Source organism: Pelecanus crispus, chromosome 8 (genome assembly GCF_030463565.1).
Source record: "Pelecanus crispus isolate bPelCri1 chromosome 8, bPelCri1.pri, whole genome shotgun sequence".
Classification (NCBI taxonomy): domain Eukaryota; kingdom Metazoa; phylum Chordata; class Aves; order Pelecaniformes; family Pelecanidae; genus Pelecanus; species Pelecanus crispus.
In genome coordinates, this window is record NC_134650.1 from 12,398,763 (window position 1) to 12,542,941 (window position 144,179).

Below are 144,179 nucleotides of genomic sequence, written 5' to 3' on the forward strand. Positions count from 1 at the left end.
AGCACAGTCAGGGCACAGTGTGCCATGGCGTGGCACGGCACGGCTCGGCGTGGCACGGCTCGGCTCGGCATGGCCAGGGCACGGTGTGACACAGTGCAGGTACAGCATGGCACGGCTCGGTGTGGCACGGCGTGGCACGGCTCAGCACGGCCAGGGCACGGTGTGACACAGCGCAGGCACGGCATGGCTCGGTGTGCCACGGTGTGGCATGGCACGACTCAGTGTGGCACAGCGTGGCACGGCTCGGCACGGCCAGGGCACGGTGTGACACAGCGCAGGCACGGCATGGCACGGCATGGCACGGCACGGCTCGGTGTGGCACAGCATGGCACGGCTCGGTTCAGCACGGCCAGGGCACAGTGTGACACAGCGCAGGCATGGCCAGGGCACGGCTCGGTATGGCACGGCTCGGCACAGCCAGGGCACGGTGTGACACAGCGCAGGCACGGCCAGGGCACGGTGTGGCACGGCGTGGCACGGCTCAGGCACTGCCAGGGCACGGCTCAGCCAGGGCACGGCACCGCACGGCGTGGCACAGCACGGCTCAAACGGGTAGACATGGCACTTTGGGACATGGTTTAGTAGGCACGGTGGTGTTGGGTTGATGGTTGGACTGGTGATCTTAGAGGCCCTTTCCAACCTTAATGATTCCTAGTTTGTACTTTCATTCAGAAATAATGCAGCCACCAAGCCAGGAAATGTGAAATTATTACTCTACCCTTAATTGGTTTAGCAGTGGACTTAGCAGTGTTAGGTTAATGGTTGGACTGGATGATCTTACAGGTCTTTTCCAACCTAAATGATTCTGTGATTCTATGTGGCACGCCACAGCCCGGCTCAGCTCGGCCCCGCCGGCAAGCCGTGTCCCCGAGCGAGGCAGGGAGTCGCCTGCGTCCCCGCCACCCCCGGTCCCAGCACAGCAGGAGGAGGCCGGAGCATCAGAGGACGATGCTAAATACAGACAACTTTGAAGACCTGGAAGGAAAGGTCTGAAGCTCCTCAGCGGCTGCTGGGGTGTTCCTGCCTGCTCAGCCCGGCGCAGGGAGCGTGGCGAGCCAACAGCATGGGCTGCACTGCTGCAGGCCGAGCGAAGAGACACATCTCCGAGCGTAAAAACATAATCTTAAACTGCCTTGGCAACAGAGGGATGTTTCCTTCTTCCCCCAGTTCATCTCGTGTGAAAACAGCCGAACACAAATATTTAAAAAACTCCCAGTAGCAGCAATTCGAGTGTATCAGCACTGCAGGCACCCGCCATGAATTTGTTTTAGAGAAGATGTGACCCAACTGGTGTCAAGTGTGAAGGTTTGCATCCTCTCCCTGGCAAAACTTCAAATCCTCTGAAAAGCTGACTTGAAATCGAGTATTAAATGGGGACATCTAGGGGAAATACCCGACGGTGCAGCCATGCTTGACAACATCTCTGTTTTTAACAGAGGGCTTAGCGGTAAATGGCTGGCTGGGCAAACCTCAGCGGTACCAACCCCGCTCCCAGGAGCGTGCGTATTTTGCCCCGGATGCGTGTCCCATTAACGAGCCGAGGGTGGAGGGACGGGAGGGGTGCGTTTGCACGCTCCATCCCGATGCGTAATGCAGGCGAAACTCAGCACAGGCTCTCGCTTTGAGAACATCTGGGCTTGCTGATTTCTCATTAGTTCCCTGATACATTATACCCCAGAGCACGGGGGCTGATCGTCGCCTCTTCTTGTCTTTGCTGTTAAGAAAAAAAATGGGTTTATCCTGGTATGATCAGCCCTCACATTTCTATTGGGAATATCCCGATACTGATGCTTGAAATACCATTTAAAGCTCTGGTTCCTGGAAATTTGTGGCTGTATGAGAATTTCAGCTGCCTTTTTTGAAGAAGGTTTCGGGTTCCCCTCCTTCTTCCCTTCTCCCGAGTGAGCTGTAGGAAAAACAAGCTGAAAATGCAACCCAAGTATATCCCTGAAACCGAAAGAAGCTGAAAATACTTGAGCGCTTTTTTTCACCTAACTTCATGGGTTTTGGAGCTGATCTGATACAATGTGTGGATTTGGCAATACTGGAGTAAGAACAGAACAGAACAGAATCAGAGCAACTACTTTCAAAATTTCATATTTTTAATCTCAGTTTTCCCAGTGTTTTAGCTATCAATTTTTTTAAAAGTTATCATTCTTATTAACAGTAGCATTTTCACTTTATTGTACTAGAGGACCTGGACATTGTATACACCCAGTGAAACGCTGCTTGAATGGAACCCCCAGAGATCATCTATGCCAGCTTCCTGCTTGGAGCAGCACTGGACCAGGTCAGACAGCAACCTGTCCGGCTGAGTGTTGAAAAACCTCCCAGGATGGAGCAGACGTGACCTCCCGGGGTTACCTGCTCCAGGGCGCACCACCATCCTGGGGGAGGGTTTTTCCTAACATCCCACTGGACCTCCCAAGCTGCTACCTGTGGTCATTGCCCCTTGTTCTGTCATTTGCCTCCCTGATAAGTGTTTGACTCCGTCATCTTTGTAATTGCCCCTACAAGAGCTGTGGGCACGTATTGGGGATATCTGTCCCTATCAGGCACTGTAAAGATATGGAATCCAAGATAAATCCTACGCCAAAGGGCTTGCAGTGTAGGTAGATGCCCTGTAGACTGAGGGTAGGCTGATCAGATCAGGGCTCAGAGAGGTGATTTCTCTGCTGGCATATATTTTGCAAATTCAAGTTACCCCCTCGAAAGTTTCTGAGCAACTGATTCAGCACAGCATTTTGAGGGCTGTGGCATTTTTTATCCAGCACTTGATACCTTATAAGCAGATTTGCTATCTCTTGGCCCCATAGGGAATCAGCCATTTAAATTCTTTCTGCCCATTTCTTGCAGAAAGCTCACTGGTGTCAAACCAAGCCAGCAAGCAGGTTAATTATTGATTAATTACTTCTTACTATTTCTCAAGTGATAAATAAGAGAAAGAGAATATAAACTCCACAAATGCAAAAAAACTTTGCAAATCCACCCCAAGCTACTGGGAGCACCCCGATCCTATGGGCAGACGGTCACGAGCATCAGCATTGCGTTAACTACAACCGCTCAGAGTCAGCACAGACCTCAGCAGCATGCGATAGCAGAGCTGAGCTCTTGCTTAGCATTACGACCCAAGGAGGAGAAACTGCTGACCTGACTGCAAGACTACATATAGCTCTGCATTTGAAGTGTTGGGTTACAGAGGGTCTCTCAACCAAAGTAAGCCAGTGGAGTTTGATTTTATTAGTATTATTCCTGGTATACATTAGGGGTAAGGAATAAAGAGCACTTTCAATGATTATTGCTGTGCTGGATTGGACTTGTGCTGGGTTGGAAGAGGAGTGAGTGATAAACACTTTATGTAAATATAAGAGCGGTTCAGCTTTCTAAGAGCTAACTTGAACAAGAAATTGGGCATTCAAAAGCAACCATCTCTGAGCTATAGCTCCCAGACACTTTGCACAGGACACCGTCAGGTACTGGAAACTAGAAACATCAAAGCCCTGGCTAAGAGGAAAAGCAAAGCCCTGCAGTGGCAGCTACACAGGACCTCCTCAGCATGGACCAACAGATTTTGGGGTACCACTCGTCTGAGGTTGAGATTTGCATTACAGTCTAAAATAAATCTTGAAGTCTGTGCTATCTTGCACATTTTAATCAGATTTAATGCTCTTGAGCATTGTAAGGATAATTTCTGTTACTTGATTTTAGTACGTATTATCCCTTAATGCTGAATGGGAGGGGAGCCTTTGCCTCCACATCAGAGGGGAATTCTTGAAAATGTGGGAAAAGCATTGAAGTCGTGGGATGAAGGTTGCATCTGGTTCTAGGGCAGAATTTTCCTTCTGTGAGGTGTCATTGTGATGGCGCTAATTCTGTTTCATTGAGCTTCCACGGCCAACTGAGATGAAGCTGAAATCTGGGTGTTTTCTGCAGCATCTGTGTTTGGATGAAGTATACTGCTTGTTGTCAGTGAGAAGTACTGCAGCACCGGCAGAGTATTTCCAGCTCCTGAATGTTCATCGAAAGAATTACCTGAGCAGTAAGTACTTATAAAAATGAGATTGGCATTAATACTCTAAAATTACAGGCCCTGTGTAATGTTTGGAAAAGAGATACACGGAATGCTACATCGCTTAGGATTTAAAATCACAGATCACAGACATTACAAATATTGCACTTCAGATGTTACAACAAATGCGGCACTCTGTAATACTAATTAACTAGCAGCTTGGTTAATACAAGTGCTTGGCAATACCCCAAAAAGCTTTCAGATACAGCATATATCACCATGTTCTCCCTGCTCTGTCATGCCCTGGCTGTTCTGGGAGGTTACATGGCCTGGCTACTCCTGCATCAGCTTGTGAAATATGTACAGCTCAGGGGACTGTGCAGAGCCACTGAGACGCATTTTCACGTATGCATCGAAGGTATTCCTTTCTCCTTCTCCCTTCCATTGCCTCCTTCCCTGTTTGTGAGACAGAAAAATGTCCAAGAGCCTACGAAACCTGTTTGATTTTATGGTATTATCATCCTCTGCATCCCAGCAGCACGCAAAGCCACAGGCTTGCTAGTACTGTACAAACATGATAACCAGGTCCTGGCCCAACAAGCAGATAATTCACATAGGAAAAACCCAGGCCAGCCATAAAGGAGATCTCTACAGCTCTGCAAGCGAGATGCCAGGAACACGGGCAAGAGGGGATTTCTGGCTCACTGAAGCTAATTCCTTAGTACTGCAGCAACCTCATCATGTAATCCTTTCCATAAACTGATCGTGCTCCAGGTTAGGAAGCAGGTGGGTTTCTTGCCAATAGTGTCCTCCACATGAGGCTGTTTGTCAACCCCCTGTCTACTGGTTCACAGCTTCCCCACCTCTCACTTGCAGTTCTTTGGCCTATTCCCGTGTTTCTGGTTTGTTGGAATGTCCTTTTTTCCTTGGGGGCGGGGCAGGGGGGAGAGCGGGTAGAAGAGAAGACAGACAGAAAATTATGAGTACTTTAACATTGCCTTCTGTGCAGAAATCACATATGCCCCTTTCATAAATCAGGCCATCTTATTAATACTGTTCTATTAATTCTGAACGGTATCTCTTGTCTGCCCCTGTGTTTTAATTGCCTGTGCAACCTGTCTGGGGGCAGTGGGCATTTAAAACAAAATAAATCCTCCTAATTATTGCTCTCGGCTTTGTGCAGACAATGCTGAGAGCTCCCTGTTTTCCAGATCTGCAGTTTTATTGCTTTCTCCATTATGTGACCAACCTGAATAAGGACCAGCTCACGCTGCTGTTCAACTTGCTGGACCAAAACGCGAGGGGGAGGATTTGCTTTAATGAGTTCTACATGGTGGCATACATCCTCCTGTCCCATGAGGGGCGTACCCTGCAGGTCCTGGAGTCGGTATGGGACATCTGCACCATCCAACACCCCCGTAAAGGGAATCGGCTCACTAGAGCTGATCTTTACTCATGGCATACAAGGAATGGAGATGGTCCCTGCATCTATGCTGCTGCATAGAAAAGGAAAGCAGGGAAATGAGCGGTCCCCCTGTTAATATCAACCTTGCTCCTCTGGGATAAATCCATCCCTGAACCTTCTGTGAGATAGGAACCATCTAAACGCTCCACCCAGCTCAGGCTGTCCATCTTAGTCCTCAAAAAACAAGCCCTCAGCTGCGTCTACGTGTGGGGAAGAGAGCAGAGCATCTGTTTTCACCCATCGGTTCTTGCCAGCTTGTAGGTGCAGCATGTGCTGACACCTTTCTTCGGTGGCATCACCTACAGCCCAGGCTGGGGAGAGACCGGTGCCTTTTCCGGGAAAAGCCGCGAGGACAGCAGGCTGCGGTGAGGGAGAGGGGTGGTAAAGCCAGGGTTACCCCCAGAGCTCAGCCTTGCTGCTGGACACGTCCTGCAGCTTCGCTCTGGGCCAGACGCTCGGCTGGGGGCCAGCACTCGGGGCTGCTGCCTGCAGGACTCGGGGAGGAAGGAGAGGAGCCAACCGCGGGACGTAGCCCTGCAAGTCATTCAGCACATGGGAGGGATGGGAAAGGACCTCGCAAAGCAGCCTTGGAGCTTGGCTGGCTGTTGGTAGCTCTCCCCGGCACAGCCCACAGCCCGAACCCAGCCGGCAGCAGCTGTGTGCTCCCACATGGCTCCGCAGCAGGAAGCACCAGGATTTTGGTATTTCCTGCGGGTGCAACTAGCGGGAGGTCACCTTTATTCTCTGGACGCAAGCACTGGTTGGTATTCCACGTATTCTTTCCAAGCAGGAAATCGGTGCTTATCATCTGTCTCTAGACTTTTCTGCCCCAAAACAGAACCATCTTGAAAAGCAGTTCGTCCACCAGCACGCAGGACCTGCCTTTTAAGTGCTGGATGTAGGTGGGGATAATATGATTGATTTTAATGATTTTGAAGCCACAGGGTTTCTCTTCGACATCCAGAAAGAAGAACTTAAGATATTCAAGGACTTTGATATTTCTGGAGAGGAAGTAAAATTAGAGAAATTACAGTCAAAAGATAGGCCATGAAAATGCCCCTAAATTCAAAATTAATCCTTGGGATTATTTTTGCACTGCAGGCCACAGCTGCTTCTTACTCAAGCCTGAATTTTCTTCCTGTTGACTTCAGGAGCAGGTCTTTGGTGAGTTACCACACAGTCTGAACTGAAAATGTTTTAACAGTAAGATAGCAACAGGAAGAAATAGTTTGGGGGGTGGGTAAACCAGGCATATTCCTCTGTCTGAGAAGACTCTAATGGGATGAGGTGTGCAGGACTGGCAGAAGTGCCTTTATTTAAGCCATTTTGTTCTGAGTTCACTTGTGGCTTCTCATAATTTTCCAAGATCTCTGCAGTCCATTCGCAGAGCTGCTGGCCAGGGGGGTACCTTGGTGGGGTACACTGGGACTTGAAACTCCTAGAAACATTACGAGTGCCGTACCTTGACTTCTGCCCGTGCCACAGAGATGCCAATGCCAGATAAGAGCCACAGGGGAACCTCTTTTCTCCAATGGATCCCTCTTTTTGACCTTAAACCAGCTCCAGGTTCCAAGGAGAGGCTGTAGGGATCTCACCCATGCCTGCCCCATGGCAGGGAGCAGCTCCCTGCAACCAGAAAGGGAGCAAAGATGCTGTCATGGCTTAGCGCCTGTTGGCAACCAAGCACCACACAGCCGCTCACTCAGCCTCCCCCCGGTGGGGTGGGGGAGAGAATCGGAAAGGCAAAATTAAGAAAACTTGTGGGTTCACATAAGAACAGTTTAATAATTGTAATAAAATAAAAATAATACATATATATATATAAAATTGTAATGAGAAGGAGAACAACGGGAGACAGAAACAAAACCCAGGGCGGGGGGAACAACCAAGTGATGCAGCCACTCACCACCTGCCAAACGATGCCCAGCCAGTCCCTGAGCAGCGATTGCTGCCCCCCAGCCAACTCCCCCCCCAGTTTATATATGGAGCATGATGTCATATGGTATGGAATAGCCCTTGGGCCAGTTTGGATCAACTGTCTTGGCTGTGCCCCCTCCCAGCTTCTTGTGCACCTGGCAGAGCATGGGAAGCTGAAAAAGTCCTTGACCAGTGTCAGTACTACTTAGCAACAACTAAAACATCAGTGTGTTATCAGCATTATTCTCATGCTAAATCCAAAACACAGCACTATGCCAGCTACTAGGAAGAAAATTAACTCTATCCCAGCCGAAACCAGGACAGCTGGCAACAGCACCTCCCCTCCAGCTCTGCATTTACACAGGCCTCCTTACGGAGGTGCATGCACACATCCCTTCCCGGTTTGCTTTTGCCACCAGCTCACCTTTGTCTCTGTCTGGTCACCGGACCTCTTTCAAATCCCTCCCTGCTCTGAAGTACTCTCTGATTAATGACCACCTGCAGCTACACTGGTAGGGAATTGGTCATTAATAGACTGTAGACATCTCTTATCTCTGTCACAGCTGCACACCATCCTCCTGACTTCAGCATGCACCAGGAGCACGTTTAGTAAGACAGCCATTAGTGACTGAGGGAGATCCCTTCTCTTTCTCCTCCTTTCTGCTGCTAGGTTCCTGGCTTATTGTTTTTATTGATAATTCTCCTCCTCTATGTTCCACCACCAGTATCCTCTTCAATTATTTGTTACAGGCAGTTGTTGCATCTCTCCTGCAAGCCCTGCAGGGCTTGCAGCCTGTTTCCTGTGTGGTTTAGCAGCGCAGCAAGGTATCAAAGCCTCAGTCCTGCTTGGGGCCTGTGGATACTTCTCTAATGACCTCGGACTTGTCTCCCAGAAAAAGCTGTTTCAGCCCCAAGTTGCATCGATCCTGTCCTTTCATCCTGAGGCTGCCTGATGAAGAGGCCACTTTAAGCAGGAGCAGCATGGCTGTGATACAGCCATGAAGGCTCCCCACTTCCACCCAGCCACACTGTAACCCCAGCTGTTATGAATCATTCCAACATCTGCAAGTCATTACAAATGGTAGGGAAACAGCCATGTGCCAGGGAGGTGCCCTATTAGCCTGTAACATGTTTGGGATGAGCTGGAGGCAATCAGTTGAAACCAATTTCTCCTGAGTCAGTCAGAAAACTAGAGCAAGTTGGAGAAGGGGATGAGAGCCTGGACTTGGGGTGTTCCCCTGAAATAACTCTTTACATTGGGCAAGGCTGCCTTGCTAAGCTAGGGATCTATCTCCTCTCCAAAACTAGCAACTGAACTACAGGGAATTCAAGATATGTGCAGTCTTCTGTATTGACAAACAACAACAAAAAGAGAAAGGGGATCATGAATAGCCTCCCAGCTAGATCAGTGAGCTCCTAACAGCCTGAACAAGAACGCTTTACCCAGCTGGGAATAACGCAGCCTCACTTCTCCATCGCCCTGGGCTCAGCTTACAACCGCCAGATAGACGTACCAAACTTGTAGAAAGTGAATAAATCAAAGTGCTGCAGTAAAGCAATTGCCTGTTCTATTTTCTCCGTTGCACATCACCACTGCTCTGCCAAGGTGAGCACCAGAGACTGGTATCCGAGGAGCAGGAAGGACTGATGCAGTTTGGACTTCAGCCTTGTGCCTCCCAACTCTCCCCAGGACTAAGCTTTAGCGTTATGTTCCCCCATGTACTGCAATAGGTGCGTTTTGGGATTTTAGAGACAACGTCTTCCTGTCCCCTACGTTAGTCGCTGGTTTAGCAAGCGCCCTCCTCCCCAGCGCTGCCATTTTGCCACGTTCAGATGCACTCGAGGCAAGGCTGGTTTGAAATGGGGCAGACAGGTCTCTCAACACGGAGCCACTCACGCTGGCAGCTTCCCGCTCCCGCGCCTTCTGCTCTGCATCCCTGCCTGCGTGCTCCAGGCTCGAGCAGCTCCCCACATCCATGCTGCTGCGCTTGTGAGGAACAGCCCACCAACAGGAAACGCTGTTTGCTTTGTTAACGAAACCACCTAATTAAGTCCATGTGGCGAGAAAGCAAGAGAGGCAGTTTAGTTTCTCTTGCTAAATATTGACTGTTTACCCCTTGGGCACAGCAATCCGGTGACTTTATTTTCCCCCTCTCACCTTACACACAGGGCATCAGACCATTGAGCCTCCTCCAAACTTACTGCCGTTAGAGAGCGTCCCTAACAAAGCAGCATGGCTACAGCATAAGGGACTAATTAGAATAGAAAATTCCAGTCTCCAAGCGCCGCCACTGACCTCCCATGAAGTGAGGTTTCGGCACGCCTGTAAGGCAGCATCCCACCTCTCAGACCTCTGCAACTGCTCTGAGTCCAGAGAAAATAAACTACGCAGCTGAAATCCCAACTTTCTGGTATTATTCGGAGAAGGAGAGAACACAACGAACCACTCTTTGCAGAGCTCAGCGCCTTTTCCGTAAGTTACCTTGATATTTTTAGCCCAGATTCGGAGAGATCGGCCACTCCCAGCTTTCAGCCAGATGCTTCCAACAATGTCCAGAGTCACTCTGGAGTTTCTGCACTGGCCAGGGCTGTTATCCCAGCGTAAGAGGCAGCAAAATTGGGCACGCAGTTGAAGATCATTTCCCTTAGTGCTGCCTTCGGAGCCGAGCACCAGGTATTAACACAGCACTGGTCCGCAGGAGCACAGACTGAGCAGGAGGGGCACATCAGCCAAACTGGGATGCAGCTTTAGCCAGCAGAAAGCAAGTAGCGTTTGTTACGTGGCCAGGAGCAAGGGAGCAATATCCACTATAGGGCAGAAACCCCACGCTAGCGGTAGCACATTATGCAAGTTCATATAGTGAGATACAGCTCAATGAAATATGAATATAGGCACAGTACAAACATTAATTATGTTCTATGTTAATTAGGAATGGAAACAAGGCAGTCTATATAGCATAGCGCTATAAGCCATACATATTCTCCCCTAACCTTGTATGTTGTGGGGTGTGAAGCAGCACCTGATCTCCCTGCTTGCAGGAGTGATTGAGAAAATTTCAGCTCTTGTGCACTTTTAACACAGAATCTACATCCACTTGGGGTTTTACTTAGGTCAACAGTCAGCCCGGAGTTCCCCAGCCCATTTCATACACCAAAATGTGCTACAGCTGCGCGCTAAGGACAGCTCGGCGTGGCGTGGGTATGCACACATGGAACACCACGAGGCGGACATCCCTCTGACTATCTGACAAACGACCTAGAAGATGGGTAAAGAAAGATCACACGGTTTTATAATCCCGGTGTTTGAGGACATCAGCTCTGAGAACTTCTCTGTCTGTGCTGGGGGAGGTGGAAGCAGGGTTGTCTCAGGGGTCAGAACAAATGGCTACAAACAAGGCTTTGCACCTGTTATTTTACATATATATACACACACACACGCACACACAAAAGGGAATATGTATATATAAAAGAGATTATATATACTCACACATATAAAAGGAAAAAAAAAAATATATATAGGAAAAAGTTTAAAAGGTCCAGGAAAATCACACTTGTTTATAACTCACATCATAAATTCTACTATGAAATTATCGTAAGATTAAAAAAAATAATTGAACTGTTTGGTCTAATGTTATCACAGCTAAAGTGGCCTACAAAAAAATTACTCCTACTCCTCTGATACATTAGGTAGTTAATCAAGACTATAAAAGTGGTGACCTGAATTAAGACAACATGTCAGTTAATGTAATTATAGGACAATTACACAGACCCATTATTTTGCGCTGTTCACCAAGGAGCCAGAAGCACATCTGCAGACAGCGGGAGCTGGGAACAGAGGAGGTTCACGCCGCATGTCTGAGCGCATCTTCAGGCCCTGCATTCGCCACGGACTGCACACCTTATTTGCGAGATAACGCATCGTCACACACCAAAATTATTACCAAAACGTGTCTCTAGGGTGTCAGACAAATAATGAAAAAGTTGTATTGCTCCAGCTCAGAATTAAAAGCCCTACTGAAGAAATTTAAAAAGAAAAACCACACTGAATTTATTTCTTGAGGCATGGCATTTCCAGGATTACTTTTATTTTTTAAATGCAGGGGGGGGAAAAGTTTCTTTGTACAGCATTTCCGATAGAAGTTCATGATGGTTTGCTCTCCATGGTAAAAGATCTTCCCTAGGTTTAAAAAAAAAAAAAAAACAAAAAAAACCCCCACATAATTTAACAGTCTAAAGACAACCTGCTTGTGCTTTGCAGTTGATTAAAAATATGTGCACACACTACTGCGATATGTTAACCAAGAAACAGAGGTACAACATAAAAATACATAATGCATTTTAAAAGTTACCTGGTGTTCACAGCATCTTTATATTGGCTTAGAATTCTTCATTGACTGAAGGAGCCAGGGATGGGAAAAAAGTTTAAAAGCATGTTTTACACAACTGGCATATTTGATTCTAAAAGTTACTTTCTAAAAAGTTACAGGGGGAAAAAAGATCATGTCACTGGAATCCCTTTGTCCTTGTTTCACTGCATGTTGGAGCTGTGTATTTTCTGTGTCAGTACCAAATCTAGCACCATATCCTGTGTAATACGAATGTTTGTTACATGGCACGCGCAAACAAACCGCATACAAAAAGTTTTACCATAAAAATGAAGATATTTATTCAAGAAGTACAAATTTGATGGTACCAGCCATCTTTGAAAGCCATTACCATGAGGCAGAGAGGACACAAACCGAAGTCTCTTGCTCAGAGCATATGAAAGCAAGTGTCTTACAAATTGCCAGCTAATGCAGTCATTTCAATCATTGCTCAAAAGCCACCTCCACTTTTTAAACATTCCCTGGACTTAAGAGAGGCACAAATAGGGTTTTTAATACAAGACCAGTTAGTTATTTTAATAAAGCCATCAGCTAAAATTTATTTTATTTTAAATTTCCTTAAATTGTCTCCAGCCTTTGACTGGATTCAAATTTCCTAAAGGAAAAAGGGACTTGGGAATGGGCAGGTGCAGAATTTTTGGAGCTCAAGATGAACTGAAAGTTTTAAGGCAGGAGTCAGGATTTTAAGTTCTCTATTTGCCCCATGGCTCTGATCAAATGGTCTTCATCTGTAAGATACACAAATACAGCATTCTACTGGATAAATACCCAAGTGGTCCTGCTTGGAGGGCAGGAACATAATTCTTCACGGAGAGTCCAGTGGACACATTTATTAAAAGTCTTAAAGTCCACGGTAAGATGCCCACTCGTTAGAACATCTCATCTTCCAACTATTTGACTTTTGTAGGCTCAGTGACATGTATCTCCCTTGGAAGGAGAGTTATAGCTCCATCTCCTATGAACAAGAGCAACACACATGCGGCTACGGAGTATCTAAGCGGATGAAATATGGAAGAGGAGAGCCATTTGCAGAACAGAGCAATCAAAAACACTTTATGAAAGGGAAAAGTCTTAAAGCAGGCAGACTTGTATATACAGTCATTAACCAACAGAAGTGTTTGTAGTTGCAGATATAATAGCAGGACATTCATCTTCTTTGGGAGAAGACAGAAGCACAGTTGCTGGAAAGTTTAACTCAAAGGTTTCCTAGATCAGTTAACTTGCAAGGCAGACCACCAACATCTAGTGGGATCGAAGCAGATTTTTTTCCTTTTTCCAAGAATGTTGCAGAACATATGAAGCTCATCCCCCCCACCCAAAGCAAGTTTTGGAAAACGCCTTTCTCAAATACCTCTACATCCTACTCCAGGAGAGCGCAAGCTGTCCAAGAGCTGCCAGCCATCACCCAGGAGGGAGTCAGAATTACAGGGGAAGTGGTGAAGGGCAAAGGAAAAAAAAAAAGCCCCTTTTTCTAACAGAGACTACTTTCATTTCAACATAACAGGATCTGAGCAGCGCAGTGAAAAAGCCAACAAAAATCTTTTTTTTTTCCTTTAAAAATGTAAACATTCTCTGCATAAGGTGCAGGGTCTTGGATGTATTTACAGTGACATAGAAAAGAGTTTGTAAAATACAGATCAAGAGTCAGAAATGTAGCTACCACTTACGCTTCTGAAGAAGACAGAAATGGAGAAACGTACAGCACTCAATTCGTCAACGCTTACACGGCTAAAATGCTTTCAAAACTCCATGGCTAAAAGCATCCCACCATTGTAACAAACTAAGGGTTTTTTTAATAGTTTTTCAAAAGTTTTTACATTATTTACTAACAATGGATATATATGCAGAAGCATGTCATACTACAGCAATATTTTATCAATCAGCCATCTGCTTTACCAAAGGTTATGCACATTGCCATGTGTTGCCTTGTTGCTTCAATGAACCCCTCCTTCCTCTCTTCCCCAAAGCAACTTAGGAACTTTCTGTGAAAGGCAAAGAGGAGCTGGGGTTTTGTCTGGTTGCTCCTGGGGTGAGGTTTGTTTTGTTGTTGCTACTCCCGTTTTTAGTGTTGGGGGGGTCTATTAAAAAAACCAGCTTATTACGCTGCTGACTCGCATCATCTAGTTTTCCAAAATATTTCCCAGATTCAGAGAAGTAAAGGCTTTCAGAAAACTAAAAAAAGTTCTTGCAGTGCAGCTATTCCACGCTGTGTTTTCTGCGGAGAACACCAATAAACTGCGATGCACAAAGAGCCAAGGTAGTCAATGAAACTTTTGGGAGCTGGGTGCTCACATGGAGCAGCTGTCACTTGGTTGTGGAAGATGACCCTGAGCATCCTTCTGTAGCGCACCGAGCAACATACCTACAGCACCCACAGCTTTTCTGGAGGTCCCTCGCCCCAGCAGACCACGTGTGTTCATGCCTCTCTGCCTTTCAAGCTGTTCAGGAGTGTGGACTTTCACTAGGTTATTACTTCTGGGTCAGGCAGAAGCAACAATAAAGAGTATAAAAATTTGAACGTCAAACAGATCTGTCACTAACATGGTAAAAAATGTCATCTACTGGCATCAGTTCATAGCCAGAGCTAATGAGAAACGACACAAAGGGCTGATGGGTCTAACAAATAAAAAATATCCTATTACTCCCCACTCGTCTGCACTTGGCATTGCAGTTCACGGCTGCATGCATTACAAAACCGACTGCACTACTTTGATTCTAACGAAGACACTGCACAGCGCTGGGCAGCACACCAACCAGCATGCCAAAACCCAGCCCAGGCCGTGTTGCCGGTGGTGTGCAGCTCAACGTACATCCACGCTGCAAAATGAAGAGCACCAGCGTGCTCCTTCTATCCATCTTCCCCGTGAGCAGCCACTGGTGTTGGCCACGCAGACCTGCACCGGTCCTGTCTTCCCACCGGGGCTGCCAGCTACGCAGCTGTTTAGCACTTTATTATTCTCACTTCAGCCATGCCTACTCTGCTCTGCAGTGAAGCCAGCCTTCCCTCCCTCTCTCCCTCGTCCAGGCACACGCAGAGCCCTGCTCTGCCCCGGGAACCCCCATGAGTCCCATGGGAGCCCCAGCCTGGCTTCCTGCACTAGTATTTGCACCAAAGACCATCACGTAGGACAAAACCAAGGCATTTCAGAGACAGAAACGACTGTTCTCTCAATGTATATTGCAACCTCCAGTTATATACATGGGATATGGTAGTCAACATGCTGTATGCCTGCATGCCTTCATTACTGGTATTTTTCAATATATATATTTTGAAACTTGGAATTCTTTCCTAATACAAATCTTGTAAAATTCGTTTCCAGCAGGGTATGTGCTTAGCACATCTGTCATTTTATACAGAAGAGGTTGAAAAGTCTTCACTTTCACTAAAAAAGCCTTTTACCATTGAATTTTTTCAGTTTTAGGTATATACTTAAGGGACAGGAGAGGGGGAGAGGCTGTTAGAGAAAAGAGTATTTTCATGAACCAGTTCTCTGTTGTACTCAAAGTCCACTCACAGCATGGCCTTCAGATCATCACCTTGCTCCCCAACATAAAAGCAATTAATATAAAACATGGACATCTATTACGACATAATAAAACTGAACCTTTTCCAACTAAGAGGTTGGAAAGGGGAAGAAGGAGGTCTCCCAGCCCCCTACATGCTGTCATCTCAAAAACAGTACATGGTGACAACTGCCTGAATGAAAATAGAAGAAAAAAAAATTCAACAAAATGTAGCCTACAAAAAAAAGTAGTGCTTTAGTGTTCACAGTTACAGAACTGTCACCCCGGTTTGTTCCTCTAATCTATCACGATTTCCCCCCTTCCAGAAAGGACTTGCAGGGAAATGACATCGTAAAGACTATTTATACAGAAATGTAAGTTATGCCTTACGAGGCAAGTAGTGTTTTCCTGGCATGAAACCATCCTTTGCCAGTGAAAATCCATGAGATTTTTTTAGTTGTTTATATATCAAATATTTTTTCCCCTCCGGAATGCAAAAGATCTGGCTGCAAAAACACAGTATAGTAAATCATATTTGTCTTAAAAAAAATCCACAATAGAAAACTTTTGCTATAGATTAGTAGTTATCAGCTTTGATTTCATCTTTAAAAAGAAAAAAAGAAACAAGAAAACCAAGTCACTTTGGTGTTTATGAGAACAGGAAACTAATTTTCCTTTACACAGCTCTGCCACTGCACTTCAGTCATCCTGTACCAAATCGGGGCTAGCAGAGCTGTCAGAAAACCATAGACTTAATGCAACATGAGGACCAAAAAGAAAGCTGTATTTATTTGGGGTAGGGTGGGAAATGCATATAAGCTGTGGATCTGTTTTCCAACTATCAATGTAAATTCTGCGCCTGCTTCCACCTGCTGGGAAAGACTCATGATGTTGTATAAGTGACCTCTGCTTGTTCTGGCTCTATGCTGATGCTCATGGAGGAAGAACTCCCTTTGAGTCCAAGAAACTGAGTTCTGTGGAATTAATGAAGGAGCAAACAAGTTTAAAATTGCCAATGTATCCCACCAGTTTCACTAGCAGACAAGAAAGAGCTGGGACAACTGTGGCTTTAGACCATTGATTCAGAGAGGGAAGACAGAAACCAATAAAAATATGCTATTCATACCTGAATAGCACATTCAACTTTGGAAGAAGTGGAGTCATTTCAATGATGGCTGAAAAAACAAGCAAACTAGAAATCACATTTAAAAGGAGCAGGGCATTTGATCTCAACCAAAGGCATTACCAGACAGGGATGCAGAGCAGCCAAAGGAACAGAGAGCATCGCTAACTGAGGGAACAAGCAATTAGATTATCCTCCCCTCCCCCCAAATATGCTCCGATTCTTTTTGAGGCTACAAAAGGATTTGTCTTTTGCCAAAAGGGCTCCTCTTACATTCTGAAGGGAAAGCACTGGCTGTGAAACACCACCGTCACGCTCTGGGCTGTGGGTGCATGTTGGTGAGGATATCTCCAGTTGTCCTCGCTGGAGAGTCAGTCACCAGAGCTAGAAGACTGGCTGCTGCTTCAAATGACACTCACACGAGCAGCTGAAGACCGTGTGCTGTTGTGTCCTCCTTACCATTTTCCATGCTTTGTGCCCTCTAGGAATTGAGCAGGTGAAGCTGCAATCCATTGCATCTGGGTGTAACTGCAGTTTAACCTGGACCTGTAACACCGGTGCCATTTGACAAAGGTGATGCACCTAATGCTTAAGCGCCGACCAGCACATCACTCACCTTAGCTAGCCTGGTAAAAACTTGTTTTAATGATCTGAGTGATATACAGTAATTCAGCAGGCACGTACTCACATGCTGGTGAGCCAGTAAACTTCAGGCTAAGTCACTCTTGTAGCAAGTAAGTTTACAGTACAGTATGTGAGACTATACATTGACTAAGTTATTGCCTAATGCTCCGGCGGGCTGCATTCCCAGCTCGGGAGCCAGCAATGGCACAGGACTGCATTGCCATCTTGGAATGTACAATTGCTTGGTCGGAGCATTGCCAGGAGCTGCCTGCGCGGGACGGAGACCGAGTCCCCAGCCCAGCTCTGCTGCGCGTGGTCAGCTGTGCCTCGGCAGTGCCTGGGCAGCATGTGAGTTAGGTCAAACCAGAAAGGATCCCCGCAAACACGCAGTGCGGGACCTACCCAGAGCAGCTGCGATTCTTGCACAAACTGTATGTGGTGCTGATATGAAATTTTATAAACGGATTATTTATTTTAAATAAAAGTGCTCTCTGTTGCTCTGGCTCCATGGATCATGACACCACCTACAGTTTTAAGAATCATTAAGCTTTTGTTTTAAGTGAACTACAATCTCTTCCCTCCTTCCTTGTACCTCCTCCCTTTTCCCTTCCCCTTCCCGCTCCTTCCCTTGCCCTTGCCCTGTGCTGCTTGCTGTTGTGTTAAATGTGAGATCAGGCAAACCCCAAAGGCCAGTTTACATTTTTATCATTTGTTTTTGCAGCTCTCCATCACAGATGGAATTTTTGCTGGTCATTTCTTGGAACCAATCCATTAGCAGGACAAACCGAAAGAAGAGAGGGCAGCGGAAACAAACCCCATGACAGAGACGGAGGAAAGAAGAATCAATAAACAAGCAGAAATCAGTTTTCCACCGGGGTGGGATTTGCTAAGGGCTGGCTCACGATGACTTGCACCACATAGTCCTTTGGGATTTTCAGCTCCTCCAGTTTCATTTTGTCTGCCAGAGGCCTGCCCGAGAAGAACCAGCGCTGGCTGCCCGGCTCCACTCCCTCCACCGCGTGCAGCCGCCTCTTCATGTGGTACACCGTGTCCATGCTGCGGACCATGAGTTTGAGGTCTTTGCCTGTGGACAGGCGCAAACGAAGCTGGCATTCGTGCCCTGAATTGGGTGGGGGATCAGGAATATCCAGAGTCTCCAGGTCGCCCTTCTCCTCTATCATGTTGATAGGTGGGGCAAGGCAGTAGACGGGAAGCTGGTACCGGTTGCCCAGTTCATCGTAACACTCTGTAAGAGCACCTTCAGGAGGTAAGAAGGGAAAAAAAAAAGAATATGAATACATTTCACATTTAACATTGAAGGAGTCACGCTCAGAAGTGCTGACCCCACTGTTAAACCATCTGAACAATGAGGTCTGAATTCAGGCTTTAAAGGATGGATACAAAACAATCTGAGTTGTCATTAAAAATTGGTTCACCTTGTTTTCATATGGAAACTTTGGGTTGACTTAAAAGCACCCCTTAAAAGTCAAATGCAGCCCTCCCTCCAGATAAACCAGGATAAACTTCAAAAGCAGCAGGAAGGAAGAGATGAGGGAGGATGATGTTCTCCCCCTGTGTTGTTTAAAAAAGGAGTATTTCACCAGCAGCACAGCCTGAGGTTCAGGGTACCCATGCATCCAGAAAATGCTACTTGGATGAATTACACGATTCATCCCTGCTCTGAACCCGAGCTCTGAAAAGGCAAAATGGCAAAGACCAAAGGCAAAAGACCACTGTGAAAGAAAGATTTTCTAACTTCTCAAACATTCAAAAATTGCTGAAATGGTTTCATATAGGATTCATGTTTTAGCGAGCACTGCCAGAACAAACACGACCACCCAAGTCAGACAGCTCTGTGGCTCTGTATGGAGCGCGGTGTCACCGCCAGAGCAATGACACCCGGCACGTACTTTACATTTGCACAGCGTCTGTAACTCCCATACGCAAAGCCCTGAAGTTTCAGGAGGGATTTTTATTTCCCCAGACTCCTGAGAGATTCCTGGGGTGTTAATGACAACCGGGCAGTGGTGCGCTGCCTTGCATACGGTATTCCTTCTTACCGAAATGGCACATGTGCACAAAACAGCTCAAGAATTACAACATTGAACTAACAAATACAAGCTGACTTTTCACAGTATGAGCCACACTTTATAAAGATATTTCAAGAACTACCCTGGAAAAACGGCAGCACATTTTTCATAATGTGTTAAGAGTAAAGTAAGAGAAGGCTGAAAGGAGAGCCCTGCTGCATACAGTGCATGTCACCTCTTGCAGCGAGCCGGGAAACGGAGATGCAGAGCAAGCTGCATCCTAAATCACAGCAGAAATCCCTTCTCACTGTGGTTAAAAACCCCCCAGACATTCACACTCCAAGCAAATGCTTCTCCCCTGTTCTGAATTTACCTGCTATAACAAATTTCCACATTTTTGCCCCTAGAGGGGGCACATTCACTTGCAAGTTTACCCATCCTTTTGTAGCTGGAAATGTTTGAAGAAGAGCCAAGTCCTTGAGCTACAGAATATTTTAAAAACTCTTTGACTCGGCAGTTCTGCACACAACACCCGACTGCTCCTTGTTAGAAACTAAAGGTGTTTTTTTAGTTGGAGGCTTTTTCATGCTGACAGTGAGTTGTCTTAAACTTTGCTGTTTATCAGCAAAATTACTGCAATATAAATTTAACTTGGGGACGTACTGTGTCACTCGGCCCACTGTGACAGCAACATCTTGTGCTGGCAATCTTCTTTCTTTTAGACAAAGCCCCTCTTTTTTAAGGATAATCTGTGTTGATGAAAACACACAGAGGAAATCTTTGGCTAAAAGATCAATGTTTCAGGTGCAGCTGTGTTTGGCGGCTTTTCTGTTTATACAGGTAGCGCCGAGGCTGCTTTGCCCTGAGATTTATTGAGAAAACAGAACAAAAAAAAGGAAATCCAGAAAATAGAGTTATACCACTCATTACAGGCTTGTATCATTTATGAATCTCAGAGCAAACCAGCTTTCATCAAAACTGTATGGATCCATACCTTTCATGGTACTTTGTCTGTGATTTACAGACCAAGGCCTGAAGTTCCCATACTTCAGTTTTGTTTTACAGTGTTCACCTCCTTCTGTATGCCTGACCTATTTAGTAAATGTCACAGTACTAAATTCTGGATCACAGTTCATAGAAACCAGTCAATGTAGTTTGCTGCTAAAAAAAAAAGAAAAATCCAGACTTCAACAGCCTTTAAATTTAGCAAGAGCAGCTAAACTTTTATCTTTCCTGCTGAAGGCCAAGCAGGAGCTCCAGGGCGGAGATGAGGAGGTGTTGGTCCTCGCCTCCAAAGAGACACGGAGCTCTGCACACACAGCCCAGTCCTCTTCAGCCAGCTAATTCCCGCTGGGCTTTACGAGGCTTTCGGTTAAGTGATCTTTGGAGAGGGTCAGTCTCTGCTACAACCTTCAAGATGTCGTAAATAGCAACAAACTCAAAGGCAGAGTGTGAAGGGTGTCACGTTGGCTGGAGTTCAAAAGCGAAACAATGGCTGAATGCATTAACCAAAGGCACGTAAGTTGGGAGCTATTTTAAGCGATGCAGAAAAATGCAAGTTATCAGAGGGGAAGAGAGAAAGTGGTTGAATTACCCGCAGCCACCACAGCAAGGCCTATCTCACCAGCCAGATGGCAGCTCTTCACCGAGGCACTCACTGCAGCGTCCCTTACACAGTGCAAAGCACGCAGGAAATTAAACATCCGAACTACAAAACCCTTCATAATTTTGCTGTTGTAATTGAAAACCATGTTTCTGATCCTGCAAGATACATCAGCTTGGACTACGAAAGTTATTCAGCAGGAAGGGGCACTAAAAGAATGTCAAGCTTTTATGAGAAAACACGGAGAAAAAAGAAAAATAAATTATCTTTTTTTTTTTTTGGTTTCCCTGTTACCTAGGCAACAAGGGTCCTCACCAGCCAGTTACGGCACAGGAAGGATGCAGCCTCCTGTAAACCGGAGAAGAAAAAAGCAACACAAACAGGTTTCACAGTTCAGGCAGGCAGCCCTGCGTCCTTCCCTGCCAGCGCCACATTCCACCAGCGGGCAGGGTGCTCGGAGCTGCACGAGGACAGCCGTGCTGCAGCCCCACTTTGACAGGTTTCCCCTTCCCTGCTTCCCCTTCCTTCCTCCAGATGCTGCAGCTGGATGCTCCATCAGGCAGCCAGACCAGGTTCAGATGCCAAAGCCTAGAGGGCGAGTCAGTACTTCGAATTTTCACTGCTGGATCATAAAAAGAAACCACGTAAAAGGGGCAGATTTCAGGAAGAAAGCAGCAGAGAGGATGGGTGGCAGGCATGCAGGTCTAGGTGGAAGATTTTGTACTGGACATGAAAGATCAAGATGTTACAAAAAGATCTTACAACAATATCGAGGATAGGACAAATTAAGCTCGTCAATACTTCATATGCTTGAGTATTCTTTGTGTATTTAAATACTCCTCTAGATGTTGACATGACTTTAATAAACTCGGACACAAAACATCCTGGTAGCAACATGAAGAACTGCCTTTGAGAAAAGCCAATGACACAACCAACAAACCAACCAACCAACCAGCCCACCCAAACCTTATTCTTCTCCAACTTTCTATCATTCAGAATTAAGGTGCATGGCATGTGATCTAAGGAGTGCTTTGAGGATCTCATTGACTGACTCATTACTCTGAGAATTTTCCAGTTAAAGACTTACACCATCAGGCAAGCTCTAGAGTCATTCAGTATTGATGCTGCAACACAGTTAATGGAGTTAACTTTATAGGCTTGATTCAAGTCAGACAGAACACAAGATACAAAGCTAGAACCACAGCAGATGGGATTATTTTAATATTTCAAAAGTAGTATCGACTCAGAGACTGGGGAATTCTGGAAGGAGCCGCAAAGCAGAGCTTCTTCTTGGTTGTTAGGTAGGAGACAGCTTGAGAGCTCTGAGCAGAAAAATAAGCAGATGTGATCATCAAGCATACAGAATTGGAACATTTTGAAATTAATTGCCCTGCAGGTGATAAAACTTCGGTTTACTGAGATTATTAGGATGGAGATTATTTCTCTGGATTGGTAAGGGAAAACACTAAAAAAGGACTGGTTGAGATACTGCTTCCACCCCTAAGCAGTTCAGAGTTTGGACTTAACTTGTCCTTCTGCACATGAAAGCACTAGCAATTTAAGAGACCTAAATGACAAAGGTAAACTTTTGCAGAAGTTAATTGAAATCAGGCATATACGAGCACACTCGTCCAAAAACATAAAAAAATTTTAATGCATTTTAATGGCATTTTGGCATTTCTTTAAAGCTGCATACCCTTCTCTTCAGAAAAAGCAGTAAATTTCTTGTTTTCTGTTCATGATGTGCCTTCTATTTCTTTAAGATTGTGAGCAGTTTTGAGAAGGATCGGTCAGAAACGCCCAGAACTTAAAAACTGAGCAGATTTCCATCTCTTCTTCCCTTCCCCCAGACAGACTTGCTGCAGGAAGAAAAATTAAGACGACACAAAAAGAAAAATCTAGCATTGCAATGAGACTAGCTAATTTAAGGAGCTTAAGTGTCTGTGTATAACACATTTGCCTAAGGAACAGCTGGTTCGTTTGTTTTTCTTACTGAAAAGCTCAATTCCAAACCCAAGCTAAGCCTGGATTGCTGAATAAATTGGCAATAGTAGAGCTTTCACCTGTAGACTATTGGTTTGAATCCAATATAGGTCACTAATGCCTGAAACTCATTATGAGCATCAGAGAACAAGTGGGTCTTCTTCTGGGTCCTACAGTACAACAATTCCTAGAGAGCAATGGCTGAGGCAGAAAAGCTGAACTATCTCTTCATCTTTATTAGTCACTGATTCCAGGTCACAGCTGGGAAACACAGGATCTTACAAGAAAAAAAATGTGCACTGACGTCAACAGCATGCGAGAGTGGTGAAGGGTGACTTTGCTCAGTATGTGAACAGGATTGAGACAAACAAGTGAAAACATGCAGTGCTTTGTTCCAGCTCACCTACAACCATCACAAACTGCGAGGAGTTAAAAGAAAAAAAAAGCTCTCTCACATTAAACCCCATATAAGTTAATAATGACTGAAATGGCTTAATGCTGCAGTTAACTGTAGCTCTCCCATTTTCTGGAGGGCAATGTGTGGGAGTACTCGTGCAAGCCTGTGCCTTGCACCACATATGGAGAACAATAAACCAGCTATAATCATTAATGGTGTGGATGAAGCACTTGATAACAAACCACATATATAAGCCCCCTCCCATGCTTCTTCCACACTAAACTTCCATGGGCTATGCAAATTTAAACTACCATAAAGCTACTGTACAAAGCCTTTATAAAGGTACAAGCTTTGTCTCCTAAGCCACAGCACAACTGCTTACACAACACAGCTTTGCTCTCATCTTCAGCCTCCCTTTATAATACAGAACTTACTCCAGCTCCTTAAAGAATGGGTTTTGTAGATAATAAGTGTTAAGCATTTAATAATTCTCATTTCAAATTCACTGAAAAACAGCTCTTCCAGTACATGAACATTATCAGCCTGGCTCCATTTCACAAAGGAGAGCAACTCCCAGAGCCAGCAGGAGATCCCAGTGCTTCAGGAGCTGCTTGGTAAGCAGGGACCAGCTCACTCCCCGCTTTTGGCAACTGGCACAAGACAGACTGGACTTGTGCTTAGTGCATTACAACAAAGCAAAGGAGGAGAAAATTAAGACACTCTGCTACTGCCTTTGTAATCCTCCCACCCTGTTCTTTGGCAGAACTAGCTTGTAGCTGGTTCACTGAATCAGCTATTGCACTGCTCATGCTCGTCTCCACGCTTGGATGTTCTTCAGAAAACCCCGCTCACCCGGGCTCCAAGATCGCTGATAAAATAATGTACATTCAGCTGTCTGAAAAGACTCTGCAAGGCAATAACCTGAGACACACTTACTTGCAGCAGAGGGTTGGACTAGACAGCCTCCTGAGGTCCCTTCCAACCTGAATGATCCTAACTAGTTGCTTTTGCTGTAATAATACTTTGAAGAGCAGATCCGTCAGAGTATAGAGCCAAAGATCCTCCATGTGTATCTAAGTCACCCTGCTTCAAACTGAGCACACCTTACCCTAGTGCGGGGCAGGTTTGTGAACCAAGCTGGCAATCTCATGAGTAAACCATTCTTAAAACCAGTTTTGCAACTCACGCCTGCATGCTGACACAAGGGAGGAAAACCCAAACCGCTATCACTGAATCAGCGGCACCCAGCAGCTATTGAAACCAGAGGGCAGCAGCACCGCAGAGAGCGAAGCTTGCACTCCAAGATGGCATTGCCTGAATGCTCACCTGCCAAAGAAACCGAGATGCATCTGAACAGCGAAGCGAGACAAGGGGTTTGTGCCGCTCCTTCTGCACAGATTAGTGGCTAAGAGGGATGTGCCATCATCACCCAGTCTAAGGTATGTCTCATCCATGTGTCGTAACTGAAAGCCAATCTGCCTGCATGCCATTGCTACCTATGTTTGTCAGAAACCCTTTTATTTTGGGTTAGATTTTGGGGAGGGGGAGCAGGGAAGGAGCAGGGTGTGTTTATTTTGGGAAAAGGCTGGTGCAGATATGCAAGGTGCATCAGTGGGCACGTTGATCCTCTCCGTTTATCACAGCAGAGCACCAGCATCAGTTAATTCATTAGCACTAATTAACTAGGCTGAAGGTGAAAGATAATTAAGATTAACACAGTCTTCTGAAAGACAGAAATTTCTGCACTAGATAAGCAAGCCACTTTTCTTCCAATTTTAGCCACAGTTAGTAGGTGTGCATCCCTTACTGTCCCCTGTTGTGCTGGAGGGGGGAGAGCAGGGCAGGGAGAGGAGAGGGATTAGCTGCCATGGGAGGAGGGACCCGTGGGGACGGAGAATGATTTGGGAAGGAGAATGCCTATGGGAAAGGGGGGCTCAGGGCCCTGAACCAATTCCCTCAAAATTGCTCTTAAAAATCCTCACTAATGTCAACAACACAGTGGCAATCCTGTCAGAAGAACTGGGATCTGCAGCCCCACCTACTGTGCTCGTCTGCCAGAGAAAGAGGGGAAGCCAGAGAAGAGGGGACCTATACCAGAAAGCTCAAAACTTCACAGCGGTGTAACTTACAGAATAGAGCTAATTCTTCCTTAATATAGAGCAAATACCTACAGACTATGCAGTTCGTTGGCGTTTCTTCTGCTCTGTTTGTGACAAACAACTAAGACACCCCTTGGGCTGGTACACACCTGTAATCCACAACATGGCTAAGGACTGCCAGTTACTAGACCAGGATATGAATAACAACTATGAACTAAACAATGCAAGAAGATAGTGAATTTTAACCACAACCATGGGTTCAGAGGCTGATTAACCAGTCACCCAGTCACGGCATCCTTTACAACGTTTTCTCTTCCCCTTCCTTGCAGGCTTTTGCCACGATGCAAACTCTAGAAAAGACCAATTCATCAGTGAGTCATTCTTTATCTAAATGAGGTTTGACAGAGAAAGTCAATTATGTATTAATGCTGGGTAGTTGTCGTGTTAGCAATACCATATGTACTGCCACTTCTATATCAGTCTGTAAAACTTGAATCTGATATTTCAAGAAGGTAACAGCTTCCAAGAAACATTACATCAGGGTTCAAAGATGACAAGTCTTTTTACTAATGAACTATTCATGTACTATTCTGCTTTGCATGTCATTAAAATAGATGCCTGTCTAGACAGGCTTCTTAGATAAAAATTTTTAAAAAAAAATGGTTGGTAAAAGAGCTTCTCTGTATACCCTCTTCATTTACATTTGCTGTTCTCCATTATCCATCTTCTTAAAGGGGGTGGGAGGATTTGGAGAAAAAAAGAAAGCATAGTATCACAGTCATCTGAGCCTGCATCATATACCTCCATGGACAGCTAACTTGGCAACGTTTAAAGTGACCTGGTTATCTGTTCAGTGTGAGGATGCACAGAAGCTGAATTCAGATTTACAGAAGTTGTCACTGTCTTTGTTACCACTGAATTTTTAACTAGTCTGTTGTTCCCATAAACCCAGAGTGAATACCTAGCACTCAACATCCAAAATGCTATTACTAACATGGTTAAAATGGAAAACCAAATGGGAGGTTAACTATAGCATTTTATACAACTGATGGAGATTTTCCTTTTTCTTGCCAACCACAGAGACTTAAGCAGGTTTTGCTTTCTTTGGAAGTCTACAAAGCTTTTCCTCTGCTCTCCTAAAACAGATTTGTAAAAGTCTCCTTCTGATGCAGAAGTCATGGATGTTTGGCTACGATGTTGCAGAAAGGCTATCAGAAAACATAGCATACTGGCTTTTGAGGTACAAACGCTTCATTCTTTCACAAAACAGGAGATGAGAAGATGCCATTTGGACTGCAGAAGTTCTGTTAATCCTAAACTAGACCCCTAAAAGCTTACGAAGACTCCATCATCCCATGAAAAGCAGCACGCTTTGTGAGCACTGTTTTCAGTGTGCAGAGAAAGAAGTCTTTGTCCATTACAATAGGACTTTTTACATAGTAACCATATACAAAATATAACTATTCAGTCTTACTTTCCTAATATGACAAACTACTTTGCTACTTCCAGTTACTTTTGGAAGACAAAGTAACTGCTATGCTATTTGCATTTTACTTTAAGATTTTCCTTTAGCTAAGATCAGCAGGACACTAGTGATCAACACCATGGACCACTACATCATCCAACAAATATGCCAGAGCCTACTGCACTCCTTTCCAAATAAGACAAAAGGCAAAGATAACTGTACCTTTTCTGGAGACTAATCTCATTAAGTACAATCCACTTGTCCTTACCTGCTTGTTCTACCTTGGACTGACTCTTGTAGCCACTTCAAGAAAAAGCATGTCCTTTTGCTTCTCAGGTGGAGAAGGCACAGTATGACCACACTAAGAAGTCCTGCCCTACGCAGGGAGGTTCAATTAGCAACTACTGAATGCAGTACCTTGAGCTGCTTCATCTCCATTGCATGACCAGTGCCAGCAGACTTAACCTTCAAACAATTCCCTGCCTGCCTGCCACAATACCCTCTCTGGGCAGCAAAATGATATTTGAGACTTAGTTTAATCTGAGTTAGAAGTGGATATGGTTGGAAATTTGGCTTGAGACAGCACTTATAGCTTCAGCTAACACAGCAGTGGAGACAACCCCTTACACCGAACACAAAAGCAAATGTTGGCTTTTACGGAGTGTGGAGAAGTCCCACATCAGTTTGCAATGAGAGAAGGATGCGGAAAACTCCTACTTTCTGTGACTAAACAACAACCCTCCCCTCAACCTACCTACATGCAACAGGGGATAAAAGAAAGCACAGAATGACCTAGACAAAAGTTTGCCCTGATGATTTTTCTCTCACTGCTCCCAAACTTACCTGCATCCCTGTGTTGACATTCAAAGACCTGTTAATGAGCATGGAAGACATTCATTTGCATGCTCAGTCTCCAAGGATAACCAGTAAAAATGTTAAAGTCTCCAGGGAGGTCAAGCAAACTGACACAATCCCACATTAATACCTACATCCTAAAAAAACCCTACAACACAAGGCTGTTTAAAAAGGTGGGGACAGAGGGGATTACAGAAGGTTGCAGGAAAGATGTGAAACAACAGAAGCCTGCAGTATTGCTTTATCCCATGTAGTGTGCTCTTTGCCTATAGGATGCTGTTCCTTCAGAGTTACCTTATTTATAATAAAAAAGAAAAAATGTATTGATTAAGCATAAATGTAGAAGATTGCATGTTAGTCAGAGCTGCATCACACCCTAAACGTGCACCTAGCAGAGGCTTTGGGGATCTGCACAGATGGTGAGAGCCCAGACAGGTTAAAAATTCAAGGCCTTGCTGCAGCTATGACCTTCTACAAAAAAACTTGCTTGATTGCTATGGAACAAATAAAGGCAGCTCTGAGATTTCATTATTTCTGTATAATGACTAATAGTCAAAATGTATATGGAAACCACACACTTTATTTTGTTGCAAGTTTTCTTTGCAATAACGCTACAAAACAAACACTGCTTACTCCGTACTAGGCTCTGTGTTAGGTTCAGACGTGTATCAGCAAAAAAGCAAAGCCCACTCCGCTGCTCAGTGATAACTGTCAGCAAAAAGCAATTACCAGCTCTAGGTCTGAACAAACTCAGCCTCTTTCAAATTATGATTTAGAAGTCCCTTATTATTTTAACCTTTCCAAGCTATACTATCACAAGGCATGCTAGCACTAAGAAAAAACCTGAATTTCTTAGAAATTAGTATTTTTCCCCTTCCTGGCAAATCTGGATTTCACCAGATGAAGCCAGTGTCTATCACATGCTTTCATCAGGCTCCAATACACCCTGATCAGTCTGCTAAGTCCTGAAGATACTCAGGAGTTTTCTCCTCCATTTCCAGAGGTGAATCTGTTCTGTAACATACTCACTGAAGCCCAGTAATGACGAAGTTACCATCCCAAGGTACTTATTGAAAGAGGTTGTGGAAGATTTAAAGTACTAAAGTACCTCCTTTTGGCTCACTACCAGGCTAGCAAGTACTGCCTGGCCTCTCTGAAGCACACCCCAGGTAGGACTTTCCTCAGCCATCACCTCGCCCTACAAAGTTGTGCTAGGGAGAAGCCTTCTCCTGCAACTCGGACACTTCTGACCATAACTATCTTGCTTTGGTCTTGGAGAAAAGTTACCATCTTCCTATTATTTAAATACCTGATGCCAAAACAGGGAAGGATGACAAATGTCATGGCTGCTCTAAACTGGAGATCGTGGAGGAGGAGCAGGGTGCATCCACGGGCAAGGAGCAAGTGAGACACCCAAGGTCTGGCTGAGCCCCTCATTTACTGAGCTGAGGCACTTTGAAGGACACCAATTCCTTCAGAAACACGAATTTCAGGGCAAAACGCTCTGTGTCAATTACAGAAGCAAGCAATACTACCTCTGAAGATCACCTTTTCACACAGAAGACAACATCTAGGGAGCTCTCATTGGCTTACACTGAAATTTTCAATGAGGAATACATTTTAAACACTTCATATTTCTTTTTCTCATTTTGCTAGCAGAGAGCAAGGCAGATGAAGCAGATACCCAGTTTCACCGCTGTAAGCAGCCAATGATGCAGTAAATGTCCACTTCTGTGAAGTATCTAATAAACAAGACATCATGTCCTGACCACTATCAAGATACCAGAGGAATATTATTCACTTAAGATGGACTTACTTCTGCCTGGAAGATCTGCAACACACAGATCAACAAGCAGTATACAGCTGCTTCTAAGAAGAATTTGAGATGTTCTTTTGTCATGAGTCCAGATTTATTTTGAGCATTAAATGGCCATCATGTAGAGTCAGTCTTTTTTTTTTTTTTTATTTTTCCTTGAAGGAGTTAGCTGCACTTTCCTGGTCACACATTAATGGTTTAAAAAAAAAAAAAAAAAAAAAAAAAAAAGCAGTTCTGAAAACCGTGTTGTAGAGTCATCCTCACCACAGCAGAAAAGGCAAATTGAAACCAAAGACAGGAAACAGACGGGCATATGCTACCAGGGGAAGAGACTTGAGAAGAGTCCAAGCAATTATGTTGATGAAGCTCCTCAAAATACCTTTCAAAATAACAAGAGCAGAAGTTAAAAATATTTAAGGAAAACAACTGTAGGATATAGCCATAAGTGGGTTTTTATTTGAAGGGCTGATAGTTTCTAACCTGCACTTAGATATATAAATATTTCAGCCAGCCACAACTGCTTTACATCCCAGTGATTTGATTCAATGCTCCATTTGAAGAAAACATGGAAATCCAGCATTCCTCAGAAAGGATGTTGTGTATCTATTTTAAAAATATTAAACACAGCAGAAATGACAGAAAGCATCATCTTAATTGTAGCTCTGTACTGAAGAGGCTTTTGAGAAAATAGACTGTTTCAAGGTTAGGAGGAGTCTGGAGAAGCACAACAGCATAACCTGTCCTTCACTAGCACCAACATGCTGCACCCGGGACAGCAGAGAGAGCTTGTACCATTCCTATGGAAAACACACAACGCATGAGACAGCAGCTGCAGAATCACACACATCCCAGTGCTGCAAGCACTGCTGAAGGCTACGGTAAGAAAAATAAAGCAATTCCCAAAGAGGGATGGGTCTTCTCACCGGCTTTGCTTGAAAGCAGCACAAGGTGCATTTTACATTGTGAATGAATGTACTTACTCCTCAGTGTCCGGGTAACTGGCCCAAGCATGTTAGCTTTAAGCGCAGGGGCAGAAAGAGTAAGAGATCCCCCATAATGATCTGGAATTTTGAAGAGGATGGAAAATGAAATTAAAACAACAGAAAGGGGTGCACCATTAGAATAAAAGCACCTCCAGTAGTGATACGCTAACCCAATTCCAACAATTATCTTTAACTGCCTCATTAATTAGCTATTGTCATTTCCCCTCATTCTCTACTCACAAATCTCTGTGCTCAGCTTTCCACCACATGCTATGCACAGCGGTTGCAATGCAGAAGGAACAGGAATATTGGCCAAACGTTAGCCTGGTTGTTATTTGCTTCCTTGAGAACAAGGGAAACATCAACCCTGTGGAGCACTGCCTGGTAGGCGCTGCAGATGCAGCCTTCTCACGTGGAATTCACCAATTAAAAAAGAATTTATTGGCATTTCTTTAATTTTAAGTCAGGGCATCTCTTTAATGGCTCACTTTTGCAAGAAGCATTTCTCTAATGAAACAAAATACCATACACGCACACGGTTTTAATTCAACCACAAGCTGCATGGTGACAGCCTGGCGATGGGTGATACTCCAAGCATCTCTACCTCTCACTTCTAACCACATGCCAGTGGAGCAGAGTCCTCCCAGGACACAGGGGCTACACCCCAGTGCTCTTCAGAAACCTGGAGTCACACCCAGCCCACAACTCTCCAGCAGAGGGGACGGAAATGAATGACCCATTTGATGGTGCTGTTAAGAATCACTTTATTACATGGTAGACAAGGGTTCCTCTGCAGTGCGTTGTGTTTTAGAATCACTGCTGGTTTACATCCTTCTCTTTCTAAAATGCATGCAAGCCACTGGTTGTGAAAGTAAAGGTCCTTCATAAATGGTCCCTTCCCACCACTTCTGAGGCTGTGGAGGCACGGATATTCTTCTGAGCAGCAAAACCATCCTAGCAGTTGCCCGACTCCCAGCTCCTACTCATTCCTGCTGTTACAATACCCATCAAATCGCCCTGCTATAGGTGCTTGCAGCTGTCTTATAAACTGGACAGGGGAACTGATGAACGTCAAAAGCAACCCAACATTGTGGCAAAGGGCATCTTAAACCCAAAGACATACACTGACCCTGCTCAGCATCCTGCGGCCCCAGAGATGTGCAGGGGAAACAAGGAGGTTGTGTAAAAAGAGAAGCAGGCAACCTGCTCAGTGTTGCTCCGCAGCTTCAAGTGTTCAGGGTCCACAGCCCTGGTCAGTATTGGGAAGCCAACTCTACATTACCACTGCTCTCTCAAACTGAGAATACACATTCTGCTTTCTTCCACGCTGCCTCTCATACCTGAAAGAAACGCTGAACGCACCCACACACCCAGCCAAAGTCATTAGTTCTCAGTACTTCCCCTGCTAGGACGCACACTCTCCCCTCAAAGTGTCAACAGCTCTGAAGAAGGGGACTTGGCAAAGCAGCAGCCCCATCCTGCTGTAGAGCATTGCCTCCCTGCTCCCTTGCATCCCTCCTCTGACTCAAGAGAAAACAACCCAAGGAATTGTATCAAATGAAAGTAACCAACAATAGCTAGCTCAGCTATTTAGGAAAGCAACCTTTTACACCACTCCATATGAAAACAAGGGTTACTCTTCCTCAGTTTATCTTGTGCTTCATAGGCACCTTCCAGTAACACTCTGCTTTGCATGGGTCCTTTTGGAGTAAAAAATGGAGCAAAGACAGGAGAAAACACACCGAAGAGCAAAAACAACTGGCTGCGAGACTCCAGGTCAATGCAGCATGGGATTATTCACATTAACTCCCTGTCCCTCTCCCCTAGAAGGCTTTCAAAAGCGAAATGCAGAAAGTACTCAAGAGCATAAGCATTCACAACTCCACTTAAACATAAAAATCAAATCAAAGATTTCTCGAAAGCTTTCAACTCCCAGCTCTGAAGTGGTTACTATGGAAGAAGGTGTTTCTACTGCACTATAGTCTATAAATTAATGCTGCAAACTTGTCCTTTTTCAGCGTGAAGGTAAATGGATTGCTTTAAGCATCCAGGAACTGAAATAACATGCTATATTTTCAGCCAGGAAGTGCTGTTTTCTCACTCATATTTATAAACTGAGTATCTCCTCCTTGAAGTTCCAGTTTAAAAAGAAAAATGCAGCTAAAGCTGCCAAAGGTGCAACAGTCATGTGATGAGGCTTTACAGACTGGACAGTGCTGTCGAACCAAACAACAGAAAGTGGTAAAAGAGAATGTAAAACAAGGCTTTAGAAAAGATTTAAACATTTTGCAGTTTGCATCTACATTTTGAATCCTCAATTCTTTTTTCAAAGGACAGTAAAAGCTGAAGTAATTGGTGTAGTAATTGACTTCTTTTTTTTTCTAATTTCACATGGATCAAAAGCAAAAATGAAACAATTCTCTTCCTTTTACCAGACAACTTGCTAGACCTTCTAAGTATCTGGCCAGTCTTCAACTGCAGCAACTACAGAGCAAAGGGACCTTTTTTGATTTCAGTGTAACATTTGTAAGGACTTTGCTCATGCAGCAGGGCAGCAGTGCATCCGCCGTTCCCCAGCACTGCGTGCACGTGTGCCTCCTTGGAAAAAGGCATTTCCCAAGAGCGATAAGCGATCGTTCCAGGCATGCCGGTTCAACGACAGACAGAGAAAATGCTGAGAAGCACAGAGGCAAGAGACGGCAGAGGAGGAGAAGCTGCCACTCTGTCAGCTGCCTCCAAGCAGCCACCAGGAAGGGGATTGAAACAGGTTGAATTTGGTGTCCGAGCAGGGAGCACACAGCCTGGGGGCCACTGGTTGAAGATCCCTAATTTAGATGATGGCTTCTAGCAAAAAAGCAATTACTGTGCCTGAGCAGAAGTGAAACAGCCAGAGCATTTCAGAGGTTTCTCATCAGCAGGAGGTACTTTCTGAGGACAGAGAGGACAGAAGGAGCATGAACAAAGTTGCTCCATGAAATGCATTTTGAAGATGAGTTTGTCTCCCCCACTGCTTTGCAGGAATTTCCTTAACTTTTACGGCCTGCATGCTCATCTCAGTACTACTGCTGATCATATTGACAGATAATGCTTTGATAGTCAGACCTCCCAAAGCTTTCATAACTCTGCTGAAATCTAAAATTAGACAGCCAGTCACCAAAATACCATTCACTGTTGTTTCAAAGAGACATCAGAAAAACCTGACCGAGCATTCTGTTAGTCAGAATATAACATACAAACCCACATTGTTCAACAATGTTTCACATGTGTGTAGACAGTGCAATACATTATAGAAAAATTATTTTGTCAATGACAATTAAAAAGTCTTTTCAGACAAATGAGCTACTGAGAAAGCAATTCTTACGGCCTTACCCCCTTAGCAAAGGCTAAGCAATGGGTACAGTAGCTTGCAGGCAAGGGTGGGAGAAAAAACACAAGGATCTTGTGGCTTAATGGGCAGCAGTTTACAGAAGCAGATTCAATTTAAAACACTAAACATGCCATGGCAAAATTTACTGTACAGATTCTCTCAACCACAGATTCATCAATACAACAGCTAACTCAAACATAGCCATCACACAAAAAGCACTGCAAAAACTACAGAGCTCCACTTCTTGAGCTACTTATTTTAAGGGAAATGTATATTAAATGGTCAGTGTTAAACATCCACTACATAATTTTGTTGTAGATATTTCCGAATTATTGCACAAATTTAAAGACTAACTCCTGAGAGCCTGTCGACTACCTTCCACTGCTTCCTTTCCCATCTACATCTCGCAGCTCACTTTTAGCGATTACTGTTTTGGGAGCCTGGAAAATCAGTATAGGAGATGGATACACAGGGCCCGTTGCAGAAAGCTCATTTACAGCAGCATCCCACCACTGGCATACACATGTGGCACCTCTTAGATGTTAATAAAGGTCAGGCATGTGACATGAGGAGCCTTAACATTCATGAAGGAGCAGGGTTTGGCAGGTATTCCCATTTAATAGGTAAAAACACCGCAGCAGATGTATTTTCTAAAAGGTGATGCACAAAGTCTGCAACAGAGTAAAATTAATACCTAGAGACCATGCTTCAACTTGACTTAGAAAAAGTAAGTCTGATTTCACTCCTGGATGATATAAAGAAACTCTCTTCTGATACAGGATCTGGCTTTAATACAAACCAGTTTATATGCCTGTGATATATAGTACCTTTCATTAAATTAATATGAAGTGGCACAGCCATTAACAGCTGATACAGCCTTAAAAGGACTGCTGGCACTTGGGTGCTAACTTTCCCTCTCCAGGACAGAGAACTGTCTCGTTCCTTTTCAGTAAAAGCATTGAATGCTATTTTCATCCTTAGTTACTGTTTCTAAAAAAAATAAGCTACCACGATCACACCTTCTTTCCCTCACTCCAAGTCATATGCAACCTCGGGTGGTTTTGTTGTGCAAAGGAGGGTCTGTACACCCTCCTCTCCCCTTGTAAGCAACGATGAAGCTGGCTGGGATGACTAACTTACGTCAATGGCATATACTGCTCAGCTTTCCCATCATTATTGTCTTCCTCAGCCCTGCAAGGAAGAAGAAAATGGTATTTTGCTTATGGTTTGCCTCCACCACCAGTACAGACTGTGTTGTCCATCCAGTCTCAAACACTGGGACAACTGCTTTGGGCAAATCCCGTATTTCTTGCACCAGCATGATCTTGCTATGTAAACTTTTCATAAAACTATTGCAGAAAAGAAGTTAGACAAAGGCAAAACCTGTCAGCCTGAAATTTCCCCAAATATCAGAATACTCTCAGTAAGGATGGAAACAAGGTAATAGCATCCACTGAACGAAGTTAACAAAACACCATCGTAATAAAAGTAACATATGAACAGTCCAACAGTGCTAGGCAGCAATAAAGCACACTGATGCCCACCATCAATAACCCGTGTGCCTGTCCAACACTCCTGAGCACAGGCACAGCTTTCACTTCCAAAAAAGCGTCAATAAATCTGATTTACTTCGAGACCAGTGAGAGAAGGTGAAATACCAGGGAGGTATTCTGCAGGGAGCAGAAGTCTTCCAACGCTCCCAATGATTTACTTAAGCAGTATAAAAACCTTCTCAGGACTTCTTGCACAATGAATGCAATCAACACTAAAAGCAACACTGACATCTTGCCAAATGCACCCGTGCTATGGGCTGCTCTCCCGTTTACCCCAAATCATACCGTTCGATCAGCTTTAGCTATTGGCCCCTCTCTCCTTCCCCTTGCACTCCCAAGGTCTTGAGGAACAGCGTGAAATCCTTCATTTACAAACAAAAGTGGAGTTTTCAACAGAACCCAGAGTAACTTTCTTTATCGAGTAGAACTAGGAAGTGCTCACATAGTACTAGCTAAGTACTAAAAAAACAACCCCTGCCTGCTCAGTAAGGAGCATGTGCATCCTGATGGCCTATGGAACCACAGCACTGCACCGAGACGCAGCTGAGCACTGAAGGACGGCAAGTACATGAAGTGACATAATGAGTCCTTTCAGACAGCGACAGTCTCCAAAACCCCAGTGCACACAAAGGGGAGGCAGTGCACAGAGGGATGCAGGACTGCAGGCACAGCCATTAAAAGCTGCTCTTTAGTGCAGGGAACCATCAGGCCCAAAGGCAGCAAATATCACAGTATGATGCATAGTTACAGCTCAATAGGGAAAAAAGTGTTTTGCTGGAATTAGGAATTTGTGTTTGGACTGGGGTGGGGTAAACAGCAGAGGTGAAGCATGCTTTCCTCTACACTACTGCTGTTGGCTTTGGCGGTTTGTTTTTTTTTGGTTTTTTTTTTTTTTTTTTGGGGGGGGTGTTTATGGTTTTCTGTTGAATATTTCACCCAAAGGGGAAGAAAATGCTCTATTCACGGCAAGAACATTTCAGTAATTTCACCTACTTTTCCCCAGCTTTTAAGTTAAATACTCACATCCCCACTTTTCATGATCTCAAGTGTTACACAGAGTAAATGTGACAGTTCTGCTTGCACACAAAGAGCCAGCACTGCAAGACTGCTCATGGAAAAAGCATGCTGTGAGCTACAGGAGCTGTATTTTAAGGCACAGAGAAGTTGACTGCTCCTGAGCATAAAGCCACTGGGCTTAACAGAGAGGTCCTTTTATCGTTCAAATAGTATTAAAGGAGTTAAATCCAATATACGGGTAACTATGCTACAGCGGATTAAGTGTCCATCCTGAAATTTAAAAACTCCACTTAACCCCAGACAGATTCCAATTAATATTAACTACTTTCAGGACAAGTTCAGCTCAATGCTAACATTTGGTGCAGACCCTAATAAAATACTACACACTCTATCAAACATTTTCTTTTTGATAGCTGAGAAGTATGTAAAAGTGTTCTTCATTAAATTTAAATGGACTCATTAATAAAATATTGAGGATGTGCTACTTTAAGACATCAGAAAAAAAATAATGTATAAATCGGTGATAATGTTATTTCTATTTTTAAATACATCCCACAGAGGCACCCAAGATAGATGAGAAGTGCTAAGCCCACCCCACAAGCTTATTTATTTATTTAATACTTCTTATGTGCTATTTTTAACCACAGAAGACAGCAAAAGGCATCCATTAGAAAAATTATATTGGTTAGAGTTTTCCTCACACGGGTTAGACAAGTGAGGCATCTGGCTGAATGCAGCGTTAAGAAGAGATGGGGTTTTTTCCCCCTCACTTTCCTATAGGTTTCTGGAATAAAAAAGCAATTTTATTTTTGCAGCATCAGCTAGGCCAGAACTTGTATCTGCAAACCTCGGTCAGTCCCTACTCACTCCCCAGCCCCCTCTTCCCACTCCTCCACTTCCCACAAGGTTTAATTTTGTAACTAATACAGGGTTTGAATATGTGCACAACATGCTTACCACATAGGGACAGTTAAAATGGAGATGTATGGGTTTGGTTTAGGTTTTTTTAAGCCTCAGTTGTGCACACAGAAAAGAGAGGAAATGCCATAGTCTCATAGTATTGCATCATTCTGCAGAAGCCCTATTCCTTTGGGAGAAGAAAAAATTAAATTTTTTTCCATTTTTTCAGTAGAGTTAAAGGAATTTATCTTAGTTATGCTGGTTTTCCTTAGGAATCAAGATTCTTTGGTGAGCTAAGAAATGAAAGGAAGAATGTCCCATCCTTGTCTGTCCCATCACAAATACAAGTTTTCATGTACAAAAATGCCAGAGCTACCCTGTCAAATTATTTACTTCGGAAGAAGAAATCTTGACTTGCTTTCTATATGTCATCTTCCTAAATGGTTGCTTTCTTTGAGGAAATACAGAGTGTTACAGAGCAGCAAATCTTCCCTTTTCCTCCCCTTTGAAGAAACAAAGCCTGAACTCTAAGGAGGCATGCTAGCACTCCCGAGCAGTTCCTACCAGGGTTTCTGGTGGACCAGGAGACAAAACTGTACACAGGCATTTAGGTGTTATTTCAGGAGGCTCTGCAAGCATTTTAAGTCTCCTCCTAACTTTGTTACAGAACATACAGCCTGAACTGGATGTGTATGTGCTGCCTGGCCAGTTAAACAGCTACAGACAATAAAAAGGGTATAAAATACAAATTTCAGAGATAACACAGGTCTGGGTCCCCATAGAGAGCCCAGGGCAGGGTGGGAGCACAGACCACTCCGCGTGGGGCACAGCACTGCTCAGCAATTACATGGGCAAATCTAGGTGGTAGTATAAGTCAGGTAAGCACAGGTCTGGGTAGTTAATGCATATGCAGCAGCTGGATTTCTTAGCAGCTATTTTCCCTTCTTTTTAGATTTTGCACAAAGTGAGTTTTTGTAAACAAAAACATGGAGGTTTTTGGTGTCACTCAGAACAAGGACAGTTTGTTTGTTCTACCTGCCTGGAGATAAGCTCAGTTTGCTGATAACAGGCATTACTGAGCCCATAAATGGCAGGCTTTTATTCATAATCTATTCATACATGGCACTAACAATGCTTGATGACTAAGAAATACTTGAATTTCTAAAAGAGGTAGCTTTCTCTGTAGTGGAAAGGTCACATTGCAAGCAGCTGATGCACAAACCAAGTGTCACCGGCAGAAAGTTGGATAAAAAGCAAGTAATGCAATTTTGTGGGTACAAAAATCACTACTAAAGTCAAGATCCTGGATAAATATTCAAAATATTCTCTGTATTTGGAATCCAGCCTCAGGCCAGGCCTGGCTTGGGCAACAGAGCCTCTGATACAAGTTTGATTCCTGACTTATTTCTGAAATATTCTGAATATTCTGCACGTGGGCCTTAGAAAGCAGACTACAGTCTGCCAGTAGTAGGCAGGACCCCAAGCAAATTGCCTGCTGAAAAGCCAAATTTAAGAGTTCACATATTTCTTCCCCCTTAAGTACTACATTCAATGACATTAAAAGAGGTAATTTCCAGGGCATACCATCCATCCTACATTCCTCAGACCGCCCAAGGAGAAGAAATGTGAATTATCTGCCCAGTTTCAGATTTTTGCTTGCAACCGGAAACTGCTGGGACTTAAAGCCTTAAACTCTGAATAAGCTTATTAAGCAGTTATTCAAGAAACTAAGAAATGCTATTTTCAAATTTGTGCGTGTCAAAACTATACATCACCCACCCTCTCTTCTTGTAAGCGAGGAGCATGGACACACAAGCGACTCCATCTCAGAACCTAAAGACACACTCTTCCAGGCAAACTTTCCCACTTGAATAAAATCCTCCTCCACAATTACAAGTTGTTATGCCACTCTAACGAGAGGAAGCAGATACTTAACATGTCAAACGGCTTCTTTGCACGACCTGATGCTGTAAATTTAACATTTCCCCCGAAGTGCTGTTCATATGTACACTTGTGCAACATTTAAACTGAATACATAATTCTAACGCTGTCAAAATAGTTCATTACTGGGGTCTCATCAAATTCCACAACCACATTGTACAAATAATATGCCTCACTACAAAAGCATGCTCGTGATTCAAATTTTCATTTACTAAAAGATTTATGTTTCTATCAGTCTTCTGTGTATGGTCACAAGCAGACTCAGACCCTCACTGCAGGGAGTGAGCATTCACACACTAAGAGAAAATTCTTTACACTAAGCTAAAGTCTGATCTGGAGAGCAACTCACATAAGCAGTAAGGGACTGGAAGGTAAGCTATATTTTGTTAAACCTGCCCCCCATATAACATTGAGTTTTCCTGACCTCTACTATTTTTATTTTAGCAACTAAGCAAAACAATGCAGCAACTACCTTGGGTATGCAAATACTCAATCTCCGAGATATTAATTACTTCCATTTATCTGAATGGGGACTTAAAATTATCTGTAACTTCTGTTACCAATTTTGCCAGACCCCTCTCACCTATACAATTCTCTCCAGCTCACAAGGTGCCTAAACATCCAGCTTCTGGGATATTTTCAGCAACGCAGATGTTTTGGAAGGACAAAAATCCAGCAACACTATCAATTTAGAAGAAGAATATTCTGTTGTTTTCTGGACACAGAATAAATATGCTATTTAAAATACATTATTGATATATAAAATCAAGAAGCCTGATAGGTAATTTAGGATTTCCAGATTCTGACCCTTTTATGAACTAGTGCAAGGGAAGAAACATGGTATGACAAGCACAGGAAGAAAGAGGTTTTCTGATACCAGTTCCATGCCAGACAACCTGATTCCTTTCTCTGTCTTTTGAAAACCACACTAGCTTATAGTAGGGGAATTATTTTTCTCTCTCCAATGGACTGGGCCTAGAATGTACACTTCTAACAGGTCTGTCAAAGAGGAGACCCGAGATCTCTTTGGCATTGGCAGGTTCTGGAAATAACTGACAAATTTCTGTTTAAAACTACAGCTACTGAGGAAGTAATTTCTGTAGGCATAACTGCCCTTGACAAAAGCTCACTCATGATCAGTCAAACCAGCCAAACACAAACCTCCTTGAAAAGAAACAGTGATCTGGAGGACCACAAAAGATCTCCCATGAATTATGGAAAAGCCAGGTTGTGTTGCAGCACTGTAAGTTTCCACCTCTCAGCAATAGCTGCAGAGATGCTGAGTGCTGAACAGGAGAGGGGAAAACAACAGCTGAGCCCCAACAATGTGAACATTTCACACTTTAGTATGGGAAAAGACAGACAGATCCCCAAATCCACCCCTTCCAAGCTAAATACATGACCAACTGTGACTCCTTAAAGAAACTGAGGTCCTAAACACCACCAATAAAAGTGGGGGGGGAACAAAAAAAAAAAAAAAAAAGGTAGTATGAGTAGTCAATCTCATGAACACTAGTTACCCTGGAAAGCAAGGTAGGCAATCTTCCACATCATCCTTTTTCTCTTCCTGGGAGACCCTATTCAGCACATATATAATGTCTTTTATACAGCATTCAGCTCCATGTGTCTGGAACAAGTTCATTATTTGGTGCAAGCCTCTTCATGCCCCTTCTGGAAGAGAGGACACCAACCAGACACGCCAGCTTCAGTTCAGTGGGTTTTGTTATGGGTTGGTGGTGGGGGTTTCTTGGTGTGGGTTGTTTTGGTTGTGGGGGTTTTGGTGTTTTTGGTTTGGTTTTTTGTTTGTTTGTTTGTTTTATTTCATCCTGATTCTTTCAGGTTACTGAAGCTACAAATCCAATTCAAAAAAAAATTTTTTTTTTTGAAAGCAGAACTTGAACTGTATTTCTGTTGGGAATAAAGGGGAGTGATTCATTTCAGAGGGTGGAGTGAGGGAGAACAGAACTTGAAAAAAATCAGAATTCAGAACAACAGGGTGAAAGGGAAAGCACCTGAAATAAGTGCTCACAGTTTATCTTGTACGACATCTTACAGCAAACTGCCAGCACCAAGTTTTGGGGAAAGTTTTTCATATTCAGAAAATGTATTAAAAACCAACCAAACCCAAAACAATTCAAGTGCCAAAGAAACCCATAAGATCAAAAAAAAAAAAAAAAAAAAAATCTACTCCCTTATAAAGGGAGGCTGGAAAAAAATTAAGAAAACTACCTTCGAGCATGCAGGTGTTTCAAGAGGTTACAGAAAGTAAATTACATTCAAATTTAGGTAACAATAGTAAGGTCATTTTTCTTGGTCCCTCTACACACTAATGTAATTTTGCTTTGAAACAACAAATAGGAGGACATTGTGCATACTGAAATACAAGTATTTAAAACTACTGCACACATGTCTCAATTGATTTTCAGGTTAAAAAAACATTTGCCTTAACCTACTGGTACACTTTGGCCACACCCATCTTAGATGAACCTACCATGTGGTAGTGTTATATTTGCACCATCAATGATTGCTTGTGCCAGTTCGTGATCATTGCTCTCGAAAGCATGTGCAGCAGCCTTGAGGGCATCCCAAATCTCTTTGCGACCTTCGAAAGCTGGTGCTGTGTCCCAAAACTCGTCTCTCTTACTGCGCAACTGTCCGTCTGTCATGGGGTAATCACTTTTCCATTTCGGTTTCTCTTTTTTCAAGGGCTGATTACGACCAAGAGCAACTGTGGAGGAGAAAGAGGAAGGGAAATTAAAAAAAGGTAATAGCACAAAATTACTGAAGTGCCCTTTGGTTATTCTGTTTAAGATCTACGGAGCTAAAGTTTACTTTTGGGCAATCCTGATCCTTTTTTTCCATCTCCTCAAGGCATCAGCTCCCTTCCCCTGGGCTCCAAGTTGGTTTTACTTCTTAGAAAAATTGAGGAGCTGCCTCCTGCTTGCTGATTTCACCTGGACCCCTGATCACCCCACAACTTCTCCCCAATCTCCCCAATAACTCCGCATCCCTCCGCTTGTGCCGTGCATGCGTGGCTGCGAGACTCACACCCGACACAGACATCTTCCAAAGGCTGTAGCAGCAGTACAGCAAGACGTCCTTTATCGCAGCACTGGGGTGCAAGTGAGACCACACTGCATCTGGATCTCCGCCCTACGCTGCTAGCAATGCTTTCTGCTCAACAAATGTGATACTGTTACTGCAAGAGTTTTAAGAGGCTAAAGATTTTTTTTTCCCCATCATGTCCTTTTAAACAGTTTTAATTCAGAGTAAGTATATGTAGAAAAGCAAATAAGATGCACAAAGTCTAGAATTGTCAGAGACAGAAATCTCTAAAGAATAATCCAGGAATCCATCAAGCTTTAAGAAGTGGTTACCTCATTCACAATAAACATGAAAGCATTTGCTTCATTTTAACTACAGCTATTTTTGTGTAATAGCCAGTTAAGATAATCACACCGGTATAACGTTGGTGGATTAAAACTACCTGCTTACTTTAAATTACAGCACTGCTAAGACCATGCTAAACCCTTCTCTTCCATTTGTGTAAGGGGTTATTTCAACTTCTGTTGAAAGGAAAAGGAGACAGAAGGGAGCAAACTTCAGTGCACACCAGGAAGAATTTCTCCCTGCAAGAGTTAAAACCCCATTTCCTTCAGCCCCCTCCTGGCAGTGAGAACACTACAGGGAAGAGAGCAGCGACAAACCACGAAAACAGTTCTCACCATGGCTCAGTACTGCAAAACCTTGAATACAGTTTAAATGTCTCCCAGAGGAAATGAAGTGTCCTTCAACAGTTAAACTAAATTTGTGTTTGTAGCTGAAAATAAGCAGCACCTCCATGGGACAGGTCATAGAAACATGAATACTGAAGGCTCTTGAAAGACAGGTAATCTACATGGGACTGAAGTCAATTAAGGATCCCACCACATATGATGCTGGAGAGCCATCCCCTCCTACCCTCTCCGTAAAGAGCCCTTGCCATCCCAAGAGAGCAGAGGAACCCCAGCTGTTGTCAGGCCAGGGAAGCATGAAGAGATGCAGTCTGTCACCCCACATCCATGTTACCAAGGCCAAAATATCTCTTACAAGAACGAGACACCACAGCTGCTGTGATATCAAAGCCTGCGGAAGAAAGCTGCTGCTTATCAGGTGCTCCTGGCTAGACTGCAAGGATGGGAGAGCACCAGGACAAACACAAGGGTTTACATTTAGCATTCTGTATCCCACATACGTCCTTAGAGATAACACGAAACATTTCCTTTCTCCAGACCCTCTTATTTTTCTGGCAGAAAGTTGACAATAGCTGACAAAACCCCTTATATCTCTCCTCAATCTTACTCCAGCATTCACTTTTCAATGGAAGAATAGTGTAATGTCTAAATATTCTTCATAGTTCTTAGTCTAGAGTTACACTGTATCTCTACAGTTAACTATAAACCATATTTACAGCGAAGAGTGTGTGTGGGGGGTGAGGGGCATGACTGAGAATACTAAGTATTAATATATCGGAAATACTAATTTTAGGTAAGCTGTAACATTTTACAAAAATAGTATTTAATTCAAATATTCCTTCTCCCTCCTTGATTTTTTTTTTCTGCCACAGATACACTCAGCTGTTTTCAGAACAGCACTTGACAACAAGCATTGGGTCTCAGGGCTGACCATCAGTGCCTGGTGTTGCAGCAGGCATATCAACTTCACACAGGCTTTAAGGAGACCAAAACACATACGTGAGGTTAAACCTCGTGCCCTTACACAGTCTGACTTTCTATGACCAAAGAACTACCTACTTCAGTTCATAACTCAGAATGACATCCACACTTAAGAAGCTGTCAGAATGACATTCACACTTAAGAAGCTGAGACTTAAGTCATTGAAAATAGGATATTTAAAAGAACTCCTGATGGTAAGGTGACATTGCCAATTATGTGAAGGCATGAGCCTTCTTCAGATTAAAAAAACACAGCAGAGGATATATATGCATGGAAACAAAGTCAGATCATAATTAAAGTAGCAAATGACAATTGCATGGCACACATGCAATGACTCCAGCTGTTACTCTGTATCCCATGCAGAAACAAACAATAATAAACTTCTGAATCCTTTCAAGTGACCACAAACATTTCTTGCTTTTTTGTTTCCATGGGATTGCTTCCATGAGATTGCTTCCATTTGCTTTTCAAAGAAGTGCTGACCATTTAACAGATTTCAGAACAGCAAACCCAAGTGTTTACAAAACACCAAGTTTCCTGGCAAAGCCCAGCCCTTACTAGTCCAAGTGTCAGCTGAGCACACGCAAGCTGGGAGCAGATGATGGTCCAGCCTAGAACAGTGGTGAAGGAGGCAGCCCAGACAAGATGGACTGCATGCATTAAACAGTATATTATGACATTGTAAAAACATACGTGGTAAAACATTTAAACAAGGAATTGTTTCTTTATTAAGGCTTGTAAGTCAGAGCATGAAAATTGCAGACAGACTGAACAGGACGCTGTAAGAAATTTGGGTCAATGGGCATCTTTTCTTCCATTCTACTTTGGCTAACGTGTTTGCATATAAATTCAACGAATGCTAATGTATCCCACAGGACCCTCTCCTTCTCCCCAAACATTAATTATGAAAGCAGGTTAAAGGCACTTCCCGCAGTCCCTGAGCACGGCGGCGCTTCCTGCACACAGCCCTGCCCGCCCGTTATCCAGCACCACCGCAGAAACTGCAACAGGCCACTTCTCTCCCTTGCTTCCCCCTTTGCCTAAGACAGCATCTGAATATATTGCTCTTCACTAGACAAGAATAGCAGGGGAGAGACTGAAGAGACAGAGATCCTAACAGTCTCAGATAACTTCCCCCTGGAGATACAATCCTTCTTACAGAGATGGTAGTGATGATAAACCCAGTGATAATTTCTTTTTTCAAGTTGGGAAGAAGGCTAGTGGAAGAAAGTGACTCTACGAATGCCTCTAAAGCCAAATGCGCTCTGACAAGCCATCCATCCCTGTACCAAGCCTTTAAACACAACTTGTCTTTGCAAGCCAGTATTCAGAAAGGTCTTTAGCATGTTTACCATTTATTAGAAGTGTTTCAAGAGTCCCCTAAAAGCTTTATGCCCTCCATCCCAAAGAAATATTAATCTCTCTCTAGCTGTGTGGATAGATAGAGCAGAAGGGATACAAGAAACTTAAGACATGTAAAAAACCTAATGTGTTAAAGGGCCCAAATCTCTCGCTGTGGGAGAGTGGTTTAGTCACTAAAGAGAAACAACACTACATGAATTTCTACAGTCAAAGTTTCGGACCACATCAAAGGACTTTCCCTTTTCTGTAATAAGGCTGATAAAAACTAGACAGAACAGGCAATGAAACAAACACCAGCACTCTGAAAAACGCTTTGTCAGGTATTTACAGTGTCAGTTTTATATTCCCCACATCGGAAGTAAACTAGAACTCAAAAGAAAATGTTTACTTCATTTAAGGCCATGCACATCAGAGGAACAACCAACTTGGAAGATCTGGAAGAGAAAGTAACATCCACATTAATTTTTCATCTTACATCACTTCAACATAAGTAAGAAATTATTAATATCCTGCTTGAAAATATGAATAGTTTTATAAATGCCAAAAAGGCATGTTCTCTCTGAAGCAATACTGGAAGCTGCGCATCTCAATAGATGGCAATGGTTGATATTTTTGGCAAGAGATCTATTTAGAATAAAAACTGAAGACCATTAACAGTCTACTTTTCAAAAAGAAAAAGATCGGCACATTAGTAACACTTCAAAATAATTTAGGCTGTTCTTGCTCCAATAGCTCAGATATTCAGGTGGTGCTGTGCATCCCAGAAGAGGGGTAAGATGTTGGTGACAACCTGCTGACCAACTTTTAAGCTCAACATGCTTAACAGAAGAAACCCAAACCTATCTAGTTGGGCACTCTGGGATACAGCGCGAGGCTGGGGCAGGAGAGGGGATCGCAATAACATGCAGCGGGCTGGGAGAAGCAAGTCTCATCTGAACTCAGCATCCGCCCATCCGGCATGTCTGCCATGCAGGTGTCCCTACACATGCAAAATCTAAGCACTGCTCAAGCCCCCTTTCCTAGTCAAGCATCCCTTATTAGACTGTTTAATACCTCAAAGCAACCTAAAAACAGTGGCTGACAAGCAGTTGGCTGTTTCTGTCCCATCAGTAGGATTTAGCGGCATATAATGTGTTTTCCCTTCACAGCTAAGTGAGTACTCCAGGATCCTCAAGGTAGCTAATACTGTCTGTCCCACTAACCTTAGCTCCTCGCAAACTACAAAGTCTTATTTTTCAAAAGTAAAGATGTATTTCTCCAGTCCTTGCAGACTATTTTATAACCTGAATTATGAAGGCTTGTTTCCTTTCCCTGCAGCTTCCCATCAAAGCAATGGAATCAGTAAGGTTATCTACATTTTGAGTGAGCTTATGCAGATAAATCCAGATATTTAAATCAGTTTCTTAACAGAATGTCAAAAAATGTCTATGTAGAACTTTTTTTTTTTTTTTTTAAACAGCTGTTGTGTTTGTTATGTCGCTATCACTGTGGATCACAGTATTGCCGCCTCCTCCAAAGCAGACCAGATGAGTAGGAGCAGCTGGTAACGGAAGAGTCTCATACTAAAAGCCAATATCCAGCTAAAGCATTGATAATTCCTAGTTTATACACCCATGAACTGTAGCACTCGATAATCAAATTGGATAATATTTCTGCCCCCAAGGGCTTACTGTCAAATCAAATAACGCAAATGCAACAGCTGAATGAGACATCAGACAGCTTATAGCCTCTGGAGAAGGACAGGTAGACCTCTGCTTCAATCGTGAATTAGATTTTCCTCCTTCCCAGTTATTGACCACGCAGGTAACCCTGTAAAAGAGGCCACAGGATTTGGTCCCCTGTTACAGCCCAGAGTTACCTCCAGCAGCTGAGCTAAAACTTAAGTGTTTGAGGAAACGTCTCCTTTGCTGTGAGCCAGCCTTACCTTTTCCCTCCCGCCCCGTTTCTTCAAGTAACTTTCACCTGTTTTTTAAAATAATGTTAGGAATAACATTTGGCATGTTGAATTCATGCAAGCGTTCCACAGTTAATTTCTTCCTTTTCCTTTGAAACAGAAGCATATGTTGCTTGTAGCATTAGTCTTTCGCTGCTCTTGTAAGAGGCAGGAGAAACTGTCCCAATTTGGCTAAAGCATGTGTTGGAAAAGTCTCCGTGCACACACAACACACCCAGGGCATGGAGAGCCTGGCAGTGCGGTTCCCAGAAGGAGACATTTGGACCGGACATGCCCTATTTTAGGATTGGAGGCCCAAAGCTGTTGATCTCTATGCATCCACCAGCAGCTATGTGCCAGAGCTGCCAGAACAGGGCCTTTCAGTGCTTCCGCATCTCTGCAGACGTGTACGAAGACCGACACACAAGAGTTTCTGAGGAAGGCTGACATGGAGGGACCCTCAACCTGTGGAGCATGAGTTAAGAGCAGATACAGGCAAGTGTTAGAAGATAACATCAAAGTGTTGCAGTGACACAAGTATCAGGAGAATCTGGCAATATTTTTGATTGGGTTTTTTTCTTTGTTTTGTTTAGGAGAATATCTAAAAGATGACAATAACTGCTTAAGTGTTGAGTGATTAAAAAGATTTTGAATGAACTTTGAGGAAAGGAGCAAGAGCGCCCAACAGAAGTGCTGAAGGAAGGACAGAAAATCACCAAAACCATCTATCTGAATGGGAAAGATAAGACAAATGTTCAGAAATGGATGTCAGTGGAAAAGATGGGATTTGATGAGTGTCAAGTTCCATGGGAGGAGGACGGAATGATAAGCTGTCAAGGGAGCAACACAGGCCAAGACTTGCAGAGGCTGAGGCCAGCCAGGAGAACGTGGCATGCAGTTACTGTTCTGTTTGCTTAAACTGTAGGCATGCACAGCTTCAACAGGGGAAGCTGTATCCTCCCAGGGACACGCAATTTGAGAAACAGCAATAGGTAATTATTTGAAGACAGTCAGGAGAAGCTAACTAAATATTATACAAATTGAGCTAATGATCAAAAATATTTTCTTTACAAAATTGCTTCCCTGTGGAGGATCAGTTGCCAACAAAGTATTTTTCTAAGACAAATGAAATGCAAAGTAACAGTTTATTACCCATAAAGTTTCTTTTAGTAATAGTCCCAAGGGTTTCCCTCCCCACAATCAGTGAGCTTTACCAAATGAGCCTCATTTTAAATCTATTTTTCTCAATTTCCTCACAAGGCATCTTGTAATTTGGTATCAATATCTAGATACAGTTCATCCTAGTAATTTTCTTTACATCGTTCTCTAGTGTAATCCTTTCAGTAGTTGAATTACAATAGTGTTTGGAGGAAGAGTCAGTACAAAGGAGAGGTGCAGAAAAACAGTGAAACTGGGGAGGGAGCAGGGAGAAATGTATCACACCTAAGAAGCAGACAATTTGAATTACATTAAGTAGCATAGGCTTACACAATTTAAATTACATTAAGTAGCACAGGTTTACACAATAACAGGAAAATGGCAGAATCTTATCTGTTTATTGCTAGTTTTCAGCATTTTTATTTCTGAAGGAGGTTACATTTTTGCAAGACAAGAACAGTATTTTGAAAGGAAGTGTCCCAGACAGTAGTAAAAGACTTTCAGACTTACAAATGAAATATTTCACTGAACAATTAAATTTTCTTAACAAGGAAATGAGGGAGCACCAAAACTTCATATGAAAGCTAAAGGAAATATCTGTTAGTACAGTCCCGAGAGTATTCAGAGGAGTGTAATGTTTCTGGGGACCCTGTGGGACTGAGAAAGACATGAGCTTTCCAAATGCTGTACGCAGATAGATAGATGGATATAAAGACAATGCTTGAAACTAAGTTAAGTTTTAGGCTTTTTCATGAAGGGAGACTGGGGAGGGTGAAATGAATACTACAAGAAAACCTGAATTTCTACCAGGAAATGTAGTTTATGTCTTTAAACAGATGTGTAATAAAACACTAGGCTACAGACTCAAATCCATGTTACAAAGGTGTTAGGCAAACCAGTTAATTTTGAGCCAGACAAGAAGTAAACTTGTGGTGTGAAGCTTTTTAGAACAGCAAACCTAGCAAAGACGAATCTGCACACAAGAAGTAAACCCACCAACCAGCCTCAGGGGCTATTTCCCCTTTCTCCTACCTGAGAGGGGTGAAGGAGGGAAGAAAAAAGAAGAAAAAAAAAAATTTAGATGGAGAAGGGGAAGAACCAGCAGGGGACAGCGGACTGATCACCATCGCTTAAAGCCAGGCTTGCACTCCTACGTGAGCCGCCTGCCAGACAGGACAGGTGCTGGTGCTAAATGATGCATGTGGTCCCTCTGGGGAGAGGGGTGCCATCAATCACTCGTGCCACCCCTACGCTCAAAGCCAACCAGGCAAACAGCGCTGTGTCCCCCAGACAGCTGCTCGCCTGTGCCAGCACTACGGATGTCGCAAAGCATTGCTCAGAGCAGGAGCAGGGAATGTACCTTCCCTGTTACTCCAGGTCTCTCTTCAACTCTCACCTAACACCTTCCTCCAAACGGAGTTAATTGCACAGAAGAAACTGTAGCGAATAAAATGCAAGTTACATCAGTAATTACAGGCAGATTTGGACAAGTCATACATGCACAATGCTTCCCTGCCTCTCCGCACACACAAGGCACTAAATCTTCGCCGAGTCAATCCAGAGGCTTCACAGCATGAGATATAAAACACGAGAGGATGAGGGCGTATGAATGTGCCGGACAAAGAGAAAAATTCACTTTAATTACCAGCTACTACACTGTATTTTCCATTTCTCCCATCATTTTCAACAGGAACTGCAGAAGAAATCAAGAGCGCTTGGTATTTCCAGGCAGCTCATCACTCATCACCCCTCACATTTCAAAGAAGCCAGCAGTACTGCAGCGAGAAATAAAAGCTTCAAACTTCTGAGATCTGCTCCCTGATGGTATACCAGATCCAAACATCCCACCTCATGCCAACACATGCAGGATCTATTCAGATTACCGACAGCCTTGATGCACGCTTTGCGCTGGGACATGCTGCAATAACATAGGTTGCCTTTCACAGAAATTTAAACCGTATCAGTGTATTTTGTCTAACGTGAAGTGCAATTCACAGCCGAGAGCCAGCTGGCAAGAGGTGAACTTCAGCCTCCTGTCTGTTCATGCAGGTTTTCTCAGGACAATTCCTCTGCTCCCAGAGCTGCAAGAGCAGGACAGCAAACCCCAGTGGTTACAAACGCTCTGGATAAGTGGTGCTCGATAGAGCAATAACGCAAACAAAGCCACTGTGAAGTTGTCTACTGTTATTTGCCTCAACATTTCAAACAAACATTTTTGAAAGGAAATTTTTCGCATTGGTCTCCCACCAAAAGCTCAGCACTATTTCATAGCGTTAATTCTATGGCTTTATTATTAGTTTACAAAAGCTTTGTGGTTACTCCTGAGCCCTGCCTGCCCACCCAGCTTCCTGCTGGAAGCCCAAGCAGAATATTTCTCCATCACTTTGATTAAGCTCATGATGCAACACCTCTTCTCCTGACAGATAAACATGTCTAGGGGAGCGAACACCTTCGTAGAGTCGCCACCCCAAATCCTTAGTGTCTCGGGTCAAGGGATGACCACAGATGAAGCAGGAACACCGCCAGGCAGGGCAAAGGCCAGATGATGCCCATCTGTCTCTATCACACCTCACCAGAGGAATCTTGGAGCCAAAAATTCTGCTTCTGCAGCCAGTAGGAAGAACAGCAGTAGCTATACTGGCTGTTCAGCATTAGCTTCAGCCTCCCAGTGAAGCTCTAGTAGCACTACTGTGGAACAGCTTTGAGGGACAGACATTATCAATGCAATTACCTGTCAGCACTGTTTACACTAGAATTTTAAACTACTCCTGCCTCTGGTAGATGCATGATTTCAGCTGGATCCAGAACAAGATAAAGATTTACCCGTTCCCAAATCTCACAGCATGCAAGCACCAAGACCTTTAATCGGGATCATCTACAGTGCACAACTAGACTATCTTTCTGGAAACCTATGCCAAGAACCATTAAGGAAGCTGTCAGCAACATGAAAAATATTCTAGTTGAGATAGGCTGCATAAAGTACACGTTTCTTTTGACTTCTGCAAAGCATAGCTTCAGTTAAAACTCAATCACAGCTGAGAGTTTGGCATCAACGCAGCCTCTCACATGCAAAACAAAATAAGCACAGTACACAGCACAGGAGAGCTGGAAACAGTTGTGGGAATGCAGTGGGAAGCTGCACAGAGCTTACCTAAAAAAAAAAAAAAAAAACAAACAAAAAACCCCAAAACCCCCAGTGCTTTCTGTCTCCCATCACGAGGAAGAATGCAACTCAGCAACTTCACTTTTAAAGTACTAAAACCCTTCTGTATCTTCCCCTTGATTCAGTTAACAGGGAAACTTCAGACACATCAGATAAAACTGTAAAGTGGCAAATTCCTCTGACTGGTCAACTCCATGCCAGTGTATTGCCGGGACACGGGCACCTGCCTGCTGCTGCACCAGCAGCACAGACCAGTCTCATCTGCTAGCCTGGATTGAATACAAGCAAAGATCTAGTGTTCCCAGCTGCAAATGAACATTGTCCTGGCTCAGAAGCCCCCTTCTTCCTTGATAATGTTCTTGCTCTGACCACTGCATAATAAGCATCTATATGAACTACTAGGGAAAGGTTTAAAGACGTTTACTGAAGGCTGACATCCCTCCTTAAGTCAAAATAACTTAACAATTGGAAGTGCTGCAAGTGGCTTTCCACACACAAACAGCCAAGTTCTGCACGCTTTGAGCAAGGCACAAATCAGGGTCTGGCTCAGTGGCATTTAAACCAAAGCTTTGCTTTTATGCTGGCCTAAGTCATGGGAGCAGCGCAGACCATGCCAGCCTCTGTCACACAGCCACAGACCTTCCACACAAGGTCATCATAAATTCTCCGAGTTCAGTAAGTGACAGACAGGGACATCTGCTGTACATCTGGTCTGCGTTTAACACACCATGAGTACTTCCAACACTAGCACAATTAAAAAAAAAAAAAAAAAAAAAAATCAAGGGCCACCTTATCTTTCATCCTGCCAGAATTATAAAAAATATTAAGCTGATAATTTTCTTTAAACAATGCAGCCGGCTCCACCCTGATTAGGTGCAACTGTGCTGAAAGCCAGCTGGCACACCCTCCTGAGCAGCCCCCTGTGCAGTGTGTGTACACATGATGCTGCAACTTCTGAAGACTTTCTGGATGATGCCACCAGTGAATTTACTTAATTACAACAAGTAAACCCAGACTTGTGCAGCTCTTAGCCCATTCACTGGGTCAGGAGGAAGGACAGCAAGGGAAGAGCTGGGGCATGTCAGTGCCCTAACAGAAACAAGCTCTGCCAGCACCACAGAGAGTCAGAAACAGTTTCAACATAATTTAAACCTTTTTAGGTCACCACTACGGCTCAGTGCTACCTAGGAAAATTTTAAAACCAACAGAGATCCTAGAAATCCATAGGGTTCCCCTGAAGTAAAATTGCTTAGGAGGAGCTGAAGTCAGCACAATTTTCAGATCCCACCTCACTGCAGTGTTAATTTGCATCGGGCTACGTTGCATTAAACCCTTCCACCAAAATTTGAAATTTAACACTGTCTGTGTAATAGAAGGTATAATGCACAAGACAGATGGCCAATTTACTGTTCCTAATGAATACTTAGGTGAACACAGCATTGCTTGCCATGTCACTTCTGCCAAGCACAACAGTCACAAATTCCAGAAGGGAGTGAACAAAAAAGCCTACAAGTTGGTAACTGTTTTTACAATGACCAATGATTAAATTAGCTTAGTTACAGGATCTAACACCATGTCTGGAATTTATTCCAGTGTCACAGTTACTGGCAGGGATAGAGTTTCACATTAGCCAATTAACTAAATGCACTATTACTGTATCTCAGCTACTTAAACTCATCAGTTAATTAAGAGCTCAGTATAAGCTGAAAATAGGAACCTTACCTGACATGCATACCAAACATACATTATCTTAACGATTTAATTTTACAGTTCCGTATGACGTTCCACAGGTGCCATTCAGAAAACTAAAAGGCAATTGCTCAGTTTAAGGAACAGGTGAAAGACACATAAGCAAGCATTTAAAAGATTTAATCTAAGAAAATGCATTTCTTAGAATAATACTTGCTGCTTTACTAAGCTCTATTTTACATGGTAGTTTTTCATGATGAAATTAGTTTCACACTCATTACAAATTACTTATTTTTAGATGCTTTCAACTTGGTTCAGATGGTTTAGACTGTTTCAACTTGCTTAAAACACTTGGAAGTGTTTTATCTTAGTGTCTAACTAAAACTTACCACTCATTTTCTCAGGACTATGCCGTGGTAATTTCTGAGAAGTGCGTCCACCAGTGCAAGCTGAACAATGCAGACCTGCGGTCACACAGCTGTGCTAAACACCTGCAGCTGCAGACAGATATGTAACAGTGGGATAATACACTCTTGATGCTCCTCAGATGTCAAGCTTCTTTCTGCAAAGTAATCTCTCAACCAGCTCTTAACAGTAGGTGGTAATGTCTTCTTTAATAGCTGTCAAGTCAGTCCTGCCATACACAGCACCAGCACACCAGTGATTTAGGAGCAGGAAATCGAGTACCCCACTTGATGTTTATCCTTTAAGGGCACACAGCACAAGTCATGACACCATGGCATTACTCAAGACTCCCCCAGAACATGGACCTGGTTTTCCATCTACCACCAAGCCCATCTTTTTGAAATATTTGTCCTTCCTGGCAAGTTTACAGCCATAGGATAAGAAAAACCCCAAGGCCTTGCAAGGGTGAGACTTCATTTCTGCAGCAGGTCGATTAAAACCAAACAACAAAAAAAAAAAAAAACAAACCCCAACCTAACAAAAAACCCTCTATATTTCAGCTGCCCTTAGCACAAAAGGCTTTTCATCCACAGAGCAGGTTTCTACATGCTACAATATTTCAACTAGCAGGACTCATCCTCCTCCCCTACTGTCCCATGTTTCCCATCACTAAAAAGCAATTCATCACAACATTAACAAATCAGTATGACCACAGAAGCTAAATGACCACACCACTGAGCCTCCAGGTGCTCCCAAACAGTGAGGTACCAAAAGAACTAGGTCCATTTTAATGTTCCTACATTTGACTGTGCACACTGAACTTCTGCAGGGCAGAAGTCTGACAGACTGGTGGCTTAACCCCCCAGTGAAAACCAAAACCATTCATTTAGTTCTCTTCTATAGTCAATACTTTCTGGATCCACAATCCAGTTAATGAGCTCAAAAATTTATTCATGGAAGTACATATGCTCACGGCCTAAGCAAACTCTAGCCTTGAGTTCAACATGTCATATAAAACAAGTGGGGAAAAAAACAGCTAAGGAAAAACGATGACACAAGTTAGACTTTTAAATAAGCAATTTTGAAACTAAACTTCTGTCTGTTCTTCTGGACAATCATTCTCCAAGAAACTCCAGCACCCAAGACTGGAGAAAGCTCGGCAGCTGGAAGGTCTACAAATGGGTGTAAAGGCCAAGCAGCATCACTGGCTCAAAGGTGCAACACTTGGGCTTCTCAGACAAGAGTGATATGGAGTGATCAGCAGTTGTCTTGGGATGCTGAGAAAGCCTACTGCTCCCCACACCCCCACCAGAGGTTAGAACATATGGTAAAGAACAACTGAAGATAAATTTGGAACTATCTGCTTGAAAATTAACTCCTGCCAAAAACTCTGGTGGGTCCAACCCTACATGTGATTTTCACCCCATGTGAAGGATAGCAATTTGCCTTAAAACAATGTGTAAAGGAGCCACAGAATCTAAAGCGGGCACTGGAATCTGCTTAAGTGACTGCATTAAGTGATAAAATGAAAGCAGTTACAAGAGCTGTGAGGACCCAGGAGCAGGTTATAGCAATTGACTGACAGCTCTCTTCTCCAGCTGAAGATGCTGGAGATTACAAAACACAGGAGGAAAACAAAAACTAAACCCTGAAAGCAGAGCAGTTCAGAGAGAGAGAGAAGCTCAATATTAGGATCACCTGAGAGCATGGAAACAGGAAAGACTACCTTTTTCTGAGTAAAAGCAAAGTTGAATAATTTCCCCACCACCTATCCATGCATCCCACAGCATGTCTCATGGTGTACGCAGTTCCTCTCCGTGCCGTAAGGTGCCACATCTCTTCTGCAGACTGCTACTCTACACTGACAGGGTGACATCCATCCTCTTGCCTCTGGTTTCCATAGACAGTTAATTATGCAGACCTTGGAAGAAAGGCTAAAACACGCCATAAGTTGAGTTTTCATAGTTAAAACTTGTTTTCAACTGCAATCTCCAAGGTAAAAGATTTTAGGGAGAGAACAAGTGTCACACAGAAGCAGAAGGTTCATCACACAGGTTGAACAAAGCTCCTGTTTGTTTTCCAATACTTATAAAGGAAGGGAAACAAATCATAACCAAGAATTAAAAAAAAAAAAGAAAAATTTCCGCTAACTATTCTTCTGTAATCAGATCAAGGACTTACTTTCTATACTGTTTTGTTACATACTTTAATAAGTAACAATAGTTTAATGATAATAATTACATCATTAATTAGCACAATTACCTTTGAATAATCCTTCTGACAGGAAATGCAGAGAATTTCCTCTTTCATGCACTCCTTGTGTATAATGAGAGATTGCAAGAACCAGAAGCACATGAGGATGATGTGAACACGAACTCTGCCTTCAAGGGTTTGGGGTGGTTTTTTGTTTGGTTGGGTTTTTTTAGCAGAGGACAAGTTGGGCATATTCTACAAGTTTAGTTACTTCTCAGTGTTGTTCAGATTAATACTGATATAGTTTACAGTACAGGCTGGATATTAAAAAGCCTTTAAAAAACAGACCTGCTATAGCTTATGGTCAAGGATTATTGATGCAATCCAACTTTCAGCATTTAACCGAAGGTGCCTGAATTAGGAGCACAAACAAGGCAGCCTCCCCCAAGCAATGCTGAGCACAGACGTCAGCTTCTGCTGTGAAACTCCTTCTGCAGGAGCCTGATACTCTCCATGAGATGGAGGGACTGGAGTAGGCATGGGAAACTGTCCTCTTCATTTAAATTGCTCAAATGAAGGTAGATTAAAGTAGCCAGAGCCCTTCCACCTTTAGCAAATTCATTTGATCTCTTTCAGAAGTCCCTGAGCACAGAAGTCTTTAGCTCTATTAATGGACTGAACAATGCTTGTTCTGTACTGAAGGGCAGCGTTTCCAACGGACACAACAGCACATCCCTTAAGTAACTCCTCTTCCTTCCTTCCAAAGGGATCACTACAGACCATAATTTGATTTAAAAATGCATTTCATTCTCAACAACTCAGAGCAAGCTAAAAAATGACAGTGCAATGATTATGTTGGCACTGGTATCGGCTGTTATGTATCCAGTAATACCTGAAGTAGGTCTTGGCCATAGGCTACACTTGTCTTTTCTAAAAAGGTACTCACCATAATGCTTGAAGGAGCTTATTTCTCCAGTGTCATCATCTACTCATAAGCAAAAGCAGTATCATTTGTCAGGACAGATGCACTTTTCCTACTTTTTTCACATAATTTAAGACATGAGTGCTGTAATAGCTTAAAATAGATTAAAATAAGTGTATGTTGATTCTGGACTTGAGAGTTAAGTTTCTGTAGGAAAAGTCTTTGGTTCTGAGTTACAGCAGAACTCTACAGTATTAGACAGACCCTCTTCTCACCCCTTCCCCCCTTACTTGAAGCAAAAATAAGCCTAATTTCAAATTTAAGGATGAGAACTTTGACTGGTAATGAGTGAGAATGAATTAGCAAAAAGAGATTCTTGTTTCAGCCATTTGAAAATAAGAGCCCAGATCTCCCATGGTTTTTCATACATTGTTGTGCAGGTAAAATTATTTTGTTTAGGTGGAGGGACTTCTGAAAGCATTGGAAAAAAAAAAAAACCAAACCCAAACCACTGACTGCTGGCTATAGCAGTTAAAAGAAGAATTCACAAAAATGGCTGGATGCAAGTACATTCCAGACTCACCCAGCTTGCTGTACTAATTACTGTGTTCTCATGAGCAAACCATGACCACGAAGTGCCGCTTCTGCGGCTCTGACCGAGGGCGTCTCAAACCCAGGACCCAGCAGAACTGGGGCTGCATTTCAGACTCCATCACAGTAGCAATCAAATCATAAACATGAAAGAAACCCAATTCAGATCCCCAGCGAATAGCATACGTACACAAAGAAAGTATTTACGTTTCCTTGCTTTTAAAAGCCTGTATCAAAACTAGGGATGGAAAGCATACAGCTGGGACTCTAGCAGACCAAGCAGCTCTGTTCAGCTCAGGCCAGGCCCCAGGCAGTGATTTCTTCCAACAGTAGTTTCTCTGCTGCTTACTTTTTAAGCTGTAGCTTTGGTTCATAAAACTATGGCCAGTGTTCAGGACCCTCCCTATTACAGCAATATTTAGGCACTACTAGCAACAGAGGCTATTAAAAATAACAATCAGAAATGCAATTAGAAACAAGAGACTCCTTTGCTGTGGCAAGAGTAATCTTTGCTGGGGTACGTCCAAGATGAATACCAACTACTTAGAGACGGTTGGAAAAATCAAGTAGGAAGAATAATCCTCTTTGTACGTTCTCTTCATACTAAACCTGGAAGTTTGATCTCTCGTATTCCGGACCAACCCCTGTTTCTATGAGCATGCTGTAATTTCCCCTCCCTGAAGCACAGCATTTCCTCTTGGCTATCACAGAAGAGCCTGTGTCTTCCACTTTGTTAGATACCTACACCTGGAACAGCAGGAGCTGATCCAAACTGTCCCAAGTTCTCAATCCAAATTGCCACTCCAAGAGGACCATTGAAATAATGTATGTTTTTAGCAATCACACTGTTTGGAAAAGCTAGTCCTAGGAACATTTAAAGACTGGTCAATAAAGTACCCGGTGCTCAGTTAATCAGCCTCAACTGCATTTCCACAGGAAGAGCAGGCTGTAGTATTAGCCACAGAGGAAGGGGGCGGGGAAGCTCTGTAATCCAAAGGTTCTGACCTATGTAAAAGCTAAGGATGAGCATGAGAAAAATGCACCAGAAAATGTTCATGTCTGAGTAGCACTTACCCCAGCTTCCCCAGCTGAAAAGATCTCATTCAAAGGGGCTCATTATTTAGCATCAAAATTGACTTTAACACATAATAATCTGTACTGAAATATCTTGATAGAAAAATATTTGTTTTGTGAGAAAAAGGGTTCCTTATTCATTAACCTGCAACATAAACAAGTGAAAGTTGGAAAGTTTCAAAATAAGAACAAGAAAAGAAATGGTGCAGATACCCAAGTCTGAATTGCATGGCAAGAATTCCTTCAGCTGGAAAAAAACCTCATATTGATTTATGATAACGAAATGAAACATGAAAGAAGGAAGGGTGACTGCACTGAGCAGCTAGAAGTGCACTTTATCAATGGAAGATGAATTCAGCTTGGAAGTTTGGCAGGCAGAGCAATCAGATAGCAACAGTATACTTGAGCAGACAAACCTGGAAAGAGTTTTAAGACAAGATTAGATCAGTTGGTAGAATTTTTAAGACAAAATATTCTGTTTGACACAGCACTGAACTAGGAAATAGAGAAGCCTTTGCCGGCACTGCCATCTCAGACTTTGCACAAGTGTTGCAAAACTGTTTTATTAATAGGGTTGATGATCAGATAGCAGCGCTCTCAGCATATCTCTGGATGTAGCCTGCCAAGAGATGTTAACAAGGTAGGACACTGGCAGGAATTGAAATGCTTCCTCCCCTACCCCCAAGTATCTATAATATTTTCCTAACTAATGTGGAGCTCAAAGCAAATTATTAACTCTTGGTAATAAGTTTCCCTCCACAATAAGATAAAATGCTAATGTCGTTTCTTCCATAGTCCTGCAGCATAGCATTATCGCTGAATATAATCATCAGAAAGAACATAATTGGAGTAAAAAAATTGCACCTGCATTCCTAAGATAAAACACCTGTCTTCTTTGGGATGGATAAAGCCAGAAAAAAGTGAATTCTGTAAGTGAACAGTTATATAAAATGCAAAAGAAATACTTGTTTATTTTCTGATGCAATATGCTGAGGAAACTGTGGTAAGCACTGCTTTAAATATGATTTCTTATAAATTCTTGAGAAAAAGTTGCTCCCTGGGAACTGATCATGACTGATCATGTCCTGGGACAGATGAAGGCTGGGAATGGGGAGTGTTAAAACAGCCCACCCATTCTGTATGTGTAATCGCTACTCCAAGGTGAAACAGTTAGCTAGACCCCATCAATAGGATCGGTACAAAGGGGGTGTTTCATTTGGGGTTCATCAAATAATGCACCCGCAAATTTCTACTCCCAGTTGGTTTGGTAAGCAGTCTCCACATAACCGACTTGTGTCAAAAACACTTAGAAGTCTCCACCAGCAGCACTAAGTGACACCTGCTATGTTAAAGACAAACAAGGAACCCAAATTCCTCTTTTTTCAAATGGGGTCACCGTGTTTTCCCTGCTGCTGGGCACTGCCTCTTCAAAAACCAGTGGAGTATTTCCCTTTTCAAGCAGCCTAAAAAGCTAGAGTGGTAATTTAAATCACAAGGCATGACTTCTTGTCCTCCCCAACTTAAACTTAATTACTAGAAGAATAGTATTTAGGGGAATTAGGTGCACAACAGACCAGTCCTTCTGCTAGAAAGGGCATGAAACTTCCCAGGGACGCAAAGCACACACAAGTCTTGAGATTCACCTCTGCTAACGCCTTACTGGACTTTTGGTGGGTGAAGGTCTAGAAGTGAGATGGTACCTTATAAAACATGGGTACCTCGAAGCATTAATTACTGCTAAAAACAGCTGCAAGATGGTAGGGTTAGGAATCAAGAATTCCCTTCTGGTCAAGCTTACTCGACCAAAAAAATGGACAAGGACAGTTCAGAAAATGCAGAAGTTGCTTCCACCAAACCTGTGATGGCCAGTTATCGGACTGTAAACTCTGTGGGGCCAGTATTGTTCCTTTGGTTCAATTTATTCAGTATTCATGAGCTAGCCCAACAGAGACCCAGACTATGACCTGTACTCAGGAACAGCACGATTCCAGCTGTAAGCGCATTGCCCCCAGAGAAACGTGATTTTAAGAAGAGACCAGCTGTACAAGATCCATGAAGGATACACTCCATGAAACGCTGGAGTTTTCCTTTAACTAAAAACTCTATTTTTGGTAGTGTTTCTCTCTGTAAACAAAAGGTAGAAAAGCTTTTGGAAATCTGTATCTGGACACGCTGCATTATGTACATCATGATCTTCCCAAGGCGGTGGTGGCCCAGGCAGCTCTATCACAGTTGAGAAGCAGCTGGTGTGTTTGCTAAGGGTTCATGCCATTTAGAAGAGAAAAGATACCCCAAATACCGTTAAACTGTTTTAAGAGGTTTACAAGAAAATAATCTTTCTGTACACTGGATTGTTTTTTCTCATTTTGAGAGAAAGCACACTGGTTTAGAAAGTCTCTATCACGAGCCAGAGTTCAAGAACTAGAAGATTATTTACACCTAAAGGACTCTCATTCTGGTGTTGCCTTGCAGTACCAAACTGCAATATCCACGCTCACTTGTTCTGACAATGCTGCTGCTCCTTTTTTCTCCCAGAGGAGAGACTAAAATTGTGTATTCCCTCCTGTTCCATTCCGAAGGAGTTTCAGTTAAAGCCAAAAACTGAGCCTGGAGTATTTTTTGAGCCATTTTTGTGCTGTAATATCAGTGCAGCAGCTGGAGTGTCGTGGATACGTACAACGAATGCGCTTGTTTCGGTTGCATTAAGGCAGCAATGGGACATTGCATTAAGTAACATCAGCATGAGGCTATACAATACGTGACTGATTCAAAGCATGTGATTTTAATCGAGCAATGTGATTTCAATACTCGTGGTTTTCTGTTGCAATTCAAGTTATTTTGGCACCAGAACTAGTTTTAGATTTGGATAAAGATACAATGGAGATCTACAGATGTGAAAAAAACACACACGAGTAAGAGACCTTATCTCAAATGAGCATTTAAACCTTAGAATAATATCCGATATAAGCACTTTACAGAACATAATTTTATTTATTGCTTGTATTTATAGCAACCCATGTTCTTTTAATGTACTTCTGTAGGCACATAGCAAAAAAAAAGTTTTAAAAAAAAAATCAGTCTGTTATGTATTTACTGAGCCAAGTCATCAACATGCAATTCACAAGTGAGTTCCAACTCCTTACAAAAAAAGTTTAAATAGATATTTGACAGCTTTCCCCTTCCTCACCCCTCAAAGTGCTAACCCTCAGCTGGGACCTGTGATTTACCACCCGTTCAGCAGGTTTGCTCATTACATGCACTGGATGTACGTAATGCACAGGCAAAGGAAGAGATCCGCTCACCCTCAGCAAGCAGGGCATTCGCATCACGTCCCGAACAGGCTTCCAGACCAAATCCGGGAACAGCGAAGGATGATGCTACTTAGAGGTGTGAAGGACTGGAGTGCTAAGCTTCATCTGAACGTATGTTTAACTACTGTTGCCACCAAATATAGCCTCCTCGCGAATACATCCAGCAAGAGTTAGAGAAATTGTTAGTCCAACCTTCAGATAACGTTTATGGTTTCCAAACTATTTAACACATATGCTACACTTTGCTTCCCATTAACACTTCCAAACTGCTTATTGCCCATGTCTTCCCACCCTCGCTTCAGTCTGTGTGTTAACAAGCTTGGAGCAACTAGAGCTTGCGATTAGTAGAACTGGGACTTTTACCTGCAGTATGGTCCTGCACCAAAAAAGTATCTAAAACGTGGTTCCATGTTCAGAGTCATTGAGTGTCCTCTCCTCACTTCCAGCATGGCTCCACAGGTCCTTCTTGTCCCCTAGGGGGACAGGGACGCAATGAAATGACTCATGCAAGAGAGGTTCAGAAGCACTTGGGGGGTGAGAGCCCAACTGAAGGCTAAGCATCCTGAATTAAAGGCATTACTTTGATATACACAGCTTTTACTTGCACCAGAGATGAAGCAAATGCACCTGAAAACACTCTGAAGGCATTAATAAGTCCAGCATATGACATACACAATGCTTTGCTATAGCTTTGCCAAGAAATACTTTGTGCAGTACATATGAAGCGTGTGAATTAGCAATTTTTACTAAAATCATTACCTTTTCACCTGTCAGCCATTATCCTGCAATTGCCAATGCTCTACAGCAGGCTCAGACGCTCAAGCAGCAGCATGTTGCCAAAAAAAAAACTGGCAGGAGAAAATGGCATTCACCAGCTGCAGGTACTATCCACTATTTCGTAGGTACTCTTTTACAAAAAGACTGTATTTACCCATACAGACAAGAAATCACAGGAGATGATAGTTCTGTGGCGGAAAAATAAAGCGACAAAGTAAAAGCCATGAGAGATCCTTCTCATGAATCCAGAGTGCCCTTGATCACAGCGTGAGAGCAGAAATTGAGCATCACTACTGAATTTTAAAAATACAAAGGTAACAAGCTTCCAACCCCAAACTACTGTACTCTGCTCCCAATGCCATCTCAGGCCCTGAGACTGTTCTCAAAGAACACGCATCTCTACTGGGAAAAGGTGAAAAATGCTTTCCTACATCATATGTTGTCTGAACCAGGAGAATTATTTATAGTTGCTACATTTATTATAAATTATTATAAACCATAATATTTTATAAACTATTAAATGTTTCTAATTTCATTTTATGAAAAAGTATTTTAGTTATTTATTAAAAAGTGTCAATAACAGTAGCTTGAATATTTTAAGGGTAAATTTTCCCCTATTAAACATGTGTAAAGATAACATGCAATCTACAGCATTGTATGATACATTTTCACATTTCAGACTCTAATCTTTTTCCCTCGGGCAGCACCTGTTCTCACTGAAAACTACTAAAGCACTCTTCACTACCATTTGTAAAGTGCCTTTTCTTTCATGTTTGAGAATGTGGGAAAACCACACGATAGATCAGAAACTCCCCAACCCCCCTTCCTTCTACCTAATCTTCAGCACAAGGATGTCTTTTTATATATATACACACATATATATATAAAAAAAACCCTTCAGCTCATCTGAGTTTCTACAGAAGTGAAAAATCATTTCTTCAAAACTGTGCCCATCTCCTCCCACAAATGGCTTTCAAGCAGGGCTTTGAATTTTTCCTTTTAAATCATGTTTGCTAAGGACGTGGGGAGATGGGAAGAGAAAAGGCCATTGAGAGAAGGATGGAAGAGCTGTTAAAGCGATCTAATACGCAAGCACAGCAGCAAGGATCCCCATCTCCACCAGTATTTCTACTTTATGAAGTACAATTTTCAAATGCTTTACATTAGGCCCTAATAGGTCAACTGGATGTAGAACAGCTCCTGCAAATTGCTAGCATGTATTAATGGCTCATGCACTTACTACCTTCAGAACCTGCAGTGCCCCTGCATCTCTCAGTACTGGGAAGTCTCAGGATGACAGGCTACCTATGTCATTTTAAATATTCAAGGTAGCCTAAGAAACTCCAGCTCCATGCAGCATTTATTTTACTTCAAAGGTGGGAAACAGAACAAAAACCCTTTACACAGTTTGCACTGCCCCATCTTTTGTCCATCTCTCATTTGCACAAACCTAATCTAAGCATGCCAGGAGAGAAATCTACTGCCTGGCTAATAGCAGTGAGATCAGCCCAGGGTCAGCAGAAAGCAGCAAATGCAAAATTCAGGTTCCAGCTGAACCTTAAATAAACCACGTTAGACATCCTGCATATTTTACTGCGCACAGGTCAAGACAGTAAAATATCAAGTTACATACTATGCTATAGGTGTTTTCCATCGACTGTACAAGCAGTGCAATGAGCACTCGTGCTGATTTTGGATGCATCATTCTTTCGCTGGTATTGGTAACTTGGTATGAAACATCGAATTAGATTTTTCTTGTCACATTAGAAACACAATCACAATGTGAGGGAAAAGCTTTCCCCCCCCTTAAAAAACCAAACCCTGCACTTCTTTGGTTCCCAAGTAGTGAAGCATTTCTCTTTCTTCAAATCTTAGATTCCAGCCAGACAACATATAGGCAGCAGATTAAGCTCTAGCTGAAAACCTCAGAGTGCAAGTAAAGTGTTTCATTCAACAGCCAGAAACCAGGTTACTGACTTCAGCTTTTTTATTCTTCCTTGTACTCCACCTGCTTCACAGAACAGGTCACTTCATAGCCTTTCCCTGCTGATTTTGGGTAATTGAGCCTTGTCGCTCTCATCACGCTCCCATGCCGAGTGATGCAAGGCACCAGCCTCCCACCAGCCGTGGCACAGGCGCTTCCCCAGCCAGTGGATCCGATGCACCCCACGTGCTCGCTCCCAACGTGCGGATTCACCCGCGCTGCCAAGTCACAATACAAACGCCAAAGGCTTAGCATTGCTGTGAGCAAACAGACCCCACAGCTTTTCAGTAAACAAATCAAGCAGATGCCTCTGAAAACCCACTGTACACATGCAACACTCGCATCGCCCTGGCATCCACCCAAGGTCAGCACCTTTCCACATGTTGAAATTCAGCATCCCAAACTGGCAAGACATCCCTGAGGACCACCTCATCCTCCTGCTAACTCTATTTTTACTGCAATAGTGATGACTACAGCTGTCTAAATGGAGCAGCTTTTAAAAGCAGAATTAGGAAGATTTAGAAAGGCTTAGTTTCATAATGCAACTTTTGCAAAAGAAAGATGAGTCCTACAGAGCTTCCAGCTGGAAGAAAAATAAACCCCACAAACTTCACCTGAAGCACCCACACATACAAAAGATGAAGGTGGACCAATGGCTCCTGCCTTTAAGCTGCCGCCTAGGCACTATGCGCCCAAGAGATGCCACACGCAGACTTCCCTGCTTCATCCTGGCTGCTGTGTGGCAGAACTCCCCCACAGAAATGCTCTTCCGTTCCTGAGACAGGAACGCCACCAGCTCCGGGAAGGGAAAGCTTGTGGCTGCACACCCAGCTGTGCCTCTTCTCAGGGAACACCCCATGGGAAGGAAAACCAAGGCCCTCTTACATTTTCTTTCAGCAGTACTTGGGAGAGCCATGCTGCATGGCCACAGATGCACTGGGATCTGGCTTCTCTGCAGGAGAGGAGGACATATTGCACCAGCCACGCTCAAAAAGTCATTTTGAATCTGGCGAGAAGGAACTGGGAGGATCATTAAGCACCTACCGGACAGTACACTGTTCTTTCCTGTAGCAGGCATAAGCAATTTGGGGGGAAAAAAAAAAAAAATTAAAAAATTAAGGACTAAGAGGGGAAAAAAAAAATCCTGAAGTATTTGCATCAAAGGAGTCTGAATTTTAAGGCAGTGAAGCAGAGGTAGCAAACTGGAAACAACTGCCTAAAAATGTAACTGACTTTTATACACGGCATTTGTCTACAAGACAGAGTGAAAGCACTTTTCACATCAAACCCTGTAAATATCACAGTCCTTTTTTGCTTATAAAACAGCAAAGGAGCAGTTGTATTAATTTCTCAAACACAGTCATCTGGTCAGAAGTTTTTCAGATATTTATTTTCTTTCTTTTTTTCAGACCAGCTGTGGCCAGCTTGATCCTTCTTTGTACCTGCAAGACGACTTGCAGGAATTGGCAAGACTTAACTATAAGGCAAATCTTTCTTTCTGGCTTCAACTGTATTATAATTTGTGACTCATAAATTATATTATTCAACATTCACATGAAAAATAATAGCTATCATATTCCCTGCTGCAATAAGAGTGGATCACTGCTTTTTTAGAGTTTATTCAAACAGGCAACTAATAATACTTTCCATTTATCAAAAACGTCCAAAGCACAATGAATGTTCAATTTATTATATTTAATACTCAGCAAAAGAGGACATTGCTGCTTTCATCACTGAAATCCCAAATAGAGAAATTAAAACAAATCACTTCATCTAGAAACCAAACAAACAATTACATGGAGGAACAATGCCAAAAAGGAAACCGAACAGCTGTGTTTGTCAGCCCTTATTAACAGTAAAAATAACACCTTATTTCATTTTCTAAGAGTTATTTGTTTTGTTATCACCTGAAAAACAAAACAAAGTCTATTAGTTTACAAATTAAAAGTGTCACACCATCAAAGTGATATTCCAGTAGAAAAATACTTGGGACTGAATTATCAGGCATTCTCCGCACAAGATCCACAGACCCTAATAATCTCAAGAAGGCTGTGGGTGCCCAGCCCTCAGGAAACCGAGTCATTAAAGGCTACTTTTATTACAAAGCCCTGATAAAAACCACACGTACTCTTGTGGACATCATGAGAGATTTAGAGCAAGTTGTAAGAGCCATGCTAAGCTTTTCTTATTATTCCTTTTTTTTTTTTTTAAAGCCACAGTAAGACCTAACAGCTAATGCCAGCTCTGATTTACTATTACTTTCGCAAAAACATATCCAGCACTGTATTTCAGGGTTGCATTACAAAGCAGCAGGAACTACCTGAAGTCTAGAGCTACCTCCTTTAGATGGCAATGAAACCCCAGGAAGCAGCTGTGTGCAGGCACACACTATCACAGCTTGCAACCAACAGCTGTAACGCGCTGCAAAATGCAATCTGGAAGTGGGAGATTCTTTGTATGCTCCAATACAAGGGGTAGGCACCAAATGCTATTAACTGCTCAGTCATGAGATGCTTGTTTAACCCCGCCGTGCAAGCCACGCATAGCCCTACTGTATTAGTCCAATTGTGAGCAACAAATCTAACTACTTAATATGCAAATTCCCTTGGTCAGTCTTCCATAGAAGCACCATGAAAGCAGTTATTGTAACTTCAAATTAGACATGTGATATGCAGCACTGCACAGCACTCTAAAGAAAATATTTAAGAAACTGTTGTCCAGTTATCAAAAACAGAGGTTGAGCACAATATTTGGCTTTCTAGAAGTTAATGAAGCTCTAGCATTGCATCAAATACCGCAGGAGGAATTTATATCTTTAATAATCGCCTATTCTAGCATGTCAGTCAAATGTGCAGCCCTATTTCCACTTGTCCCTATTATCACTGCTGGGTGATAGGGGCAGCAGTAAAGACGACAAATTTCAAACAGAATCACCGTCTTCTATAACAAAGAAGGGAGATAAGAACTCCAGCAGGCAGGCGAACATCATGTCAAGGAGAACACAGCAGCAATCAGACAGCTGCAGCCAAAAGGCTTAATCTGTAATGACTTGTCATGCCCGTACTTCTAGACACTAGATTTCCTGCCCTTTCGTTATTCCACACAAGTAACTGTCTCACTGAACTTTACCAAGTAAGACAAAGTAATGTGCAACTTCTAATTGCATTAGGAGTTCGCCAGAAGAAAATGAACGGATTCCTGTTTCTCCTTTTCCTTCCCACTGCTCCCCTCCAAAGAAAAGAAAAGAAATTTAAGAAGAGCCCTCCAAAAAGGACTTGCCTGTGGGGATGGCAAGTTGGCAATGCAAGTTCTCCTGTTTGTGCTAAACCAAACATACCTGATAAGCTATGAAACCTTACTTACAGGCACAAATGCAGAGTTTTCCAGCAGTTAACTCCAAACCTAATGCTCTTCTGAACACACCACTGAAGAAGTCACATAACCTGTAAGTGGCCAGAGAACAGCTATTTCTCCCCATCTCACTGTCTTGCGGAAACTCAGTTACCTTTGAGAAGACACAGCAAGAAGAAATGTAGTGCTCAGCTCCTGAAAGCTTGGAGCATCTGATGGGAGACAGGTGAGCTAAAGGGATGGTGGGGGGGGGACGACACACCAAACCCTGTGTCTATAAATGACTTAACGATCATCATTTATTCTTCTTTGTACCTCCTTTAGTCTCACCAATAAATCCATCTCACCATCCAGGACACCCACCTACCTCAATACAAGCAGTAGTTGGACTACAACGCACCAAGCATCGAGACAGGAACTTTTTCCTAAATATGACAAGCAATGTTCTGTTGAAATGAAAACTTGCTAAAAAGAGCAGTGATAATGAAACAGCTGGTACCAATCTGCAAAGACCATTTCATTTCCAGCAGGATAGGCAGAGCAGCATCTGTTTAATTCTTTTTATGGAACAGACTCCTCCCGCTTCGGTCAATGCGAACAGAAACGTGCAATAAGCTGGTACACACGTAGGAGAGCTGGTATTTTTGATTAACTCAGTCTTACACACGGAGACACACCTGAGTATATGCAACAGCTCTCTGGATACATGCAAGCATTTTGACCTTGAAAAATACCAATAGTAAAAGACAAAGGAAGCTCACGCGGTCAGGGCATGCTGTCAGCTTTGCTGAGCAGCAGAGAAGTAACGGGAAGTGCCAGTGATTGACAAAAGGACCAAGGAGAATATGGGGATGTGGCAAATCCTCATCTCAACTCCAGTGATACAATCGAGCAAGATTTCACCAGCTCTACACAGCACTCTAATAGACCAAGACCAGTATGAATTAGACTTGAGATCTGGCTCCCACTTTTATGCAGCGTCAAGCGCTGCTATTACCATCTAATCAATCTCTTGACCACTCGTAATTCTCCAAGAAACTTCACCATTCGGGGGGAAAAGACAAAGCCTCCTCAAAGTAAGTCCATCACTGGCAATGCTCTGGTTAGAACCGAGATGCTTCTGTTCCAAAATACCTTCCTGAGATTTATAAATGATGTGGCCCTGCTCGCTGACAGCAATCTGAAAGCAGATACACCAGACTAGGTCACAGCCCAGGAGCCAGAGGAAATGAGCCTTATATGGGAAACAGGAATAAGTGGCCTTTCTGCACAGGTCTAGTCTCCAAATAGCATTCACTTGTGCTTCAGCTGGTTTGCTTGCTGATGCCTCAAGACATAAGCTCCCTCGAGAGAGCAAGTCAGATTTCATACTTGGCATGGGCACGTTTGCAGAATTTGTAAAGCTAAGAATTAGTACAGGCTGGACTTTGACATCTCAGGAGTTAGATTTATAAAAGATACTCTGAGGTTCTTTCAGCTTAACCTACACCCCCTTTTTTTCTTGTTCAGAGGCAAGAACAGATACGTAACATTACAAAACAGGCTATTGCACGCTGTAGCTGATTGTTTAAGACAGTTCTAAGAAACCCATAATTCAACTGAAATTTCATCACTTCTCACTTCAGCGAGACAACCTTAAGGAACATTATCCTTAGAGCATGAATCAACACAAGCCAGCTGACATGCATTTCGCATCTCTTACATCTTGAAAAACCCAGCTGCTGTTCTAACGCACCAAGCACAATAGGTTATTTAACCCTACAGCAGCAGTGTGTCATGCCGTGTAAACACCAAGCAGAAACATGCTCCCAGTCAGTCCATCCAGGACAGCAATCTGTAGACAACTTGGATGGAAAGTACCCACCTCGTGCTGCTACTGGGCATGTAATAAGACTATTTTACAGTATCAGCCAAACTCTGATCATTTTTTTCCCTCCTATCTCATTCATTCAACACCACGGGCAAGATAAGAGTGAGGAAATTAAACCGAGCCTATTTCTGTGACATGATCTCACCTCATAACACCTACCTACTGAAGCAGGTCTCAGAATAAACGTCAACCTAGCTTTTAATGCTATTTTCGGTCAAGACTTTTGGGGTATGTGATGATTCCTGCCATTCTTTTTCTTTGACTTTTAGTATGCTCTGGTCCTTTCCGCACTGACTCCCTTGCATTTTTTACCAGTTGGAAGTCTGCTTAGTACAGATGCATTTTGGATAACTCACTTCTTCCCCCCCATTTATTTTATTTTTTTTTTAAATAGAGAAGAAGAGCAAGGAAGACTCGTACTAGACAAAGCTATAAAATGCCTTTTAATGACAATGATTTGATTAAATCCTACACAGTTCTTAGCAGCTGGACTTTCTGGTATTTCTATGAACTATGTATCTGGCATTAATCAGCAGGTGGCTGCTTCAGATATAATTGTAAGTGCTGCATTTTTTTACATTATGGAATGACAGCAAAGTCACTGATACGACAGAATACCCATTAGCTAGGGCATCCGAAATAAAACCAGACTGATAAATAATGTTGCATAAGGCACAGGGGAAAATATAGACCTAGGTCAGCAATTCTGGGCCTGAAGTCTGTGGATCCTGCACGCGTGAGGACTGCTTATAAGTCAAGTGTCATGTTGGTAGGCTGATTTTAAATGACTATAAAGCATACACAGCTCAGCTGGAGAACATCAGGGGTCCACAAACCTAAGAACGTTGAAAAAGCAATCATTCAGACATTTAGGTAGAGAAAAACATAAGGGTAAAGGGTGCTTACGCTGCAGCAACGTTTCCACAGAAGCTGCGCTCACTAAGTAGGTGTGCACTTGCACACGAGTGAGAACAACGCTGCTCCAGCATCTGAAGTCGCTGGAAATTGATTATTTAGCATGGGGGATTTAGGCTGGAGGAAAGCATCCATCTTTCTTGGAGAGAATAAAAAGAAAAATAAAACCCAAACCCGCAGCAGTGCCAGGATCTAAGTTATCTGAAGAATTATTTTCCGCACACCACAGGGAGCTGAGCCCAAGGAAAACAAAGTTTGGGAGCCCCAGGCAGGCCCTTTCCCCAGCCTGTCTGTATTTCATCAGCCGCCTGCCCCCGGGCCGCGCCGGGCCGGCGGAGGGGCCGCGCCGCGGAGTCCCCCGCCACGCCGGGGCCGCGTCCGCGGGTCGAGGGGGCTCTGCCCGCCGGGGGTGCGCCCGCCCGGGCACCCCGCCGAACTCCCGGGGGCCGTAAGCCGGCCGGGGGCGCCCAGCACGGCCCCCGCACACCCCCGCCGCCCCGGGAAAGTTGCGGCCCGGGCGGCCGCGTCGGGGCCGGGCGGGGGGGGGGGGCGGGGGGGGAAGCCGGGCGCGGCGCCCCGAGGCCGGCGAGGACAGCGCAGCTCCCTCGCCCGGCGCCGGCCCCGGGCCCGTCCCCGCCATAGGCCCCGGCCCGCAGCGCCCGCCCCGGGGTCCCCCCGCGGCGCCGGGGGCGTCCCGCCCGCCCGCCCCCCCGCCCAGCCCGGGGCCCGGCGCTCACCTCCGGTGCCGTCCGAGTTCTCGTTGAGGCTGCCCGAGGAGTCGTGGTGGGAGCCCACACACCCGCCCATGGGGCCCGCCCGGCCCGCAGACCCGCCGCCGAGCCGCCCCCCCACCCCCCTCCCCCTGTAGCCGAGCTCCGCCGCCGGCCGGGCAGGCGCGGTGGCTCCGGAGCCGCCTCCTCGCTCTGCAACACCGCCCCCGAGGCGCGGCCTCCTCCCGCCGCCCGGCTCCGCCTCCGGCCCGCCGGTGCCCGCCCCGGCCCCGGGCTTGCCCCGGCCCCGGTCCTGGCTCGGCTCGGCCCGGCCCGGCCCGGCCCGGCCCGGCCTGCCGCCTCGCCTGGGCTGTCGCGGCGGGGGCCCGCAGGCCGGGAGGGGCCTGGCCGCGGCCCGGCGCCACCGAGCCCAAGGCCGCCCCTCGCCCCCCGGGCGACGGCGGCGGGGACGGCGGGCGGCGACCCCGCGGGGCAGGGCGAAGCCCCGGTGGAAGTTGGCGGGCGGCCCCGGGGCGCCGCGATCGGCCCCGCCGCGGGGGCCGGGCCGGGCCGCAGGCCCGGGCGCAGCGCGGACCGGGGAGGAGGTCGAGGGCCGCGGGCTTTGCCCGGGGGGTGCGGGGCCAGCGCCCCCGGCTGCGGGCAGAGCTGCGGGGCGGCCCCGGCGGCTTCCAGGCTCGGAGGGTGCAGGGGCCGGGCGAGCAGGGCCCGCCTGGCTGGGCCGGCTGGGTCGCCGGGGCCTTCGGTGGCAAGATGTATTTATTTTTCTTACTGTGCCATCTGGGGCTTTCCGGTGCTTTCCTATGTTATTTATGTCTGCACGTGAAGAAAAAGTACGCGCACACTCAGGGATAAATCTGCCTACCGCTAATCATCCAACCACCTCTGTTAACGGACTGCCTGTTAAAATAAAAACTAAGCAAAATCAGTGCTTCTTGGTCAATCAGCACCTGACTTCAATCCTCTGAGAAGAAAAGTTTTGACTTCTGTGTGCTTAATGCCTAGAGGGGTTATCTTACTTCAATAGCAATCTCGCCGTGGGTTCGTGGAGTTAACGGTTCATACGCTATCAGATGCACTGTAGCTCTTTGAAACAACCGGCAATAAGTCAGAACATTGAAAAATGGAAGCAGACAGTGCAAAAATAAAGTATGGTAACAGACTGCTCTGGGTTCCCCACACGCGCTGCTATACATGGCAGCTTCATGTTCTGATACACAAAATAGCAGAAAACAAAACTCATGCTGAGCATATTTTACCTCCTTAAAGATGACATTGCAAATGTATTTTTAGAATGAAAATAGCATAGCTGTTTGCAGAGCTCATAGTCACCACAGGGAAAGGAACAGATAGACAAATCCGTTTTTCTACCATTAATTTTCCTACATAATCTTCATACCAAAAGACCAGCCAGCCTTTGGGAAGGCACTTGTGTCGATAATTAAAATCCCAAATGTATGAGATCAGCTGAGTGCCAAATGCCGAGCACTTTATCATCTGAGAACAGAAAGAAGTAGAGCTGGTCTGCTTTATGGGTCCAAATAGGAAGGTCAGGACTGGTAAGAAAACCTAAGGTAAGATTATTAGAGTCTGAACACATGCACACTAATGACAAGGAAAGCAAAAATTCCTTGTCGGTGCAGACATTTAAACCAGAAAAAGGAGACACATAGAGCTCAGTTGCTCCAGTTTTCTTTTCAGGTTGTATCTGAGGGCTACACGGGGGTTTGCCTGAACATACACAGGTATAATCGAAGGTATGTCGGGTATATTTTTTTTATTTTGGATTGAACGTAATTTGTTCAAAATTGTAGGAATACGGAAGAAAGTTAAGGATGTTTGCAAATTTTCATGACAGTAGGTGTTGATGTGGGTATATCATCATCAGAGTATGGTAATTCTGCAGAGAAAGCATGGATTGCGGTGAGGCACTCGGGATGCGTACTGGGAGGGCTTCTGCCTCTGGATATCATCCTGCCCAGTGAGATCCCAAAAATGCCCGTCGGTGAGGCTGAGGGGAGTTAAATACAATATGACTCTGTTCCATAAGGGAGTGGCTGCAGGACCACGAGCTGATGTGGGAAAGTACGTCCACACTGAGACAGCAGTCTGCTTGAGGAGCTTTGCAGTAACACATCGACATTTATTCTGCATACTTGGTGCTAAACTCTTTCATTAGACACCTTGTTGTTCTCACATACACACTGTATATGATACATATATATGTATTTGTGTGTATATAAACACTCAAGATGGGCCAAAGTCAGTATTTACAGCCTGACCCCATGTATCAGGATGTATTTGCAATGCACTAGTAAAGTACAGAGGACAAACCGAGACTTTTTCTAAACGGATGATGTATTTTGAAGATTATATTCCTCCTCAAAATAAGTTTCATGAGAGGCAAGGACTGAGCTTTGCAATCAGAGTTTCTGCACTCTAATCTTGGCTCTGCCCTAGATACCCACTGTGGCCTTCGACAAGTCACATAACCTCGGTTGCTCTATTTCTATCAGTAGATTAATGTTTGTCTACATATCTCTTGGGGGTATGGCTAGGATTAATTAATTCTTACTCTTTATTACTTGTTAACTGCCTGCAATGTGTGGGAAGTAAAACACTTTGAAGATCAGAAGTGTCATTTCACAAATTAAATGGTGTAATGAATTGACTATTCCATATAGGTACAACTACCCTATATGGTTGGAAGTGATTCTTTGTGGGTGATAAACCCTACAGTGCTAACAGCTAAAGGATTTTCTTTTGGCACAAGATGCTACTGGACTGCATGTTGTACCACGAGGGCCAGAGCAATGGGGTTTGTGGCCAAGGAATGCATCATGCAGAAAAGCATTGAGTGGATCTACATACGAATTGTCAGGGTTATTTCCTATATATTCCTATATATTAAAATATTTTGTATACATCACCAGTTTTTCTCTCCGACTGGGATCTCACTGTTTGCTCGCAGTCAGTGGTGGTGGGTTTTGCTATCACACGATGATACAGTATGATAAATCCCTGTTCTCTGATGATTCAGCTTTGCGTGGGAACAAGTATGAGATGCTGACAAACTGCACCAGCGCTGAAACTTCTGTATCAGGCATCAACATTTTGATTTTTATCAGTGCTACCCAGGACTGTAGTATCAAAGTCTTATCACTGTAAGTGAAAGTCTACCCAGATCTCTTTCATCCTCCTTTGACAGATGGGAAAGGGAGACACGAGCGATGAGGTTATTTGCCAAAGGTCCCACAGGAAGCAGAAGCAGGAAAGAACCGTGGAGTCCAACCGCCATGTGATGCTGAGCCTGTCTTCCTCCTCAGAGAGTCTGAAAAAATTTAGCAAGTTGCTATTTTCAGATTTACTTCCACATGGCGCTCTTCCTGAAAGCTAATGAGGCTGTAGCCTCATTTTCACAGGCAACGTGATGGAAGTTTCCCTACCCCCATATGATGCACAACATTTACATTTAGATGTGATTTTGAGGAACGCTGGCTCCCATTCCAAAATTCCCACCAGCGATTTTTAGGTTGACTCCAAGCTAAAATAATCCGTCCCTTAGAGAGCCATACGAAAGTGACTGGTATCAATCTCCACCACCTAGAGACTACAAAGCTGTGTCAAAACGATGTTAAACCAGGCAGAGTTTTCCTGGAATGACCAAGGGAAAGAAAACTACTGCACAGCGCGGTCCCTGTGGCTGAGGAACCCCATCAGACATCAGGACATCCAGAGCTGGCTGAGTATAAACAGAGTGAATGTCTGCCTAGTCCTGCCTGTGCCTCCCGGTAGTACACGTCCTTCAGCACATCTCCAGGAGCACAAACACATCACTGAATGCCTTGGCACACACCTTGCTGCAGGAAATGCTGGGATGGGCAGTTTGAGCTTCTGAGGGAACTTCCATCGATTGGAGAGTGTATTGCTGTGAAGAGCGGGTTACATTTCTCTTCTGACCTCTGTCAAGACCAACTCCTACTCCTATGAACTACTTTTGCAGGCTCTTTCTGTCTTCTCTGTTAATAATAGAAGGAATTGTGATGTTACAGCTTTCTTTTATACATTTCTGCAAAGCTCTGTGGTTTCTATCCTTGATAGATGTAGAAAAGGGGTCACTGGAAAGGCTAAAAAATCACTATTTAATGTGCAGCATCAGAGATGATGACAGGAATCTCCAGGGGTGGTGAATTCTACTGCAGAAACCCACAAAATTCCCCCATATATTCCTTGCTGGCAGTTTTGCTTTGCCCAGAACACACCAGTGGCACTACCCTCTGCCACCAGACTGTCTGCTGAGGAAAGGCTCATTTTTTGTTGTGCATTTCAGCACCGATGTTATTTTACAGGGACCATGGAAATATTTTGCTTTTTAGCCTGAAAACCTTGAAAATGGATAAATGAATCAGCCCAGAGTTTAATCAGATATTTCTATCCTCATTCATGTCTTTAAAACCAGAACTTTGTGAAGTTATGTTTGTCAAATACTTAATTTCTGCAGGAAGAGAGTTGCTCTAACTTCAGCCTATAGGTATATAAGCAATTCCACTGCAAGTTCCATTTCTTGTCTCCACTGGAAATCACGAACTTACAAACCAATTTTTTTAACTGGGTGGAGGGACCATATATCTTAAAATATTAGCTGTTGGCCAGCAGGTACCATCGTGACCCACACGCATGAAGGCAGCTGACAAGTGAGCTGTCCACTTTCATTTTCTGTGTCATGACAGCTTTATTGCTGCTTCTCCCTTTAAACATGCTTCTCATTTTTAATAAATACTGAATTCTGCAAGCTGTTCTGAAAGCACGGGTTTTTTAACCCACCATCCCAACCAGCTCCTGTCAACTTAAATTCTCTGAATAAGAGATATGTATTCCTTCGTGATATCAGAGAGGTTTTTCTAATGGTCAAAACAGACATTAAAAAAAAAAATAGCCTTGCATACTAAGGAAACATAAGTGAAACACTGCTTCCCTCCTGTGGTGACCTTCCTGATTGCACACGAAAACACTGTATAGACAAAATAAATTGCACAGTTTAAGTGATTTTTTTATTATTATTATTCTGATGACATTTGAAGACTATCTCTTTCTTGCTAATCTGCAGCCAAGCAGTCATTCACGTCCTGCTGTTATTGTTACAGCGCTGGATTTAAGTTTTCTTTCAAAGCTGAACGGGAAGTGCCAGCTCTTGCTAATGGACTGTGATAGTGAGAACGTTATCTCATTACAACCTGCTGTTTGTGGACACGTTCTCCTCTTTCAGCTGCATTTGAATTGATTCTCTGCCTGGGTGGGTGCGGGAGTGTTATGTATCGGTGTGCTAAATAATGAAGTGGATTAGTGACAGTGGGACAGAGAGCAAGCGGATGAAGGTCCCAAGCATCCCTGCAAACTGCTCTGATGCAGCAGGAGCTGGTTTACAAGACTGCTGGGTCACTGAGCCAGCACAGGACAGGCCACACAATGGGTTATGTCATTACCGTTTCTGCATTTGCTACTATTATCAATATTGTATTAGTATCAGGAGGACTCACTCAGGATCCTGTGTCTCTACCTGAAAGGGCACTGAGGTTTCAAAGGGAAGACATGAGGATGTAGGATGTGGTTTACTATAGAAAGAGAACACAGAGGGCACGATAAAAATATCTGTGGTCATGAATAAGTGAGAGGAAACAGGGCAAGAGATTTCAGTTTCCTTTTTTTCCTTTTTTGTCATGCAAGAATGAAGGCATATACTAGCAATGGTAACAGGGTAAGTCAGACCTGATTAAGGAACAACTTTTTTCATGGAGCGTGTAACTGAATAAAGAGTGGAAGAAATGCATAACACCCAGGACTCTGCAAAACTCACAGAGGTCCATACCTGGAACTGGAGACACCTTGGGGGTGGCCTGGCTCATCTACTCCTGCTGCAGGGTTGCCTGCACCTCCCAAGGATGTGGCTGGTGCTGAAAGGTGGATGCTAGAATGAGAGAGACCCCAGGTGCAACACAGCCTAATTGCTTGCTCTGTTAATCCATCTACAGAGGGGTCTTCTCCGTGTCAGGAAGAAAGCATGTTACTGGCAGAGTTGCAAGCTAGCAGGAGTGTAGGTAAAGCTGTGCTCGCTACCGAGCAGAGGTGGGGAGGAAGGAGAGGATGAGGAGAAGCTTTGCAGTGGCTGATTCATGACCCATTGCTTCTCTCTTGGCTTAGCACTAATGAACACCGAAAGTTCCTTTGGGAAAGAAGTTTGAGAGTTCCCTTGTTCCTTGATATTTAGCTCTGCTTCCCAAGTGCAAAGCATTTGAAATCAAAGAGCCATTTCCTAGACAGAATATACAGACAACCTTCTCACACAGGGCCAAAAATTGGGTTCATTTGAGGAGGAATCATACAGTTTTTGGCGGGAGGAGAAGGAGGGGTGGAAAAGGAAAGATGCTACCTCCTGTCAAAATGCTTTTGATAAAATTAAAGCTGAGCCAGATGGTAATGGTACAGGCTAATGCTACCATACGGCAGGATCAGTCATGCAAGAAATATGCTACTTTAAGGAATGTGTGAAACTGATAGATGTTAATATTCCAAATATTTGAGATTTGTATCTTGAGCATTCTCATGGGCTGTGGAGCTGGAAAAAGTTGCATGTGCTCAGGAATTGTTGGCTTTGACTGCAGTTGTACTCCGGTGGGATATTCCTCCTCCGCTCTCCTCAGCTGTAGGAAACATCTGGCCAAGCTATTGCTTTGCTCTCCCCACTGAGTGCCGGGAGCATGTCACAGCAGCGTGTGTGTCTGGGCAGGTGCTTGCCCAGAAGGGAAATGGAGACAGGGAAAGGGACAAGGGCTCACTGCACACGTGGGGCAGGTCAGGGACACCGGCACTGCCAGTTGCTCCCCGTTCCGCAGGTTGGCAGGACATCCGGAGGAGAGGCGCCACGGGCCACCGCGATGGGGATCGGGACCTCCCACACCATCCCTGCAGCAGCAGAGGGGAGGGAGAGGAAAAGGGTGAGGGGTGAGTGAGCATAAGCCCCAGACCTGTTCATTTCTATATGGAGAAAACCAGAAATCATGACAGTGACAATGGTAGCTATCGCTGGCCAGATGCTACCAAGAAGAGGAATGATACAACTTCTCCGCTCCCAGATTCTTGCCAGCTCTTAGTTCCTAATAGTGACATGTAGTATTCAGAGGTGAAATACTTTGTTCTCTGTTATATGACTAAGCTTTGCATGGAAAGGGGGAAAAAAAAACCTGAACAAGATCCCCAGCGTGGCAGGATACGTTCACACTGAATTGTTGGATGTTTTTGCCTGGATGTATATCAAAAGCTTGTCCTTCTTATCACTATTGTCTCTGAGGAGAAGCTTCTTTCATATATACTGTAACTCTGTTGAGTTGGTGGAATTGTATCAGGGATGATAAACTTGGCTGAAAATCTGTTTTGAACTTTTGATGACGATATTAAAAAACCCAGTAACGACAACAAAAGATCTTGGCTCATGACGACTGTTGTTTGTCCCCCATGCTGTACACTGCCTTGGGATTTAGAATAGGATCCTATTGTTATATTTCCAATAAACAAAGAGGCAGTTTCTCCTCCTGCATTATTAGATAGTCTTTGTATGAATCGAGGAAAATAACATGTCTGTGTGAGACTGAGCACGGTGTAAGTGACCCTCCTCGGCCTGTCCTGGTGGAGACGTGGCCTCCAGTGTATGTGAGAAACCCAGTGAGGGACACATAGAGCCGAGTTTAAAAATCCATTAATTCAGATAAGTAAGTGTTGCTCTAATTTCCACTTCAGCACTCTGCACTCTTCTGTGAACCATTTCCAGCAATTTAAACTGAAGGGACACAGGGATTAGAGCAAATCTGGCAGGGCTGGAAATCTCGAAGAAAGCCAGTTCAGCAGAATTGGTGCTAAGGAGTGATCTCCAGTGTTTCTACCAGGAAACATCCTCCCTTGTCTTATGATTAACACTGCAGCCTGGATTCATGTCACCTCATGTCACCCCTGCAATCTGCTGACCAAAGATACTTGTGATAGGAAAAACCTGAAGAGATGGAAAAATGTTTAAATATTGATATTACTAAATGGGAGCATCATATTACTGGGTATGGAAACATAAGGAACTCTTAAACTTGTGCTTCAGGACTCTTGCTGCTGGATCTATCAGGAAACACCTTTTGGGGAATGGTAACTGATAAGTGAGCATTTCTGAGGTTTCCTTTGTCTTTTGGCTTAACCAGTATGCAGTGCTAGGTACAGAAGCTGAACTGGATGAGTATGGTGAGCTCTGTCCTTCAGGTGTGGAGAGTCCAGGGCTTGGGGGCTCATGGGTGGACAAACCTTGGAAAAATAAATTTTCTTTGCCAAAAATAAAAAAGTGTGAACTTCCACTAGCTCTGTCAATGTCAACAGTATCTGCACACAGCAGTAAATTCTAGGTTAACCACTATAATCAGAAAATAAATGCCCTGCTCACAGATGGAAGTGATAAAGTAATTGGTATCATTGTCCTTTCAGCGATGCTTTGTTAGTTATTTCTCATTTCGTATTCATACATTTGTTTTTTCCTGCCTAAGAACGGTATTTTGCATTTGTCCTCATTGAGTTTCAGCTTACAGATTTTGTCCTGTTATCTAGATCAATCTGAATTCAGATCCTGTCCTCCGTATTGTTTACAATACCTTCCAGCTTATAGAACTGTATTATCTTTGCTATCATACAAATCAGTTATTAATGGACATGATGAACAAACCAGGCTCCTCTGTCCCCACTTGAAATGGCCTGTTTGGGAAGTGTTTTTTTCTCCTGCTTATGCACCCAAATTATGGTGATTTTGGTTCTGTTCCTATTTTGCTCACATGCCCCTAATTAGCTCATGAGACTGTCATGTAACTCTGAGTACACAGTCTTTTTACAGTCAGGATATATCTCATCTGCTTCTCCCTTGTCCACCAGGCCTGTTATTCTGTCAGAGGAGAAAATTAGATTGATTTGATGTGATTTGTTCTTGAGAAATCCATGCTGGCTCTTTCTTGTCATTTTATTATCTTCTAGGTGTTTATATCGATTATTTAATAATTTGTTCCAGTGTCTTTCCAAGAAATAGAGTTAGGCAGGCTGGTGGATAACTCCTGGGGCCTCTTTTTCTCCTTTTTAAAGCTAGGTCACTGTTCGTTTGCCCTGTCCCCTGGGGCCTGCCACCATTGCTTCTCAGAGATACTCACTAATGCTTTAGAAATTTCCTTGGCTGGTTCACAAGTGCTCTGGGATGAATTCCATTAGCTCTGCTGACTTAAGGACATCCACACACTTCCACATGTGCTCTTCCCTTATTCTAGCCTGCATGTACAGCTCCTTTCTAGCCCATGCACCAGGTGTTGCTTTGTGTGAGGGAGGACATCATGATGGAGCAAAGGAGCATCTCTCCGAAATGGAGCCCAGATGCAGATAGACAAGTGGCCAGGCAGGGAGCTGGGAAGTCCTGGCCTCCACAGCACAGACATGGTCTGGCCGATCATAATGAACCTCTGAGCTGCTTTACCCATACCTGCTCATTTCAACAAATGGTGCCTCTCACACAGATCTGCAGAGAAAGTAAGACTGTGGTTTTGCAGCAATTATCTCTAAAACTCATGCTACCAAACAGAGAATATTTCCTGATCATGTGTTTGCTCCTCTGAGCTGCAGAACACTATTGTAAGGCTACTGAATTATAATATATAGTGTGAAACTCTCTAAAATGTTAGTTATATACCCAAACTGGTCTGTGAGGACACCTATGACCCAGGGAAGGATGCAGACGCATTCAAGGATTTCTGGCAGTTTTGAAATTGCAGCTGTAACTTTGAAAAGGAATTGGAGTATCAGAGCACAGACCATCTGCTGCATTGGGGATTTGGTACTCTTCTCTTGCTGATTCAGTCATGGTCCAGATGATAGCTCATGTCCTTGGGCTGTTGTTTTGCCATTTCATGACCTGCAAGAAGGACCAGGCATCTTCTGCATCTTTATTTGGGTGCATTTTTGCCCAGGTCGGAACCCAGCAAACTCACACTAGTGCAGCTTTACAAATACGAGAGACCCCACTGGTGCCAAAGGCACAGGCACAGTCATGATGATATGAATGCATGGGACGCTCCACATCTTTATTTGGGTAGTGCAGCTGGTTACACTGGACCACAGAGGCATTGGGGCATCTAACTTAAACATGAAAGTGTTAATTATCATTGACCAGGCAGGTAGGGAGAGCACAGTGTAAGCTTGAAATTTCCAAGTAATTTATTTCATTTATTAATTATTAACTCTCAGACTGTTACGAATACATTTACAAGGTCTGGCAATAAGAGTGGGTAAGATTAGATCATGCTCATACCTTTCACAATAATTCAGCTTTTTATTAAATTTCTGTCCAGGAGGAGACTTTATGCTGATGAAATTATTTGAGGAACTATTAAAAGAACCATAGAAATCCAAATTACATTCAGTGCAACAGAAAGAGGTTTTAGGAGATTTGTTAAAAAGCATTTATCACCTGGAAACACACCATAGTTAGCAAAATCCAGTTTGCTTTTAATTTAACTGCTCAAAAGTGACTGGATGACTTTTTGTTAATACTTAAGTCACCCAAAGCAATTACAAGCATTACATACATCTCATTAAGCTTCAGACCACTAGGGTGAGCCAGACTATAGCCAATGCCAACTGTTGCGTAGCACGAAATGGAAATGACACATCAGATCATGAGATTCAGGTCAAATAAGTCAAAATGTGTGATTAGAGCTCATGGCCATCATCTCAGGACTAAGGTACTTCACCATTCCCCTCGTCCTGTGGGCCAAGGGGCAGCATATGTCCCTTGAAAGTCCTTCTCCACCTGTGATGAACGGTTGAAATGGCTCCCGCAAATGCCTTGGAAATTCTGCCCTCTTTGTGCATAAGGCACATTGGCTGCCTAACATCACCCATTTCTTGTCCTGGGACTCTCAAGGTGCTAAATTTCATTCTGTGTCTGGGGAGCTCTCTAATCTCATATGCAACTCTGCCAGAAAAAAAAAAAAAAATCTTTTAAAAGGTTTTAACACAGCTCTTAACTAAGCAAAGTTAATGTTGCCTAACTTGTGCAAGGGCAAAAAGTCTACCCACCAAAGTGTCCCCTTTGTCATCTCAGTCTGGAGTGGATACGAAGTGCTGTGCTAGAGGGATTAATGTGAAGAGGAAATGAGGAATATTTCAGTTTAGATTTGGAGTGAACTGCCCCTTGTAAGGCCATGTTTTTGTGGCTGGTGTAAGGAGCCTGGTTTGCCCGCAGTCTGAGCCATCCAGCTGTAAGCCAGCTCCAATTTGGGACTTGCATTATGGCATTGAGTTGACACTGAGCCAGAACTTATATAGCCTGCCTTTGGCCAGTACAAGCACATGGCTGGCAGTCCCCTAATAAAGAATCAGCCTTGTCCACTGGCAGGATAAACTGTGTTAATTCAAGTTTGGGAAATAAATACTCAGTGGTACTAAGAAGTTCAAGGCATGAACGCTTAATAGTAAAGTCTGTATAAGTAACATTGGTGATCTAAGGGTATGAGTGAGACAAAGTTGGCAAAAAAAAATAATTTTTATTAGATTGATATCACATGGAAGGGAAGTCAGATGAACTCTTGGATGCACAGTGGAAGTCTGGAAGAGAAAGAGCAAACTTCATGCTTTATACAGACTGAGATCGGTGGCTCTAAGTTTAACTTAATCAGCAGGACAAGTGGAGAGAAAGGTTGGGTGGTGCACCTCTACCTCTGCATTCCCAGCTGCTCGGCAGGACCACGGCTCCTCCCTGGACCTTCCAGAGCTGCTGGAAAGAGCCTTGTGGGCTGCATGTGTGTGTAAATGAGAGAGAGAGATACGTTCTCCCCCTTAGCCACCTCCTGGCCCCTACGCTGTGTGATGTGATACATATGTGTGTGGTGTGAGCATGTGCTCCCTGGGGGCTGTCCCCTGTTTTGTGACCCAGCATGGGTGTGTGACTTACTGTGGCAATGAGTGTTGGGGGCTTTGTCCCCTGCTGACATTAGGGCTGCATCCGACCAGCTGCTTTTGAAAGACAGCTAGACTCTCCTTAGACATCTGCCTGCCTTATTTCATGGAAAAAGGTAGCAGCAACAAATACGCAGCAATAAAAATACATGAAGTAAAACAGTGCCCCTTCTGCCTCATTTTTCCATGCTGGGTGTCTGGGTGATTTGGAATAACCTTCAGTGCAGAAAATCTATGAATGCTTGCAATAGAGAACATTGCAAAGGACAGTGGGGCTCTCTTATTTAAGGAAAAACTTCTTGAAGTAGTTTGAAAAAAGCCTGCCAAATACTTGTGTATAGCATCACTGGATAAACAAACAGGGCTCCACAGGCTAGCACAGTCAGCTGGGCATCATTTACGTTAAATGGTCACATAATTCTCCCTCTTCATGTTCTTCCAACACCAGAAAACAAAGCTGCAGTTTGCTATTATTTATCCCCTACGTTCATTGATGTCAGTCACTGAATAGCCCTTCAGGGGGTTTTACTGCCCTGAACAAACTGCAGAAGATGTGGTCTATTATCTCAGAGCAGGTTGAGCCCATGGATACTGTGCGACAGTACTCCAGCTCTTGAAGATCTCCCCTGGCAGTGGCATGTCCTTGTTAATGGTTTTTTTGTCTAGACCCTGGGGTGGCTGAACTAGTTCAGTGATTGCCTTTCTTTTCTGAAGCTTGACTCAAAAATCACTGCTTTGCTATAGTCAAACAGAGCTTGGAGACTCCTTTCTGTGCAGGTGCTGGCTCCTGTTACCAGGAGAAATGATAGTGGAAGCCTCTGGTTTAGGCAGGTACTTGGTGGACTGTGCACTGCTGCATGTTTTCTCTGCTTGACTCATCCCCTGTGCTGTAAGCATCCAGTTCATAGCTGAATAGCAGAGCTCTTAGGTTTGCAAATTGAGAGATTTCAAGCAATTTTAGGAGTTGGGATTCCAAACCCTTTTCTGCTATTTTGTGACAGTGGGGATTGAAAGGACTGAGACTCTCCATCACATTGAAATAAATCTTAAGGGAATCTTGCCTCATAGCCATATTTTCTATCTATGTCTCATGTGTCTTCAGAGCACACTGCAATTCAGGATGGAGATTAGCAAACTCATTCTAAAGAAATTTGCTTGTCCAAGAGGCTATGTAGCTACATTAACATAGCCAGAGTTAACTCATATATCCCATGACATTCTGCTCAGAAGATATATCCTGCTCATGTATCTACGCACAGCAAATGAGCGGTGGAGGGGAGATGTGCACTAACAGCAAAATGAGCTCTTTATGTTGGCTTTGTGTTTAAGCTGGCACTGTGGCTGTGGAAAGCAGTGACTGCCTCCCCGCAGCCTGGCCATTCACTACAGCCACCATGCCACCCCCTCTGCTCTGTGTCTGTGAACGTGCCCAGGTAACCCAGCATGAAGGAAAGGTAAACAGCCAGCTGGATCGAACCACTGTAAACCTCCACTTAGAGAGACCTTGTTGTGATTCTTTCCATGGGTACATGGATATTTGTGCCTGCAGAGTACAGGAGGCATCACTGGACGGTGCGTGCAAGTGAATGAATCCAGGATGAAGAACGATGGGACTTTGATGGCAGTGCCAATTTAAATGCATATCAAAGTATGGCCTGATTTTGATTCCTCTGCTTATGTTGCTTCTTATTCCCTTGCTTCCCATGGTAGAGGATGTTTGACATACTTTGACCATGTGTACATCATCTTTGCACAAAGGGAACAGTCATCTCTGTATCTTTCCAGTCTGCCTGCCTGGACTGACGTAGATCCCACCAGTGAGGCTGATGTCCTCCAAGATATTTGCTTGGTTGGTTGTACCCAATCCCTCACTGTGTTTGTGAGCAATGCCCAGTGCTGCTTTCAGCAGCCCCTTCTCCTGGAGTGCTCTGGCACATGCTGCTTAAGAGTTTAATTGTGTTGCTTCTTTTCAAAGGAAAATACTGGGGGAAATGGACACATTTTCCTCCATATCCAACACCCCACAGATCCACCAACTACCAAATGAGATAAAGTAAAAATATGCACTAATCTTCTTGCGTGGCCATCTCCAAGTCTAGCTCGTGGTGGTCCTGGAAGCTGCAAATGGATAAACCTCAGCAGAGGGCAGCTGGTACAACCTTATTCTTGTTACAGTTTTTGGCGTTTCTGACAAGACCCACAGTTCAATTTAAACATCTCAAGTGTTTTTAACCTTTCTGTCAGTGTAATGGTACACAATTTTGTTACTAACTTGATTTATGTAGAAAACTCACCCCAGGAAAAAACCAGAATAACAGCAGGCCCATGCAAGTTTTTTACTTGTAAAACAATGTTTACTCATAAGAGCTGGCTGACAACTCCAGGAAAGCGTGATCATAAACAACTTTTCTTCAGCAGAGCCATTTTGTTCTGTTTTATGGCCCTGGCTTTGAACAGCTCCATCATTGTCAAGGAAGCGAAAATTGGCACAAGATGACAAACACAGGACATGTTAAATACCAGCACACGCCTGTAACAGTGAGCTTTTGGGGAACCTATTTTCAAGAGCAAGCCATCTGATTTGCTTCCTGAGGGTGGGAATCACACACCAGAAGAGCAGACACCCATAAAATCATCAGTGTTTGGCCTTCTTGGACAACAAGAGGCCACAGGGCCATTCTGTGGGTCCTGGATGATGAACTACGAATAATGAGAGATACAAATTGCCCTCTGGAGCACACATCTCTCAGATTGCTGTTACACAGCAGTAAAATCCATTTAAAAGGTCTTTCCTTCCCTTCATGCTCCCCACCTCCATTCCTGGGTCCTGTCTGCAGGAGGCTGCTCCCCATCCCAGGCACTTTCAGTGCTCCCAGAACAGCCTCCATGTTGCATCTGCAGCATTGAGGTGACAGCAAAGTGGACCAAAGGGAGAGGTGGACAAGTACCTCCACAGGTGCCTTCACTGCTGAAGGGAGTGTTTATGTCATGACATCCTTGATCTCCTTAGGTCTTTTTCCTATTTTTCTGTGCAAGTTTGTGTTTCCTTTCTTGAACACCTTCCAGTTCCCACCCCACAAACTCCTCTTGCATTTCTTATCTCCTTTCATTCATTATAAACATCAGCACAGAAATAATTTTGACAAAACCTGTTTCATTAGACTTTGGAGCGAATTCCTCAGGGGCGTTTGAGAAAACAGACAATTTGTAATTTGGAGCCACTCTTCAAGGCTGGCCTGAGACTGAATCATAGAATCATAGAATGGTTTGGGTTGGAAGGGACCTTAAAGATCATCTAGTTCCAACCCCCTGCCATGGGCAGGGACACCTTCCACTAGACCAGGTTGCTCAAAGCCCCATCCAACTTGGCCTTGAACACTTCCAGGGATGGGACATCCACAACTTCTCTGGGCAATGTGTTCCAGTGCCTCACCACCCTCATAGTGAAGAATTTCTTCCTTATACCTAATCTAAATCTACACTCTTTCAGTTGAAAGCTGTTACCCCTTGTCCTATCACTACATGCCCTTGTAAAAAGTCCCTCTCCAGCTTTCCTGTAGGCCCCCTTCAGGTACTGGAAGGCTGCTATAAGGTCTCCCCAGAGCCTTCTCCAGGCTGAAGAACCCCAACTCTCTCAGCCTGTCTTCATAGGAGAGGTGCTCTGGCTGTCTGATTAATCTCCGTGCCCCTCCTCTGGACTTACTCCAACAGGTCCATGTCCTTCTTATGTTGGGGGCCCCAGAGCTGAATGCAGTACTCTAGTTGGGGTCTCATGAGAGCAGAGTAGAGGGGGAGGATCACCTCCCTTGACCTGCTGGTCATGCTTCTTTTGATGCAGCCCAGGATACAGTTGGCTTCCTGGGCTGCAAGCGCTCATTGCTGGGTCATGTTGAGTTTCTCATCAACCAACATACCCAAGTCCTTCTCCTCAGGGCTGCTCTCAATCCATTCTCCGCCCAGCCTGTATTTGTGCTTGGGATTGCCCTGACCCATGTGCAGGACCTTGCACTTGGCCCTGTTGAACTTCATGAGGCTCTCATGGGCCCACCTCTCAAGCCTGTCAGGGTCCCTCTGGATGGCATCCCTTTCCTCCAGCGTGTCAACCGCACCGCACAGCTTGGTGTCGTCAGCAAACTTGCTGAGGGTGCACTCAATCCCACTGTCCATGTTGCTGACAAAGGTGTTAAACAGCGTCAGTCCCAATGCCCACCCCTGAGGAACACCGCTTGTCACTGGTGTCCACTTGGACATTGAGCTGTTGACTGCAACTCTTTGAGTGTGACCATCCAGCCAATTCCTTATCCACTGAGTGGTCCATCCATCAAATCCATGTTTCTCCAATTTAGAGACAAGGATGTTGTGCGGGACAGTGTCAAATGCTTTGCACGAGTCCAGGTAGATGATGTCAGTTGCTCTTCCCTTATCCACCAATGCTGTAACCCCATCGTAGAAGGCCACCAAATTTGCCAGGCACAATTTGCCCTTAGTGAAGCCATGCTGGCTGTCACCAATCACCTCCTTATTTTCCATGTGCCTTAGCACAGTTTCCAGGAGGATCTGCTTCATTGTCTTGCCAGGCACAGAGGTGAGACTGAAGGAAGGATTGAGGCTGTCCTGCTCTCTGATGGAGTCACTTCCATCTCCCAGTTTTTCAATCACATTGTGTGGAGATGGTTAAAATCCCAGGCTGATAAACAGACTGCTGAAGAATGTTTTTTTCACTTTGCCAGGCAGAGGAGAAAAGGGTCTCCTGACGCTCCTGGTGCCACACAGCACCGTGCTGCACCGCTCTGTCAATGCACTTAGTGGGCTTTTGGGAGCAAAGCATAAATATTTCAGAAGGGTGCTTTAATAAGTGTTTATTTGCTCAAAAGCTGTTGATTCCTTCTTTGGTAGTTGCTATGGTAAAACACGTTGATTTACACAAGAATAATGAACACAGGCTGGAGAGATTCACTCCTCATGTCTGTATATATGTTAGCTCTTGAAACCCATCTCACCAGCAAAAGGGACAGCTCTGAGAAGGTGGCGATGCAGCTCTGGATGTGGCTTCAGCCAGGCAGGCTCTTCAGTGGTTCACCCCCAGCAAAATACTACTTTAACCCACAAATTGCATTCATCCCACTTTGAAAGTGAGGTTTTCTGAGTGGTCTGAAGAGTGGTGTGATCTCTCTTATGCCACTGCCATCTCCACTGCTTCTCCTCTGCTGCTGGAGAAGGACCTCTCTGGCCATAGCAGCATGGCTGGGCATAAGCATGGCTTTGGGGATGCTCCTTGCAGATAATGAAGACAACCCCAGTGTTTACTACCATTAGAATCATTCACATACTCCTTTTTGGCCTAAAGAATAGGGCTAAAGTGGGAGGGGACTTTTTCAGGAAAGTCCAGACAAAGGATTCTGCTACGTTTGCTGCAATATGAGCAATAAGCCACAATGAGTTTCCACTGTTTCCCTGCTGCAGAGTAGCAAAACAAGCACAAAGTGCTAGTGAAGTGCGACATGCTACAAGTTTGCCAAGGCCAAGAGCATCCTTCCAGTCACATGCAGCGAATAAATGATGAATGCAACTGAGTCAACAAGGCCAACGCAGAGAAGTGAGAAAGCCACCACAGCTTCCTGCAGCCCCCTGACCCATCACCCTGCTGTGAGGAAGCCACTGGGAGAGGACCCTGTAGATTTCATTTATTTTGCAATACTTTGCAAGTGGTGCCTGAGGTCAGAGCCACTGGGCTGGGAGGAGGCTGGGCTCTGGTCTGATGGGGTGCTCTATGTCCTTCCTCATGCAGGACCCAAGCTCCACACAGATTTAGGTTTTCCAAGTTCAAACAACTAATTAAATACCCGCCTCCCCTCCTTGCAGCCCATGCGGTGGGGCTGGGCTGAGCTGTGCAGGGGTGGTATTTGAAGCTTGGTGTTACTGTGCACTCACCCTATACTCAGACCATGAAGTGATCTCAGAGGACACATGGTTGCCTCCGTATCCAACACTTTAAATACCACAGTTTTAAACCTCTGAAGTAAATCCGTTCCTCCAACCCTTCTGGCTCAAGAGGCTCATCATTAAAAGCCCCAACTTTTAAGTACTGAGTCTCTGCCAGCACCTTCTTGTTTACTATTCTCCCCGTTCACACTGTGGTATTCAAGACAGTGATACATGTCGGGGCTCAGCTGTCATGCCCAGGTAAAAATGAGGCATAAAATTCCACAAACCAGCTTTCTGCCTACCTGAATGTAAATGGCCTCTGTATATCCAGAGTACCCCAGGAGTCTGAGAGACAGGCAGCATTTTCCTGCATACTTTCCCCATGATGTAGATGATGTGCTATTTCAGCTCAGAATTAATACTACAATTAGACTGATTAGGGCTTTAATAGCATTGCTGGACTATGAACTTTTGAAGCACGCTGTGTGCACTAAGATATCAGGGTAACAAACACAGCTATTATTGTTGTTGTTATTCTTCCATTGCCAAGAAACCCTCATGAGATCGGGACTCCTCCGGGAGGGCACTATGCCGACGCCAGGTAAATCCAGTGCTGCTGCCAGCCTAAGTGCGGGCAGCCAGGGCAGAGAACAACCAAGAGAGAAGCAGCAGATAATGGCAGGGACTGTATATATTTCCCTCCACTCTGGCCCATGCCTCTTCATATAATGGGCTTTTTTTGTGGCGGAAAGATGAGGAAGCTTTCCAGCAGTCTTGGACCCAGAACAGCAGCATGGCAGTGCTTAGTGCAGAAAAGCTTCGTGGGGCACTTTGGAAAGCTCCTGTAAGGACAGACCATGCCTAATTCTCTGAGGCACATTACAGTGTTGCCTGTCCCAGCCCTTGTGTCAGAGAAGAACTGAGACATCAAGACTCCCCACTGTCTCCCTTTCTGCAGGCAAGTGTCCAGGGCACAGGACTTTGAATTTCATCCTCACAGAATGTTACTTTTTGATGTAAAGAAAAAAGCTCAGGCTGCAGCGATGAGGGGCATCATCTCTTGGTGTATTAAAGCACCTTTAGGAAGGGAGCTGGAGTCGAAGCTAGAGAGCTACTGCCAAAAAGTACAATACAAATAAAGAAAACATGCTACAGCAAAGAAACAAAAATAGAAAGGCTAACTTAGATAAGGCCCTGACAGGAAGCTAGATGGATGGTGCCACTTCAGCTGTGCTTGTTTAAACCTGTTTTTCTGTATTTATTTAATAGATTCCAGCATCTCTCACTTGGAATCTGCCTCAGAAATGCTGGCTGATTTCTGTTCAGCAGGAACACACAACCCCGTGTCTTCATCACCAACAACAGTGCTTAGCAAAGAAGTGTTAAGAAGTGTGACCTGGACAGGAGAGGAAGTGTCCTTTCTGATGCTTTTGGGTTGTTGACATGGGAACGGTAGCTCACCATACAACATGTTCTTTCTTTTAAACCAGCAGGGAGCTTTAATTATTCAGTCTGGGAAACAGGCTGAAGGATCTGCTCAAAATGCCTTGTGCTGAGGCCAGCCTGTTCCCCTTGGTGATCAGATGTTTAGTGTCTCTCTTCCCCATTTGTATTCCTGCTCCATGCCAGAGAAGAACGGGGCTGGCACATGCAGCCTCAGCAGGGTAGATGCTTGCTGAGATCTTCTGCTGAGCCTCTGTGTGCGCTACAGGAAACCCAGCCTGTTGCTCCCCCCACTCCTCTCTGCTGCTCTGTGATGCTTATACTCATGGGATTCATCTAGTGAGCTGCTGGCTAGCTTAGAGGCGATGAAAGGTCTTAAAACATACTGGGTCCAAAAACTTTAACACCCAGAAGCAGGGTCCTGTAGCATCTTGGGGATCCTATGAAGTCGCAGAACCAGTCGGTGCTTACTGCAAACACGCACTGAAATAGCACATCTGCACTCACAGCCTGCCTTGCACACACATGCTTCTTGAGAAATGACCATTTTCGACATTTCATATTCAACATGTCATCTTCTCTCTCCACTATATGCTAAAGCCCTATTAATAATAATGTGACACCTATGAGATTCTAATAAAACCCCCAAAAGTTTAGATCAATAGTTAATTAGCCGGGGACCTCTGGCAGATGGTACAGTTGGATGGAGTTGTTGGAGCATAGCAGTCTCCTGTATTAAGTCTTGTCATCTCTGCATTACTGAAAATTTGAGAAAGAGATGGCATTGTGAGCTTGCTGTACGTACAGAAATCCCATCCAGACATCTATACATGGGTAGAAGGGACTATTAGGTGGTCTCAGAGGGAGTTGAGATAATGCACTGGTTACATCTCCGTGTCTCCTTAATTTTAGCTTTACAAAATGGCATCTGTGCGCTTTAAAGCAAATTATGAAATTCATGTGGGTCTGCCTTGCAACTGATAAGATTTGGTCAAATGATACTGTCAGAAGTGAAAACATCCAAACCCAGTGAACACCCCATAGAAAGATGCAATAATCTTTTTACTGAAACCCTTTTTGTAATACATACAATATAAAATACATGTTATATTTTCAGTGATTTCTTTCTCTCTTTATGTGGGTTGCAAATTATATAAGAAATAAACACTGCAAAAATCAATAAATACTTCATCTTTTGGCCTTTGGGCTTATTTATTCACCAATAACTTACACTGCATAGCCAAAGAAAAACAATTCTCTCTTCATTATTTTCTGGTTGAACAACTCTGAAGTAGCAGAAAAGGACACACTGCACTATTGTTTTCCTGTGCTGCAATAGCCCAAATTGCCCCTGATCTGTTCAAGGCAGAGCTGGGCAAGCAAGTTGCAAGTGATGCCAGGAACATAACACAGTAAGATGTCCTGAGGGCTTTCAACTTGTACAGGCTATTAGTGGCTGAGACAACAGAGAATTTTCTGAAATTGTTCTTCGGAAATAGCTTTTTTTCCCCAGAAAATGCCAATTTTCTCAAATGGGAACTTTTTGTGGGAAAGGTTCTAAAGGGGGTACTTTGAAGCATTGCTAAACCTCAGGTTTTGAGCTAGGAATGCTGAAAGAGAGGATCCTCTAAGGGATTTGCTGATTACATCCATCCCAGATAGGCATTCATGAATTTTAGCCTTCCCTACTGAGAGCCCTGCTGCCCACCAGCCTCCTCCTTTCCTGCAGTGCCCTGACAGTGAGCAAAAAGGACTGCTGGGAAACCTGGAAGTGTTTTCCATAATGGAAAAACCTCCCTCTCACCTCTATTTCTGAGAACAGCCACCTTGCTTTATCTTGAAAACAGCACAGAAAATGGGGTCACCAAGGAGCCTCCTGGGCAGAGCAGGGATGAGAAGGGGTTTTTTGGGGAGGTCCTGTGGCTGGCTTCGAGGGCAGGAGCTTTGCTGAGGACTCTGCACTTCCTTGGCACCTCTGCTGTTAGAGACATTTTGGCAATGAGCGGATAGGAGCTCAAGTTACCAGGAAATCTATTTTTGTGGTTTCCTCCCTGCAGCAGGAGGTCAGGCTCAGGTGGAATATTGTTCAGTATTTCGTACCCTGAGATGGCCAGGGAAAGTCCCTGCTTTCTTCAACAGGGCTTGGAACTGATTTTGGAAAGTAAATGACGCGTGAACCCGTCCCCCACCGTACACCTTGTCCAGGAGCAGGGCTTGGTTGCTGACTTTGAAGGTGCTGTTTTTACACCTGAAGTGTTTCCAAGCTCCCAAGGGCTTAACAGAGCAGGTCCAGGGGAGACGTTCACTGGGGAAGGGCTCTGCTGACCAGAAGGGGTTTATTCCTGTTCAATAGCTGGAGACATTCTGTTTAAAAGCAGGAGGGAGTGACTTTGTCTCTCTGCTGCATGAGGAAGCCCTGGATGCAGAACATTTCCCTTACCTTGTTTACTGGCCAGTGAAAACAATTGCAAAAAACCCCAACCCCTCAAAAAACCCCAAAAGAGCAGATTCCTGCCCTCGGGGCCATACACTGGGTTTGGTTGGGGGGATGGCAAAAGATGTGCATTCGGGTCCCAAGGTGGGCCCCATCACAGTCCTGTCTGAGGGCTCCTCTGCACTGGAGATGGTGTTCCTCATGACTTGTGTACACTGGCTGTGGTAAGCCCACCTTTCGAGGCAGCCCAACTTGTGTACCCCACTGAGTAAACTCCGCCTATTACTCACAGGAGCCCTCTTCAGTCCAGGTGTCCATCTGTGTCGCAAAATATCCATGTGGTCTGAGTTGGCACAAGCAGCCACTTGGGCCACAGAAAGGCTATTTCAAGTGATAATAATAGAATAGAATAATAGAATCTTTTAGGTTGGAAAAGACCTTTAAGATCATCATGTCGAACCATTAATGTAGCACTGCCAAGTCCACCACTAAACCATGTCCCCAAGTGCCACATCGATATGAGGACCGTGGCCGACACTTGCGCAGTTTTAATTCTAGCCGACAGATTGTCATTGGTCCTCAAAAACCAGGTGACAAGCCACCTGCTCCTGGGTGTCCAGTGAGAAATACCCAAGCAATTCCATCCAGACCCAGCATGAGACAGCGCTGCACAGACAGTGGGGCCGGTGCTGCATGCTGGGGGGGGTGTCTGTCAAGTGGTTCTGGGTCAAGTAGTTCTGGAGTGAAGTCAGTGTTAAGAAACCTCCACAGCCCACTGGGGCTACGTCTATCTACTAATGTGGGCTGAGGGAAAAATGCATGAGACGATAGGAAACAGGGTATGAGATGACACAGAGCGCTGTAGCCTGCACTTAGAAGAATTATGCTGGGAGCCCCGTATACACAGCTGATCCCCATGCGCATACTTATTGATACAGCAAAGAGCTCATCTTGGAAAAAGAGTTTGCGATTCACTTTATAAATCACAGTCTAAGCAAATATGAAAAGGCTGCCAAGTGGGAATGTTTACAAACTTTGTAGCTTCCATTGTAAGCTCTGAAATATCAAGAGAGAAGCCTTCCTAATCCCAGTGGCTGGGAAGGCTGTTCCCACTCCAGGGCACTGTTTCTGTTTCCCATTAACTCTTTCAGGGAAAAATACTTTGTTGGGTATCATAGTGTTAAAAAGCACACGCTGTAAACACAGTATCAAAGAAAGAAACAGGAAGGCTTAATGAACACGAGGCTTCATGAACAGGCTGCAATGGTATCCTATGGGATCCTCTTCATTGCCTCCCCTCTTTGAGAGATATTTGGGCCAAAAGCTCCTGTGGTGTATACAGAAATAGTCAGGAAGAACCAGCAGATAAAGGAAGGGGGTGTCTGTGCGTTTTTGCATATTCATTTGTATGGCCAGATTTGTATGAGTGTCTATCTGTGAGCAGCACCGTGACCACGGGGTACATGCAGCATGTACCTTCTCCCCGGTATACTTGAAACTGCCCAAATACAAGCCATAACCCTGTGCAGCTAACAGAGTTTTAACTCACACATCTAAAGGCCAATGATATACACAGGTATATTTTGATATTTGTGTCTGCAGCTGTGCACCCACTTGGGTATACATCTATATATTGGAACAGCCTGGAGAAGCACTGAGTGGTTTTGGTCTAGCAACCAAGAAACTTATGAAGGCTTGCAGAAGGAGTAGGATGTCCTGGAAAGGAGAAAATCACTGTGCTGGCCTGATTACGGCCGTCAGCAAACCCCTGCCGTGCATTAGGACTTGCAGTGAAGGGCACTGCTGGGCTGCCCATGGGAAGGTGGGTTTGAAATGTTGACCTCAACTGCTGCTTTTTGCTTCTGAAGAGAAAACAACGCCGAACTTGGCACCAACATCGGATGACTGTCATGGCAGTCCAAAGCAGATTGATGTGAGTTATTCTGTTCATACCACAGGACGAGGTATCACCCCATCATCTCTCTACAGAAAAGGGCCAGTGTTACTCAGTGAGAGCAGGCTGGGATGCAGGAGCATCCTGATGTGCATGCAAAGGGACGTGCTGGGGTGAAGGACCAGACTGCAATGACAGGAAGCTGCAGGGGGGCATGGGAGAGACAAATCAGGGGAGAGGTGCCCCCAAGACCAGTGGGCATGAGCTGTCAGAACAGTGCAGATGCTAACCACATGGCAAGATCCATCAAGTGCAGTAGAGACTCCTCCACACAGCAATTTTCCTCTCCTCTTCTTCCCACAAAGCAGGTGGCCGTCATTCCCCCTCCTCAGCTGGGTGGGAACTGCAGCCTTATAGAGCAGAGTGGTGATTTCAAGCATTTAAAAATAATACACTCTTTCTTTTCTCCAAACACAGAAACATCTGAGGGTCAATCAGCTCATTCTGTTCCTTTCCCAGAAGCCACAGAGGAGTTTCTGAAGTGCTCCCAAACTCACTGAGATGATGCCTCGACAAAGTAGCTCTATCTCTGTTCAGGCCCTGGTATGAGCAAACCAAAATGAGCAGAACAAAAACATCCTCAGCGAAGGCCTTGCACCACTTATGCTGCCGCACATCATGCATCTGTTCACCCGGCGGGGGGTTGGCAGAAAAAGTTTTTTTTCTCACCAGCTGCAAAATAATAATTTCCCCCCAGTGCAAAGCCAGAAAAAGTAAAGAAGGAGCTATCTTTTTCTGGCTCCAAAATGCTCCATGTTTCTGTTCACTCTAGTCCTTCCAGTGGAGAAGGATGGGGTGTACGTGTCTGGCAGTCGCATCCTTCTTGCCTCTCTGATGTGCTATGTTCTCTGTTTTCCAGCCAAAGCTGGGGCAGACGCAGCTGGGAGGTGATCACGGGGGCATGCAGCCACATGGACTCTCTCCTGGTACTCACTGGCTGCCAGGCACTGCTGATGGGGAGATCAGAGTCTCCTATGCTGAGCTCTTAAGTCCACACATGGCCACCGCTCACTGAAATCAAGCAGTCTGGAGTCACTGCTTTCTTGGAGCACCTTTCCTGGAGCAGCAGGCCCTCCCAGCAGGGTGGTGCTGTATAAACACACACGCTATTCCTGATAGTGCTGCACCACTGCATCCTTCGGGTACCAGCGTGGGGAAAGTTTGGGTTTGCTTAGGATGATGTGCACAAGTGTCAGGGCAGAGAGTGGGCTTTCTACCGCACCGTTCACAGGCACTGCAGCTCAGAGGTCCTTCTGAGGGAGCAGGGAGGGGACTGCAGAGCATTCCATATGTGCATTAGCTTTTCAGGTTTTGGAGACTGCACATGAGGAGGGAATAACTCAGCTCAGCTCTCCATCCTGCCTCTGGAGAGCTGCAGAATGACTTCAGCCCAGGCAGTCTGCTGGAGTCAAGCAGAGAGCCAGTAGCTCCTTCAAGACAAGGAAGCCAACCTGAAGATGCAGAGGGGTGCTCTGTGTGTGTGCAGCAATGTGCAGCACCCTGAAGGCTGCAGGGCAATGGTCCATCTTCTGTACGTGCTGGCTCACACGTTTGGTGTCCTTTCACCAAGCTTGCAAAGGATTGTGGAGGTAGTGCTGGCCAAACCCCACCCAGGGATGGTCTGCGGCAAAGCATGGCCGGGATTGCAGCCTGGGACCCCAGAGCGTAAGGCACCTCAGGACCACCACGAGCGTGTCTGTGTGTGCATGTGTGTGTGTGTTAGTGCCTGTGTACACACGCAGGCGTGTGCTGACCGAGTACCTTGGCAAAAGGCTGAAGGCTCGTTTGCTCACTCTCAGATTTTGCCGGGGTGCACGAAATTAAATCTGCAGAGGAATGATGCCTTCCCTCCCTGCTCTCAGGGGAGACCTTATCACTCTCTACAGCTACCTGAAAGGAGGGTGTAGTGAGGTGGGTGTTGGTCTCTTTTCCCAAGTAACAAGTGATAGGATGAGAGGAAATGGCCTCAAGTTGCGCCAGGGGAGATTTAGATTGGATATTAGGAAAAATGTCTTCACCAAAAGGGTTATCAAGCATTGGAACAGGCTCCCCAAGGAAGTGGTTGACTCACCATCCCTGCAGGTATTTAAAAAACGTGTAGATGTGGTGCTTAGGAACATAGTTTAGTGGTGGACTTGGCAGTGTTAGTTTTACAGTTGGACTTGATGATCTTAAAGGTCTTTTCCAACCTAAATGATTCTACGATCCTCCCCCAGGCAAAATTTTCATCTGGGAAATAGCTCTGTTATCTTGCCATTTCCTGGTTTTCCTCAGCAAACTCACAGTTTTCATTTATGAAAATTTAGGAAGGTAAAGCAATAGAGAAAAAGTAATACCATGAAATTATGGGCATGGTGTTGTGTTATCAGACCTAAGTGCTTGCACTGCTTTGCACTGGCATTGCTGGGCTGCAGTGGGAAGCTAAATAAATGGGAATCGGTTCTAACCTTAAACTCTTCCTGCATTTGTTCCCTGCATTCCTTTCCATTGCTCATCTGGACTGATAAACTGCTAATCCAGACTGCCTTTTATGCTGCAAGGCTTTATTACTGCTTACAGAGCTGATAGGAAGTACAATTACGCTACAATAACTGAGTGCCAGAAGTCTGTAGAGCACAGGGAGGGACAAGCCTTACTGTGTGCAATTTGCCACCTAAATAAGAAACAGACTTTGCAGGCGCACCTGGAAGATCTTGTGACAGTCCCGCCACCGTGTGAGGCCCTCCTGACCTTGTGAAGGATGGAGGACGCTGCTGGCATGCACCGAGGAATGAGGAATGGGTGCAGCCAAAAGTCCCGGTGGGGCTGGCCCCACAGAGCAGGGCAGGATTGTGCACTGCTCTGCACTGCTCTGACAGCCAGGGCAGCGAGGAAGAGCCCTGTCTCAGCCGTGGTCTCTGCACCAGGCTCAGGAGTTTTCCCATCCCCTCTAGAGGAAACCTTTCAAAACATGAGAGAGAAGACCAGGAAAAAAAAAAAATCTCTTTTTCCTTCCAGACAGCCGAGCAAAATTGTTAACACAGGGTGCCACCTGTTTCGGAGGTGGGTCCTGTGAAAGGAACAACATCAGTACATCGAGGTCTGTCCAAAACCCATGTGAGGAAGAGGAAGATGTCAGGAAACGGTCAGATGTCTCCTGCACCATTACGTGGCACTGGGCTGCCAGGAACGGAGCAGTGGAGTGGCCCTGGGAACCTGCAGTGTAGCAAGGAGGCTAAGGAAGGGAAAAATCAGGGTGTGCCTAACACAGGCTGATAAATAAGATGCAAGGAAAACACAGGCAATGATATGGGCCAGAGCAGAGTAAACTCTAAATAAAGCAAAGAGTTGAATCTCTGAGTGATGCTTGATCCAGATAAGGTTGTTGGTCACTGCAAGACAAAGGCCAGCTCCGGGCTTTGAGAGCATGTTTATAACGGATCAGGGGCACTGATGCTTAAAGCAGAACTCCCCAGTCTGGGAAGGAGCTACCTGAGTGCAGGGACAGGGTGTTCCCTCTATTTGCCTCCCTAGCACCCTGTGTCCCTCCTTCCTGCTGCAGGGGAAGGATGAAACCTTGCTACTGTTTGCTCCCCATTTTTCCAGGGCTGAGGAATTCCCTGGCCCATTTACCAGACACACCAGAAAGAACATCACCTTCCTGCCCAGGAAGAGGGACAAGATGTCCTGGTTCTGGAAGCCTTCTTTCTGGGGCTGCAGGGATCTGTTACCACCAGGAATAACAGTCATCCTATTTTTCTGTTACAGACATGTCTGTCATCCCTTCTGTGAAGCCCTGTGACTGCCTCCATCCTGGCATGGAAACCCAACCCGCCACCCCAAACAAGGTGTTCTTTCACCATGTGGTGAGAAATCTGGATGGCCTCAAATGGTACGTGACATGGGTGGCTGGCAGAGGGGTTGTCTTCTCAGGCAGAGACCTTCTTTGTAGAGACAGGCAGTGAGCTGTAAGAATTAATATATAGGCAAACAAAGTGGAAACAATCAGGAGGGAACATGATATCTGGAGTGCGTCACAAGCAAATATGCTTTCCAATTAAGTGGCTAGAAAGAAATGGAGGGGACTACATGACAGGAGGGAAGGGGGAAGGGAGGGCTGCATTCTTCATTGCTTTTTTCCCTGTGGGTCATCTTTCATACCCGTGGAAAACGACTGCAAGAAGCAAGTACATCAAAATGGTAACATCTCACTCTCGTTCCAAACAAGTGAGATGCTGACTCTGGGAGCAAGGAGATTGCAGCCTGGACAGTTTCCCCTTGGAGGCCAAGTCTTCAGCCTACTCCTGCTCCTTGGTCTTGCCTCTTGCAGGAGAGAATATGGCATTAAGCCTGTGATGTTGGAGGGCTAGCTGGTGCTTTGGACTGAGAGTTAAGTTTACACTTGGTTGCAGGATTATTTTGTAGGCTAGAACCCTCTTCTGGTTAAATGTGTTTGAGGTTGTTTTGGAAAATCCTGTTACTAAGAAGAGCAAGGATAAGAGTTTCATAACAGTTCATGCCAACAGTTACTGGTGTCAGGGAAGACTGCTTCTTCAATGAACTGATGGAGGGGTCAAGTACTCTTCTGAGATATTGTCAGTGTAAAATATCCAGTGTTTCCAAGAGAAAAAGAGCATGTGTGTCCTGCAGGATTCACTCTGTACTACACACTTCACCTTCTGCTCTCCAGATTTGCCATTTGGCTGAGTAACATGACTCAGCCCCTCACTCCCTCTGTGTTTGTACCCCTCCTTCACTCCAGCTCACACTGCCACGTTTAAATTATTCCATGTCAGCGTTGTATTTGGGGATTTAAAACAAGTTTCATGCTACAGACAAAAAGACTTAAACCTGAAGGCTCCCATGGGAGCCAAGAGCTGAACTCTGTGTGCCTGTAGCATCATCCCTGTGGGAACAGCTGCTTCATTTATCCATTTGTCCATTCGTCTTCTCAGCAATGTGAACAAGAAAATCCTCTGCAAGGAATAAGCCCATCTCTATTTGTCATCTGGAAGGCTTTGTTTGTAATGCTTGCTGGCCTTTCCCAGGCTGGAGGATTATGGAGCTGAAACTATCCCTTAAATATATCCCTAAATCAGTACAGAAATGCCAATGAGTTAAAGTGAATGCAGTATAAGAGAGGGGAAAATAGCCCTATCTGCTGCTTGCCTCCATACAGGGCAGGAGATCTTTGCCTGCAGCATCCCTGTGTCCTCACCAGCATGTCCCAGCGCCGCCGTTGTGGTCCTTGCTTGCCCACACCGCTCTGTCAAAGCGCTTCTCTCTTGGCCCTCCCGCACCATCCCAGTTTCCTCTGGGAGGAATGTGCTGAACATGCCAAGTTATGGTTTGGTTGAGTGGAAGGATTATTCTCGGTGTGACATGATGAAGCACAAATGAAAAGCTGATTCTTGGGGCTGTGTCCACTCTGCTCTGCCTCCTGCCAAAAATAGTCTTAATTAGTACAGAGGAAAAAAGATGGCTTTTTTGATTGATGCCTGAATAGAAAAATCTAATAAAAATTTTAGCCGGCACAGAATCAAAACATTTTTATTTCCTTCTGAAATGAAAAAAAAAAAAAAAAAAAAAATTATTCTGGCTCAACTCAAAACATTTCATTTTGTTTCATTTTTGGATAATTTAACACTTTCAAACCTCCAATTTTGCTTTATATTTTTCAAAGAACAGGTCAAATTTGAAAACAAAGGGTATTTCAAAATTAAAATTTAAATACTTTGTTTTTAGCCCTTTAGACCATCTGATTTTAAAAATGTTGAAACAATATGTTTTGACTTTATCAAAATGCTTTTTTCTTCCACCTCAACTTTTGTGTCTGGAAGGATTCAGAGAATTCAGCCTTTTTTGGGGGAAAGGGTTGTAAATCGGTTGTTCCCTGAGAAACAATTCCCATAGCATTATCCCCAAGTTTCTTAATCTTTAGCTAGTCTTAGCTGACTCACTCTCAAATGCTACTGTAATCACATGCTTTTCACACAATAATTGTTTACAGCCAACTTCTACCCATTTCCATCTGTGCTTTATCAGTAGCCACTGCTTAAACAGTATTTTCTGTCAATAGCTGTCATGAGTTCCCAGGATACTAATGTGTTTGGACCACACAGATGCTGAGAAGCTCACAAACTGTTGGGAGAAAAATCAACCATCCAAAAGTTCCTTCCAAGGGAACAAAAGGCCCTGAAAAGAAGATTCAAAGGTCGGAGGAGGGGAAGTGTCACCAAAGAAGTGGGGGCAGTCCACCCTGCTGTTGGTCCATCAGAGAACCTGCTTCCCAGCCTTGAGGACCCTCCACTGCCCATGGTCCCTCCAGGGTGCAGGGGTGATGGGGAAGCTCTGCCAGGAGCAGATGAGGAGGAAGAAGGAACAGTCAAGGTAATCCCAGCCATCATGGCCATATCCAGGTTAGGGTTAGCCTCACAGGCACCCTGGTCCCGGGAAACAGGTGGGAGCACAGGGACCTGCTCCTATCCTGAATCCTGCGCTGGCTTGGCACAAAGGTGATGGCAATCCCCCAACCCCCACTCACTGCATGATGTTGAACAAGTTGCTTCCCTTCCTTCTGAAATAGGGAGTCTGAGCACAGCTCCCTGCAGGCCCGAGGATGAGAAGCGGGATGGCCAGGGAAAGCATCACAGTTCGGTTCAAGCCCTCCCGAGGGCAGTCGGCTGCCTCTGAATCTTCTAACTCAATAACTGCAGTGCTCTGCAAATCCTCTTCAGGCCCTTTTACTCAAGAGGTTTATTCAGTTACTCTCTGCTATTTTCAGTAGGGAAGGCATTTTTATTGTGGCAATTCAATAAATTAGCAGGGATTGGTGTCAGTAACCTCCTCGCAACGTCAGAAATGCAAAGCTTCATGTGCCACCAATCCCATTATGGGCCTAATCTAATCTACTGCTCTACAGATAACTGTGTGGTAAGGGGTCAGATTTCCTTGGCTGCCTCTGTGAGTTTGCTAAGCTTATTATCCTCATCCCCTACAGGAGACAGACTTTCACCTCCTAACCCCTCCCGTAATTATTCACTCTCTGGTAGCGGAGCATGGCAGGTCTGGCTCTTGAATTCTGCTTAATATGATATTATTTATCTAGCCAATATTCTCTTCTCAGTGGGTTTCCACTGATGGCTTTTCTCTCTGCTGCTTCCACCCCTCCCCTCTGCAGTTCTTCCTGCTGTGTAGTTTGACCTTTTAAAGTATTTCAAAGGCCATAAGGGTCCTCCTGAAGAAACGGGACTTACGAGGAAGGAGGGCAAGAGAGGAACCCTCTTTGCCGTGTTGTGTTGGTTCTAGTGACATGAATGACTCCCTGCACAGCCCAGGCTCAGTTACTACCAGTTGCCTTCCTCTCTTCACGTTCCCCACTGTTGATAAATATTTGCTTTCTCTTCTTGAGGCTGGATCACGTCAGGTTTCATTTTCAGAAAGCTCTTTTATAAAAAAAACCCTCTCTGTTCAGTAAGAAGACTTTCAATTTCTGCCCTCAGCTATATTTAGTTTATAGTGAATTTATGGGATGAATACACTTTTGTTAGCGCAGGGGTGGTTACAAATGGCATCAACTGGCAAAAATGGTAACTCTTCTGTCAGAGTGGTTTGCAGGACGGGGAGGGGAGGCATGCTTCGGCAGACTCCTATTAATCGTGATAAGAAATGCTTTAGAAACACCCTTCCACAGAACGGAGCTCAGCAGCAGGTCCCAATTACATGGTGAACTACACAGGCTGTTTTGTAATAGATCATTCCTCACCAGCCTTGCTGCTGTCAGCTGCGAAGCACTGCTTTCTTCTGAGAGGTGCAGATTAACACCATCACCGTCACACATCTGCAAAGCAAATGTATCGATGGGCACCGCCTGCATGCAGAGTACAAAACTGCATTTTTCCTGCTCAGATCCTCTCCTTTCATCTGTGCGCATGTTAGTTTTCATCACAGCTCTCCTAATACAATTATTTTCATCACTTGAACTGGTAGGGGACAAAGTCGGGATGCTCAGTTTGGCCATCTGTATGTAGGATGTGTATGGATGGGAAAGCAACTGGCAGCAGAACAAGTGTGTCTAAAGGTCACTGCTGGTGCTTCAGATGCCAAAGAACCTGCTCAGGTTGGCGAGATCTGAACGCAACAGCAAAGCAGAGGGGCAAATCCCAAAGCTCCTTCTCTCAAGGCGGAGCTCTGGAGCCCATGTTGGTGAGGGGTTTTTTTCCATTTCATTTTCTCCCCACCTGTCCTACTGAGGAGGGGAGTGATAGAGCGGCTTGGTGGCACCTGGCCTCCAGCCAAGGTCAACCCACCACAATTGCCACTCTCCTTGGCACAGAGGAGCTGACCAAGAGAGCAGAACAAAGGAACAGAGGACAAATCCATTTCTTAGGAGGCACCTCAAATCCACAGCGTGCTCTGAAATCACTGCTGGAGCTCCTCTGAGTCCATAAACAAGAATTAAAAATGGATCTCAAAATGGTCTACAGATAGTAACAAACTACTCCTTAGTGCTCCACGCTGTTATTCTGCTGTTACTGATGAGAAAATGGATAGAGAGCAGTCAGGAAACCTGGCCAAGCCTGCATATTAGTGTCAAATTAATAATAGAGCTAAGCTTAAAACTTAAGAGTCTTGACGTGCAGTGCCTGAATCTAACCACAGCATAGCACAGTTTAGTATTTTCCTATCTGCCTCTACTTTTAAAAAAAAAAAGTTTTATTTCTCTACCCTTATTTAATTTTGGAGCCCGGCTATATTCTCAATGGGTATCAGAGGCAGAGGCAATTAAGAGGGAGAACGTCATCTCTATAGACACTCTTATGGTGCCTTAAACATACCTTGAAAGGAGAGAGGGATCAAAGCAGCGCACCTCCTTAGCCCTTCATGTGCCTCTGAACATGACCTGCCCTGCAGAAAGCAGGAGCAGGCGACTTTATTGGCAACTGCCAAAGCTACAAAATAAATGACCCCAAGAGCCCAATATTTCATTTTCACTCGGTGCAAAGGCTGGCTCCTGTGGAAATGAGAGACCCCTCACCCCAATGACACCAATGGAATTAGCAGCCTGGCTCCTTATTCTTCCACTTGTTTTTTAATGAATTATGATGGCATGTTGGGGGGAACCTGGAGGCTGTATGACATCCTCAGTCCTCAGTGACCCAGAAATGGGGCTGTTTACAAAAGTGAGATGAAATGAAAGGGAAACAGCGTGGCTGTGCCAATAAATGAACGTTCTGTCCTGCACATGCTTCCTCCGGGACACGGGGAGGAGGAGGATTGCTAATCGACCAGCTGTTTCTCACCATATATTATTTGCGGTTGCCGGATTGCTCATTTAAAGCCACTGTGCATGCAGACAGTTTGGATTTGAGTTTGGCTGAGGAGATACTACATTACCAAGAGCTGTCTCTTTTAAAGCATTTGAAACAACAACAGATTTGGAAGGGCTGTTCCTACCCAGTTAGTCTCAAAGTCCCTTTGAGACTCCATGGTGCGTATTCCTCTGCTCTGGAGACTACATGGACTGTATAAAATAAATTCTTACAGTTTGAAAAAGGATCATTAAGCTCCTATCATCGCAGCTCACCAGGAGAGGAGGAGGGTGACTGTGTAAATTAACACTGCAGGGTTTTTTGTTCATTCTCTAAGCCATGGCAGATAGTCTTTTTCTCCAACTACAAATTAAAAGCTGATTTTCCTATTTACTCTTACCCCAGATGCAGTCTTGGGATGTGGAGCCTTATAGATCATTCCTGACCACCCCAATGAGAGGTTTCCCAGGGTCTGGGTTTAGTTGGTGGTATCGTGGGGCAGGCTGGCCGTGTTTGCTCTCCTGGGGCTTTGATGATTGTGCAGCATTACGCAGACAGATAAGCGGGGGCACAAACGTGCATTTGCGGCGCCATTGCATTAGTGCTGTGGATGTGGCTGCTTCCTGCTGATCACTGCTACCTTTCCACGATGGGTGAGTGCTGCAGCAGAGGGACAAAGGATTTGCCTGGACCTGGGATGCTCTGTTTCATAGTCCAACACCTTTTGGTGGCTTTGGGTGGTATGCTGGGCTCAGAGCCGGGGGAGGCCCTGGCAAAAGGATCTGTTCTGCAGAGCGTGCGACAGGTGGAAACTTCCCGTGGTGCTGCAGGAAAGGCAACCTGGGGGTCCTGTGTCTGAAACAGCATGTCACGGCTCACCGGGATGCACCTGGTGCACATCCTTCAGCATTGCCCTGCAAACCCCTCTACACCCAACATCCCCCTTTTCAGCCAAGTACTGCCAAATCTGTTCAGCTCACTGGAGGAGGCAGCAGGAGGGTGGCTTGAGGGATGTCAGTGGGAGAAAGAAATGACTGGTTTTGCAGCTTTGGCTCCCGAGTCACTTCCCCAGTTGCAGCCTGTGCAGGTAGGGAGCCCAGAGCAGCAGGACAGGCATTTTGCTCTTGGGTAGTAAAAAAAGTGGTGTGCGGGCAAACACAGGTGAGCGGGATTTACCATCACAGTTCTCTCTCTCCTTATCGACACCAAACTGGACAGCTTAATAAGTTTTTAGATGCTTTTCCAGCAGGCTGGGCCACTGGGATTTGCTGGGTGGCTCTTTAGCAGGCTCAGGGAGTGGGAGATGTCTGCTTCAAGCCCCAGCCTGGATCACAATGCCTTGTGTTGCCCCAAGGCGCTGCCCAGGAGGGAGCTGGAGGTTGGGCAGCAGCAGCATCATGGTGGGTTGGAATCCCTCCAGGTCCTGCCCGGCCGTTCTCCCAGTACGGCAAGCTAGGACTCTGTCCAGTGTTTACTGGAATAACTAGATAATGGATCTGACTTCAAAGTTTGTTAATTTAGACGAAGCAGTGCAGGCACCAGGTTGGACTGAGCATTGTTTCTTCAATCATGTTTGAAACATATATTGTGACATTAGATTTCATATCCTAAGATGTGCTTTTCAGCACAGCATATATGAAAGAGAGATGTTTGCTTTGCCTGTCAGTACCCTTTTGCTACGGAGCAAAGGGGTGGTGATTGCATATTAGCAAAGCAGTCTGTGAATGTGGAAAACAGCTTTTTCAGAGGGTGAAGGGGAAAACAGCTTTTTCCCCTCGGAAGAGAAGCTACCGCCCCGGGTGATGGAGGGACGTACAGCGTGGTGCCACTCTGAGCCCAAGTGTGCAGCTGTGGTAAATGCAAATGCTGAGTAAAAAAGGCCCCAAAATCTTCCACAACTTTTGGTACGGATTAAAAAAGTGTACTTTTTGCCCAGCCTGTTCCACAGGGAATCACTCCCAATTGCTTGCTGAGCCATTTATCACGGACCTCGCAAGATGCTGCTTGCCCTGTAACAATGTTCTCCAGCCAGCCTTCCTGCTGCTGTATCCCCCAGTGTCAGGCACCTGAGGGAGCTTTATAACAATAATCTAAGCGTGGTGGAAAATAAAAATTGCTCTGTTCCCTCTGTGTGCTTGTGAATATAGTGCCAGCAGCTCTTCATAAACTTTCCTCATTTTTCTAGCTCATGAAATGTTTTACTACCTTCAGGGAAGGGTATGCCCCAGGCAGGTAACGCAGCGGGGTGGGATCAATAAGCAGGGATGCAGCAAGGCTTTCCTCATGCTGTCCCACATCTATACGTAAGCCAGCCTTGGGATTAGTATCCTATTTCCATGTATCCTTTACTGCCTCATGCCTCTTTCCCCAAAGCTGTTGTAACCAAGGGACTGCAGCCCTCAGCAGATGAAAACTATGAAGTTTGTGTTTGGTGAGATATTAAGCAGGCAGGCATCTCCAAAGCAGAAAAGGCAAAGGCATCGTCCCAGCCTGTGCCAGGCTATCTGTGCTGGAGCATATTACCTGCAGGTGGCTGGATTCCCTCTGTCCTGGGGTTGGAGTTACGTCCAGCCACACACCAATTGGAACAGCCAAGATATGGGCAGGGCTGAAGTGTTTTAAGAGCTGTGCAATCAACTACTGTATTCTCCTGTCTTTCTGACACTGACAGCAGTGAGCAGAGGTATTGAAACAAGGGCAGATTAAGAGCTAGGAAAGCCTGATTTCTTGGTGCAATTCTGATAGCCAAATATGGACGCTTGGCAAGTTGTTTGTTGCCTATTATTTTTGTCCATTAGCTCCATCAACAGTTACAGAGAAATGCTTGTGAAGTGCTTTCAACACAAGTATCTCTGGGGTAAATAAATCTTGTTAAGCAAGTGCTGCTGAGATAGCTGCCCTCATCAGGTGCTGCAGAGTGGAAAGGCAGTGTGGCAGAGCTGGGACAGACACTTTCCTATCAGAAAATATGGAAGATGATAGTCTGTAATTCAGTAGGAGACAACACAGGATGTGAAGGGTGCTGCAATACCTAGTTGTTTGCCATGTCCTTACTTTTTGGTGGCCACACAGTGTTCTTGGATTGGACAAGAAGCCAAGAGCATCACAGGCACAGGGCCTTGGAAGGTTGGTATTGGGGCCAAGCACATTAACCAAGCACTGGGCATGGGACAGACAGACCCTGACTGTGCCTGTATTTTATCTTTCAGGGTTTTGAGCTGTGTGCCAGATGCTGCAGTCAATGTAAGCAGCAGGGTGAGGGCAAACGAGGCTGGAACCACAGAAAACAGCATGGCATTTAATATACTGCCATTATTAATTCATTACAGCACCTAAATGTGAAATGAGAGAGGGATTCGACTTGTGAGTGACGTGGAGCTGATCCCTGGGTCTAAGCAAGGGCCTTTCATTAGGGGAGGTTACTCCAGCTGCTATCTTGGTGATGGATGTTGGGGCAGAGCCCCTTGTGCCACAGTGATTATCCAACTATCACAACAAATCCTGCCTCCTGTGGGGCCAGGTCTTGCCAGGCAGTGGGCAGGCAGGGTTTCTCACTTTCATACCCCAAATACCCACACTGAGCAGCTGGGGAACCAGGCTCCTGGTTGACTGTGTCAGTTGACAGTGTGATTCACTCTCCCAGCTTCCACACCAGGCATTAAACAAACCACCCAGTGTACCAGGGCTGGATGTTTGCCACCAGGACCGGGGACTGGAAAGCTCTTTTATTCCACGTTGATCTTCCTGCTTTTCCATCCATCACAGGAAGGACTCCTTGTTTTGTTGCCAGGATTAGTGCTGGCGTTGGTCCTGCTTTGGTCTGAATGCCCTCCTCTGAGACTGGTTCGCTCCTTTCCAGGAAGGACGCATGTGGAGATAGTTAGACTTTTATTTTAAGGCCAAGAAGAGACAGTGTGTGCCCGGGTACATCTCACCGGTCAGGCAAGTGCCTGGAAAGGGGCTGGCATCACCTTTCTGGGTACCCAGGAGAGGTTCAGGACCCACCTGTGAGGGGCCAGAGTGACACTCAGCATGGCCTCAGGCTATTCCTCATTGTCAGCTGAATGCAGCTGTAATAAATATACCCACTAATTTCAGACCGGGGGATAAACAACACAGAAAGAGCTTTTTTGTCTCGTGTTTTAAGGGAACAAGACTTACATGGTTTTTCACTGTCTCTCCTCATCCCCCTAACAACTTTGAACTGGCTGGTTAAATTCCACCAAACTTAACAGAGAGACACAGGTGCCAAAGAGAATGAAATTCCTAAAAATATTGTGAAAAACAATGTCTGAACAGCAGAAAGCAAATCTATCAATATCCTCTCTAAGGAAGAGGTTGCAGCATCAGCACAACCTTTCTGAGGTCATGGAGGACTGGCATGGGCATGAGATGTAGGAAAGTCTCCAGCAGTGGAGTTGCTGGTAGGAGCTTGTGTCTTATTAGACATCAGCAATTCCAGTCCTCCAGCAAGGCTGGTCTCCCAGGCATGCTCCATGGTGCCCCGTGCAGGGAGACTCAGCCCCAATGACACAAAGGCAGGGCAAGCCGAGGTGCTTCTGGCTTTTTGCACCTTGGTCTTTGCTGACAGCCCCTTTCCCTGCCTGTCCTTCAGGCTGACAGCAGTGCCACTCCAGGAGACCCCTTCTTTGACCAACTATGCAATGCTTATCCATCCCTCCACTTCTTATCAGAGCCATCTGTTCCTGCATGCTGGAGGCTTTCTTGGAGGCAATTGCCTGTGTGCACACCTCAGGGAGTGGGACGCGTGCTAGTAGGCTCTTAGCTTATGAAGGCAGAGAGTCCCTGCTCTTTCTGGTGACCCTTGGCAGATTAACTTCCCAGCTTAATGGGAGTGAAACTCCATTAGCCATCAGCAACCTGACACATCTATCCCTGGGCTGGAAACGCTTCACTCCGAGTAGGTGAATAAGAGCAAAGTGTTGTCAGAGGATGCAAAGCTACAAACAGGTTGGTTGTGGATGCTGGCAGAGTTCTGGAAAGCCTCTGGAATTGACTGGGGACTTGGGAGAATATGGGTCATTTTGGTCAAGGTTTACCTGTTTGACTCTTAGGACTGCCTTTGGAGCAAGCATGACCAGGGAATGTTCAAGTTCAGGCTTGGAGTCTGGGGTACACTGTACACACAGTTTTGTGGTCCAGCTCTGGTTCAGTGTTTCCAGAGCTCCAGAAATCAAGCTGTAGACTTGAAAGAAATTTTAAGTAAGCAAAAGACTTTTACAGAACAGATGTGCTAAGACACATTTTGGACCTTGAGAACACCTTCAGGTGTCTGTTCGGATGTAGGCTTTTGTAACTCACTGTCCATCACTGAGCAGGTTCCCCTCTCTGAATTCATCAAATGGATGGATACTAGTGAGTAAAACTAAAAGGTCTGATCCTTAATTCGTTGCACAAAGTGAACTGCTTGGGAAAACCTATCAGTTCAGGGCTGTATTTATTCTGTGGACAAGCTGCCTTGCGCGTTCTCTGGAACCCAGAAATGAGTGTGCACAAGGTTCCTCGACCCGTGCTGCGTACAGAGGGCAGTGTGAGAGAGGCTACAGAGCTGGCAGGGCTGAAGAGGCAGAGCTGACGCGCTTCAGAAGCAAACAAGCCATCCCAGAAACCAGGCACGGTTTTAAAAGTGTGGATTTACGTGGCCAGTGATGCCCCAATGTACTGAAACATATTTCCCCTGCTGTCTGCCAACAGCACAGCTGAGTTTCTAACTCTGTTCCTCCCTTGCAGTGTTGTTAGATTTCATGGGCGTATTTTATATCACTTAGCCTCAGTTCCACAGTGCTACAGATCTGCAATGCCTTTTCCTTGCCTTTAAAGCAGAATGTTAACAAGAATGGTCCCTGGATTTCTTTGTACCTCTGGTGATCAATAAGATATGTTTTTATCTGTCGCACCCAGGAGACTTGTGTGGGCAGGTCCTAGCTTTTGGTTAGAACTGATGGAGTTTTAAAGATCTTTCTCTACATTGGTGTTGATGCTGCCTGGCTTTCAGGGCAACAGTGCTGCTCCTTTGTTTCTATAGGGTTGCCCGTACACCAGAACCAAGGGCATTGCCTGCCTGCCCTAAGGCAATCAAGATATCTGCACTTTGGCATCCAGACTCAGCAGTTACACGCCAAGATCCCAGGTCCCTGCACACAACTTGTTTATTACTGCACCGCAGGGATTCTGGAAACCTTAGTCAAGATCGTTGCTTCTTTTGTAAGAGGTTTCATGTTCGGAGTGAAACACTTTGTGATTGTATAGAACATTAAGAATCACACGGCATTTCCAAAACAAGAGGGGGTGGAAAATCACTGGATCATATTTCTTGCCTTTTTTCTCTGTCTTAGACCAAGTGTCCTCTGTCCCATCCTGCTGACCCAGCTGGCTTGACTTGCTGTGCCTGTAAAGCCGGGCAGTAAACAGAGGTATACTGACAAGAGAGATCTTTTGCTGGCTCAGCATCTGTGATATGGACAACATCTGCTGCCATTCAAGGGCTCTTCTTGTGCTGTTGTGAGGGAGGGTCTGCAGCACAGACTTGCTCAAGTGCAGATCCTGCGTGTCTCTGGCTCCTGTCCCCCACCTCTGACTTGCAGAAAGCTAAAAATATAACCTGGTTCACAGATGCTATTTTGGGGGCTCTGTGTTTTTCCTTGCTTTAGCTCCCCAAGCATGTGCTGCTATTTTTTCCAGTAATGATCATCATTACCCTTTACATTTCTCTTTAGAATATATAATTTTAGGCCTGATTATGCAATTATGACCACGCTAAATAATTTGCTATGTGAATTGGTTTTCTTAATTAAAAACAATAACAATTTTGGCTTAATTTATAGCACTGCTAAGTGGTTAGCCCCAGGATTAGAGCGGGCTTCTCCAGGGACCGTATGTTTCCCAACACATCCCATCGATGTGTTTCAGCTCTGTGTTCCCTGCAGAAAATCACCAAACTGTGCCAGCTTTCATACTGTTGTACAAGGTGGAGAAATATTTATGGGAAAAAAGGACAAGACTGTTTATAACTGTAGGCACAATTACAACATTATTACCAGTCTGGGGGGTTTGAAAACAGATCACCAGAAGCAAAGTAACTTCATTGTCTTAGCAAGTTGTGATCTTGTAAAAGCACCATGGGACAAGTTTTTTCTATGTGGAGAATGAGAGTATCAGAGATGTACTGGAAGCACTAAAATGAATAAAGGAAATGTTAGAAGTTATCCATCTTTTTGTCCCAGGGCTAGCAGGTCCCAAATGCTTTGACATTCTCAGCTCTTCTCAGAGAGAAGCAAAATGAAGACTAACAAACACAAAAGAGCAAGACAACCTGCAAGCCCCATTTCCCCCTTTGAGTGAGGCATCAAAGTCCACCAGGAGCTTCAGGTGAGGCCCTTTGCCATCCTCATGCCTTTATCTCCTCTGTGCCTTCCTCTTCGAGGAGCAATCCTGGGCCAGTCTCATATCCACATTTGTAATTGTGCTTCTGTGCTCACAAGGGGGTGGCTTAGTTTGCATGCTCGTGCACTGGGGGGAGGCTGTGACGAGCCGGGAGGGGTGGCTGGGAAGCCTGGGCAGCGAGCATCCCTTGGGACTGCTTCAGGAAAAACTGAACCTGCCTTGGAGCAGGGGAAAAGCCTAGCTGGCCTCCTGCAGTCTCTTCCAGCTCTATTTTTCATGATGTTATTTATTTCTTGCAGATCTTTTTTTGTCCCTTTCTGTGATTCTGTCCGTAATCTACAATTTGCTGCTATTAGTGTGAAAATGATTCTCATCTTCACCCCATGCTTGTGCAATCCACCCACCCTTAGCAAAGGCATAAATTGTAAATGGCACAAGTGACAGTATGCGGCATCCTACAATGTTCAGGGAGCAAACCCTCCATCTGGGTTAACCTCTTCCTCTCCTTGCCAGCATCGGGCAATACACTTGAGTAAATAAGTCTTTTTTTACTAGCAGAGCTGCTATTCTCTGAAAATCCTCTAAGCTACAGACAGTCTGGATCTGGAGAGCTCGCAATACATGTTTCTTTAATAGATAAAGTCTGTGAGACCTTTTTTGGTGCTATTTCTCTTTCTGCAGTTTTTAACATTCATCCTTTTTCCATGCAGCACAGCCTCCCCTCTGCCTCTGCTCTCATCAGCTCTGCAGTGAGCCCATCCGGGCAATGCTGGCAGAAGGGGAGGACTTGCTGGGTCACTTCTGTGACCTTTATTATCACATAATAATATGTGTCTGTCCCTTTATTATCACATAAAGTGTCACCTGTGGGGTGGGAGTCTGCAACCCTGCTTTTCTGCAGAGCAGCACCTATATCTCTGGGTTCAGGGTAGAAGGGGCGCAAGATGATGCAAGGGCTGCTGGAGCTGTGTGATGCTTTGATTTGTGCCAAGCTGGAGTTTGCTGCATCAGGATTGTGTGGGTACAAGTATGCAGGGGTCATTTGGCTTTACACTCAACTGAAGATGTGACACAAGGTAAAGGGGGACACCTCCTCGGAACTCCAGTGCCTCAGGGACCCAGAGGTAGGAGCAAGCTTTGGGTCTAAAGGCCAGGAGCTCCATGCAGAACGATGCAGCCAACTTCTGTGCATGGGCAGTGCTGGAATCCAGATTCAGAGCTGTCCTCCTAAAAAAGGAGTGAAACATGGCCAGGGAGTATGTATGTGGCCCTGTCTACCAACTGCCAGCTCCACCATTTCATTTCCCTTTAGATGCTGGTTCAGCAGCGTGGGGGTCTCTGGCCTGGCCAGGCTCGGTGCCGGGGCTGGGCTGCAGCCACCCCTGCCTGCAGGGCTGCCCAGGGCCACCCTGACACCCCGTGGGAAGCAGGGGCGTCACAGCACACTGCCCACACTCCGCTTTGGCTCCAGCCCTTCTCCCAAACCAGGCTTTTAACCACTTTTTCCCACTTGGCTACAGAGAATGATGGAAAATAAAAATCTCCTACCGTGAGTCCTATACAGTGAGAGCTGGCCAGAGGAGAAAAATATGTGGGTGTTCTGGAGATGCCATGCCTAAAAGAAAAAGTGAGAAAGCTCCCAGGGTTATCTTAATTTCAGCTGATGCTTCTGGAATGCTTTCTGGGTCTCTGCCCCTGTGCTCTGCAGGACCAGAGCTCTCAGCAGCTGGCCATAGCACTAGTGCCTCTGCGAGCCAGCAGCTCAGCAGCTCACCGTGTGTGTGTCCAACCTGAGACACCACGGTGTCCCACCGTCCAGCAGCTTGTCAGTTTGGCTTCTCCGCTCTCCTCCAGCTGACAGGGTTCCCAAGCACTTCCCAAGTGTCCTTCCAACTCCAAACACCAACATCAACAGCGGCTCTCTCATCCCAGCCCCAAGGAGGAGTAGGCTTTGCAGGCCCTTTTGGATGGCACCATGATTGCTGGTGTGAGTGGTGGCTGTGCTGAGCTTCCATACACATGCACGCACATGTTCGTGTGAGCAACACGCCAGACGAAGGCTGACGTGATGCAGGTGGGCCTTGCTGTCTTTTATGGCGGGGGGCCAGCTGCACCCCAGCTATGCTCTCTCCCATTTTGATTGGGATCAGCAGCTTTGTGGTTCCAGTTCTGTGGTTGCTGCCACGCATTGAGGTGGACCCAGAGGGACAGAGTCTGTTTGGGCTTTTGGTGGGGGAAGAGGAGCCTCCAAGCCTTGTGTGGGTTTGGTCAGAGTGGTAGAAGCTGAGTCACTTGGAACACTTTTGTTAGTACCTACAGCCCCTTGGAGACAGGTCCAAGGGAACTGCTGCGACTGGTATGGAGTGGGAGGGGATGTGAAGTTGGGCATAGTCACCAGCTGGTGGATTGGATGTCTCTGAGGAGACTGATCATGACCCAGGGTACTGGCAGCTGGCATATGGTCCTGAACGGAGGTCTCTCCTCCTTCCTGGGGATCGGAGGACGAAGGGGAAAGTGAGGGCAGAAGGGTACTTGTGCATCAATATCACCCAGGATAGAAGCCAATGTGTGTCATTGACGTCAAATCTGACCCCCGTCAAAGCTGAGTGTCCTGTTACAGTCAAGTAGCATTTAGCTCCGGGAAAATGCCTCCGTGCTGAAGCTGTTACTAATGTGATAAATGCCGGAGCTCCCAGGAGACTGAATAATTACAAAGTCCTCAAAGGAAAACAGTAGAGACCTCCTTTAAAGTAAAGACATGATAAAACTTCAAAGCTGGGAGAAGTGAACTGGCTCTCAATACGTTGTAAACTCTGGAGTTAAATCTGCCTCCCCACCATCCCCAGTCTCACTTAACCACCGTGTTAAGAGGCTCTGAAATTGGCACTAAGAAATCCAGAGCGCTATATACCCAGACCTGGAAATGATGATACTGCTCCATGAAAGACGTGTTTCTGCTTGGAGGTTTGTGGAACAAGGCCAGCAGCTGCAGCCCCAGTGTATCTGCTGCAGCACAGTGTGTTGCTTCTTGGACGCGGGCAGTTTGCTCCTGTACCCGGATGGAGCTGAGCCAACATGAGAGGAGATGGTGCTCAAAGCCCGAGTAATCCAGCCAGCCCTTTACATCCCAATGTGTGGCTGTCTATACATCTTAAAGCTTGATGTCAGGCCAGGGGGAAATACAAAAGGTTTTGTGTAGGGCTGGGATTGGACTGTGATACTCAGGACCAGAAGTGCTTGCGCAGGGATGCTTGCTAGACAAGCCAGTCCTCTTCCAGCCAGAACTGGAGGTAAGCAGACAGGGCTGTGCTCTCTATCTGGACATGCCTGGTGCTGTGGAAGGGCTCTAAGACAAAAAAAAAAGAAAATACATTTCAGGCTATCGAAGCCTGAGGATGTCTGGGATAGGTGCTTGGAGGCACCTCTAGCTCCCATGCACTTTCTTGGTGCCAATGGGTGTGACATCCACTGTAAGAAGGAAAGCACATTTGGCCTGCACCAAACTGCGCCTTCCTTGCTTTTTTCTTACTGTCTCTTGCGCCCAAATGCCCTTTCAGCCCTTTAAAGACTCTTTTCTGGGAGAGGGGTGATGTGTCAGAGAGGTGCTGGGTACCGCCCACCCCACCCTGACTGCCAGCAAATTCAGCATGGTTATATATAGGCTCTGAGCTGAGGCCTTCAGAGCAGCACTTGGACCTGAGTTCCTCGAACATGGCTGGAAAAATTCCACTTGGCATCAGGCAATTCACCATATGCTGCTGTTGCCTTCTGCTTTTATCAGGACAGTACCTCCACACTCTGTGCTGTGGAATAGCTGCTATTTTGGGGGGAGCATTTGATATCTTTCCATTCCCTAACCATTCTTGAAGGGGCTGTCTCCCCTCCTCCAGGGTGGGACACAAACAAACTTCCCAAATCACTGCATCAGCCCCAATGTCACTGGATTGGAATGGTGCATGACCAACGGCTGGACTGTGGGGGCTCTGAGAGGGTTGATGGTCTCTCTTTGTCATGTGCCTACATGTTGGGAGGCTGAGGCTGGCAGGTACCAGAATATTTACCATCTGCATGGGGTTTTCTCAGATACAACCTGTAGGGCCAGTAACTTTCATGCACAGCTTCCACATTCGAAGAGCAAGATTTCTGCATTTCTATTTTGAACTGCTGGTTTTCTGTGAAGCTGTCTAGGAAGGAATTCTTGTACCTTCTATTTCCACCCAATGTCTATGGCTTTTTAAAAAATGTTTGCTCTCAGAAGGAGAAAGTACTTTGAACATCTATTCTGTTCACACACCAAATCACACACAAAGTCAACATACACCTAAATCATGGAAACATGTTTGTATCACCCAGTGAGTCTGGCCTGGGATTGCTAAGTGGAGAACATGGGTTTCATAGTAGGGCTGATACAAAGGTGGTGTAGGTAACCTGCCGCAAATCTTGGGGGGACTCTCTAGCTGGATCTTCTCTATAAACTTTTCCCTGCCCATCACTGCCAGGCAGTTGCAAGGCAGGATGAGCCCTGCTCAATGCAGGCATCCAGTGCAAAAGCCCTTAATTTAGAAGCAGTAGGACAACGCTGCTTGGCAAGTCTGGAATAAACCTCTTCAGACAGATATAGCTTTCTCGAAGGAGAGGAGAAAGGTGCCTCCCTGCAGAAGTGTGGGAGGTGCCTGAATGTTTCTTTTGGCAACCTGTACACTAGGCTGATCCCCAGTTTGACACGCTTGCAAAGATCTTGGTGCTTTTGTCTGAGCTGGCTCCCATCACTAGACTTGATCCTCATTGCTGTTAACTCGCACTCCTATAATCATGAGTGAAAGTAAGGAGATGGAGATGACCTAGCAAACACCACCTGACTTTTTTAGGAAATTTATGTGAGTTTGTGTGTTGTAAAGCTGTCAGGAGGGAGAAACATGCAGATCTGAGGAGCTAGGCATTGCTCCACCATACTAGCCAAGCTCCTGTGCCATACTAGCATCACTAGCAGTTTTGGAGGCAGGGCCTGGCTGGGGTCCCCCATGCTCTTCTATTTATTTGCCTGGACACCTGACACTTCCCCAGCTGACTATGCAGAAAAGGGCTGTCTGTTCATCAAAGAGTTTTCTGAAGTCATCATTGCAGGGACTGTGTCTGGGAAGAAATTCACCTTATCCAGACTTTTCCACCCCTCACTCCCCAAATGAGGACAAGCTAGTACACCTCTCATTCATGCCTGCATAGCATCCCTCTCCTCTTTCTTACATGGAAAATAGTACCGGGGGAGCATTTGTGTATTTTTAGCTACTTTTAATTGAAGTAGCAGCTGGAAACAAGGAGGAGAGCCAGCACCGCGTTGCCAGCCAGCTCTTCACAGGCATCCAGCAGCTGCCACGGAGCCCTGCACCCACAGTCACTTGGCAATTCGGGAGAGGTCCATGGGCACCTGGGGACATGTTTGGGGCAGCTCTGAGAAAAGACACAGAAGCCAGGAGCTGTAAATACTGTGTGTCCTCCCATACACAAACCTGAGCCACAGGGCAGTTCAGGTTATTGCTCCTGCAATCATCAGCCTCAGCAGCACAGCCAGCATTTGTCTCCCATGCTGCTGGAGGCTTGACAAGTTAACAGGAAGAAGAGCCAGTATTTACCACATCTTGTGTTTGGTAGTGTTAAGAAAGCATCTCACCCAGAGATGCTTCCTTGACTAGTCCATGTAAATGCTTCTCTCTTAATGAGGGAGAGTGATAAATAGGTGGCAGCGAGAAGGTGACAAAACAGCAACAGGTGTCACCCATGGCAAGAAATGAGAAGAGAAACTGCACATGGCTGTCAAGAGATAGGAAATACAGTGGGCTTGGAGAAGCAAAAGAAGAAAAGTCAGTGAGTGAGACATCCAAATGACTCTGAGACCCTGGGAGAGGTTCAGTGCCAAATTCTTAATGGACAACATGTCATCTGCCTTCACTGGTGGTTTTGGCAAACACAGTACATAATTCCCTGTGGATGAAATGCCACCTAATGTACATGCATTTGTGTGCAGGGTATATGGACAGGAAACCCGTCAGGGCATCTCTCCCTGTTTGCAGCCCACCTGAGGAGGGTTAGCGGGGCAGGACGTGGAGGGCAGAGTCCAGGCTGCCAGTGGGTGCACTGTGCAGGGTTCTGCAGGCTGCCCGGGGGGCTCACAGCCTTCCCAGGGTGAGATGGGGTGGGAAATCAGGATGGATTTCTGCTGCAGCCTGCTTCACTGATCTTTGCATTTCTGAAAGCAAGACATGCTTCTGTTCACATAGCAAAGCAACATGTGGACTCCAGTGTATCTTCTTTGGCCTGATGTCAGGAATTTGGTCAGGAATCCCCATTTTGATCATCTGATTTTTATGCAGAAAGGCAGCTAGGCTAAAGGAAACAGACCCTAAGGCATCTCCATGCCCCCAGTCACAAGGACTCTCCTACCACAATAAAAATTGCACAACTTTCATTAAAGACATTAAAATCTACAATCTCTCTAAATAACAAAACAGGCCAATTTTCTTAGAAATCCTCCTTTTGCTTGAACTGCTTCCCCACACAGTTCTGGCTCCAGAGTAAGGGCTGGAGCCGCAGCAGTAAGCCCATACCCCTTCCCTGAGTGCTGCCAGGCTCTCAGGCTCTCTCCATCAGCCCCTCAGCCCAGGGTGAATACTAGCCGAGACCATGAAATCTGCACTTGACACTGTGCTAACTTCATGCTTAACAGCCACTGCACAGGAAGGAGAAGCCCAGCTAACTTTCAGTACACCAGTTGGAGGGCTGGCTCTCATCCTAACCCTCTTCATCTTCCCCTGTTTCAGTGTGAAAGGTCCATGAGAGAAACCTTTGCCACCGGAGACTTGTCAGCCTGCCATTTTTATTCCCATGTAAACAATCTCCTACAACCATTGGATTTAGCGGCTGGCAGGAATAAATAATTTCTGAAAGGCTGGAACACAGAGCAGGCTGGTAATTAGGAAAATCCAACTCCAGCCAAGGAAACACGCTCTGCAGGCAAAACATTTGGCAGCACAGGAGGGGGCTGCACATCTGGCGAAGGCAGGCAGCAGGCTGGCCAGCATACAGCTTCAAGAAACATCTGGGTGAGTACAGCCTGCAGATGGGATTTGGGCTGTATCTTTCAGGAAAGTAGATCCTAGCTAATCTGCGCTCTTTAGTCTATGTGCACTGGAAAATCCACAAGGAAATTCGCATACATCTATGTGGCTTTTTTCCCCCCCTTTGCAGAGGCTTTTCTCCCTCTGTGTTGCTGCCGTGATTTCCTGTGCTGCTGTGGGTTGTTTGGGCACACCCACAGCAGCTGCAATGAGGGGACAATTGACACTTGGGGATCCTTTCTTGCTGTCAGAGGATACCAGGTTTGTCTTCTCCTTGCTCTGCCCAAGTCAGTCTTGAATGGGTCCTTGGGAATGGCCTGCAAGTGCAGCAGCTCAGCGTCACCCCATTCAGCCACTAGCAGGCAGGACAGAGAGGAGAACTGGGAGGAGGTGGTGGGATGTTTGGTTGTCCTTGGAAGTGGGGTGGCCCTTGAATGCCATATAAGCCAGCCAGCAATGAGATCTCTGCCCAGTGCAGCTCTGCTGTCCCTCCAAAACCCCAACCATGTGAGCGTCTACTATTTGCCCCATGGAGGAAGAGCAATGCTGCAGAGCTGCTGTCCCCCTGGCAGGAGGTGCCAGCAATGGCTCCCTTTCACACCCAGATGGCTGGCAGTAGCTCTTGTTCTTGCCTGTGTCTCCAACCTGAAAAGGGTCTGGCAAATTGTTGAGCAGTTTGGTACACCTCCCCAAACATGTTCTTGGGACTGCGTACCTGCCCCATCACCAAAGTCCTGGGGAGAACGTGTGTAATCATTCCTGACTGCTCTCTGAGTGGCCACCTATTTCTTTGCTGGGCTCAGTGCTGTTCTCTGCTGTGACATTAAAGGTAGCAGAGCTTTTATTGCTGGTAGGGATGTGATGAGCATGAAGCATCCAGATGGACTCCTTACGTTTGCAAAATGAGTAGGCTCAATCTGGAAACAATTTGAAAGAAAACAAATGGGAATCATTGCAATGGCTTGTATCTGCTTTTACCTTGAAGGGGAAAAATGCCCTTCCCCAGTTTTGCATGGTACAAGGGAAGTATTCCCAGACACACCTCTGAAACAGGGTGGTAAACATGGTAATCTAAGGACTAACAGCCACAATTAATTCTCTCTGCAATTTCTAGTAGCTGGAGAGGGTTTAATCTAGCAGGATATATCCATTTCAAGGCAATTTCCTTTATTATTCAAGCTTGCAAATTGCCTGTTCCTATTGGTCTCCAATGCAAGTCTTTCGAAGTTTAACACATCTGCAATTTCATAAAGTCATTAGTTTTAATTAATAGATAACGCTCCTCCATTATTCTCAGAATTAACTCCAACTGAGAAGAAGACACAGAGCCAATACGTGGTTGTGTGTATTCATTAGGAAATTCTTTTGAAATGCTGTGATTAAAGGTAGAGAAAGGGATTTGGGCTTTATTTGGCAGATGAATGGAAATGCAGAGCGAAGTGTTCTCACCAAATTCTATAGGGCTTAAGCAATCTCAGATGTGCTATGATTTGCTGCCAGAATGTTTTCATAGAATCATAGCATCATAGAATCTTTTAGGTTGGAAAAGAGCTTTAAGATCATCCAGTCCAACCATTAACCTACACTACCAAGTCTACTCTAAGCCAATCAAGGGTAGACTGGACTAAACCATGTCCCGAAGTGCCACATCTACCCGTTTTTTGAACACTTCCAGGGATGGTGACTCCACCACCTCTCTGGGCAGCCTGTTCCAATTCTTGACCACCCTTTCCGTAAAGAAATTTTTCCTAATTTCCAGCCTAAACCTCCCCTGGCGCAGCTTAAGCCCATTTCCTCTCGTCCTATCGCTAACTACTTGGGAGAAGAGACCAACAGCCACCTCACTACAGCCTCCTTTCAGGTAGTTGTAGAGAGCGATAAGGTCTCCCCTCAGCCTCCTCTTCTCCAGACTAAACAACACCAGTTCCCTCAGCCGCTCCTCATAAGACCTGTGCTCCGGACCCTTCACCAGCCTTGTTGCCCTTCTCTGAACACGCTCCAGCACTTCAATGTCTTTCTTGTATTGAGGGGCCCAAGTTTTGTGTCCTCCTCTTTATGCACATCCAGAAGGAGTGGCCAGAGGGTTACATCTGTGTGTCCGCAGGACGTGGAGGGGCTGCAGGCTGGGAGTCAGCATGAGCAGTGGAGCTTCCAGCGCTAGCCAGCAGTGAGGCACAAGGTGCCATCCTGCTGGGCTCCTGACGGATGAAGTAGGTGAAATGTCAGACGTTCCCTCTGCAGGAGAGTGTCCTGGGAACTGCAGTGACCTTTCTCTCAGGAGCACTGGTGAGCTGGCTCTCTCCTGCTCTCCACCTCTGGACCCTTGCCACCAGGCTGAGTTTGATCTGGGTACAGAGCAGCGTTGCCTCTGAGGTCTGAAGATACACACAAAGGCTTGAGAAGAAGGAGGAGGTGGAATAAAGATGGATTTACCGAAGATAAAACATCAGGTGGTCAAACACATCACCCTCAGCCCCAAAACCTGGAGCTGCTCTCCTCAATGAGTATATCTAAGCTGGGATGTGTGGGAGTGCTTCCATTTGGTGGTCCACCCTGGACAGGAGCTAGCTGTGCAATTTTTTTCTCTCTCTCCTGTGCTGGTTTGGTGGTATTTAACCCCAAGAAGCCAAACCACAGGGACAGCTGAGCAGCAAATAGCTTTCCCATCCTATAAAAGGTCCTGAGCTTTCAAGAATTCAACCCTGCTCTTAAAAGGGGACATATAAGACTGTTTATCCCTGTGGAATGACAGACTGGGGCTTGCTTCATGTCTGTTGAACCTTTCTGTGAAAAGCTGTGCTTTTTAACAACAGTAGCATTTCACTATACACAGAGCAGATCATCAGGAATCCTTCCTCCTCCCTGATCCCAGCTGGATTCATCCTCTTCAAGCCTGAATCCCAGGGTGCAGCATGAACCGAGGCCCTGAAGGGCCGTGCAGAAGAGATGCCCACACAGAGCACAATGAGAAATCTTGGCACTTCTCAGCACAGCCAGCAGCTGCTGCCAAGCAGGTCAGCTCAGCCAAAGTCTGCCAATTTGCTCCTTTGTTCAGCATAAGCCAAAGATATGAGAATGGCCTGAACATAATTGGATCAGCTGTTCCTCTGGTGGGATGAGGCTGGAAAACTCAAACGGTGCAGGAAGGCCAGGGCAGACCTGGAAGAGTGGCTGTGGAGCGAGGGGGCCATCCCTACTCCCGTACTGGTACAAGGTCCTGCGTGACATCCGCATTCAGGAGACAGGATGACTTTGCCGCACTAGTGCATGAATTCATGGGCAAAGAATACAGGAAAACAAATAAATGCCACAAGGCTTAAGTGTGAATTAATTCTGCAGAGCAAAAGGCAACACAGTGATGACAACTCAGCTGACAGGGCTGAACTGTGAGTGGCAGCGTCGTATTGCTTTGGGCTGAATGTGGCAGTTCCAGTTCAAAGCAAAAGTCAGTGGAGCTGTCAGCAGCTTTGGTGGGATAAAAAATGGTGCTCTGCAATTTTTCTGCTCCATTAAATGAATACAAAGAAGCACCTGGGCCATGGTAAATCAAGCTAAGAGTGGTGCAAGAAACGGGCCTCTGTGACACAGCAGGGAGAGGATGCAAGGAGGTTGTTTGCAAATGTCTGAATTTCCACTGAACTGAAGTCACTGTCAGCTCCCCAGGTCCTTCCCATTTCTACGGTGGCAAAATTTAAGGGCAGTTGAAAGGGACTGTATTAGTCAGAAATGACTGGCTCAGAAAGAAGCTGCCTCTTCTCAGCAGCTTGCAGCGTCCCTGGCATTACACAAAACCACGGCTCTGCCCCAGCAAGTGAGGTGTGATGTGCCTGAGCCGTGCTCCCAGCAGGCAGCAAAAGGCAGTGCTGTGTGGGGCTCGGCTCATGGGGCTGGGGGCAGCTTTCAGGAGTGAACTAGAGCTGCTGGTTGGAACACCCTCTTCCCTGCCTCTCCAGGGCTGGAAAAGGGTGGTGGAAGGTGCACAGGAGTTGAATTTTTTCACTGCAGTGCCTCATCCTGCGAGTCACGGCCACCCTTCAACTCCCACTGGCTTTAGCGAGTGTGACAAAAAGCTGCTTACACAGACATGGGGCAATGCAAGGGCAAAAGTGCTTCCCAGGCTCTACAGACCCCAAAACACATGATTCCAAATGGGATGGCCCTGCCTAGAGCTTGCCGATAATGGTGCAAAGGGCTGGGGTGCAGATCCTGACACCTGCAAGCCTGGGGGCTTGCCCGAGGGTGACACCCCTTGGTCTTGTAAAGAAGAGGAGAGATGGTTTCTGACAAGGGTGGGCCACTAGCTCTGTGGGGTTTGCAGGACGTAACAAGCATCTGCAATTATATAAAAAAACTAGAGTGGCTTATGCTCCCTGGGTTAGCAGGAGGCTTGGGGGGAAGCCAGAGCTGGCACAGGGGGAACATATCTCATCTGATGTGGAGGCAGGACAACTCATAGCAACTGCAGGCCCCAGTGTAACAAGGAACAAGGCGGGTTAAGGCTTTCCACAGGTCAGTTTGTCAGAACTCAAAGAAGATTTTGCTGTGCCTGTGTTGGACATGGACACCAATGCAATACTTCACTGCTCTCTGTTTCTGTGCTGTCCCATTGCTCCTCAAATACCAACCAGAGATATCTGGGACATAGCAGAGGTCTGGGACATACAGGAAATAGTGTATGGTCCAGGGTCTTCTGCAGAACTATAGGAGCTTGTATGTAAGCTTGGGCAAGCGTAGTCTGACTTCTAAGAAGAGAGGGGACCCACTGGGCTGGCTCTTAGGAGTCTGTGAGTGCCTTCCATTGCTGTTCTGAGCCATTTGAGCTCATGGAAGGTGTTCACCCAGTGCTGAATACTATTAACCTGTGCTGTTTCCTTGCTGTGCCCTCATTTCCAGCACATCAAAAGCTCAATCAAGTCCTGCAGTGTGGGCTGCATTCATTGGCTCTTTCAGATGAGTTTGCCAGAGCCCAGCAGCTCCCCAAGTCACCCTGAGTGATGAATGCCAAGAGGAGGGCTAGTCATGCAGAACAGACAGGGAGGACGTGCAATCTGCAAGGAACCAGGGGTGGACAAGGAGCTCTGGGACTCAAAAAGCACACACAAGAAAAATGCAGGAATATTTAATCACAGCTCCACAAGGTGCTGCCAGCCACCAAGGAACAGAAGGAGCTGTAATGAGGGTGTCACCCATCAGGGATTAGAGAGCTGGAAATGGCTTTTAGTCTGTGACTGCCAGACCCCATTATGTGAGCTCAGATGGGCCAAAGCAGAGATATTAAAGCCCTGTGGTCCCACAAGCAGCTTCTACTCAGTGAGCTCCCACATGAAGCCAGTTTCAGCTGAACCCCTACTGCAGTGGGGACACACCACCCTGCTCCTCCTGCCTCCAGACTCAGGGTTCAGAGCAACTCTTAGTCTGTATTATGCAGAGGAAACGGAAGGCATCTGGCACTGAGAAAAGTAAGACCAAAATCTCCAGCTATAAATAAAACAAAGATTTGAAAAACAGCCAGTCTGCATCAGGTGTAAAGCAGCATCAGCAAACCTGAGGCAGCACCACTGTAATGCTTCACACTGCTGAGGATCTGGGCCCCACGGGGGCTGTTCTCTGAATTTGTAGCACTGGGGATGTTTGCATAGGGCTAATAAATAGCACCAACAGGAAGGAAATGTGGTTAACGTTTGGGTTCTCAGAACTAAAAACCTGGTGCTTTTATTTTTAACGTTCTCGATAAAAAATGGTCCATGGTGATTTCATCTGCTGACAATCAGCCTCTGCTGCCACATTACTTCTCCTGCCCCCCTTCTGAACACTTACAGCCCAAAGTCTGTTGTGGAACGAGCTCCTGCACTGCAGGGACAAAAGTGGGATGCTCAGAGCACTCGGCTCTCGTCAGGGGGAACTGGGCTGGAGAAAGGAGGCCCAGATACGCAAGTGTGGGGAAGGAAAGGATGAGAACTGGAGAAATAAAGCATGAGGATGAAGATGTAGAAGCCCTCAGACAAGTGTGGAGTGGGGCAGAGAGGCACGTCTCCTTGGAATTTTTTCCATATCACTAACCCCAGGTATCCAGACGTACAGGTCTGCTTCTGTTCTGTCCTTCCTTCTTTCTTCCTGCAAAAAAGAATTTTTTCAGAGGCTTTGAGGCCTCCCTTCATACCTGATTTTCAGTATTTGCATGCTTTGAATTTTTAAGCTTTGCAAATGCCTGGAACCTTATTTTCCCCCAAGAAAGCTGAGGTCCTGATGCAACTTTTCTATCACTGTAACTGAGGCCATAATCCCTAAACAGCAAGGAAATCACAGGCAAGTAAACAGTGTCTTTAAATCTCTCCAGTGCCTCTTAAAGCAGTCTGATTATTCCTGCTACCTTTTTAGCCAGGAAGCTTTTCTCAACACTTGACATCCGCCTCCTTCGCAAGAAACAGTGGCTGGGAACGGCTGTGCCTCTGCAGTTGCTGTAGTTGAATGAGAGCTGTTACCTGTGTGTTTTCACCGCCCTGCTGGTGGCTCACACCCTCACGGGGGCCTCAAAAGGAGCAGACGAGCACCCCACCCTCTCCGGAGGGCTAAACCAGCCTCCCAGGCTGGTTTAAATCAGCCCTGCACGGCAGCAGCCAAGCAGCACCCGCACAGCCCACTCTGCGGGCTCTGCGGAGGAGCATGTGCGGCACAGCCAGCCGCTGGTGAGAACAGTGGGGCTTTGAAGAGGATATACTGCTGGCAAAGCCCGTCTGGATTTAGGCCTAAGTCCAATTCCTTTGGCTGCCCTGCAGGTCTACTCCTCCACTCAACTGCAAGGGACTACTTCATAGAATCATAGAATCATAGAATCGTTTAGGTTGGAAAAGACCTTTAAGATCATCCAGTCCAACCATTAACCTACACTACCAAGTCTACTCTAAGCCAATCAAGGTAGACTAGACTAAACCATGTCCTGAAGTGCCACATCTACCCGTTTTTTGAACACTTCCAGGGATGGCGACTCCACCACCTCTCTGGGCAGCCTGTTCCAATTCTTGACCACCCTTTCCGTAAAGAAATTTTTCCTAATTTCCAACCTAAACCTCCCCTGGCGCAGCTTAAGCCCATTTCCTCTCGTCCTATCGCTAACTACTTGGGAGAAGAGACCAACAGCCACCTCACTACAGCCTCCTTTCAGGTAGTTGTAGAGAGCGATAAGGTCTCCCCTCAGCCTCCTCTTCTCCAGGCTAAACAACCCCAGTTCCCTCAGCCGCTCCTCATAAGGCCTGTGCTCTGGACCCTTCACCAGCTTCATTACCCTTCTCTGAACACGCTCCAGCACTTCAATGTCTTTCTTGTATTGAGGGGCCCAAAACTGGACACAGTATTCCAGGTGTGGCCCCACCAGTGCCAAGTACAGGGGGGCAATCACTTCCCTGCTCCTGCTGGCCACACTATTCCTGACACAAGCCAGGATGCTGTTGGCCTTCTTGGCCACCTGGGCACACTGCTGGCTCATGTTCAGCCGGCTGTCTACCAGCACCCCCAGGTCCTTTTCAGCCAGGCAGCTTTCCAGCCACTCTTCCCCAAGCCTGTAGCGTTGCATGGGGTTGTTGTGACTGAAGTGCAGGACCCGACACTTGGCCTTGTTAAACCTCATACAGTTGGCCTCAGCCCATCAATCCAGCCTGTCCAGGTCCCTCTGCAGGGCCATCCTACCCTCCAGCAGATCGACACTCCCACCCAGTTTGGTGTCATCTGCAAACAAAAGAGAAAAAGCAAAATGAAGCAACCTCAGCCTGTTGTTAGACGGTATTGGATGTAGTTGTTGGCGATTAATCACTCTGATGAGTACCATTCATGCAGATTTTGGACTTTCTGTATTACGTCACAATCCCTTTCTTGCTGGAGTTTTGGGTTATAGGTTTGGCTGACATTCCTGCTCTGAAATTCCAATTACGTCTGGCTGATGGAACTGCAGCAGTTGGCTAGTCGGGTGAGCAGCCTGCAGGCTTGCCAGGGGCCTCGCAAGCGCTGTCCAAGCACAACAGCAAAGGCTCACAAAATTATGGGAACCTGTGCGGGGCTGATGGCCGGATTAACTGGTCTCTTCAGTGTGCAGACCAAAGGAGAAAGCGCAGGATGAGGAACACAGGCACCGCCACCCATCACCAGCCCCGGTCTAAGGCCCAGGGGCCACCCCGCTGCGTGCTTTTATGGCAGAGCGCAGCGCCTGCTCTTGCGCCTGCCCATTCCACGACGTCCACCATCCCGATTAGCATGGGTGCTCAGGACCCCTTTAAAGGAGACTGTCCTGGTTTCGGCTGGGATAGAGTTAATTTTCTTCCTAGTAGCAGGCATAGTGCTGTGTTTTGGATTTAGGATGAGAAGAATGTTGATAACACACTGATGTTTTAGTTGGTGCTAAGTACTGCTTACACTAGTCAAGGACTTTTCAGCTTCCCATGCTCTGCCAGGTGCACAAGAAACTGGGAGGGAGCACAGCCAGAATAGTTGATCCAAACTGCCCAAAGGGCTATTCCATACCATATGACGTCATGCTCAGTATATAAACTGGGGGGGGTTGGCCGGGGAGCAGCGATCGCTGCTCGGGAGCTGTCTGGGTATCAGTCGTCGGGTGGTGAGCAATTGCATTGTGCATCACTTGCTTTGTATATTATTATTGTTATTATCATTATTATGTTGTTATTATTATCATTACTGTTTTACTTTATTTCCATTATTAAACTGTTCTTATCTCAACCCAGGAGTGTTTCTCACTCTTACTCCTCCGATTCTCTCCCCCATCCCATCGGGGTAGGGGGAGTGAGCGAGCGGCTGCGTGGTGCTGAGCTGCTGGCTGGGGCTAAACCACGACAGGGAGGTGGGTACATGGGGAGCAGGGTGAGCGGTGGTACTGAAGTCTGGCTGATCAGCCTGTCTGCCCCCGTGCAGCCTGCGCTGGGGCCCGGGGGGACGGCAGAGGAGGGCAGTGCATCAGCTACAGCATTGGAAAGCAGAGGCCTGCCTTGAAGACCAGGTGACCTGTTACCTAGGGACAGCAAGCTCCCATGTGGACCACTATGTCTGAGTGTGTGAGGGAGGTCTGTAAGACATTGCTGAGAGGGTTTCAGAGGGTCTGTGAAGAGATGAGTTGCAGAGGTGTGGGTTTTTTTTTTTTTTTTGAGCTGACCTTTATTAAGACCTCTGCTTTTTCTGAAACCCTTCCTTTTCATTTTGACCCTCAGATGCTTGGCTTTTGCTCAGGCTACACCCGTTGTACAGGTCTCTAGGCGTGCAGGCCTCACAGCATTTTGGTGTTACAAGTGCTTTTAAGGAGAGTGGTTTGGAAGTGGGACGCCCACCATTGTGCTGTTTGTTCCTGGAGGATTCTGGAAGACTCTTCTGACTCCTTGAGGACTCTTGCGATTACAAAGATCCCCTTCACCTGGCAGACTTGCTGTCAGTGGTGGAAAGAAGATCAAATTTAGGACAAAGAGATTTATACCATTATGTGCCTAATCAGTGAGACAGAAGCTGAAGGCTAATAGAGTCCCTGCATATTCACCTTAAAGCACTCTGCCAAGTACATTATTTATACATCAGAACAATTTCTGAGTCTTCCTATGCCCCGTGTTAGCTTCACAGGTTGCTCTCTTCCTTGTTCCCAGCCCCTAACCTTGCCTGGCCAACGATTGCTCTTGTACCTCAAAACTCAACTTCACTTTCCCTGTTGGTAAAAGCACCAGGGCTTGCTATGACCTGGGGAAGGGCAGACCACAGCCTGGTGTTTTGGGAAGCCCTTGGACTCTCTTGCCCACACATATGCCAGCAGCTACAGCTTCCTTTGCGGGCTGGAGCTGGCTCTGCATGCACGTTCCTCACACGCTCGCAGCATTTTTGCTCTTCTTCACCCAGGACCTTGTGCCCAAGTTTATTTTTCTAACTGATAGCGAATGTTTTTTCTCACCCTTCTCAGCCACAGAAGCAATGCGGAGGGTAAGGAAGTATTTTGTCATGAGGAAGACCTCTTTCTGGGAAACCCAGCACTAGGCTGAGCCCTGCACACTCTGCTCTGGTGCAACTCATTGCACCTCGCCTGGCTGCAGCGTTGTGGGCACTTCTGCATTGACCTGGGGCTGAGGCACAACATGACACACGTGCAGCCCAGTCATGCCAGCCCTTTGGAAGCCTCCACCCTGAAGTCTCTGTCCCCATCTAGGACCATATGACCTCCAGCTTTCAGCTGTGAGCCCCAGGGAATGGATTAAGGTGAAGTCCTTGCAGATGTGGTGTCCTGGGCACTTACTCACTGGAGACAGCCCTGGGTGAGGAATGGCTTGTGCTGCAGTCTGGACTTGCCCCCCCTGTTTGGGCTTGTGTACGCTTGCCAAACTGCAGCTAGGTCTGTGGACCAAAGCTGAGCTCCCTGAGACCTGTATACCGGAGCCTCCTTTACAAGGATCTCTGGAGACGATCTCATCTTATATATGTTGTCCCTGCTACCTAGCAGGCCTGGTGGAAAACAAGACAGCTAAAGTAGCTTTGACACAGGCAAGGCAAAATACCATGCCAGAGCATTTTCCTTCAGCCACCTGAGACTACTGCCTGCTAGGAAACTATAAGCCTTGGGCCAAGCTTGCAGTCTGTCTGTCCCCCTTGAATGGCTCTGGTGAGAAAGAAATAGCCAAATCCAGATCTGAGCTCCAGCTGGGTGTCATCCTTTGTGTGTGAGAGGCATTAGTAGGACTGGTCTAAACAGCAGAACATAGCCAGGGCCGCTCAAGCAAGAGAGGAAAAACACAGGTAAATAAGAAAAAGGTTACTATGCGAGGAGGGCTCTAGGAATATGAAACATGAGCCTTTCTACACATGCACCAGCGTGCCAAGAGGCTCTGCCCCTTAGAGGGAGGCAAACTGCCTGATAAAGCTGCCCAGCAAAGCCCTTTCTCAGCATAAATATAAACTCAGTCTCACCTTTCCTTAATAACTGAAAAGTTTGTTGGTCTCTTCAGTGTCTTACTGGCCCCAGACAATGAGAAATGGTTGTGATGTTTGATATAGCTGGCTGCTCATCACAGCACATGATAAAATTCAGCATCTTTGTAAAACGGGTTGCTCCCCTAGAATAACACTGTGTCCTGGCTTCAAAAGGAGAGATCACAAAGATGAAGGGGTAGGGGAGGAGCTCCCGAAAGTCCAACTGCAGAACACAGGGTGTTGGCAAGCACTGTAGCACCTTGTAACATTCAGTCTCATGGGGAGATGGGAGGCAAGAGGGAAAAAAGCAAATAACAAAAAACAGTGAAAAGCTGGCAAGGTTTAAGAATCTATTAAAGTCAAATAAGTATCACTCAAAACATGAAAATCCAGCCCAAGCACAGCCAGCTCTAAGGAAATCGCATTGGCAACTCAAAATGAGATTGTTTAGTTGGCACCAAATCACACCTTTCAGGATATTCTTTTCAAGTAATAAAGATAAGGAAATTGTCTAAAATTGAAGTGACCAAAGAAAGAAGTGCTATTTGGGGTTCATGCCTTGGTTCAGTGTAGGACTCCAAGCAATGTGAGAGCTCCCATGGACTGGACAAACTGGATTACTCTTATGAGCAGAGACTATTTCCCCAGATGTTCATGGGATGTTACATCAGCTCACAATTTTACAGACTTTAAAGCCAGAAGAAACCGTGATTATCATTTGGGTTTTAGTGTAAGGTATGAAGTTTCACATGACACTTTCAATTTTGTTCCCTTATGCTCTGGTTACACTGCAGAAGAAGTTTTCAGGCTGAGGTCTGCAGATAACTGGAGCCTACAAAAGGTTACTAAGGAAGGCAGCTTCACACATTCTTCGCAGCAAACCAGATATGTGAAATTGATAAAAAAGTCTCTGTCTTCACTGTGAAATTTTTAGCTCTCCATAAATGAAAACAGACAAAAAGCACTTGGAAAGACATCAAAGTTTAAGCTAAAGGCCAAAAATGGATAATTTTCTTTGTAGCTATAAAGGGTGTAGTAGCCAAGGCAGACATGGAAGGACTGTCACTATCTCAGAAGGCCACATGGTGGCAAAGCGCCTGTCTTTGGCCCTATGAGTTGCCTGCGATGAAGCTGAGGATTAGAACTATCAATGCTTTTTGGTGTTATGAAGTTATACATGTTTGCTTTATGAAGTTATATATACTTTTACATATTTTTGATTTTATGAAGTTTTATAGCCCCTAAATAGATATGGCATGAGAAGGAAAAACAATTTTGATTTCTATAAAGGAAGTTCATGCTCTTCTACCATAATTATTTGACTATGATGATAAAAGTATAGATACTGGAGAAAGATAAATCCTTTGGATTTCAAAAATTAATTTAAATTTGTCAGTCCAGGAAAGTTAGTGATAAATTTCTAGAGGGTATCAGTCACTCAGATGAATAAGCAGCACAATGTCATATCTTATGCCTAATACTAGGTCAGATTGGAAGGAATGGATTGAACACTTTGTTAGAGCATTGCTGCACTCTAAATTAACGGTACCCATAAAGGGAATGGATCTGGGCATATGCACACAGCTAAATAAAGGGCAAGGCTCCCTGTGCAGCACTAGTCTGACGAGTAAACAAAATGTTAGCATGCCTAAAGCTTGGGGTAGGAAATATTGGGCTGCTACTGTATAACCTGATGGAGCCCTGACCTCTCTAACCTTGCTTAGCTCTGATTATCCTGTCCCAGAAAGGCACACGCCAGGAGGAAGCACATCTGAAAATGTTCAGAGGCTGAGGAAACCTCCTTGTGAAAACAAACTGAGAAGGTTGGGACTGTTTGTCAGGGCTCTGCATGCACCAATAGGCCTTGGATTTAGGAAAACAAAGAGCTAAAAAGGAATGCAGTAGAGGTATACTGGTAAGCAAGCTAATTTATCTTTTCTATAGATACAAGGCAAGAGAGGAATCAACAGAGTCAGAGCAATGTATTTTACATTGATAATAGGCTTTTTATATGACAGTTCACAGTTAATCTGTGGAACTCACTGTTGCAATATATCACAGGGGCCAAGAAGGATGAAAAATCAGGTCTCTTCAAAACTTCCATACTGTATTAAAACACTGATGGTTTGACCTGGGGAACATTTTACAACTGGCCTAATTCTGACATGCATGTGATGATCTTGAAAGTACTGAAACTCTGGTCCCAAACATGCGATGGCATTTGCAGTGTAATTCAGTGTAATTTGCAGTGTAATTCAAGCCATGGGTACTCAAGGCTTGGAGCACAGATCAGAAAGGAAGGCACCGTTTGCGTCTTTTCTCACCTGAGACACTTTTGCCATGTATCTGCTCTGCCAGCCAGCCTCCCTTTGATTAGGATTAACTAGACCTTTGCTGTTTGCCAGACAATTTATCTTCCTGGTTAACTTCCTAGGCCTAGGAGAGTGGCACACCAAGAAAGTGCCAGCTCTTGTACCGGGAGCTCCCCACCAGCATGAACTGAAAGGCCAAGCATCAATCAGCCGTTCATGCACTATCTGTTGTGACATCCTTCTGCAGACAGAGCAGTAAAAGTAGTGACTGTTTATACATTTGAAATGTGCCACTGTCTAGAACATCTAAATGCAGCCTTGGAATTGCATATCTCCACTTTGTTTATCTGTTTTCTCTATAAATATACCATGCATAAAGCCCTCTCAAACTGGGAACTTTTCTGAACAGCTTCCAGCCTGACCAAGGTCTTTATGTAACATGTCCGTGGATGAGTGCTGAGGCAGCATAAGAGCAAAGCAACGTTTAGGGACAGGATAAAGCCAGCTCTGTGACTGTAAAGAGCTTGTTGTGAACATGCTACAGGCATAAAGTCTGAGAAGAGGTTTATGGTGTACTGGTATATGGTATATGGATCTGGTGTTTAAAGGAGCTGTTGCATTAGCATCCCTGGGTCTCTGTAGGATGTACCTGAATTCTGAAGCCATCTCCTGGGTTCGGAGCAATTTTTCAGGTGTCCTTGGGGGAAATTCAGGGAAGAGATGGTAAAGAGTCAACCCTGAAGAAGAGCAAGAGGGTTGTGAAAGCTTGGAGAGAGAAAGGGAATTGCTGAAGTGCTGGAGTTAACTCACAACACACTGCTCACAGTTTCACTTCAATCCACCCTCCTCCAGATGTTTGTCTGTAAAAGGTTCATTCAAGCTTTATTTCTTAGCTAAAAGGGTTGATAGCAAAGATCTTTATCCTCTGGTTGGCTACTATTCTGATGAGCAAAATAGACAAGTGCTGCCAGACAAGACCCTGTTCTGTGTGCTATATTTGTAGCTGTGAGAGCACAAAAAGATATGCCTTTGGAATATAATTGCCTGATTTCTCAGATGTCCTTCTGGATCCTGGCCTGGCAGCTAATTTTCCTATCTCCAGTTTTAATCTCCACATTCTTCCAGTTGAGTACCCTGAGTTTTTGAATACAGGCACTGACACTACAAGTTCTTACTGCTCTGAAGAACTGTATCCTCAGTATTATTAATCGCTGAAGTTATTATCCTGCAAACGGGGGAAGGGATGGAGGAGGCTGAATGGCTTCTTGTACCTGCTGCAGAACCTGAGTGATTCAACCAGCACCCACAGATGTGGGCAAGCCTCAAAACAGCTCCTCCTTTCTATCAGCTTGAACGCTTTGTTATTAAATATCCCAAAGCTCCAGACTGGCAGTCCAAGAGAGACCTTCTGGGTCTGTTTTTTTATTTGCCCCAGCAGAATACAAGGCTTTCTGCCCTCTTTCTTCCCCATCGCATTGTGGGAAAAACAATAACTGAAGGAAACCAAAGAAATCAAGGTGATGACACAGACGGAGATGGGCAGTGTGCCGGGGTTGTACACACGAAGAGCTGAGGCAGCACTTTCCCCAGCCCAGAGCACTGAAGAGGGGCCAGAGTAAATGAAACCTATGGGTTGAAAAATGAAGCTGAGAAGACTAGTTAGCTGTCTGCATTGTATGGTGCTGGGTAATGGGGGGTGATTGCATGCTGCACAGGCAGTGAGGAAGCCTCTCCCTCCTGCAAACAGATTCGATGTCTGCTCCTGATCCAGTGGTTTTCCACTTGGCATGTACCCGGCTCTCAGCTGTGAGCATGAGGGAGTGGATGGGTGCTGCTGGCCCCAGCCAGAGGTAAGCAGACAGGGACAGCCAGGGAACCTCTGTCCATGGGAAGTGGTTCGGGGCACTGAGCTCAGGCCACTGCGTTCACTCTCACTCTGCAGCTCCCAGCTAGGACAGCAGCCAGGAAGAACTTATTCTCCCAGTATGAGACAGGAATGAAGATACAGGAAAGAGAGGTGCAGTGATGACAGAAGAAAAGACATTAAATACTGGCAGCCTGCAGAAATAGGCCAGGAAACCCAGCAATCCTGGAGCCTGCAGAGGGAAAGCAGCTGGAGGAGAGGAGCCCCAAGGTGGACATCTCAGGAAGATCTGGAGGAGCATTGCCTGGAGTGTGTTCCTCCTTTTGCACAGAGTGAGATCATGTGTGCCCATCCCTGGGGGATGGTCCCAGAGCAAGTACCAGAAGGTGGCACTCCTGGATGTGCAGCCACACTGGAGATGCACTGGACTGACATGCTGTGGATGTGCTCCAAACTGGTCATACTGGGGATGTGCACCATGAATCTCACTGAGACTTCCACCAAATGTAACTCCTGTCCAGTCTCTGGGGAATACATAGCATTGGGGCTGTGTAAGGTCTGGTCCTGAGGCACCAGAAGCTGAGGTGGCAAAAGCACCGCCATGCTTCTCCTAATTGTGCCTAACTCTGATACATCCACCCCAGGAGCGGGGCCGTATCTTGGCACTCTCCATGGCTCTTCCCTCTGCTGTAGAGTTTAACCCAGGGCATGAGACTTTTTGCCATCCTGAATTGCCTTTCAGACCTAGAGAGTTGAAGGAGCATTTGAGGCTCTGAACCTCCCATGAGTTACTGGCTCCCAGAGCATTGCCAGGGCTTGCTCGGTGGGAGCTGACCTTCGAGGCTTTGAGGTTTAAGCCCTGGTGGCTCAGACTCACCGTGCCACTCCATACAGGACAGGAAAAGAGGGAGCAAAACAGAGGGAAAACACAAATGAACAATAAGATGTCAGCAGAGGAAGAAAGAAGAAAATATCTCCAGTGAGTACACATGGAAAATAGGGCAAAGTGAAAAACGGATCCAAAAAAACCCTGGAAAATGGAGCAGAGAGAGAGTTCCCATGAAAACTGTTTTGTATACAGGGCAAACTGTAGGCAGGCCACATTTGGACCACATAACATAGGCTTTCTTCTAGCTAGAAAAACAATTGCAAACCAAATACTGACTCATTCTTGGAAAAACAAAATCCACAAAACTTTAATTTACAGGAGCGAAAGGTCTCTGAACTTTGGTGAGATGTGCAGATGTCAGAAAAATACCTCTCAAGGTTCAAGTGAAGCTTGTCCCAGCGTGGCCAGGTCCAGGCTTGGTAGGAGTGGAAACTGGGCTCGGGAAGGAGGAGGAGGAGGGTTTGCAAGAGCCCAGGCAGGCAAAGTGAGAGTGCATCAGCCTCAGAAAGCAATGTGCCTCTCCCCTCTAGGGGTCATGGTGACTTCACTAAATGAGCCTCGCTGGACCAAGGCTTGGTGTCAAGCCGCCTGTCCCTGAGGGTCAGCATTGCAAAGCTCTTGGGATGGCAGCTGCCAAAAGAGAGGTGGATATGCCCTCCTTGGGGATGTGCTCAAAGAGGAGATGTCATTCTGTGGCTTCCCAGCATCTTTAGCTCAACAAACAGCACAGCAAGGAGCGATCGAGTTTTGCTGCACCACTGTCAGAAACCTGTACTGCTTCACTTTGCTTTGCCCAAGTGGTGGGGTGGTGCCAAGCTGCTGCCAGCCGTACCTGGTGAGGATCCCACAGGTTCATCTAAAGGGGTGCTCTGAAACAAAAGAGGGGCCAGAGCTCTTGTTTCAGCCTGACAGACCCAGGGACACATTCACAGTGAGGACACAAAGGCAGGTCATACAGAAAAAAATAACCTCTGCCATCAGCCAAGTTTGGGCAGTGACAGGGGGAAAATGTGTTTTGGAAGAGCAAGACGAGTTTTAATCAACACACCATCCTTGCTGGGAGCGCCAGGCTGAGGAGCAGCAGAAATCCCTTGTGTTTGATTCCAGTGTAGTGAGATCTCTCAAAGCCCAGGGACCTGTTGCCAATATTTTCAGGGTCACAAGTGCCCCCCTTTGCACATGACAGCTGCTCTTGCTGGCCAGCAGAGAGTGGCTGGAGGAAGCTATTAATTTGTTTTTCCATTGAAGTTATAAAAAAAATGTTTTCTTGCAACCGTAACCAAGAAAGGAGGCAATAGCACAAGGCAAATAAACAGTCATCAGTGTGCCTCAGAGATATGTTTATGTTTCGTTCCTGAAAAACACAGCCTCTCAGTAGTGCAACCCTCTGGGCTAGAATTGGGGAAAGGGTGAGAGCTGGGGAAAATAGCCCAGATGGAGCAGGGGACGTCCCTGTCACTGCCTGCCCATGCAGGGGGACAGCCACCGTGAGTGAGCATGGAGTCACGTCCAGCTGGGGAGAGGTGTTGTGCAAGAGGGCGATGTTCAGATGCCGGGTCGCGCTTCTGCTTTCCCTTCGGTTTGATGGTGGGGCTTAGCATGGTGTTCGCACACATCCCCAGCATCCCTTGCCAGAAAGTCAAACCCTTACGGTTTGCCCTGAACAGCCATCCTCATAAGAGAGGAATGTGTCATCTTTAGTAGGAGTGAAGTCCAAGCTTGGAAGGGCCTACAACGTTTTGCCAACATTTTATCTTACTTCCCACTTCCACTTAGAGCCTGGATGCCTCTGGCCTCTATCACAGCGCCAGAGAGCTCACCCCACAGGCAGGACACGTGCAGTCCCAGCTCAGTGATCCGAGGCAGGTGTGAAGTGGCCAAGCCACCCCTGAGCGTGTCACTCTCCGTGTCCCGAAACAGTGAATGCACTAGGGAAAGACAGTAAGTGCTGAGCCTAGACTGGGCTGAGAGGCAGGGATGAGGGGTGCGTGGCCAGGGCCACATGCGTGACCTGAGCAGGGAGGTTTCTGGAGCGAGTCCTGTTTGCAGTGAAATGCTCTGCTCTGCACACCCTTATTCCATGTGCTGGGACCCAGTCAGACAATATTTATCCCCTTGGAGATTAAGTGATAAATGGTGACATCTGTAGCTCTGGTCTATGTAACCTGAGTCGCATAAAACCCACCCCAAAAAGCTGGGCTGGGATTCCTTCCCAGGCTTTGTTTGTTTGCAGCTCTTGCCTGGTTCTAGCGGCTCCTGGAGCACAGCACAGGCAGGTGCTGGACATCTGTGCACAGGCTCGGGGGGGCTTTCCTGGCTGGCTTTGAGTTTCTCTTCCATGGCCTGGATGCAGCGTATACGTGAAGAAGATTGTTTTGCTGAACTATGGGAGAATCAGTCACTGCACTAGACCATTTCTGAGCGACAACATTCCCAACGACTGTGTTTCTAATCCCCAAGGGGAATTTACAGAGAGATTTGGAAAGGACACTGCTAGATCATTTTGGAAGAACTGTAATGGTTTGCCAGAGAGGCAAAAACCATGGTCCGAACGAGCAGCATTCATCAAACAGCTCTGCATTTCTCATAAGGACACTGGGCCCCAACCTGCTTGAATTCCACTTAGATCAAATATGTTCTTCTTCCCCCAAACTGTAGTGTCCCCTCTTCGGACACGAAACCTCCCACTTACTGACCTAAACCTGCAAAGCACTCCTTCCATACCCTGCTCCTTCTTACTTAACAAAGTTGTTGTGTTTCAGTGATGAGTAAAGTAATCCCTGCTCATAAATTATGTTTGTAGCATGCTTTTGGATCTTATGGGATGAAAAATACTGAAACAATGTCAGTTATTTTTCCCATCAGTTCAGAGCAGTGAGTTCAGTCCCCTTTAGGAAACTCTTCTCCATAATTAGGAAAATGTCACGGTAACTGTTTATCTTAGTGAAACATTCTAGAATTGCGAACACTGTGAACGCTACAAGCTCCCCCACAGACAGCCTGAGCTTTTCTGAGATCCCTGATGAGATTTAGCAGTGAGCAGGAGAGCGAGGAAGGGTTGTGTAGCACAGCAGCTGAGTCCTCAGCTCACCTGCTGTTTGTGGAAGAAGGCAAAGGCAGATGAAACTGCTTTGATGCCACTGGCCTTGCAAGGATGATGCTTTGTCAGTCCCAGGGGTAAAAGTCCTGCTCGGTGCTATGACTCCTTGTCTCTGATAAGCAGCCAAATTCAAGAGCTCTGTTGCCATAGTGGACATATTTGTTTAGGTCACATATTCAGGAAAGCAACTGAGAACAAAGTAAAAATAATGTGCTATATAAATCTGGGGGGTGCTGTGTGCAGCCCTGAGCACCCCACCTCCAGCACAGGCCCAAGGTGCAAGTGGGTTCAACAGGGAGATAGACAAAAATCACAAAAAAGCTCAACTACTGGTAATTAAACATGAAGGTTCAAAGCTCACCTCCTTCAGCTCAGGAAACTCCTGAACTGCTGGTTGCCAGAGGCTGGATGGGATATTAGAGGAATGACCCATGGCCAGTTTCTTGCTCTCTTTCTCTCTTTCTGCTTGTTGGCTGTTAGAGACACAGGCAGATGTGCAGCACACCTTTGGCGAGCCATTCTCCAGCTCTTAAACACTCAGTGAAAGACATAGCACAGCTGAAGCCCAAAATAGGCTCCAGTCCCGGAACCTGCACAACCAAGAACTGTCCCCATGGCGGCTGCAGTCACCTGCTTTCTGTGTTGTCCTGTTGGTGGGTGAGTGGGTGTTTGGGGCCACTACCGCTGGTTGTTGCAGTGGACTTTTCAGGGGGGAGCTGGTTCTCTTGCACACAGGGATAGAGGCGTAGTGAGCCCAAGCCTTGATGGGCTGGGGGTGTCCCACAGCCATGCCCACTGCTGTCCAAATACTCGGGCATGGTTTGGGTCACCTCTGTGCCCCCTGTTGATTATATAGAAACAGGACAGCCACACAGGGTAAGGGCAAAGATGTAGGTAGCACAGTAAGTCTGTAGTAGTTGATAAAACATAAAGAAAATGTGTCAGGGTAACAAAGGGACTGCTAGAGGCCATGGTTACCGTTTGAGTGTCATTTTAGTTGGGGAATGTGCCAGACTTGTTACCTGTGTCCCCTGTAACTGCAATTTTGGGGTTTTGGGGGCTTTCATCAAAGGAATTAAGGGCCAAGAGCTGCACCACTTTGGAGTCAACTCTTCCTTCCCCCTGCAGAGCACAAGTCACCCTCATGGACACCTCTGAGCAGTGACAGGAGGTGGCTGAAGAAAGATGGAAATATCCCAAGCAGACAGGATCGTGCTTACTTTTTTTTTTTTTTTCCCTGGCATTACAAATGGCTTCTGGAAGCAAAAGGTAGAAAAACAAGTCTGCAGAGCACAAACAGCAAACATGGGGATGCTTTTTTTCTAGGGATGGGAGGCTGGTGCTGCTGATGGGCTGAGTCATTGCCCTGGCCGGCAAAGGACATATGGTGGGGTGGGCGGAGGTGGGGAGGTGGCAGATGGCCTCTCCGGACCAGCTGGCAAATGGCCTGGTGGGGAAGGTGAGGCCTTTCTGATTCAAGTTTGTGTGAAAAAGCTCTGGCCCTCAGGATGTAGCTCAGGGAATGGTATGACCATGGCCACATTGGGAAACCAGCGATGCTTGTGTCATGGCAGGTGCCAAGCCCAGTGCCTCCATGAGCTGGATCCATGTGCTACAACACCCCAGTGGCTCCTATTTAAAGCTGTCCTGTGCCTCTATGCCAGCTCCATGCTCCAGGATTGCTCTTTGGAGAGCCATTCCAAGGAGCAACCCCACCTCAGGGATGCATGAGTCCTTGCTTGGCTGATGCAGATGTATTCAAACATGTTTGTGGCCCTATTATTTTATTGCCATTTGTCAGACCAGGATAACCACCTCATTAAATCCAACCCTGCCTTGACAAAGCATTGGCAGGAAGACTGCAGAGATCAGCTATGTCCCTGGGACAACTTAATCTGCCTTCAGGCTGTAGCTGTTATGGAATATTAAAGCTCCCCTGCTCGGATGTGCTCTACAAAATGTCACATCCTTTCCCAACACCCTCTACAGTAGCCCTGGGCTGTTGTGGGAGGGGAAGGGAGTTCCTCTCCCCACTAAGAGATGTGCTTCCAGTCCCCTGCTCCCGTTTCAGCATGTTCCCCCTGCCCTGCCCTGCAAGCTTTCAGGCTGATACAGTTTGGCTTCACTGCTGGATGAGCATCAGCCCAATCTGAACACCCACAGTGTTGCTGAGGCTTGATGGTTCTTGCTGGTCATTTTGTCTGTGCTCCTCAGGTCATGTGCATCCATGCACTCACTGGAAGATGCTGCTGCGAGGGCTGGTGAACGGTGCTGCTGTGGGCACAGCAGAGCCTGTAATGGATAGCAACATCTGAGGTGTGGAAGGGTCACTGCTGTCCTGAATTTGCTTATGTGGCTGCATGTTGGTGTGTATGAGCTTTGGTAAAACTGGTGTTCACTCCTGCACGTAATGTTGATGAAAGAAAAGAAAATAAGGCGTGATCTTGCTGAAGTTTGCTGTGGAAAACATCATAATTTCATTCTCCAAATTGAAAGTTATTGATCAAAAATGTTAATTTGTTTTTTTCCCCAATCTTCCTGTAAATATTTCCAATAGATAAAAATGCACCTTTCACTTTGGAAAACTGACAACATTTATTTTAGCCAAATATCCATTTTTTCAGTGGAAAATATTTCAGCAAGTGTGTGCATTTTTCATTGTATATTGAAATTTCATGCACTTGTTGAAGTGTTTTCCGTTGTGATAGCCAATTGCTGATCTGATGAAAAGTGGGCTTCAAAGGAACTACAAGCTATAGTACGATTGTTGCAATGAAGCTGCTGCTGCTATGACCCAGACCCACTTGCTTTTTCTCTGGTTTTGATAAGCAACTTCTAAGAGCTGGGCTAACTTTCACTCTGCTCTTCACATGGCCTTGATTTTTTTCTCAGCTCTGCAACACATTTATCTCCTTTGCAATGCTACTACTTCTACTTTGATCTGCCTTTGCAAAGTTTAATTGCCCGGAGAATAATTAATTTGAGCTTCTCTTCCCATTGTGTAACAGAAAGGCTTGTAAGACCAGCCTGAGCTCTGGCACTGGGTTTCATTACAGTCCCATCCCTACGCTGCACCTGACTGCAGTGGCATTGCAGCTCAGGGTTCCTGGCACTGGTCCCTTCTTCCCAAAGGAGACCTTTTGCTCCTCACTATTAGGGCATGAATGACTGCAGAACTGCAGCTCCAGAAAGACCTCACATGAAACTTTCACACCCTGGTGGTCAATACTGAATTTGAGAGGGGGAAAGGCCTTCTTCTGACCCTGTTTCTGAGAAATGTGCCCTGGACCACGTTGAGGTGGATCACCATCCGTTGCTGCTGAGGTCCTTTCTGTGTAAACTACCAAAAAACTCTGTGTCAATCTGGAGGACAGTTGGGGAGGGGACTGGTCACTGGTCACAGCCTTTGAGGTGACTTGCACTTTGGTCCTACAGTGGCATGATGGAGCTGATGAAATTTTTTAAAAGTAGTAGGCAACAGACCTGCATCAGGATCCTCCCCCAGCTCTATGCCAGGGAAGTTTTTTTTTTTGCTGTTTGACTTATTTCTCCCTGTCTTTTCTTTAACTTTGTCAAGGCTCGGAGGGGGATCTGAAGGTTGTCCTGGGCTCCTCCTGACAGCCTGCACTACATAGCCATTAATTACCAGGGATGACTGTGCTGGGAACTTCACCTGGTGTGGTACAAAAACACTGCTTGTTGGCAGTGCAGCTGGCTGAGGGTAAAGCCTGAATGGGTAAACAATATCCCCAGTAATAAGAAGTCCACATAGCTGAAACTTGGCCAACCCGGTGGGAAAAGGCTGACAGACTGGCTTGGATATGAAGGGCCTCACAGCCTTGGGCCACGGCAAGCAAACTCTGCTGCTGATGATCAGATGGGTATTGCTGCAGAAATTAGGACCAACTGATCTTCTCGATGGAGGAGGTGGTCAGACCAAGACTTTTCCTTCAATGTATTGCATAATAATTTTTATTTGAGAACCCTTAAATTCTACACCACATTTAAGGCACTTGCTCCAAAGGATCCACTGTGTCAGCAAGAAATGAAAGCTATAGAAAGCCAATCACCATTTTTCAGCTTTGAAATACTGTCCTCAGCTTTGATAGATTTCTGATAATATTTGTGACTTAGGAACTCTGAGTTCCTCCTTCCAGAAAATACTTAGGATGGTTACTGTGAAAGCATGAAGATTTGGGGGATGTTGGGTATAAGGGAAATGAGGACATTGAGGTTTTTCTTCATCCTGAGTGAAGAACATGAGCTAGCTAACAAAGATACTTCTGGAGAACCGAGTCATCTATTTTATAAGGTTTCCTGGAGGGTAGTGGGGCACTTATGCTTTAAAACATTATTTCATTGTGAAGAACCCTGCCTTTTCTCTGCAAAGTTAGTATTTCCATGAGTATTTAATATTTCATGTGAGCCAGAAGAACTAGCAATGTACAGTCCACTTGTGATTTCATCCACAGGAAATGTGATCGTATTAGAAAACACATGTAACACATGTCACTTCTTATTAATTATGCAGTACCTAATAAATTGCTAGATATAGACTGAGCTCAATTGTTTCATTTTTCCTGTACACAACAGAGTGGAACTAAGCTCTGCCAGATTTGGGTTTCTTATGTTTTAATTCCTCTGGGGGGAGCATGCGAACATTGCTTATCAGAAACTTAGAAGCAGAGAAATAACCCTCCACGCTTATCACTGACTCCTGGACCCTTATCAAAGGATATTGGCTGTGGCATAAAGTTCAGTAATGCCTGACATAGAAGGAACCTTATTTCTTGCCATGAGTTTTTCCATGCCTTGTTCTTGGATGCACTCTTTATCCCTGGATCTCCATGTCTTTATAGCAAGGGCTTTCTCCTCTGTTCAGATTCATCTCTTACTCCAGGGTAGTGCTGCACAGGACACTTAACTGTAAAATTGGGTATGTCCTCAGTGGATTAAAAATTTTGGGAAAAATGCAGTTCATGGGAGAAGGAAATTATTCACACATTTTGGGTCAAGTTTTGTGAAAAATCCCCCCCTCCAAGATTCCCCCAAAGGTGCTGAAGTTTTTCTTTTTGACATTTTGAAAGAAGCCTTTCAGGCTGATCTTTCAGAATCACAGCTTTTTTTTCTTTTGAAACATGACCCATTTTTTGACAAAAAGAGTGAAAAAGAAGAAGCAGTACTCCCCAAACAAAATAAGTCTCTTGTTTTGGGTCTAGTTCATCATCTTTGTCATTGTTGTTTTGCAAAACAAGTCGGGGGGAAATGCAGTTCTGCTTGGGCTGAGCTAATACATTTTCTCTGATTTCTTTGTTCACCAACGAAACTGAAAAATCATCTGTTTCTACAGCTCTATTTGCAAATGAGCAGGAAAAGCTTCTTATTCAAACAGTAAGACTGTAAGAAATATCGAAGGGATCTCAGGAGGAATAGCACCAGGGGACAGCATTTTGTTTAGAAGCATTTGTTTTGTTCTTCAGTGTAAAATTCCACCTTTTGCAAAAGAGGAACACAATGCCCGTGATTTAGAAATGGCAAAGACTGCTTGTTAAGAAGCAGGCTTGAACAGGGCAATATAAACCATCTGAAGCACCAAAGATGGTTTCTGTGGTCCTGGTAATATCATCATGCTCATGGGTGCAAAAGAAGTAATGGACTGTGCAGGCAGGGCGGAAGGGAGGGACCTTGGGTTGGCTTGGGCTGATCAAGAAACAGCCTGAGCAACTGAGGGACTCCATGACAGGGCTTTGTCTCTGTTTTTCCAGCGTTGTTTTTACTCCTAATGAACTCTTGGTCCTGGTGGAAATGAGCTCAGTAGTACAATGCTTCCTGTGGTTACCTGCCAAGCCAGAGGCGCCCATCCCATCCCACCCGGCGCCGCTAACCCCAGGGTGCTGCAGGACCCTGCCTAGGGATGGCAGCCACCACAAGACCCACCACACTTCCCTGCTGGTGCCTGTGACGGAGTGTCTGTGGGCCGGGCAGGGGGATGTGCTTCAGGTGGAGGGGACAGCCTCCCCCTGTCTAGCTCAGAGTTCCAGTGCCAGAAGGCGGGCTTCGCACCGCAGCCCAACGCAGCGGCTGCTGACCCATCTCCAGAGCCACAGCCAGTGTCCGGCTCTAGGACAGGACCGTGTGCCTCTTCCCGTACTGCCTGTACTTCCCAGGGCTCTGCCAGCCTCCCCAAAAATGCAGTAAGTGTTTGTGCATCCTCCCAGAGGACATTCACACTCTCAAACCACCTCCCAAAGGAACACTTTTCTTTTTCCTAAATCACTGAGTGGATTTGAGAGCAATTTCACAGAAAGCCTGG

General features: G+C 45.5%; 2 protein-coding genes across 2 annotated transcripts; one reads left to right on the plus strand and one right to left on the minus strand.

The window, feature by feature from the left end:
* The first annotated feature begins 3,903 nt into the window (after positions 1 to 3,903).
* Positions 3,904 to 8,783, plus strand: EFCAB9 (EF-hand calcium binding domain 9). The gene is given in 4 exon segments (XM_075715622.1): positions 3,904 to 4,039; positions 5,221 to 5,384; positions 6,313 to 6,486; positions 8,700 to 8,783. Coding segments are annotated over 4 exon segments (558 nt in total).
* A 9,104-nt stretch (positions 8,784 to 17,887) lies between these two features.
* Positions 17,888 to 71,256, minus strand: UBTD2 (ubiquitin domain containing 2). The gene is made up of 3 exons (XM_075715689.1): positions 71,187 to 71,256; positions 41,528 to 41,764; positions 17,888 to 18,285 (listed from the first exon to the last, which is right to left on the minus strand). The coding sequence occupies exons 1-3, from the start codon at positions 71,254 to 71,256 to the stop codon at positions 17,888 to 17,890; spliced, it is 705 nt and encodes a 234-aa protein (XP_075571804.1).
* Between the last annotated feature and the right edge of the window lie 72,923 nt (positions 71,257 to 144,179).

Excerpts from the sequence above, each read along its gene's own strand:
- UBTD2 (XM_075715689.1), bottom strand. The coding sequence starts at position 71,256 with ATGGGCGGGTGTGTGGGCTCCCACCACGACTCCTCGGGCAGCCTCAAC. Across the intron at positions 41,765-71,186 it reads GAACTCGGACGGCACCGGAG|TTGCTCTTGGTCGTAATCAG; the intron begins GTGAGCGCCGGG and ends TCTCCTCCACAG. Across the intron at positions 18,286-41,527 it reads AAATATAACACTACCACATG|GTGCTCTTACAGAGTGTTAC; the intron begins GTAGGTTCATCT and ends TACCTCCTGAAG.